This window comes from Sphaerodactylus townsendi, linkage group LG03 (genome assembly GCF_021028975.2).
Source record: "Sphaerodactylus townsendi isolate TG3544 linkage group LG03, MPM_Stown_v2.3, whole genome shotgun sequence".
Taxonomy (NCBI): domain Eukaryota; kingdom Metazoa; phylum Chordata; class Lepidosauria; order Squamata; family Sphaerodactylidae; genus Sphaerodactylus; species Sphaerodactylus townsendi.
Window position 1 is genome coordinate 95,070,195 of NC_059427.1, and position 144,179 is coordinate 95,214,373.

A 144,179-nucleotide genomic window follows, 5' to 3' on the forward strand; every position below is an offset into this window, starting at 1 on the left:
GAATTTACCTCAGGGTGTGTGATTATGTGCAGAGGAAGATTATGTACACTCTCTTTTTATTCAGAGACATTTATTGATAGCAGCACTGATGACTTCCTGGCTTTAAGCAACTGAATCAATACACCTATAATAACAGGTATGCTGACAAAATACCTAATTTCTTCTTCTCCAATAGTGGCATTTCAATTTGCCTAAAAAATGAACAATGAATGCAGCAAACCTATGCTACTGAATTTATATCATGTGTTTATAATGTCGTGTCAGGATGCCATTGTTGGGAGGGAGGAATTGCTGGGGAGAGCTTTAGCATTTGCAGGTGCTGCTTTATCTGTTTCCCTGGCCTTGGAGCTCGGTGGCTGGGACGAGCCTTCAGGCTGGACTTTTCCTAACTGACTTGGTTCACATGTGGGGGTGGGGATTTGCTGCAACATATTATCTTTGTTGGTGCCTTTTCACCAGAACTGTCTTCTCCTGTCTTTCTCATGTCTTCAGTAAAATCCTTGAACCCATCAAGTGAGTTATTGTCTGAACAGGGAAACTGACATGTCAAAAGTTGTGGCTGACTGCACTCTGTTGAGCATTTACTTGATAGGAAGCCAGGGTGACATGTGAAATGGCCTTTAAAATAACAAATTTAGACCACAATCCTACATACATTTATTTGGGAATATCCCATCATACTCAGATTGACTTACTTAGGCCCTTCCCGCACGGGCCATTTACAGCGCCCTAGGGACGGCAAAAACGCTGTTCCTAGGGAGCTGTTCGCATGGGGGGTGCAGCTGCATCGCAGCTGCGCCGCCCTCGCTCCCCCCAGCGGCGTGAAGCCGCTGTTTCCAAACCTCGCTCCATGAGGTTTTCTGAAAACAGCGGCTTCCAGCAAATGGCAGCGGCTGGAAGGCGCCATCCCCCCTTTCCTGATTGACGTACCTTCCCTGCGACCTTCCGGCGTGTCGCCCAGGCCTGGGGACACGCCCCCCAGCCCTGCGACTCCAGAGCTGTTGCGCAGGGCAGGGGGGTGTGTCCCCTGGCCTGGGCGACGTGCCGGAAAGTTGCACGGAAGGTACGTTGATCGGGCGACAGCGCAGCGCTGCACCGTCTTCCCTGCCTTTACCAAGACTGTTTGTGCAAACGGTCCCGGGTGTGTGTGTTGGCGTTGTATACGCCGACGCACCCCCCCGCATGGCCATGCGAAAACGGCCTTAGTAAGCCATGCTGTAAGTTTTTGGGCAGGGTATGTATTTTTTCAAACATAGCTTTTCTCTAAACAAAAGACCACAATTGGCACTATTGTCTCAACAAATAAAGATTCAGATTAATGGCAAAGGCTATTTGTATAGGTGTGAACTAGTTATACAAAAATAAATGGACCTTTTAAGACTATGGAATGTATAGCAAAGGCTGAAAATGTCCCTGACTTCTTACAGTCAGCTGCTCTGATTGCTAAGCTACAAGTCCAACAACAGAACCAGACGTTTGGGTAGCCTATCATAAGAGCTAGCTCAACTGTTCCCCCCGCCCCCATTCAAAAATCAAGGACCTATTTCACAATCAAATTGAATCCAATAGCAAAAAGGAACAGCCATCCTATTGTTCTCCTGTACCAGCAACTACATTATGTAGTTCAATGTTGCTGGGTATTAAACTGTAGAATAGCACTAGCTGCTAACCCACTTCCAAATGGCACCCAGTGAGAACACATGAAGTTGCCTTATACTGAATCAGATCATCAGTACATCAAGGTCAGTATTGTCTACTCGTACTGCCAGTGAATCTCCAGGGTCTGAGGCAGGGGTCTTTCACATCACTTCCTATTGGATTCTTTTTGCTGGAGATGTCAGGGATTGATTCTAGAATCTTTTGCATCCAAAGCAGATGTGTCACCATTGAGCTATGGAAACTTACCGTGTGTTTGAAAGACACTCTAGCTTGAGTTTCTAGCTACTGTTCCATATACCTGCCATAGCTGCCACTGAACACTTGAGAAGTGGCACATAAAAACCATTATGTTGTATTTCCAAAGAACAGAATGTGACCGGTGCCTCCCCCTCTTTGTGTCCCTTAGGTCCTTAAAGAACTGATAGCAAAGGGAAACTTTCCTGTACATTTTTAGTATGGCAGTAGAGTGAGACGTGATCCTGAACTGGGACTTAGAAGTAGGAAGAATCAAATTCCTCACATGACAAGGAGGAGAACATGAAACAGACAGTGAACAGAAGTTTTAGAGTAGCAAAATTGTCAGAAATGATCAGCCAAAGACATCACTTTCACAACCAGAAGCTCCCCAGCCAACGTTTATTACAGTTTAGACCAGTGTACACTTATAACATTGGCGGCTATTTTCAATAAACATTGAATATATGAATGTAGATAGATTAGATTAAACCACTAATAAAAAAGACTCTAAACTTTTAATCCGCTGAACAAATGACCCCCATACTGATAAACCTCGGCATGTTGTTTGCAATGATACCATGAAGGATAAGCAAATTGAGCGGAATGAACTGTGATTAAAAAAAAACTTTTCTCTGTGAAACCTGTGAAGTTACAGAGTTTTCAGCACCTTCAAATTTCACCTCCGTCTTCCTTCATTAGTTTAAGTCATTAAAATATTATTTGCAAAAAATTGAATGTGACATCTGAATTTGCAGTCCCAACGGGGTTTCTCCTACTGGGTTTTCTCAGCAACCTGAAAAATAATATACTGTCCTTCTCCATTGTCAACAAATTAAATCTTAAACTCTCTTTCCTAGAGCATATGAAACTGCACGTTTAATGCGCCAGTGTAATTTCTGGTTGTCTTTGACAACTTTGCCTCCATGTATTCCCTTGCCTGAAATTATACTGTGTATGAGACTGCACTGCAAAGGAAGTGCAATGCCAAATTGTTGTTATCTTAAGGGTACATTTGTAATGAATAATTCAAGACCTCAGACACTTCAGACACAACTCTCAGCACACATGTGATCAATGTCCTTGTGGTAGCTATGCGTAACTTGTAATGTGTGAATTGGAATATAAATCCATTTGTATTTGAGAGCTTTTTTCTTTCCGGATTGGGAGATTGGGAGATTGGGAGAACTCATTCATAAGAATGCTTCAGTACCACATAGTTTGAGAGCACAAAAATACTCTTTATTAAATGAAATGGACTAGTAAAGAATGATGCCACAACCAATTTTATATAGATTTATGCATTTCCTTCTATTCAAACTTTTATCTTGATGAACATCAGTTCTGCTTGTTATTTGACTATTCATTGTCTGTGCTGTTTTGCTTTTTACATTGGGACAGACTCATCAATACATCAGATTCTTCCAATTATATACTATTATATTCTATACTATTTACCCCAACTTAGTAGAATGTATGGATTTTTCTTGACTTAAACATACTAGAATAGATGTTATAAGTCTATTAGGCTGATACCTGAAAACCTATTGATGTGTGCAAACTACAAAATATACAAGTGGTCGACTTGCAAGGGCATCTCATTGCCTGCTGTATCCCTTCCCCCACTATTTCCTCTTTCCCCTCCCCAGAAATGCCTGTAGCCATTGAGGTGCCCCTTTGCCACCCACCAATCTACCTTTATTTATTCCACTGTCCATATCTTTCCATCCTTCCCTACTCTAGGCAGCCTCTTCCTGGAAAATGTCTGGCTGAAGTGTGGTGTGGTTACCAATTCTGGCCAGACCCAGTTGCATAGTAGCCACTGCTGGTACAGGGCTAAATTTGCCATATAGTTACTTTTACCCTGGACCTTGCTGAACTGTACTGTGATTGAGCCAGGGCTATATCGAGCTCAGTTAGGTGGCTGCCACCGTGGTCCCATGACCCATCTACTGGTGGCCACTGCTACTGTTTTTTTGATTTCAGATATATCACAAACTTGGGACTTCCAGTTTGTAGAGAAACCCTCCCTATCTGTCCATAGCTCCATTTTGTGAATCTATTGATCCATACTCTATGACATGGTTTGGAAATAGATATATTATATGCTGGGGCATCAAGAAAAAGGATTACAGGACAGGAAAACAATATGCTTCAAAATCTTCCCCTTATCTCTAAGCCATCAGTGGATTGAGCAAATTAAATTCCCCTCTCCCTCCTTAAATGACTCTTAGCTACTCTCAAAATTTTATACCTTTAGGAGCATATTTTGTCTTCACTCTTAATTTTGTTAAAGAGGTTTGTATGGTTAACTTACAAAATCATCTTTTTCCAAAGTTCAATGAGGTCCTTTGAGTAGGGGGACATTCTACATGGACTGGCCAGTTTCTTATCTTGATAGCTGTCCATATGCTACTATTAGAAGCCCCTCTTCTGTTAATCTACTACCAGATCCAGTCCACAGAGTGATAGGAAATGAATAAAGAAATGTAGAATGGTTTATGCGGAAAAAGTATCTATGAAGGCAACAGATTTCTCTTTCTTTCTTTCTTTCTTTCTTTCTTTCTTTCTTTCTTTCTTTTGAAAGGAAGTTTTGCCCATTGAGAACAAATTCTAGGCAAATCTAATGTCAGGTGGCTAGAAGGCAAGTGAAAACATGAATTTTGAGGCACATGTTACTAAAGATGAAGTCAACCAATTAAAGAATATTTAACTTTATCGAAAGCAGGAAGCAAGAAGGTAAACAGCTGAAATATTAAAAAACACTCAAACAATATGGATTGCTAGAGGAAACAAAATGATTACAGAGATTCTGAATATACTCTTTTTGCTGCGTCTTCACAGAGTAAGATGTTGGACAGATCCCTTGTGTGAGCAGCTTTTTTTTTTTTTAATGGTGGGAGGTTTCTAATTCAACTACAGATGACTAGAGATGAAGTAGTAGAACTAATTGACAAATTAAAAATTAACCCATTACCAGGTCCAGATGGCATACACCTGAGAATTCCAAAAGAACTCAAGTGTGAAATTGCCGCTCTACCAAAAATATGCAACACTATTACATTTTCTCTAATTCTATAAATCAGCTTTATTGCACTGTTTGTTGTAATACACTGTTTCACTGCACACTTCTCCACTTTCATATTCTGTTACTGTGTGGTTTTCCCTGTTCTTATTTCATGCACCTTTTAAAATATAGTTTGAATGCATGATTTGTTGTCAATATTACACTGTGTTTGTTGTACTGGTTTTAATTGTGTAATCTACCTTCACTGTCAGTGACAAAGTTACTATAAATCCATCCCAAGTAAATAAATAAAACCATCTTCTTTCATTTGGAAAATGAAATTGCCAATGCAATATTTATTTTTTAAAAATGTGATTCAGCAAAGCAAATGCAGTTGATGTAGTTTCAAAGGGTGGCTGTCTTGGTCTGCAGTAGAAGAGCTAGATTTGAGTCCCTTAACACCTTAGAGACCAACAAGATTTTGGGGGTACAAGCCTTTGAACACCAAGCTCTGATAGAGGGAACTTTGAGTCTGTAAAGCTGATACTTCATTGGTCTCTAAAGGTGCTGTTGGATTTCAGCCTAACAGTTAATCTACTATCTGTTTCAGGAAAATTAGTGGAAGGTATTATTCAAATTCTCAATCTGGCTAGTTTTGAGGATAGATAAATCTGGAGATTGGAATGGTGAATGGACAAGACAGATCTTTTGACAAACCTGAAAACACTTCATGTTTGCACAAAAATCTGAAATCTTCAAAAAAACAACAACCCAACAACAATTTTAAATGACAAAAACAGTGAAAAAGCATCCCTGTAGCCTCAAGAAACAGATATACCCAGTGGTTGTTGCTATACAATCACAACAGTTTGCCAGCCAGGCCCAGCCTTGCATCCCCATCCACAGTGGAGGCAGCGGGTCACATTGCTGATGTGGCATTGCCCTGCTGCTCCCAAAGAAGCTTCCCAGGGAGGCTGGCAAAAAAAAACTCCAGCCCCTCCCCCACACCCCCCGTAAAGCCTTTATGGGGCTGAATGGACTTAAGTCTGGCTTCCCCGCTGTCAGTGTAAACTGGTGAATGGTTGGAAGGGAGCTGACACTCCCCTGCCCACACAACACCGGTGGCAGCAGCAGAAGTGCAGGGACGCTACTGCAGTGTCCTGCACTGCATCCAGTGGTAGGATTCAGCAGGTTTGCACCATTTCGGCAGAACTGGTTGTTAAAATGGTGCTTGTAAACAGCCAGTTGTTAATTTATTTGAATCCCGCCACTGACTGTATCCCACCATCGGGGGAGGATAGCAGTGGCCGCATGGCAGTGGTTTTGTCTTTGTACTGCCCTTACGTCCCGAGTCGTGTCCTCCGCTCTGCGGAGGCGAATCTACTGGTGGTCCCCGGCCCCTCCATGATGCGGCTGGCCTCCACGCAGGCCAGGTTGTTTACAGGTTGTTTAGAACGCTCTTCCCCCAGCAGTTAGGGCCCTGCGGGACCTTGGAGAGTTCCACAGGGCCTGCAAAACTGTGTTGTTCCACCGGGCTTTTGGGGGGGCCGGCCGCTGAGCCCGCCCCTCGTGTTGTCCTGCGCACTGGCTATCTATTGGACCATCTGCCAACCCCCTCCCCTCCCAGGGTTTGATCACTGGGGCTGGGTGTCAGACGTCTTCTATTATTAATTAATTATTTATTGAAGGCTACTGCTGCTGCTATAGTTTTATAGTTTTAAGGTTTTGTATATTTTAATTGGGGCTATTCAATTTGTTTTATTGTATTCCTATTTGTTGTACACCGCCCTGAGCCCTCTGGGGGTAGGGGGGGTTTATCAAACAAACAAACAAACAAACAAACAAACAAACAAACAAACAAACAAATAAATAGTGCCCTGTAGAGGACGATTCAACAGCACAGCTGCCTAGCAGCTCCCAGAGGCTCCCAGATTCCCCCTGCCCCCTGTTTGGATGGGACAAAAAGTAGAGGAAAGGGCCGTTCCAGGGCTGTTTTAGATTTTAAGGGAGCACTCACTGGGCTAGGCCCAGTAACAACCACCAGTCCACTTGATACCATGTAACCTGCATGACTAACGCAGACCAGGCTGCTTGCTACTGTTCAACAGCATCCATCCCACAAAAAGCCGGTATGGTGGTCAGAGTTTTAGACTGGGCTCTTGAATTCTCATTCTGATGTGCAATTGCACTGGATAACCTTGTTACATATTCTCAGCATAATTTACATCACAGTTGGGGCAGACTGGCCTTTAAAAGCACCAAGACACCTCCAAATGGGCTGATGACCTCTCCCTTTCCTGGGCCTCTGAGTGAGCCAGAAAGATATGACAGAAGGGCTGAGCCAGACTTAAACCCTGTGCCAGGTTCTGAAACTGCCTCAGTCAAGGTTGGGGAGATGGGGCCCAACTTGCTGGAGCCCTGCGCAAGGTCAGACAGGAAGGCAGTAGTGCCTGGCTCAGCCTGTGTGAGGCAAGGCAGGTGGCAGCACCCATCTCTGCATGACATGAGCACATAGTGGCCATGCTGGCAGGGGCTGATGGGAATTGTAGTTCATAAACATCTGGAGAGCCGCAGGTTGCAGACCCCTGGCCTAGCCCAACATGAGGCAGGGCAGATGGTTGGGTTTGGCCCACCTGAGTCTTGCATGAGGTGAGGCCTCACTGAGCCCCACACTAGGCAGGGCAGAACAAGTTGCCCAGCTCAGCATGGCTGAGCCTTGCATGAAATGAGGACTGTGTATGGCAAAATCCTGGGTGAGGCAACAGAAGCATCAAGCTGGCTTGGCCAAGCCCCACATGAAGTCAGAAATTAAAAGCGAATAAAGATTATTACAAATAAGTTTTAAGTGTTAATAGGAACTAAAAAAACCCCACATATGGAATCTGAACAGGCAGTGACTAACCCAGAGAAGGATCTTTGGTTCCTGGTGTTCAGCTTAATAGAAGTCAACTCAAGGTGTCAAAAAAGTAGCCTGCTCTAGGCATTATCTGGGAAGGTTGAAAATTGAAAGGACTAGTATCACAATGTGTTTCAATTGATTAGGGAGTAGCCACATTGGGAACACTGCATACAATTCTGATTTCCTCACCTAAAAAAAAAAATCATACAGCCAGAAAAAGAGCCTAAATGGGCAACCAAAATGATCAAGGGGTTGGGAATGTTACTAGGCAAACCTATAGTCAGATTGGGGACAATTTCTGCTGGGGTCAGTTACAGTGCCCTTTGCCTTTCAGTTCTAATCTTGATATCATATTCAGTCCAGTCTCATAGAGTTGAACAAGGGTAAGAGGGAGGCCAGTCTTAATTCAGGGGGTTGATATCGACAGACGCTGCCTCTCACATGACATCCTTCTTTCCCCTCCTGAATTAAGAAGCAGAGCTACAGACGATGGCCTCCTATGGCCACTCGAATCTGGTTGACAACAGCCTGGCCTTGAGATTGCACACCTGGCTTAGGTTCCCCAAAGATCTTGCAAATGTCCACATCTTAGAGCCCAATCTGGGGGGGGGGGGACTCAGGTTCAGAGCTAGTGCAACATTGTGCCAGTGTTGATTCCCACAGAGGGGCCAGATATGCAGGCGTCCAGGAGCTGTGCAGTTCTGTGGTGCCTGACTCCAGAATCGGCTACCATTTCCCAGCTCCACTGGTGCAGGAAGTTGTGCCGACATGGGTGAGAGAAATTCTGGAGGCATAGCCAGGGGTGAAGTTGACCTTAAGTTGGCTTCCACCCTGGCTTTACCTCCTAGAATGCTGGCGCTCGGGGCATGGACTTACCCCACCCAGGAAGATTTCCCTTATTATTGCCAGAGGGTCAGTTTTTCCTATAACTAGATCCCCAAAATCCATGGCAATTTGCACTTGGATTTCCTCCTTGTGCCTAATGTCATCTCTGTGAGAAGCACTGGTTATTTCTCTCTTGTTCTCCCCAGACCTCTTCACTTCTGAAACTGTAAATATCATGCTTCCCATATCCTAACCTATTCTCACTATCATTAATATCTTTATTTCTTAAATTCTGAATGCTTGCGAGTGTATTTTTATTATTTTTTTGTTCCTTTAATAAAGTGGGACCCCTTTTTGCCTCAGTTCTGGTTTTGAGTGGATTTCTTAGGTACTAGATCTGCTAAAATGCTAGAATTTGGAATAATACAATGTGATCAATTGGTCATAGACTCAGGACACACAAAAACACTTCGCACAATGCACCATTTATGGGATTCATTACCAGAAGATTTATTAATTGCAACCAGCATTGATGGTTTTGAAAAACAAATTCATGGAGTATGGGTGTATCAGTGATTATTAGTCACAATAGCTAACGGAAACTCTAGTTTCAGAGGATTTATAGCAGTTGGTGGGAAGACACCACAAGAGTGAGCTGTTACCTTCATGTCCTGCTTCCTGGAAGCAGCTAGATGACTATGATTGGAAAAGAGACTTTGGACGTGATAGACTTTTGGTATCTTCTTAACTGACTTGTTCTTCATTAAATTACACATTAGGCTACATGGCTATAGAACACACTTTCAATTTCTTTAAAGAATTGATTCATGATAGTATCTTTATTGAATTAACTAATGTAATTGTAGAATGGCTGCATTACATGCATTCAGTCAAATAAACTATTCCTCTACCTGGGCATCATCAAACCAAAGCTTATTCAAATTACTCAATTTCAGCTGTGCTGAAAATGCTTCTCTAATACTATTTGATAAAATTGTTTGCCCTTTGGAGGAAATGATTCTTGTACATTATTATATTGGAACGTTTATAGAATATCAAAATGATGAGTTAGGAAACTGGAAATGATTTCTGAGGTGGGAGAGCATATAATTTCTGTTTATCTGAATAGTCTATGCAGGTACAAGGAACAATGGGCTACTTATAGGAACTTAATAACAAGCAGTGTCATGTGGTCCATCATTGTGGGAGCTGCAGCTTTGGATGGTTGAATCTTGCTTCTACAATAGAGGAATCTCTGGCCATTAAGGCGTGGCGCTGGAGTCACACAGGTGGGTGATCCAATTCTTTTTGTCCCACTGCTACAAAGTTCCAGGGGCCTTGTCTTGCTAACTATTGGCCTCCAGGCATAAAAATCTTTGCACCAGAGCAGCATTTTTCACATCCTGCAACATACTCTTGAACCATTCTATTACCAAACCTTTATACTTCAAGGGACCAGAAGTGCACTATGCAAATGTGCAAGTTCATACTTGCACATATACAACAAACTATTTAGCATCAATACATGGGCATGAGTACACAGTACTGCACATATTTTGTCCAGCATGGTGGCTGTTATATTGTGGGTAGTTGAGAATTTGTTGATATGCAGTTTTTGTATGGTACTTAACATGATTCCTTAAGGTAAAAACATTTGCTTTAGTTTCCCTTCAGTTGGTTGCTGACTATGACTTGTTATGACCTAGCAAGGCTCAGACCAGACCTTGCTTAAGTTCTAATAAAGTTCTGTTTTGATACCAGGTGCTGAGGAGGTATTACAGTGGTGGAAAGTACTGTCAAGCTGTAGCCAACTTAAGTCAATTCCATGGGGCTTTGAATCCAAGAAACAAGTTTGCCATTGCTTGGCTCCACATAGTAACCCCAGACTTCCTTGGAGTTCTCCAATCAAGTATTAATCCAGGCTGATGCTGCTTGGCTTCTGAAGTCTGATAAGATTGGGCTAGCCTAGGATGTCCTGGTAAGAACTTCTCAGGCAAAGGGGCTAGGATAGGCAGATTGTACTGGCACCTGCATCTTTCATAGGAAACTGATTTTTAACAGATTATATTCAGAATACAATGTTTCCGTTTCTTGAATGGGCTTTTTGTCTGCACCCCCTGACTATACCATAGAAAAGTTAATGCTAGCCATTTTACCAAATGTCTGCCCCTGCTACAGGGTAAACTTCCTCTTACCACTTAGCAGAATTATACAAACAACTAAGCTTAAATTGAGTCTAAGTCTCCAGTCATACAGAAAATTGAAGAAAACAGCACAATGGCAGATAGTTTGTGCTTTGGAAGATGCTGCCATCTAGTGTCTGACCCCATTAGAAAAAAAATCCTGGGAGTGGTAGGTTCCAAAGAGATTGCATTAAGAGACATCTGGCAAAGAAATATGCAGTTGCTGTTGTCCCATTGAAAAATACAGGCCGCTTGTTATTCAGAGTGGTATTTAATGTTCACACACTGAGATCCCTTGTAAGGTAGCAATGGCATACCTGGGGGAGGCAGAGGGGTGTCAATGCTCCAGGCACTACTTGAAAGTATCACATGGGGGTGCATTTGGCCACCCCCCTGCACCCAGCTCCTGCCAGCTTGCCAGAGAGGCAGGCAAGAGGTTTTTCCTCTGACCCTCCCTGGGGGTGCAATTTGGAGGGTGCAATTTCAGTTCTTACCCTGGGCACCATTTTCTGCAGGTTTGCCACTGCAAGGTAGACAGCAGAAGTTAAAAAGCAACACAACAGTCCTGATATAAGAGAAACTGGAGATTAATTTTAGGTGCAAACTCAATCAAAGCCATAAACAACAAATCTGCAGTCCTTTGAGACTATATCTACCATCAGACCGTAGACTTCGCGTGCATTACAGAGGCCTGGGTGAGGGAGGGGGAAACGGTGGCCCTCAATGATCTCACCCCAAAGGGATTTACGTTTGTTCAGCAGCCTCGGACACAGGGCCGGGGTGGTGGTGTGGCGAAGCTCATCCGGGATTCGATCACCTTTCGGACGTCCCCCGTCCCATTGATCATGGGATTGGAGTGTTTGGGCCTTTGTTGGGACTCTCCGGAGAGACTGGCAGTTCTGCTGGTGTACCGGTCGCCTAGCGCGCCGGCAGAAAGCCTGTTGCGGCTTTTGGAGGTCGTCTCTGAATGGGCGTTACGGTACCCTTGCCTTCTGGTGCTGGGTGATTTTAACGTCCATGTTGATTCGGCCTCCTCTTTGATAGCCGCTGATCTAGTGTCAACCATGGCGACGCTAGGTCTCTCCTTAGTGAACACCGCGGGTCCCACACATCAGCAAGGCCACACTCTAGACCTGATCTTTGTGGTGGGTGTGCATGTGGGCTTATCCTCTATTGATAGAGTGCCGTGGTCTGACCACTACGTCCTTAAGGCCCAGATAGATGCTGCCATGCCCCACTGTCTAGGCGACAGGCATATTTTAGCCCACCCGCGGAGACTACTGGACCCAGAGAGGTTCCAGGAAGCTCTGTGGGAGACCCCACCCACTGGTGGCACCCTTGATGAGCTGGTAGAGGGCTGGGATACCAGGCTCTCTGAAGCCATTGAGGCTGTCGCACCAAAGCGCCCTCTCCGCTCCTGCACCAGACTGGCTCCTTGGTATACTGAGGAGCTGCAACGGATGAAGCAGGAACTGAGACGGCTGGAGCATGTGTGGCGGCGGACCCTTGACGAGGAGACAAGACACTCGTATTGGACGTTTATGAGATCCTACGAGGGTGCCGTGAAGGCTGCAAAGAGGGTATTTTTTGCTTCCTCTTAAGCAGAAACTAGCTCGCGTCCGGCACAATTGTTTAGGGTGATTCGGTCATTGATGACCTCAGCTATGGGTCCTAAATTAGAGAAATTGGCTGTAAGCTGTGAGACATTTGCAAGCTACTTCACGGACAAAGTGTTGGCTCTTCGCCAAACCCTACCCGCAACAGTTGATACAATAAGTGAACTAGAGGCCCCTTGGCCATCTTTGGGTCCTCGTCTGGACCACTTCGACCGACTTGACCCATCAGATGTTGACAGAACACTGGCAGCTGTACGATCTACCACATGTTCTTTTGACCTGTGCCCTTCCTGGCTGGTGAAAGCCAGCGGGGAGGTGCTTCGGAGCCACCTGTTGGATATTATCAACAGCTCTCTTGAGCAAGAAGCTTTCCTGGGTCGGCTTAAAGAGGCAGTGGTCCGCCCGCTCCTGAAAAGACTGCTGTTAGATCTTGAGGATCCGGACAATTACCGCCCAGTTTCTAATCTGGGTAAGGTAATTGAATGAGCGGTGGCAGAGCAGCTCCAGTGATTTCTGGATGAAGCACACGTGTTGGATCCCTTCCAGTCTGGTTTCCGTGCTGGCCATGGGACCGAGACGGTGCTGGTTGCCGTCGTGGACGAACTCCGGCTTCACTTGGATAGAGGTGGGTCGGCGCTGTGGGTGTTGTTAGATCTCACTGCAGCTTTCGACATGGTAGATCACAACCTTTTGGTCCACTGCCTCGCTGATATCGGGGTCTGCGGGTCAGCCTTGGATTGGCTGGCCTCATTTCTCTGAGACCGGGGACTGCAGGTGACATTGGGGGATGAGAACTCCAGGAGCTACCCCATTGAATGTGGGGTGCCGCAGGGGGCGATCCTCTCCCCGATGCCTTTTATTTATTTATTTTATTTATTTAATTAGGCTTTTATACCGCCCCATCCCCGAAGGGGTCTGGGCGGTGTACAGCATGTAAAATGACAATATGAAACAGTTAAACATTTAAAAGCAGCGATAAAACTAGAAATTTAGTTTACACAATCTCAGTGAATAGAGATATAATTAATATGTGATTGGCGCCCTGTATTCCAGATTTAAAATTCCCTCTCCCCTGGAAAGGGAGGCATGGCGAGTCTCGTTAGATGGTATGTGGCCTAGATGTCAGGGCCACAGGAAGGAGGAGATATTCTTTTAATATCTACATGCACCCCCTGGCAAGTTTAGTCCGGAGTTTCGGGCTGCGGTGCCACCAGTACGCCGATGACACCCAGCTCGTGTTCACGATGGAGGGCAGCCCGTCTGCGGCCCCTGGAGCTTTCCAGTGCTGTTTAGAAGCCATAGCTGGGTGGTTGAGAGCGAGTCGGTTGAAGCTAAACCCTGCGAAGATGGAGGTCCTGTGGTTGGGACGAGGGGAGAGACTGGTGGACTTTTGCTTGCCGTCGCTAAACGGCGAGGTCTTGCAACTAACCTCGACTGTTAAGAGCTTGGGTGTGACTTTGGACCCAACATTATCAATGGAGGGCCAGGTCACTCAAACTGCCCGAATCACTTTTTGTCATCTGCGACAGGTGAGACAATTAGTCCCGTATCTGTCCCGTTCTGACCTGGCCACAGTGATCCATGCAACGGTCACCTCTAGGCTGGATTATTGTAACGCGCTCTACGCTGGCCTGCCTCTGTCGGTGATCCGGAAATTGAAACTCGTTCAACATACGGCAGCCAGACTACTTACAGGAACAGCTAGTAATCCGGTCCTATACCATCTACACCGGCTGCCCATCGAGTTCCGGGCCATCTTCAAAGTGCTGGTTTTGACCTTTAAGGCCATCAGCGGCATTGGGCCTACATATCTGAGGGATCGCATCTCCCCGTACTGCCCTACTAGGACCCTCCGCTCTACGGAGGAGTGGTTGCTGGAAATCCCTGGCCCAAAAATGATCCGGCTGGCCTCAACAAGGGTCAGGGCTTTTACTGCCCTGGCCCCTACCTGGTGGAACAGGCTCCCTAAGGAGACCAGGGCCCTGCGGGACCTTCAGAGTTTCCCCAGGGCCTGCAAAACGGACCTGTTCAGCCAGGCTTTTGGCCAGCTGGGATGACCATCTGAGCCTCATACCATCTTGGTCTCCCATGGGCAGGAATGGGGTTGGGATAAGTCTCCATCTGCAAATTTTAAATTGTTTAAATTCTATGAATTTAATATTGTTATAGATTGTTTTTATATTTGTATTTATATGATGTTGATGTACACCGCCCTGAGCCCTCAGGGGGAGGGCGGTTTAAAAATGGAATGAAATAAATAAATAAATAAATTGGGCAGTATTATTTTCATAATGCCACCCTGCAAAATAAAACCCCATAATTCCTAAATAATAGTGTTGTATATGAAGTTTATTTCTAAGGGGTAAATTTCATTGACACTTGTACATTCCTCCCCAGCAAGGCAGAACCACAATGGCAATTTAGTAGGGAGAAGATAACCTTGGGGATAAATCATCCTTCTCTCAATTCTCTCTCAAAATGGCATACTTTAAAATATTACTCCACCTCTTACTTTCTTCAATGTCTTCTCTTCTCACAGGCAGCATTTCTTTTCCTTCCAAATTATGAGCACAATCTCCACGACATACCTGGTGTAATGCTGTTTTCCATGCTGGACTCTCAGAAACTAAAATGATGTGCCATCCACTGAAATTCATTTCCTACACCAAAACTCTAGGCAGGAAAACTATGTCTATACCTTATTTGACATAAAGAACCAAGTGTGACTATGAATCAATACACCACTACTTCTCTCTGGAACTTCTTTTTGTGGAGTAATGCTCTGCTGGGTCCTAGTGCTTTCCTCGCAGTCTGCTGCCTTCATTCCCCTCCTTTTCCTTTGGTCCCTGTTCCAGGTCTCTTTAAAAAATAATAATGGAGTTGGCTTCTCTCTCCAGTACCAACAAATACAGTACCAGCAATACTCTGGATCTTTGCAAGCGTTGGCATAACAGCAGTACTGGCAATTGTACCAATTGTACTCACATCTGTAGATCTTGTAATGGGAAACTGCTGATGGGATACTTTGCATGGCTCTGGAGAGGGAGCCACTCAGTTTTGTCCAAGAGGGGGGAAAAGATGCAAAGCCAGTGCCACCTCCGCTCTTTGCCACTGCCTGCATCCTTCTGGCTGTGGCATCTCTTGGGTCCTGGACTCCAAAATATGGGCAAGGGAAGGCGAAGTGGCGCTGGGTGAGCCATGCTCACCCACTTTCTGGAGCCTCTTGGTCTTTTGCACCCACTGCTGCCCTCTGATTCCAGTCAAGTTTGGGTCCCCCTCTCTTTTTTTTAAATGATAGAATTGGCATCTCTCTCTTTCTCGGAAGGAGCAGATAAGAGAGCAGCCCATTGTGGGGGTGGGAGGTTTCACTCTTTTCCTCCCTCTCCTGAACATCTGGTCCACCTTTGAGTATTAAAAAAAAGGAGGAGGGGAGGGGAGACTCGCATTGCTCTTTGAGGAGAGGCTTCAGGAATTGGGACTGGCTGTTTCCTCTTTGCTGTGAGAGTATTGCCGCTTCTTTGTGATGCATGTGGCCCATGAAATTTAGTGACATATCTATATATATAAAAAGCGAGCAGTGACTTTGATAGTCACTCCCTAATGTTGAAACGGCTGGACGGATCGCCCCCAAATTTTCACATGACATTCCTCCCTGTTGCAGGCAGGTAATCGGACCTTCAAATCACCGAAAGTCCATATCTGAGCCAGGTAAAATGTCTTTTTTCTGGCACACCAGGCCATGAAGCTGTTTGTGTTTAACTGTCACCCTTAGAATGTTCGTGCAGCATGTTTGTGGCCTGAGGGGTTGGTATGAGGGCTTAGAATGTTTGCGCAGATGGCCAGAGATGAGCAGTGAAAACAGTAAATAGGTAATACTGTTAGGTAATACGAGTGGAAGTGAAACACATACACACTTTGCCGTGTGAGACACCAGGTGGGGCTCCCCCCCTCACACGCAGGTAACTTTCACTCTCTGTGCCTCACCCACTACTACCACATAACACACATACTTTCATACACATCCAGCTCATCCTCACACACTTCACTCTGCCCTCCCTCACATCCAACCACCACTTACCCACTTCCTCACCCATATTTGCCACAGCTCTCTTTTACTAAAAGCGAGCTGGAGTTTGCCTTTTTCTTCTAAGAAAATCCGCGGGGTGGGGGCGAACCAACACTACTGGCTCCGTTTCTTTTGCACATGGCCCTTTAAGAACCCAGGGAGCTGGCCTCTATCTGAGCGCCTCACCACTCTGCCTCTGCTGCCTGACTGGGATAGCCTCCTTGCCCCAGTTCTGCCTTACCCAAGCCAGGACTGTGCGTGTCAACCAGCCTCATGGACAGCGGGATTCGCACTCTGGACAGTTATGTTGTGGAATGGAAAGGATTACCTTACACTAAAAAACCAAGACACCACCATATAACAATGTGAATTGAAAAGGGAAAGAGGGATTCTATTTGACCAAAAGGCTATGCTGTGGATCATTGGACCTGCATGGACATCTGTGTGGGTTGCAGACTGTGCTGAGAAGGACAATAGCCACAGCAACGCGTGGCCGGGCCCCGCTAGTTATATCATAAAGGTAAGCTAGAGCACAGGGGCCAAGAGACTGGAAACAAAAGTCTAAATTAATCCCTACCTCAGATTAAGAGGAGAATGCACCCAACCCATTATCCATGTATATTTGTCAATCTGTGTCATATCATATATGAATAAATTAATGCATGCATCAATAGCATCATTTCCATTTCTGAAACACACACACACACACACACACACACACACACACACACACACACACACACACACACACACACACACACACAGAGGGATATATATGATCCTTTTTCACTCATCAATTTAAATGGGAAAAGTATGCAGTGTACCATTCATTTTCTGTCAGCTATGAATGAGAGTCACCATGGTGTGGATAGGACTACTGGATTCTAATCCAGAGAACCAGGTTTGATTCCCCCCTCTTCCAAATAAGCAGCACTTTTATCTAGTGAACCAGAGTTGTTTCCCCACTCCTACATTCCTGCCGGGTGATCTTGGGCTAGTCACAGTTCTTCAGAACTCCCTCATCCCCACCTACCATACAAGAGGTCTGTTCTGGGGAGGGGAAAGGAAATGAGTTTAACGTTGCCTTGAATCTCCTTACAGGAGAGAAAGGCAGGATATAAATCCAAACTCTTCTTCTACTACTATTTTGTATTTGGATATCTATACACAGTGGCTTGGATCCCACCAAAAATATAAGCTGACACAGGATTTCCATTTGTGGGTTGTGTCTTCTTGGCCTTCCCCTTCAGTCCAAAACACCCTTCTAAACACTGCTCTAAGGGGATCAGGACCCCCCAAGAAGAGTATAAGGGAAGACTTGGTGATCTGTCATGAGACATGGGAACTGGTGAACATTACATCAATTGCACTGGAAGTGGTAAAAACAATTGGCAGAATCCAGCAAGCTATCTATTGAGAAATAGCCTGGAATTGGTAGCCTGGAATTGGTAGTGTAACCCATACACACTTACAACATCACTGAGCTGACACTTGGGTTTCCTAAAGTCTGCTTCTCACAGAGGACATGACATACATTTCAGTCACTGATTTTAATGTTTCATCCAGTTTAAATTGTACATTAAGTGCCATCAACACTGGCAAGACATTGTGCTAATACTTACATTTAAAATGTACTTAAGTCACAAAGATAACCTAGAATCATTTTTTCCAACTGGAAATATTAATAACCATTCCATTGTACTAGCTTATTGCACTTCATTGGATTTTTTTTTAAAAAAACATTCTATTTCTATCATATCAGTATAAATTTACTGATGTTAATACTATTTTGTTCATGTTAATAATACCAAGAAAATTATCAATCCTGTAGAAAAGCATTAAGAGACCAATATTTTAAAAAATACCATTCATGGTGTATTTCTTTGTCCTCAGGATTATAAATGGTCAAAGAATCTCCTTGTATTCCTGGTAAAATCTATCAATAAATTTTTCACACTAGGTTATATTATCTCAAGCACACAATCTGTAAATACCCAAATTTAAAAAAAAAGCTGAGGTCACATGGAATGATCTGATTTACAACAAATGGAAAACCCCCGAACTACTGGAAAATGTGCTGATAAAAAACAAACACACACCAAGACATTTAAACAGGAGATAGTAATTATTAATTTTCTTCCTGTAGTCTTTGCAGGTGTAACATGATCGTTTATACAAAACAGAAAAAATACAATAATTAAAAAAATATTTTTCTTCTCATTCAGAAATGTTTATTGCCATAATTGTGTTGAAATTCACCAAGGAAACTAAACAGTGCACTCCCAAGGACAGTGATATCCTTTGACTTTAACCACTGACTTTAATACACTAAGATGTACTTTGCTTAGGATGGTACTGTAAAATGAAATCTTAGGCTCCTTTACTAGTTGTAAAGGCCTGTTGAATTCCATTGGATTTACTTGGGAGTACACGTTATGAAAACTGTTAAAAGTTTTAAAAGGCTGTTATGTGCGCTAGCACAAATCTGCAGGGCCAAGGCACGTCCAATCTACATGAACTTTTGATCATACTGCAAAATTGCCCCTTACCCCCATCTGCACTGAAGATGGGTGCATGAGTAGCACATTGCGTCTACAGGAGCAATCTGTCTCTTGTTAAAAGGTAAATGATTCATTACATGACCTTTCCCCCCAATACCGCCAAAGCAGGTGTGTGATAGTGATCGTGTGACATTCTAGCTGCAGCCAAAGAAAGTAATGTGAGGTTTGACAAAATTGGAATAAGAACTGGAGAAAAAGCTTTAACACAACCCCTAGGTTAACACCCTGAAGTTGCTTACTCCAGATGTTTTTACTTTCTGAGTTGTTTCTCTTCACATCCATTTTGATGTACAAATCTTGGGAGCATTTTCTGTGATGTATACTGAGTTTGTTAGTCCTCACCAGTGCCCTACCATGAATGGTGTTTTACACATCTAACACTTTTCTGTGGATATACTGCAAGGGCAAGACAAGCTGTTTTTCAGGAAAGCATCTCAACACCAAGGAATTCCTAGTGAGGTTCCAAGCAATCGCATGAATCCTTGGAAAAAAGTTTGTAAACACTGAATTTCTCTACAAATCCCATATCGGTATCGTACAAATCAAGTATTTTACAGGATTCAGTGCCAAGCATAAAATCTAACTTTTCTTCTTCTGTTACAATTTCAAGAGCTGTTCCTAAACAAGTCTCTGGTTTATAGAATGTCACATTCCAATACTACAGTCATAGAAATTGTAGACCTGTATACTGTACTTGGCACATCTAGACATTAGCTATTTTATAAAGTTAACACCCTATTTATGTATGACATTAATTATGAACATTATTTAGTACATGTACAAGGGCCAGATTCTCTGTTAAGTAACAACTCTACTGAGTACAGAGCTAGATCTATTTGTACCAGTACAAAGAGGTGTTCACTATGACATTATATTTGGGATGATGTACATTAATGGTAGACTCCCATGGCGTGAGGGTCAAACACACACTAAAATTACAGCAGAGTGCTGATGAGAATAACTCTCTAATATTTTGTGCAGTTCAGCAGATACTTGGGTTCAAATCTAAATTTAGCTATGGACTCAATGGACATCTTTATACAACTCAACATTTTGGGTTGATTTCTTCATCTGAATAATGGAAAATAAAAAGCATCCTATTTCGTGGGATCATTCTATTTCATAGCAACAAAGCACACCAAGGCATTCCAAAGCAACAGGCAACTGATTAAAAATGCTTCTTGCCTTATTACTTATGGAACAAAATCATTGACCAACAACTGTCAAAATTTTAAAAGGCTGTGACAATATCCCTCCCATAGAAATATAGGGCAGTCATACAATTCCATTCTAATTACTAAATTCAATTCCATTTAGCAGTTTAATGCTTCCACATGACTGAATTTAAGAGTGTCTTGAGAACTTAACCTGGTTTGATAACTAAAGGATATGAGAAAACAAGGCCAATAATAATAAAAATGCTGCAATTTCCAGAAAAATATAACAAATAAGGCAACTGAAACTTAGTAATGAAGTGCATAAATCCAGCTGGATTTTTGAAGAGTGTATGGCTATTGCTATAACCAGACAGGCAGCTGTTAGAAAGTTCCTATAGGATCTTGCCCATTGTTGAAGGATATTAAGCACCAAAACTGAAAGCAAGTCCACTGTTGAACAGGGCATCATGCACTTATTGCATCTGCTACATATCTCAGATCATGGTAAAGTCGCAGTACCATGGATGGCACCAGTTAATTTGTTTAATGTTTCAATATGATTTTAATTAGAATTATAAGTGCTATTTTCTATGCATTGGAGGACGTCTTCTTAGAAGGTTCCTCCCACCAGTGGAAGGGAACCTTTGGGTTCACCTAGTACTTCTTCTTTATTCAATGTTTAGATACTTTTGTATGATCTAAGAGAGCTGGCCAATTATTACTATTTTTAAAATACAAATAAAACACAAAAAAGCTTTCGTGCAATAATAACAAATAAGCCATTGTGGGAATTGGCCTCAAAGATATTGATAAGCTCTTTCCCCCTTACTCAATATTATCTATTCACATCCAGGCCACCTATCACTCTTAACGCTTGCATCTTCCCTGAACTATTTAAGTCAGTCCCAATTTAAAAGTGACACTGAGGGATCTCTGGTATGCTAACATTGCATGAATAGTTGTTAAGGACCCAGTTTAAATGATAGACCAGAACGCGTGCCATGTTGCATGAGTAAATTCTTTTATCCTACCCTATCACTATTGCAGTTAAATCAGATGTGTGATAAAGCTGTTTATGCACTCAGAATTGAGTAGGAATGCTCCAGAAATCATACCCTGGACCTCTGAAAAAGTAATTAGATGGGAATTCACAATCTGAACTATAGCCACAAAACAGTAGCACAAATTAACTTCTCAGTTACTCTCTCATTAGGGGAAATTAAAATAGGAAGATTTGTCTAAAATAGAAGATTTTCTCTGCCAGGGACATTTTCTAAAGATATTTAATTTTTAACTCCTTGAGAAGTGATGCAATCATTTTTGAATATTTGCAGCTAAAAACATTTGTAGTATATGCAGCAGACAAAGTGGTAAAGACTATGATTTGAAATCATAATTATGAAAATCCTCTAGGGATAATCAAAGAACCTCAGTGTTTAAAATTGGGTAAAACTGGAAGGACACATCAGGACTGTCTTCAAAGTTGTCACACAATTCAAAAATAAGTTCACCTAATTGTTGCTGAGGAATAGTTTGCTACAAATTATAATCCTTTGTTAAAATACACACGGTCCAATTCAGGGTCGAGTTCTTGGATCTTGGCTTGCAATTCTGACTCCAGACGAGTTACTGACATGGAACTGAGCAGAAGAAATTAAGACATTACATTACATATTATTTAATTATCATTTTGCAGTCTAATTAGTGGTACAACTATATTATTATTTAAAAGTTTGAGTCTATTAAACAATAAACATGATTAGTACGAAAGCGATTTATCAACTCTAAAACTCTTTTATAAGAATCTTAGTTAGTCCAAATAGTTAGCATCTTTGTAACATTGTGAACCACAAAATGAGCCATATTTTTCAAGTACTGTTTTGCTTGGCGAAGGATTATTGGTATAGTGTGTTAATGTCAACTAAAAAAATGAACTTCATATGAATTGTTAAGCTTTCACTTGTAAACTGAAACTGAAATAGCAAGTCATGAATGACTGGGAGACCTTTAAACTGATTGTTAACACTTTAAGCTTTACTATTAAGAATGAATAAAATGAATTTAGTATGCATGGAGACATGCAGTTAAAACCAGCAAGTGCCACATATAGGAGTGTTAATATATCAGCACTATAGAATACCCACCTAGGTGTGATGAATACTGATCCATCTCAGCATTGCGTGGAACTGCTTTTGCTATTACAGCTTTTCTAACAGTCTTCTAAGCCAAGAGGGCAAATGTTGAGTTACATTGTTTTGAATTCAATACAAGTCAAAGTGCTATCACAAAAGAAGCAGGGGACTTCTGCTTGCATTAACAACAAAATGAAATGTATATTCTTGTCAATAGATAAGACTATGTTATTTAGGTCATTTCCCTCCCCACTGCTGTCATCAAGTCATAGCTGACTTATAGGTGACCCTGTAGGGTTTTCAAGGCAAATGATGTTTCGAGGTGATTTGCTAATGCCTGCCGCTGTGCAGCGACTCAGTCCTTCTTTAGTGGTCTTGCATCCAAACTAAGGCCAATGCTGCTTAATAGCCAAGATCTGATGAGATTGGGCTAACAGGGCTATCCAGATCAAGCCTCATTCCCCATACTCTTATTTATTTCAGCAGGCTGTAGCCCAGCTCAATTGTTCAAAGTATAGGCAGTCTATGTGAACAAAATGGAGTAGGATTGTGCCTACTGCCCCCATCCTCCTCAGTACCCGCAGCAAGTCATAACTGTGTACAAGTGTATGTGCATCAACTCTGCATACATGATCGCGAGCAACAACTGAACAGGGCTTGTCTTCAACAGAGAAGGGATTTTCGGCCCTTGTCTGGAATCAGATCCACTGCCTTTCCAATAAAATAGTTCTGAAGAGTGAAAGGCAGCAGGAATAAAGTTCTGTTTCTTGGTCTTCATGCTCAGACTCAACGTTGTTTCTTTTTATCCCTCAATCCACTATTGTTTCACTGATATCAATTCTAGGGCATCTTCGTTTTACTTTGCAAGTGAATATTTTACTCTCAGCATCTAATACTTACAAACTTAAAAGTATTTACTGGAACTAGAGTGGGGTGAGAACACCCAGTAGGCTTCTTTTTTTGGCATCCAGCCAGGGAAAAAGGGACAAAGAGTGGGATGTTCCCCTTACTTGTCTGATTAATCTCTGTGTTTTGTGTATGGAAGCAGAAAACCCCTTTCCTTGGGCAGTAGGAAGGTGAATAATAAACTCACTTGTGGGAAGGAGCTTTCCACTTAGAAAGAGAAAAGGCATAAAGCCAAGAAAACTATTAGAATATAATTATGGGATGGTACAGACAGAAGAATGAGAGAAGCAGTTGAAAAGGATGTGATGGAATTTCCTCTGCTCATACTTAGAAAACAGATTAAGTAGGCAGGAAGCACATGTATTCCTAACCATAATTGAAGTCAAAGAGTTCACAAGGGGTTAATGTTCCTTCGGACTCCCTTACAGATCTTCCTTTATTGGGGGATATTAGCAGGAGGATATTCCTGAAGCAGAAAACCAGTGAACCATCACTCTGATCACCTCTCCAGCAAAGAGAGAAGATGCTGCTATCTCACAGCTGTTGTCTCAAGGATGGGAAACCTCCCAGGAATGGAAAACTGCACACCCCCTACACTCACAACTGGATGGGAAGGAGAAGAAAATGTACTATGGAACAAAAAGTAGTCAAGGCTAAAACTGAACAGAGGTAAGAGAAAAGCTAATTAATTCCTAGCCTAGACAATGACAAACCAGGAGCATAGAATTTCCACCTTCACAAAGTCATTTCCCAACTTTCTGCTTTCCCAACTTTTTACTCATATCCAGAAAAAACAAGAAGGAAAGGTAGAAGGAAAACAAAATGGGGAAAGAGGCACAATCTGACTGACTTAAAAGGAAGAGAAGAGAATAAAAGGACGGCAGGCAAAGAGAGTGAATTGTTAGAAGAAATACATTACTGATCTTATCCTTCCAGTAAAGTTACAGAGGGGAGGCAGAAGCAATGGAGGAGAGAAAAACTGTAGGTGTTTAAGGAAGGCTGTCACCAAGTGCTCCAACTGCCCAGTACAAACTGGACAAAGAATTTGCTTATTTTAAAAGGTGTAGATAGGTGATTTCTGACTGAACTAAGGAGATTTTAAAAGCAGGGCAATGTTTTCAACTATCTCTGTAAATCATCTGACACCACTGAAACTCTTGTCATAGAAGAATAATATGAAAAGCATGCAGTACCTTTTCTGAGGAAATAACGCACAGCATAAAGGTGTGGCAAATACCAAACTGGAAAAGACAAACAATAACTTAAGTTACTTACAGTAATTGTTCTTAAAGTAAAAGGACTCCTTTGGGGAAAGTCAATAGGATCATCTGAACTTTGTAGGAAGTTATACATGTATCCCTGTACTAACCAAGAAGTGCAGCACAATAACCCTGTTGCTCATTACCAATGCTAGGAGGGTGGAAGTTAGGGAGGCATTTCTCTGTTTTTGTCAATGCTTTTATTTCCCTGCAGTATTCCTCTCCTAACATGGCCTTTTCAGCTCAGCATGCCTTTCTCCTTGCAAGGCCTTGCAAGGCCTTTCTCCTTGCATTTTTGTTTGCTCTCTTTGATCCCAACACAGATGAGGAAACCACATATTAAAACTTATATCCTGCCTTATTCTTGAGGTATGGAACTTTGTTTTTTTCTTGCCATGCTCCCTGTAGCTGGTTCAGAACAAGTTATTACTTCATCTGTGTTATTTGCCCTATGCTTAATAAAACTTGAATGGTCTTGCTAGGTCAAAATTTTAGAGTGTGTCATGTAGTGTTAAAAGTGAACATGAATGAGGAAGGGGGTGATACTCAAAAAAATCTTTGAATTTTTTACTCACCAAATCCCAACTAATCCCACTTGAATTGGGGCACTCATCCATGGAAACCGCTATGTCAAAAACAAAATGGTACACAATAAACATGTTTCTGCTTCACTGCATATCCATTAATGGAGATTTTGGATAGAGCACTTTTAAAAATCATAAGGACACTAAAAATGTATGCATAGAGTAGGCAAAAGTTACATATATGGCTTACCACTGGGCAACTGTCAACATTCCTAACTCTTAGGGCCTGCTGTAATAATATTCTTTTAATAAAAAGTCCACAGTGCTTACTGAATTGTCTATATGTTCTCAGTAGTGGGATGTAAGTAAGAACTTAATAGAGACAATTATATGAGACTGCATTGTTCATATAGGGCATTTAAGGATGAAAGTAACTCTTCTGGGCCATTACAGCAATATTTCTGTAAAATGATAAAAGAGAGGAATGTTTTACTATTCCATTATTTTTATTCAAACAATCAACTGTGCACTTTCGAAATGCAATAGTCATTAAAACAAGTAATTATAGTATTTGTACTGTGAGCAACTGAGTCTCTAAGGGTTGATCCAACCAGCGTTTTCCACCCAGCCCCAATCAATTTTCTTCCATAATCTACCCTGAGCCCACATGGTGTTTCTTTACAAGGTATTATGGTCCAAAGGAATCCCTTCTTCACCATCAATAGGATTGGTTTAATCCTTCACTATGGTTTTATTAGAAACATGTAGCCAGATAAGTATCCCATGAAGTAAGTGAGGCACCACTTTGGTCTTGTAAATATGATCTATGGCAGGAACATATTATTCTGCTTTGATAGAATAGACATAGTAATTGTTCAAGCAACATGTTCAGTTTTTGCTTGTGCGTAATGCAAATGCGTAATCCATTTACCACAAGAGTGACATATAATACCCTATGCTTACAGAAGTGTTTGACATTAGAGTCAAATACAGTGAAAAGTTAGCAATAGGAGTATCTCCCATACTGATGCTATTTTTAATTTGCATAAGTAGCTGCAGGAATTTTCAAGATGAAAACACTGAACAATGTCTATGCTATAGTTCTGAATAGCAATGTAATAGTTAAATATTTCATGGAAATCAATGCAAAAAAAGTAACCCACTGATTGTGTTCCATGATTACTTGCAAGGAAACTTTCTGAGGGCACAAGCTAGATCAGATATTTTCAGAAAAAAACTGTACTAATCTGAAGCATTGGTAGTATCCAAAAGAAGGAATATTTTCAGTAATATATCATGCACTAGCTGCAAAAGTCTGTAAGAAATTTCAGATTTCCATAAGTAAGTTGCAAAAAGATTTATACAGCACTAGAAGACTTAGTTATTGGTCTGACACAGGTTTCAGTATGCCTTACTCTAAGGGATTGATGATTTACTCTTGCATGAAATTCATGGCACCTCAGATGATATGTATTGGAATTTTGAACAATTGAAAGAGAATTTACACTACAGAAACTGAACAAAACAATACACTTTGTTTATGTCATTGAAACAATATAAACAATGCAAAAGGCTGTGTTGCAAGTTGCATTTTTAAACTCACAAAAGAGATTTGGAGATTTGGTACAAAATCTGTATAAAAAAGAAAATTTGAGGAAAAATAATATGCCAGCACTAGATTGTAGTTGCTTGAAGCTAGTCTGCAGCGCCACCTGCTGCCTTTCAGTTTTTATACTTTCAGAAAAATTCTGATAACCACAAACACCTCCAATGGCAACTTATTTCCACTCTTTTATTCTTGTTGTCCACAAAGAACAGCTATCTCAAAAAATTAGAATTGCTTCACATAGTTTAAGTATTGTTTACTGACACATGATCAAAGAAGCTTGCAAAAACAAATCATCTAAAAATAAGTAAGGCTTCTAATGGGAGCTGAAAGTGAATTGAACTATTTGAAGTTCAGTTAATGAAACTGAATTGAACTATACTGGATTTTGTTCTTACTAAAACCAAGCATTTGCTGCAAAAGACTAACATAAAGTTTACATGTCATTTAGTGAATGGAATTACACAGTGCCCTCAATATGTACAATTATGATTTTTCAGTGAAAAGCATCTCCCTATATTGTTGTTGAAATTGAGAGCAAAATAGTTAAACCCTGAATGGGAAAATGGAAATAAGCAATCAGTACACAACTATAGCCTTTGTGTTGAAAGGTGACAGTTTGTTTCCTAAAAAAACATTAATAGAAAATGTGGGCTGTGGCTCAATAACAGTGTGCCTACGCTTCATGCAGAAGGTCCCAGGTTCAATATCCAGCATCTCAGCTTAAAAAGTTAAGATAGTAGGTGATATGAATGACCTCTGACTGAGACCCTGGAGACTTGCTGCCAGTCAGAGTAGACATTACTGACCTTGTGAGATCAATAGGTATAAGGCACCTCCATGCGTTTATAGTTCCATATACTATCTTGCAAAAAATTCTAAAGACTTAAAAGTCACCGCAAATTATAAATGGCAAGTAATCCACTCTAAAATTTAACTACGCTTGTTATTTTTTTAGTCTCACACAGATTACAGCTAGATCACCCCTTGTACACCTGTTTAGTAGAAATGTCTATTCAACTAATTATATTTGCAATACACAAATCTTGCTTGAAATATAAAGTGTATTTTAAGTTGTGGGTGGATCTGATTTTAAAAGTTAGATGCATGTCAGTTTCACATTAACCAGAAGTCTTTAATTGGTCAATCAAATTCTTATTCTATGTGCAAACACAGCCATACTGAAGTATTAAAGGCTGCTACATAGATAAAACATAAGATATTGTCTTCACTACATCCTCTGAATTGGCCATGTAGTAGAAAGCTATGTTAAAAATAGTTGGGCTTATAATGCAATGTAACATTTATTTATTTATGATTCAAGATATGCTTGTCCTGCTTTAGGATAGGGAATCGCTAAAGCATGAAACCTCATCTTAATTATGTAAACTCTCTTCTATTCTAGACTAGAATAAAGTTACTATCATACTGGAGTGTTATATATTTATATTGTATCTGTATGTTTCTTGCTGGGTTAATCTGGAGGTTTGGGCTTTGGTGTCATCAATAAGCAGATGACTCCAAGCTGTATTTGTTAATGGATGGCCATGCAGACTCCACCCCATATTCTCTGGCCAGCTGTTTGGGAGCTGTGATGGAGTGGTTGCAAGAATGTCAAATAATAAATAAACATAAGGTTACATAAGGTTACAGGATGGTTAGTGAGGGGCAAACTTCTTGGCTCACCTCACCCTGAGTTTGGTTTTCTAAACTTTCTTGGACAATTCTTGGAAAAACCTGAAGAACCCTAAAAAAAAAAACAGAAAAGGAAAAAAACAACCCCCTCCTCATCAAACCACTTTCATTCTTGCTTTCTCACAGATACTCACACCTTGGTCTCCCATTCTTACCCTCGTGAGAGGAAGAAACTGGCAAGTAAGAGGCCTTGCTAGAGATAGATCCCAAGCCCAAGGCCTGGATGTTTCTCAGTGAGTACAGAAGCCATAGTGTATGGAAATGTTTATTTTGAAAGCTTTCTAACTAAATTAATTGGGATGGGAGGCATGGAAATTTATAATCCTCATGAACTCAGCAGAAAGTGGCATGAGTATATGGGCCTAAAGAATGAGGCAAGTGAGGGTTCTTCGGTCTTCAGCAAGTCTTCCCTTCTGCGGATTGCTCCTTTCTTGTGGGTGCTTTTGCTCAAGAAAGATATGCAGGGCTTTCTGGCTGACACTAATTCAATATGGGCAAGGTCAAATCTTTGGAAAAGTTTTGGGTTTTGCTGAGATTTTGGCTTCCATCGTTCCCAAATTACCAGAGTCACTAACAAGAATATGTGATGCTGGTGGAAATAACTGCTGCTGTTTTGTCCACTGCCACTAAAAGAATAAAACATGAGCTTGCACATAAGAAATGGGTGCTACACAGCACAAAAACAAATTGCATATCAAGCCATTTTTCTTGACACTACTGCAAACCTCCCACCCCCAAATAAAGTGTGCCATCACCCATGTCATTCACAAATACCTTTCTGCATAAAGTAGGATTACATCTACTGAAGCAGCCATCTGAAGCAGCTTTGCTATGGTAGCCGATTTCCTTAAATCCTTGAACTCACAAGACAACATGGAAGGGCAAGATCTGTATTTGCAAATATCTTGATTTCTAGTACATCTGCTTCAATCAGAAGCATATCTACAGTAAATGGTGCTCAGGGCAAGATCTGAAATTGTGCCCCCTTCTGAACACGCCTTCACTGTGAATTTTTGGGACTGTAGGTCAATACTTCCTTGCTTTGAACACAGTGATGCTTATTGTTCATTTGTGAGGCCAGAAATGGCTGTTCCTTAAGGTGAAACCCTTCCATGCAAAGAAAGGCCTCCAGTTTGCAGCCCACCTTGCTGAGCTCTGATTTCACAGGCCCAGAAAGCCCGCCCGAGTTGTGGGGGAGGAGTGCGGTACCATGGCCTTTGCAACAACCTGCTGCCCGCCAGCTCTAGAGGTACTGCCACATTGTAGCACCACATGGGCCTAGGACAGGAGCCTGAGGGACTGTGATCCATCATGCCCTTCTCAGCAAGCAGAATCTCCCTCCACATCCACATGCAGGCTGTCCTGTTGTCCCCCGCAGCTTGTTCATGCGCCTGACCCAAGGAAAGCTATGCCGGCCCTGGCCTCTTCTTGCTGGGCCAGATGGAAGCCTCCCTAAAAGAAGCAGCCATACATCTGGAAAAGTGGTGCTGGACAGCACTCAGTGGTGAAGGTGGCCATGCAAGGAAAGGGGCTGATCCAAGGGCTGTGATGAGCTAGACCACTTGCTGCAGCCCCACAACTGAGAGCCGCATCACCAGCTGTGTCTAGTCTTCAAGGCCTCTCAGTGCCCAGGCCCATGCCTGGCTCTGCCAGCTGTCGTGGGGTCCTAATCCTAATCTGTGAAGTGGTATGCTGGATGTGGGTTGGCTCAATTAGTTGGCTGTGAGCGGGAGGCAGCTGCTGGGTTAGTGGTGGGCTTGAGGAGTGTGCCCTTTCTGGGGGATGCTCCAGGTGGCTGGGGGCCCTGGGATGTCTGGCACCCTCCTCAAGTAGTGCCCGGAGCATCTTTCCCCACCCTAGATATGCAGACAACCCCTTATTACTGGTTATGTGGATCTATTTTGCACAGCTGAATCATTAAACTTTTAATGTGTTTTCTAATTGTTATCACAAACAAGCGTTCCCTGAATAGAATGTAGAATAATTGGAAATTTAAACTTCTTTAATTATTCTCTGCACATTTGAGGTCAGTTTACTGTTATGAGGAAACTGGTAGAAAGCAACTTAGGCTTACCTTTAAAAATGCCTTCTTTTCCAAAGTATTCATTAGGAAGGGAGGAATGGCTACAAGGTAAGAAAATAAAAAAGCCACCTAGTTAAAAGTTAGCAAATAACATCCAGTAGTTTATAACAGTAGCTAACAATATTATTCCCTGATAGGCTTCATTAGAAGGTGAATGGGATGGGAGACCGTGAGAAAGTTCATTCCCTAAAACCTTCCTCTCTAGGAACAGTGACATCCCCACCGCAGCAACATGTAGTTTCCTCCTTCAGTTTGTATTCATTGTTTAACATTCAGTCTCTTCTGCAGCAGATTTAGTATGCTCAACAAAAGAAAGTATCCCTGATATGAAGACCAATTAATGTATTGTGGCAGCAGCTTTTATCAGCCATTGCTGGCTTTATCAGGTAAATGAAGCGTTATGTTCAGTTGGCAGAAAGATTTTTACTTAAAGTTTTGAAACCAAAACCCCACCTGAAAACGTATGAAAGTTTATGTGATAATAAATGCCTAGTCTGTTATTTGGGCTGCAATAGACGATCACAGTTTCTGAACTGAACTTCTCTTGAATATGCAGTACCTTAGCAAAACTTCTTCCATTATTATCAGGGGCATCAAATTATGTATACACGAAAGATACCTCAAATGATAGCAATCAAAGAGGAACAAATGATTCTGGATTTATAATAGTCTGAAACTTAATGCCATAAACATTAATGCCATAAAACCAAGAGATTTTGAACAAAACAGCTAGTTTGATGTAGTCAGGCAGTCCAAAACACCCAGAGGCCAAATCGCACTCTCACCTAGTACCCTGCAGCACCTCATTCTTTTCCATGTGGGCACACCTGGCAAAGTGGCAGCCTAATATGCACAAAAGATTATGAGAATTGCTCTGTAGTCCGTATGTGCAAAATAAAAAATTGTGTCATGACTGATACAAGAATTATGCTTAATGGCAACAGAACTAACCCATTCCTGGAGCAGCCATAAGAATCCTGGAGACAACCACTTGCAGAATGGCTTGTTCAGCAGCTTTGGTTGATTCACCCAATCGGTTTCCATTTTCATCTGTAATGGGAATACCATGCTTTAATTCCCTGTCAGAATTTGAAAAAGAGAGAGGAGACCAGCTGAATAACTATTTTATTTATTTTTATTTTTATTTATTTAATTTAATATACCGCCCCATCCCCGAAGGCCTCTGGGCGGTGTACAACATAAAACCACATATAAAATCATCATAATACAGCTTCCATAAATATAACAAAACAGCAGTTATGTCCTAAGATAGGCATCTCACTTAAACCTAATCCTCCTAGAAGGAGGAGGAAGAGGTAGTGGGTCCTGATGATATTGAGGACCCATGGGTCCCAATAATGGGTCCCGATATTATTGGGAACCCATGGAATGAAGGGGGCGGGGCACACTCAGCGGCTGGTTTCTCCAAAGTTACTATTTTGACAGTTTTAATTTTAGCCCCTACTCTACTTTTACTAAATGTATAATCAAATTCATTGGGAAGGGATAAGGCAGGATTAATCTTTGTACAAGGAACTGAGAGAGGAATCTTTACCCCCTCTTCATATTTTTGGAAAGCACTACTTCACAAAACTTGTTGGACGACAAGAAGGATTTTACTTTGACAAGTGGCTGCAGCCCATATTTTCTTACATTTGTTCTGTAACTACACTCTGGAAAATGACAAATGTGTACATTATTTTGTATCCTGGAAGAACTTTCGCATTGCCTTTAAAATTGATGCCCCATGAACTTTCAGAACTTGACTAGCTATTCTAACTGGAACTAAAGACACAGTAGCTCTGTAATTTGAAAGTTACTTTTCACCTCCCAACTTTATAATCCAGTCAACACTCCTTTGTAGTAATATAAATTACAGTATTTATACTTGTTTGGTAAACAGATTTCTTTCAGCATCAAAGGTCAATTCTCAACGGCCACATTAATATGACAGCCACTCTTTCATTAATATGTGCATTATTCCTGGCTATGTTTGTCAGCTGACTGGCTTGTTACCACAGCAACTGCTTCAGCTGTAACTCCTTTACAGTAAGTAATCACAAAACAATGCATGGGCTACAGTCTCTCATCCCTGTACCACAATGGAATAGCCATAAGAAGAGCCATACAGGATCACACCAAAGGACCAATAAGTTTAGCATTGACCAGCTGCCTCCAGGAAGCCTATGAGCAGGATTACTGCAACATCATCCACCCATTCCTGCTCCCAGCAACTGACATAAAACATACTGCCTCTGGTACTGGAGGGAGTAGATAGCCATCATGGTTAGTAGCCATTGACAGCTTCATCCTCCATGAATTTGTCCACTCCCCTTTCAAACCTTCCAAGTTAATGGCCAATCAATAATTTGAAGGGATTTCCTTGGAACCACCCTCAAGGATGGCTTATGGCAAAATATTACAACATGTTAATGTAAAGGCTCTCATATATTTTGGTAGGGTTAAGATACTTAAGTACTGGAAAGTTTAGCTCTACAGTTGAATGTGAACAAGGCCCATATGTTACAGTACACATATTCTGGCAAACAGTATCACAGATCCTTTGTTGGACTAACGCTTGGGCCTTCTTCACTTGTAAGATATTTAAAAAATGGGGTAAAAATTCAGCAATTGAAATTTCTTGTCATTTACCCAAATATGTATCTTCCAGTACAAGCTGGGCATAGCTAGAGGATGGATTTCTAAGGCAAATTGGCAGCCAAATGTTTATGACTTACAATAGCTGCTAATTAACACACTGTCACCTCTGTAACTCATAATTGCCACAGTTACTCATAATTGCCTCAGTTATCAATTTAGAGAACTGCAGAACACCTCTCATAATTGCCACAGTTATCCATTTAGAGAACTGCAGAACTGAGAAAATGAGTCTGTATCCTCCCAAGTCTGGGTTACATCTATGAAGCCAAACAGGTATCCCAGAAAGCAGCTGAGGCATCACTTTGGCACTATACACATGACCTTAAATCCAATAAACCATAACCATAACAGACCTGAGTAATTGCGCAAGCTGATTGTTTAGCATTTATCTGATGAATCTTGCAAATGTGTGTTGAGTAATAAAACTCAAAGCCCAAATACTTATAGAACTGAACATCCTGATGTTTTTCAGTACTTGTTGTGGGGTGAATCCACTTGGATAAGGATTGAGGTACTGTGTCTGGAAGTAACCCTATCTCCCTCTGCCATTTTCCAGACAGAATTCCATCCCCCTCCCCAAGCTGCTATTAGTTTTAGGGAAAAATAGAAAATATGAGAAGTTCCCTAACCTCAATCACAAAACAGACAAAGGGTGTTGGATGAGTGCAATTTTCAGTACTGTCTAACAAGAATCCCTTTTATAAATCACCCATATTTAGAGCTAGTCTTGGACTGCTGCCAGCCTTCCAAAGCACATAAATGTGCAGGTGCTACCAACAGTCAGGTAGCTCTGTAATATTGGTAGGTCCCATGTCCCTTACCTTTGCCTCATTAATGGGATATTAATGCAATTAGCAGCAGCTACAGCAGCAAAAGGAACAAAACGTCCTATGAGTGGAGAGACATGCTGTGAAAAAGGAAAAGAAAGTTAGCAAACACTGGGCAGTTTCTAGATGTTTGTCTTAACCTTTGAAAGGACTTATTGATATTATTGTTCTGCTCCAAACTGCTCTGAAACATCTGTGTGTGAACCTTAGAAAATCTGTTTACATGAAACAGGAATCCTCATCTTATATTCCAATAATGAAGTTGGCCAGATCTTTGGTTGCTTAAATTCAGTGATTAGAGCCATCAGTGACCAAGACAAATCAGTGACAAGCCAGAAAAGGGCTCCAGGTCTACAGAATAATGTGAATTTTTTTAAAAATACATTTTTAATTAAAAATGATATAAGGAGCACCTCTAGCATGAAACAACAGATTCCTCCAGTGGATATTGCAAGGCAACTACAGCATTCCAGGTTTCAGTTCTCTGAGTAAAAGGTGGGGGAGAGGGAAGGGACATTTCTAGGCCTATTTTGGACTTTGAGAAGTGGGGGGAGAGGAGAGGAAGAAAAATGCTCCCATGCATTTCTTGCGGATCCCACTTGTCTAAATACTAATACCAAAGTCAGCCAGATCTGGGGATAGTTTAAATCTGGTGACTGGAATTATGGATGGGCAAGACTGATCTTTCTATAAACATGAAAAAACCCAGTTTGCAGGAAAATGTGAAATCTCAAGAAAAAAAAGATTGGGGAGTCTAAAAATCCCAAAATGATAAATGGAGTGTCTGTTGTTTTAAGCAGTTGATTCCCTGCGCAGTGGTTGTAGCCAACCACAGCATTCCAAGCTTAGTTCTGTCAGTAAAAGGCAGGAGGATGGGGGAGGACCTCTTTCAGGCCTATTTTGGCTTTTGAGGGAAGGCTCAGCAAAATGAGGTCTGGCTAGGTCAGGATGAGAAATTCCTGGAAATTTTGAAATTCAGTCTGAAGAGGGAAAATTTGGGGAAAGGAGAGGCCTTAGAAGCTACTGTGGGTAGAAAAAAACTGAATGCCACAAGTGCAGATAACTGTAGTTTGGGTGTTGGTGGGAAGGAGAGAATGAAGAAGGAAAAGGAGATAGGCTATGAAGGGTGGAAGGGAAACGAAAGAGGAAGTAATGGAATAGGGGAAAATGAGATGCCTCCTGCAAGTCCTTGAAGATCCTGTTTGTCCATGATAATATTGGCACAGGTTGCATCAGGGAATAAAAGCATTATAATTTAAGTTCCAATTCAACCCTATTTTTAACTCTCCAGCTCTGTTCGACTTATACTTTAGAAACTCAGGCAGTGGCCAATATAAACACTTTGATCTAGCTTATGTCCCTTTCATATTGGCTCTTTAAATCTATTTAGGCTTCTGAACGCAAATTGATTTTTAAAGGTTTCACACATTTCAACCTGGATTAAAACTTACTGCAGGAGATTATCATGTTATCCTTAAGGTATGTTAAACCTTTAAAAAAAACCCAGGCTTCAGAAGCTAAAAGCCCATATGAAAGAGGCTTTAGGTATTTTTCATGCAGAATAATATACAACTCTTTTGCCTGCCAACATCAGTCTATAAAACTACATTTCTCTCAAACTTTTATTTTTTCATATACAATAATTCTCTTAAGAGAATTTTAGGTTTAGTCACTCAGGGGATGCATATGGCAAAACACTTACTACAATTAAAACAGCAAACACTGGCTTAACAACACCATTCTGGTTTCAAATTGAGTTCCCTTTCCTTTCAAACTCCCCACCTTTTTAATGTTATCTCCAATACCCATAAGGTTGCAGTGTTGTACCTGGCAATTGGCAGGAGGATTGGAGGCTGGTACATGGGGGATGGGGCCTGCAAAAACCTCAATGTTGCTACATCACTTCCAGAGAAAACTGGGTTTTCCATATAGTTTTATCACAGTTTCTAGGGATTCCTAGAGTCACCCTATATCACTTCAGGTTTTTCTCCAGCAGTGACGTAGTGACAAAGATGCCACCATTTTTTAAAAAAACTATGTATGCCAGTGAGAGGCTTGTGGAACCTTAAAGACTAAAAAAAGTGATGGCAAATATGTCAAAATAAATATGTTAGTATTTAAATTTCCAGAAGACTCCTTGCTATGGATATTTTTCACTAATTACTTGTATATGTGCTAGACAACTATATAAAAAAATTACCTGTCTTTAAAAAAAGGGAACCCCCCCCCCCCGAAATACCTTTGTTAAAGCATTAAGTCCTAGAGCAGTGGCAACAGCACCTGTGGTGGCAGAAACATAGGCTGTTCCCAGCTGGCTAAAACAAAACAAAACAAAGTATTTGCATATGCACAATAGCACATTAAATACCAAATAGTTTTATACCTTATAATCATCATTTGCACGGTACTGAAACACATTCTTGTTTTGCTAAACCACAAAATACAGTACCCCCTCTCCTTCCTTTCCCCCTCCCCTCCCCTCCCTGTGTCCTTCTCCTTCCCTACCCATTCTTTTTCCTTTCCTACCCTTTCCTTCTTTTCCTCCTTTGTGTCTTTCCTCTCCCTTTAATTTACTGTTTAAGAGTTTAGTAGGGGGATGTGCTGTATCTGAAGTAGCCAGAATTATTGGATTTTACCCCCATTTGGAAAATAGAACAGAGAATGATAGTGTATTAAATCAGTGTATATTTTAATTGTTAAGGGCTAACTTGAGTCATTTTCACTGTTTATTGCATTACAGTAACCATGTTTGTATCCAACCTATGTTGTATTGATGGGTTGGAAGCTGCCCTGAGCCCAGTCTTTGGCTGGGGTAGGGCGAGGTCAAAATTAAATAAAAGTAAAGAATACAAAGCTAGAACTTCTACTGGTCAAAAATTACACTTAATGTCTTAGGTTCCTGTGACAAACAGGGTAGGTTTTGCCTCTCTCTAAGAGCAACCTATGAGAATGTTGGGAAGAGATAGCTGGAAAATAGCAGTTAAGAGAGGAGTTGGCAGTTGACAGTTAGAGAGCTGAGTGGGAAAAGATGTTTGTGTAAAGTTGAGGTAAAGATAAGATTAAAGATATCTGAATGAAAAGAGTAAATTTGTAACACAAAATCTAGAGATGCTGGAATAGAGGAACTTAAAAGTTCAATAGAAGTGAAATGTTAAAACCTCTACCTTACTTTCTTCACTGTTAAAAATTAACTTGTTTGTTAAACCCAGTGGGCTGCCTGTCTCAAGGAAAGAAACACACATATACAAACATACCAATGAAGATCTCAGGCTGTAATTGTTAGGACATGAATAAATGATAGCAGTGTCTGAACAGAACAGTATATGAATCCCCAGCCCCAATAAATGAGTGAAGTGTTTGAATGAAGGACTTTTACAAAAAGGAGGCTGGGCTACTCTGTCTGTTAATGTGAGTGACAGAGATGTGAAATGATCATGGCTCTGTAGAGATTTTCAAAGAGACTAGAACAGTGATGTGTGATGGCCTGGTCTGCATATAACACAGAACCTGTTGGAGGCAGGTTGTGGTGGGTGATAGGCACTCTGTGTGAGAGGCACTCTGCCTATCTCCTCCCCTCCCCTCCCCTCCCCTCCTTCTTCCTTTTCTTTCTTGGCTTTAGATCGGGCGCCTGTGTATATATGTGTTTACATAATCTGGCTGTTTTTAATGTATTTATTGATTGCTGCTGAGTTTTAATGGTTTAACTTTTATGTTGTATTATTTGCTGTCGGGAACAGCCGTGTTGGGAGCCGCCTCGAGCCCTTCGGGGATGAGGAGGCCTACAAATTTAATAAATAAATAAATTATTGTTATTATTGTTATTATTATTAATTTGACTTTTATACCGCCCACCCCCGGAGGGCTCCATGAACTAGGGCCTTGAGAATTGACATAGTATTCACATCCTGATGCAATTACTTTTGAAATAACCCCAAAGAGACATTGAGTGATCTAATAGATGAGAACTTCCCTGCAACCACCCATTCTACAATGTTCCTGATGTTTCTCCAACCCTGAGGAATAGCTTTCTGGGATGCTAAAATAGAGTTTGATTTCTTCATATAGCTGAGGGTTCACTTTAATGGGAATCAGGAACTCTGCACTATGTAGTTTGCTCTCTTGCGTAATCTGGAGCATTTTATTCTGCTGACTGAGGCACATAGTTCCTCAGTTGTCAGGACTATACAGCTACATTTATAGTTGGTATATGGATAGACTGGCCTAGATTTAAATAACTTATTTCCACAAAAAGGACAGGAGCTGCAAGGTTAGGGTATTATTATTTCTTTAATGTTATATGCTTGAAATGGTGTTACCTATTTGTCTTTGTGGTAGTAAATGTTGTTAGAATGGTACACAATTGATATATTTACCTTGCAAAGCAGGATTAAAGAAAATTCAAAACACAAATACAGGAATTGTGTATGGGGGAGCTATTTCCTCCCCCTCCCCCAAGATACTTTTCATTCCACAGTCCTAATTTTTAAAATGCCTGGAGCAATGTTAAGAGTCTATGGCTTTCACTGGAACAGAGTAGTCTAGATATATCAATTTAGAGAAGACAGGCATCATTTGCTATAATTATATGTTATTCTCTTCTTCAGGGGCATATAGAGACCTCAAGTGGTCTCTTAGGTAGTACTGAGTACTTGTAGGCCTGTAGCAACCTTAATGAAGAACAAAGCACCAAATACTTTCAGACTATGCCCTCATCCCTGATTATATCTAACATAGCAAATGAAAAGTTGAAGAAGAGGAAGATACTAAGGCTGTTTCTGCACGGGCAGAAAACAGCGCCCTAGGGATGGTAAAAACACCATCCCTGGGGTGCTGTTTGCACAGCTGCCGCTGCTGCACTGCTTGCCCTCCCAAATGGCGTGAAAACACTGCTTTCAAAACTCGCTCAATGAGCAAGTTTTTTTTTAAGAAAAGCAGCATCTTTCACCTGGTGCCGAATGAACAGCATTGGGTGGAAGGTGGTGTTTTCCCCGTGCCACTTCCCCCCCCCTTACCTCCTCTTGGCTGACGTCCCTGTAGTGTGGCCAGGGGACACACCTCCTGGCACTCTGTCCCTGAAGGCATTGCAATGGCTAGGGGGTTGTGTTCCCTGGCCTTTCTACAGCTACAGCAGCCAAGAGGAAGCAAGATGGGGGGGAAAGTGGCATGCCCTGTGGGCCGCTGGGGCACTCAAGCCGTTTGCTGAACGGCGTGTGAACGGCCCCAGGGAGTACACCGACTGCAACTATGTCAGTGCACCCCTGCTCGCTCGCCCGTGCAGAAACAGCCTAAGATTTTCTTTTATATCAGTCATGATTCCCTCTCACTCGAAACCCAAGTATAGCCTTAACATACCAAGCAGCACTGAATGGTCCTACGGTGATCAACTCCTTACTCTACAATCTCACCTGCCCTCTGTCTAAAGAACAGCTCCCATGTTTTCCCCTTTTCATCTCCAATCAACACCATCCTTTCCCCAGATAAATATTTTTCAAACACTTGACTGGATTATTAATCCTCATAGTATACTTCATCAGAAATACTGTGGACTATAAATATCAGACATGCATGCCAGTTCGAAGTGCTGTGATTCCCACTTACCACCATCCACAGCAGGTTAGAATTAATTAATGGAGTAATTAGTTGTTTAAATTATTCCAATCAATGTGATTATCAGTAGGCCAATAATTTTTAGCATACACTTTTTGTATCAGATAGAAGTCATGCATCATGTGTCCTACTGAGATTATGTATGAGAAATGATTGACGAATTTGAAAATTGCTACATACATATACACACTCATGCAAAGTATTAATGTGATTAAATTAGTAACACTTCTATCCCCCATTACATTGTGCTTACATGTCATCACTTCAAGCAATTCTATGAGACCACATTGCAGATGTAATAAAAATCCAAAAGCCTAAGCCCATCACTACTACAACTTTTGAAAGCCATTGAGAAGAAGCAACATGTACCCTCCAAAGAGCAACCCTCCAAAGTGCAACTGACTAACCCCTGCTCAAAATCTATATCACCTTGCTAATTTCATAGCCACTTACCACCTCAGCCCATTCTTCACTTTCTGAGGCAGAGGTCATAATGGACTATTTTGGTTCTCATCAAGATTACCCTGTTGCCATGAGACTCTAATTATTAGAACATATTTTAATCTACAACCATTCTGTTTGCAAAATATGTAAACAATTTTTGTGGCTGTGTATTACTATACTGTATGAAAACTAAAAAAAATAAGTGCACACATTTGAACAGTCCATTTCAGCTATCTTTCGTTACTTTACCTGACAGTTATTGGAGCATCTCCACTCCTATTAGTATAGTTTACAATGGCATTGAATGACTGGTTGATCCATTGCCAAAATACCACAGCTGGAGTAGTCCTTAAAACAAGAAAGTTAGATTAATTTTCTTTATATGCTACAATTAAATGTTGATGCTTTAATAGAAAAAATATTCCATACTATGTCAGCTTGTTGGAAGGTTCCAGTGCTACAGAAAAGGTACAAATATACCATTCACAGAATAATATAATAATGAGTGAAAATGTTGTTTTTGGAAATGTAGGCACTTCAGAATCAAGAAATCTCATTTAAATATATCAAATATAGTATCCCATCATTCACAAATTATGATTTTCTTGCACAAGAAAGGATGAATAAAAAGGGAAAGATTTGTTTCAATAGTGAGTGAACATCATTTTAGATTCATCTCCAATACTATAATGCTGGAGTTCTTCTACTGGTTCTCTAATATACTCATTATTATTCAATAGACTAATTTAATGCAAAAATTTCTAGTTGTGATTTAAATACTGCTGCTCTTAAATTAATAAAATGTGAGTTTACAATCAGGCTGCTTTGGTTTTTCTCTCTCTCATGGGAAAAGATAATTCCTATACTTCTATTCAAAAATAATATTATATGATAAACAGACTAAGGAAGATTTGATGCTTTGCTCTCAGTATGCTGCATAAAATATCTGTAAAATTAAAAATTCCTGAACTTCTACATGGTGATGAGGAAAAGTAGGGTTTATTTGAGAGATGGTGAGAAGGAATAACATTTCACATTACAAATAAGTCCATGGTAAATTTATAATCAACACACCTGATTAACATGTAGGAAAAAAGGCAAAAATTTAATTTTAATTGTTTTATATAGAAAGCATTCAAGTTAATATTGCTTACTAGGACCACAGTACCAAAATCATTGATACTATCAATACCCACTTACTTTAATGGTAGAAGAGGCTCATAACTAGGATTGCAGTGTAATTCTATGCTCTTTTTTGTTTTACTGCTTACCTATAAAAGGTCATCATACAGCCAGTGATAGTCATGTTCATAGGCACCTGAGCAGACATTCGGCCAATCAAAACCATCTTTTCACCAGTATCTGGATGGAAGGCTGAATCATAGATATATTTTGCCCTCCACAGTTCATCTTCTGTCAGTCCAGGGGACACAATACCTTGTCTTAGGATAAACAGAAACATATACAAATATCAACAGTTAACTATGACACTGGGATTCTTAGGTAAGAAACTTAAAGGATAGTTTATAAATAAAAGTTGCACATATTTTCTCTGTAACATTGTATACCCATGAAGAAAGTCTAAAGAACTAGTTGTTCATAAGAGAACATCTGCAGTCATTTGTATAGGGGTAAATGCCTTTCTCTAACCTTGCTAGTCCCATAAATAGCCATTAGGATCATGGAGGTTTGAGAAAGGCATTTGCAATTACAGAAATGGCTGTAGAGATTTTATTTAAGCAGCTACTTTCATGTAAACAGCTAGTGCTAGTGCATGATCATTTGGAGAAAATATGCAACATTAGGTTGTATAATAAGCCCCTCATTTTCCAATTCAAAATTCTAGAAGACCACCAGATACCCACAATTCCTGTTCTGCCTTTCTACACTTCCTTCCTTATTCCTTGCTGCCAACAACTTTTTAGAGCTAATACAGAGTGAGCATATAATATTCTCACAATTGTATTGACATCCCTTCCATATTTTACTGAACAGTGTGGATAGAAATATCTGAGTTGCTTCTCCCAGCTTCAAAGAACTGGGACACTATGGTTTGTAAAAAGAATCATATAGTGATCTGCAGCCACAATCAGATCCATACTCTGCTATGGAAGATAGCTGGGTGACCTTGGGTAGCTCACTTTCTCACAGCCACAAGTACCTCGCAGAGTTGGGAGGATGAATGTAAGCTGCTTTGGGTCTCCATCAGAGAAAAAAATGGCTATAAATGTCTAAATAAATAATAAAATAAATAAATATAGAAGTGACAGGCCCTAAAGGAGGGGCAAATCCTTGGAAGTTAATTTTCTGGATATTATTCATGTTACTGGAGGAGCAGTAGTGGCGTAGTAGTTAAGAGCAGGTGCATTCTAATCTGGAGGAACCGGGTTTGATTCCCTGCTCTGTCACTTGAGCTGTGGAGGCTTATCTGGGAATTCAGATTAGCCTGTGCACTCCCACACACTCCAGCTGGGTGACCTTAGGCAAGTCACAGCTTTTCAGAGCTCTCTCAGCCCCACCCACCTCACAGGTTGTTTGTTGTGAAGGGGGAAGGGCAAGGAGATTGTAAGCCCCTTTGAGTCTCCTACAGGAGAGAAAGGGGGGATATAAATCCAAACTCTTCTTCTTCCTCCTCCTCCTCCTCTTCTACTGGTTATGTGTATTATTACATAGACACTTAACACTGCTTACTCCATATTTACCTTCAAGATCAGCAGACAGCAGAGTTTTCACTGTACCAGGCCTGTATACCATGAACATGGGGAAACATTTTTATTAGCTCCATCACAACTGGATAATACTCTTCCCTTGAAACCCCTTCAGAAAGCATATTTAAACACATGAAGCTGCCTTATAATGAATCTCAGACCATTGTTCCAGTATTGTCTATTTACATTGGTACCAGCTCTCTAGCATCTTAGGTGGAACCTTTTCATATTGCCTACCATCTGAACCTTTCTTTTAAGATGGAGATGTCAGGGATTGAATCTGGGACCTTCTGCATGCCAAGCAGATGCTCTACCACTAAGGCCTCCCTAAGCCATTTCTCCTGTGGCAATTTTATTGTCAGTTTTACTAAGTTATGTATGGAATGTTACTACCTTGAACTGTTGAGACAGGGCAAGTGCAAAATTCAAGTTCATACCTGTAATCATGCACAATTTTCCTTGCATTTTCCAACTGTTCATTGGATAGCAAAATATTCCTGGGATCAGTTACAGTGAAGAAATGGCTGGCTCGTCCAACAAATGTGCTTTGAACCCAGCGAGGTTCTTTGATATTGATGTTTAATGGTAAGTCTGTTGACATCTTCTCTGAGAATGCTAAATACAAAATAGAGACAAAGAAGTAGGTTTCAGTTTCAGAATTTTTCATATCCCAATTTCCTTGAAATTTTTGGTTCTTGAATATAATTTCCTAAATGTTCATAAGAATTCAGCAGGAAGTTGTGAGGCCCACAAATGGCAGACCTGGAAGAACCCTCATGCTTCTGTATTCAGTGCCTTCCTTTGGGCTTAGAAATGCACAAATCGCCCTGGAATACATTCCCATGTATGTTAGTAGCTATCCATGTTCAGATCACACAACATTTACAGAACATTATTTAGGTAATGTCAATTAGAAATGGTAGCAGCATTAGGAAAACTGTTATTTATATGAGTTAATAGCACCACTCATAAAACAAGTTTAAGCTGATAACTATCAGAAGTTAGCATGTGCATGAAGAAAATGTAATTTTGATTGATCTCAGGCTGTTTTATTGATTACTGGCTGTTTTACTAAGTAATCTGTCAAGGATGAAGAAGTCTGAGGATAGTTATTGAGAATATCATCAATCTTCAGCAGAATTCACAGCATTTCTGCAAACGCAGAGTCAGAAAATTATGTATTTAGAAGAGGAGTTTGGATTTATACCCCACTTTTCTCAACTGTAAGGAGTTTCAAAGGGGCGTACAAATTCCTTCCCTTTCTCTCCCCACAACAGACACCTTGTGAGGTAGGTGGGACTGAGAGAGTTCTGAGAGAACTGTGATTAGCCCAAGATCACCCAGTAAGCTTCATGTGTCAGAGCAGGGAAACAAATCCAGTTCACCAGATAAGAGCCTGCCACTCATCTGGAGGAGTGGGGAATCAAACCTTGCTCTCCAGATTACAGTTAACCAGTATACCATGCTGTATGAAGGGCTGTCTTCTTCCATATGTCCCTGTGCACCACCTATGGCTAACCCACTGCTTTGGGTGGTTTGTCTGGCAATGATCAGAGCCTGGACCTTTTCAATTGTGGTTCTGGCTCTGAGGATGTGAATTGGAGGGCTCCTTAAAAGGGAATCTGAATTGGCAAGCATCTTTTCAGGGGGAAATGGAAAAAAATCATGGGGTTATTTTATTTTCGCTTTTAAACTGAAAATGTTGTTAACTATTATTGTAAGCCACCTTGAACTACAAGGAAAAGTGGGAAATAAATAAATAACTTGGTTATTAAGGAAGAAAAGGTATACAACTGGAGAAAATGTCTGAAAACATTTGCTGCAGATGGTGAGACTCCCTTCGCTCAATAATCACACCACAACGACAGGCTGGAAAGGAATGGGCCGCAGCCCGTTTATTAAACATCAAACATATCAACAAGAACTATTTACATCAGAGCTGGGCGGCAAATGGGTCGCACATCACATCCCAATGAATGGGAAACTGGCAGGAAGGGAAGCCCCAGAGATCATACTCCTGCTTGCTTCCACACTTCCTCACTATGCCGGAGGAAAGGAGATTGGGCACCGGCTGAGCCCCAAGGTCGCCCCAGCCCATCTTCTTCCTCCCCGCGGCTTGCTGGGGTGTCGGGCACCGTTAAGCCCAACTGGTCGTCAGCCTAACGGCCCAACTCCTAACCCTTCACTCCCCTGGGTGTCGGGTGTGACCCGGCCTGCCGGGCCTCGTCGGCCCCCCCACCTCGCCCTACCACAGTAGGCTGTAAAGCCTGGGAGCCCCAGCCGTCGAAGGCTCGCTTCCTCTCCCCAGATGTGCGACACCGTTGCAAACCCTTCGCCAGGACTGGGCATATAAGGACCCAAAAAAAACCCGCCAGAACCCCTAAATTAAAGGGAGGGGTGCGGTGGGCCACGCTTTGCTTGGTACTACATACCGCTGGGAAGGGGAAGCGCCCGGACCGGGAAGGCGCTCTTTAATATACCCAGGCGCCTCCCAATCTTTTCAAGCTGGGGAGCCAATCATTTGCACCTCGTTCTCTGCAGCATGCCGCCCAGGCCATGCATGCCTTTATTTTGCTTTCGCGCAATGTTACTCACCACGGCAATGGCTGCCCTGGTTATTCAGGTGCATCTAATTTGCTGCAGATGGTGAGACTCCTTCGGCCAATAAATTCCACAATTCACAACGACAGGCTTGGGAAAGGAATGGAAGTCTCGCATCCGTTTATTGCAAACATCATCAACATAATCCCAACAAAGAACTATTTACATCAGAGCTGGCTGCAAACTGGTCGCATGTCATCATCCCAATGAATGGGAAACTGGCGGGAAGGGGAAGCCCCAGAGATCATACTCCTGCCTGCTTCCACACTTCCCTACCATGCTGAGGAGACGGGCACCGGTCGCTGAGCCCAAGGTCATTTCAGCCTCTGGCCTTTCCTCCCGCGTGCTTGCTGGGGTGTCGGGGCTAAGACCGGTATATGGTCATGGCCTGTCGTCTTCAACCTGCCCAACCCTTAATTTCTGGGGTGTATCGGGCAGCTGACCCTCGGCCTGCCGGTCTACCAGCCTGTCCGCCCCACTCGCCCTCCTACCACAGGGCTACAAGCCTGGGGAGCCCCAGCCGGAAGGCTCAGTTTTCTCTCCCTATATAGATGCTATTTTCACCGTTTGTAAAACTCCGCCCACGAAGCTGCTCCTCCCTTGCAGCTCACCAAGCCTGTTCTCAAGCCTGAGCCTGTCTCTATCTTTAACCAATCCATCGAAGAGTAAACTGGAACTGACTAGAAGCCACGTAAAGTCCATGCCCCATTGGGACAGGCGTGAGGGCCGCCATCCGGGCTGGAAAAGGTCCAGAACGCCCCGGTGATTTCCTCGAGTGTTCTGCCACCACTCGGAGGGAAAGCACCACCTTGGCAGCCGCCTTTGTTTACTTTCCTGCAGGCCTCTGTCCACTGCATAGGGGAACCACCGCTCCGCCCAATGGGCCTGCTGCAACATTCTTCCTCGGACCAGAATAAGGTCGCCGCCAGGCCGATGCCTGGCAGAAAGTTCCCTGAGAGCTGCATGCTGCTACCGCGTTAAAGCGCAGATCAAGGCCCGACCTGGCAGGGAGGTCCTCCTCCCCAAGGTGGATGACCAGGAGGTAACCGGGCGCGTGGCCAGTTGGAAAAAAATGTACTGATGACCTTGAAGCTCTAGCTCATGCCAAAGCATGTGCCCCTGCCCCATCCAGGCAGATTCTTTTACGCGGCGCCCGAACCGGAGATGCCGCCCCATTCGAATTGCGTGGTAGTCAGAGTAGTCCTGTACTCTGTTGATTTTAGGCGCTGTGCCCCACCTAATTCCACACCTGCTGATAGACAGTCTGTGGCTTAATTCTGGAGGCACTGAGGAGGGGAAATCAACAGGTCAGGTGTGGGCAGATGTAAGCCGGAAAAGCCCCCGAACGCCACTCCGGCCTAAGTTGGCGGATGTCCTCCTGGAGCTCCCTGTTGCCTTTCTTGTGCCGCTGTCGTCAGTCGCCTATTCCTGAATGAAAGTGCAAAGCCGGAACTGGTGACGGTCGCAGCTCTGCTCCTCGGTTTGGGCATTGCCCTGAACACCGCCAGCATCTGGAACCTGGCGGTGAGGGGACCCATCCTCGTGCACCAGGAGCATGCCACTCCACCGAGGCCTGTGCCGTGAGCTACTCAATAAGGGGAGGGGTAGAGTGGCGCTCGCCTCGGTAGGGCTGGCATGATGATTCCGTTATGGCCCTCGCGTCTCTTGGTAGGTTTTTGAATGGGCCCGTTGCGTGCAGAGCCATGTCCCCTCGCATACAGACGGCAGATTTTTCCATTTTAGCAGCTGGTGCTGGGAAGGTCGCATCCCCTGGTGGGGCTTAACCAGTTCACTCCGCCTGAAGGCCCCTGGTGGTGCCAAGTGGAAGGTGGCGGCGAAAAGCAAAGCCGCGAAGCGCCATAGCGACACCTTCGCCTTTAACATTCGCATTTGACCGCCCTCAACACTTCTTTGGTGACTGCAGGTTCGAGGGGTCCCTCTGCCTGTTTCCAATTCCACCGCGCCACCATCTAGCCACTAAGCGCGGACCACAAACGCCTTTGGTCACGCCATTAGAAACCCTAAACCCTGCAGTAAAGTTTATGTTCGCTTTGGTGCACCCTGCATAGTGCCCAGGTGTATCCCCTCGCCCATGGAGCCGGACCAGGTATTCCTCGGTGAGGAGTCCAGTGTCCAATTTCATCAGAAAGACCGGCTCGAGGTCGCATGGTGCTTCAGCGAAGCTCGCGACGTCTGCGCCCGCTGCATCGTTCGCTTCCGTACTGCCTGCGTGACCAACGAAGTTCCAAAACACCTGTGATGACGCCACGCTGTTGCCAAGGCTCCAGAGGGGCCGCCCGGCACTGTCGCCGCTGAAACAGCTCCACTACGGGGCCAGAAGTGGCTGAAAAGCGATCCACCTGCTGGCGAAAGATAAAGCCGCCAGCGATTCTCATATTCTGTAAAACCTGGGCAACGTTAAAGTAGCTTTGAAAGAAAATATTGTAAGTGAGGCATGTGGAGAACTAAAATTGCTAACTAAGCCGCGATGACCTCGGGTGACGCATTTACTTTCGACTGTCTGTTAACCACGCGTACCACTGCCTGGTTGTCACACCAAAAAAGCACCCTTTTGTTAAGCCAGAGGTTGTGCCAAATGTGCACCGCCACCAGGATAGGTTACTGTCAGTCCAGTAACTCTTTCTAAGTTGCTCACCACGGCAGCAATGGCTGCCCCTGGTTATTCAGGTGCATCTCCATTTCAGGTCATTGGTGTTGACTTAGAGTTGATCGACTGCGCCATAGTCCTATGAGTAGAGAAAGCTCAGCACCCATAAATCCCGCATCTAAATGATACGGGATTTGTGGGTGCTGAGCTTTCTCCCTGCTTGCCACTCTGCTTCATAGGTTGCTGATTTTATGAAGTCACTGTCAGTCCAGTAACTCTTTCTAAGTCAGCACTGTGACTTGATGTTTTCAGACATTTTCTCCAGTTGTATACCTTTTCTCCCTTATCATTAAAATGCCTGCAGTCTTTAATTTAGCACTAAGTTAATCAAATTTAATTTAGCACTAAGTTAATCAAATTTAATTCTTGATTTTAAGCAAATTCAGTCCAGATTATAATTTGCCATATCGTTTGAGAGTTTATGACTTCTTGCACTGATGAATTTGTAAGCAGTTTATAACTATTGTACAATACTGAAGTGAAAAACAAAAGTGGTGGATGCCAACATGTTCTGCAGCAGCATTGAGAGCCCCTATCCCAGTCCTCATCCCCCTTGTAACATGGAGCCAGAGGACTTCCCAGAAAGGTCTTCAATGCATTAAAGATTTTAGCTGAAAGTTGTATTTGGATAGTCCTGGAACATATATAGAAGAGTACAGACATGCAAAAGAAGCTCTTTTATTGTGTACATCATTACCATTTTGTGACATTTTAATTACTTTCTAGTCTTTTTGCAAAAAATATGTGGGGAAGGCGAATTTCATGCCTCCTCTTCCAATTATACATTACATGCAAAGGACGTAGTGGAGAGTGACAACTAGAGACAATTCCTAGTTAGTATTACAAACTAAAACGGGCTTGGAAATCACTTGGACAGACAATCATTACAAGTCATTACTGAGGGAAAGTGCTAAACATTTACCAAAGTAAGTTTTCAAGCCAGGTGTGGGGGTAGAATAGTTCACTAAACCCTCTTTAATTGTCTCCTTGTCTGAGCTTATTTTTCCTCCACTTCTCTTCTTATCCTCCTTCAGGAAGGCTTCTTCCAACAGTAAAATAAACTGCAGAATTCACTGGCCTGTATCCTTCCTGCATCATTCACTAGGAATCAAACTTCTGACAGCTCCTCAGGGGTTCTGTTCCAGAAGTAATATGGGGAAAGCTGTGGCAGCTGAGTTGGCAGGTGGGTTATGCTGCTCAGGCTGGCTGCAGCTGATGCAGCCCCAGGGAGAAGAACAGCAGGAAGTCAAGGGATAGGCCTGGCAGTTGATCTCTTTGTACCTTTTCTACATTGAAACAGTAGAGAAACAAATAGGAGGTGGTGGTGCTGTGGAAGACAGGGGGTGCTAAATGTTACATCTGTTTATTTAATTTATAAACATTTATATCCAGACTCATACTCACAATTCTAGACAGTTTACACAGGTTAAAAACCATTAAAAATCACAATAAAACATCATAAATAAAAGATAACAATAACAAAAATAAAAACATTAAAATAACTCCCACCTCAGTCTCACCTCCCAGACCAGCAAGGTAGAGGGGTTTCCAAGAAGGCTAACCCAGTGCTTGGATGAAGAAGAAGGTCTTTGCCATGTGCCTAAAAAACTGGATGTCTAAGGCAGAATTTTACTCCCACATGATTGGATACTGCTTGGAGGCCACCCAAACTAGGGCAGCCTCCCTACAGGCAGGAAGAGCCCTGAAGGAAACCTAGTCACTTGAGGTTGAACACAGGTATAAAATAAAGTGGAAAAACTAAGGAATACTCCTCCTCAGATTTCCAGAGGCCTTTCCTTTTAAGTGAAAAGTGAGGACTGGGCTTTTCATTCCTTAATCTTCAGGAGAAAATAACACATATCAGTTTACTCTGTAAAATACTTTGCTGATAAGATCAATTATATTTGACACATCTTGGACTATAAAAATTTTTTTTAAATGAATAAATAAACTCCAGTGTTGGAAGGAGTTTACCATAATGAATATGTAAGCAAATGCTTTTTCAATTGGCTTCCAGACACAATTCAAATTATTGTTGTTAGTCTTTAAAATCCTAAATGTTTAGGGGTTAAGGTGGACCACCTCCACGCATATGAACTTGCTTGAAGTTACCTGGTTGCTAAATTTATAAGACCCTACTAAAAGTGTGATGCTGGTCACAACCTTTGAAGGAACTTTTTCAGAACTTCTACCCTCCGACTGTAGAGCTCTGTTTCCATGGAAGAATAATAGCAATCATCTGTTTTGATTTTCCATCAGAAATTAAAAACATGCTTTGTCAGAAAGGCCTTTGAAACGCATTTGAAATCCATAAAACCAACCACAAATTACATGAGTCTGTTATTTACATGTACTTTTGTCTATTTGCATGCATCCTTAAAGTACCTGGTGATTTGCAACAGGGAACTAAAAAACTGAAACAGTTTAAAGAACTGTCTAACATGCTCATTCTCAAACTCCATGTCCTTCAATCTTTAAATGGAAAAATTTCTAATTAACACATTGTAATTTAGAACTAAAGAACATGACAGAAATGTTAATGAAGAATCTATTCTACAAAACACTCAGTGATCATTACTTATTACTTATATTAACATCTGGCCCCCTTTCACTGTGGAATTTAAGCAGTTTTCTAATAATTCCCATGAGTTTTCCTTCCAGGCAACGAGGAAACCCAAGATTAGCAAATGGCTGTACCAGGTGCCCTCCTAATTATTTGGTATGTTTAGAGAGCCAGTGTGGTGTTACAATTTGAGTGGACTAGGACCTGGGAGATCCACGTTCCAATCCTTACTCTGCAACAAATACTCACTGGGTGATTTGGGAACAATTTTGGCCTACTCTATCTTTCAGGGTTATTGTAAGGACAAAAGAAAAGATCAGAAAATGATATTGTAAGCTGCTTTGTGTTCCCACTGGGGAGAAAAGAAGGGTATAAATATCAAAAATAGAGAGTAGCAAAGCATAATAGTACCCTTCAGATTATTAGAAGGGTGTTTAACTCTGTTTAGGATGGCCACTGATAGAATCTCAGAATTAATAATCTTCAATCCATTTAATAAGCACCTTGGATATATTCAGTAAGGTGCTTGAATAAATGTTACTATATTACATTAAGCTGTATGGTTTCAAAACCAAAAGAAAATGAAAAACAAGGAACAAAACAGTTTAATCAGATTAACAGCTCTTCATTCCTTAGAAGCCATTAACTGGAAGCTGAAAACAAAGGTTGTTTTTCTGGCTTTCTAATGGGCCACTTTGACCTTCATACTTCAGAACACTTTACAGATGTAGTCAACAGGAAATATTTCCTCACAAAAACTGACATGAGACCATATGGGTGAAAGCCATGTTGAAAATGGACAGAGATGGCACTCAGATCCTGGTTAAGGTCTGATTAAACCCTGATCACTCCCCACCACACCTTATTTCCTACTCACAAAAGTGGCAATGGCCAATTCTGTACAACACAAAAATAACATTTTGAGGCTGGAATATAAAGCATTTCCAGGAATTTCATACAGCTTTTTGCTCCACGTGTTTGGAAAATGTTTTATTTTTCCTCAAAACGTTTTATTTTGAAAATGCTAAATTAGCAAATTTTTCTCTGAAACATTTTAAAAATGTTCCCGGCTTTCTGTGCAGAATGCAGGAAACGTTTTATTTTTCCCACCCAGTTTACAAGCTCTCACTTTGGTCTGCTGCTTGAGATCCTCCGTGCTGTCCGCCATATGCTATGTCTCCCACAGAGGTTTCCTCTGCTTGCAGCACAGCCACCCGCCATTTCAATGTGTAAAGTACATGAATACAGTTAGTCTGCAGTCGATTCTCATACCGTGTCTTTGTAGGCTCCAAGGCACCTCATTGGGGGAAAAAAAGGAAAATAACATATGCGTAGAATCAGAAGGCAAAACTAACTTTATTCATGTACTTTACACATTGAAATAGTGGGTGGCTGTGCTGCGAGCAGAGGAAACCTCTGTGGGACACACAACAAATGGCAGATGATCTCAAGCAGCAGAAAATGGTGGGTGGGATGGAGCAGTGGGAAAAAGAACTGTTTTGAATAGCAATGCTTTAATGTTCCATACTATGCGGACAAAAAAAGTTAAAACAGTTCTTTTTAAAATGTTTGCAGAACATTTTAAATCGTCTGTGTGGAAAGAGCCTTTTCTTATCTGAGAAAGCCTGCTTTAGGTGATACTGTTGCCTACCTCATCTTAAAGTTAGAGACCAAAAAATGTTAAACACATCTTTGGAACAGAGAATGATCAGACACACAATAGTGAGATCTAAGGGCTTTTTGTAACCCCGAATACATTACACCTTCAGAGTGAAAACAGAGAAAAGTAACATCTGAAACAGTGTTCTTTACAAGGCATGTTTGTATATATGCTTTTTATTCTTTTTCTGTTTCACTCAACATAAACTTACTCCTTTACAGGGATGCAACAAAAATGGCACTAAATCACTTGGTCCTGCACATGGCCCAATAGGCATCAATCAACCCATTAACAAAATAAGTATTCCTTATAACACATTTAAAATGGGTAGGTGTTATACAAAAACAGAAAAATAAAAGCAGGCCCTGTCCACAGCCTTACAATCTAAAATTAAGAACAACGTATGGAGGAAAAAGAAGCAAAAGGAACGAGGATGGGCATCATGTTAGTCTCAACACAAGAGTATTATTGTTTTCATTTGTGAAAGAAATTCAATACAAAAAGAATATTGAGTAGTGATTACGAGTTGGACCAGGATCTAGTAGAGTCAGGTTCAAATCCTCACTCTGCTATGGAGGCTTGCTTAGTGACCTTGGGCCAATCGTTATATCTTAGCCTAACCTACCTCACACAGTTGTTGACAATAAAACAGGGAAGGGAAGAACAATGTTACAAGCTCCTTTGTATTTTCAATGGGGACCCAAGTGGGATATAAATATCTAAATAAATGAAATAAAACTTATTATTCTAAAGAAAATAAGAAGAGCTCTGCTGGATCAAACCAGGGTTCTATCTAGTCGGGTCCAGAAGACCAATATAATCCATCATCCTGTATCACCACAAGGCCCTTATATAAGGTGACCAGATGGTCACCTTCGCAAACCGGGACAGGCGAGTTTTTTCTGTGTTTATACCAGAACTTTTTTTTCTCCTTCTTCCAACAGAAAAAACCACTAATGAGATATTCTACCTACTCTTCCACTCTGGAGTATAAGGGTAGGCTGACCAGACGTCCCGCTTTTGGCGGGAGAGTCCCGCCTTGAAACAACTTGTCCCGCGTCCCTTGGGTTTTTTCAAATGCCCCGGGTTTTGGAAGGATGCCGCACTGCCTTCTGGGGTGCAAGGCAGTGCGGCAGCCTCCCGTGCGGCCGCAGGAGCGCACAGCCTTCTGGGGTGCTCCTGTTCCCCCCCCCACTTCTCTTCTTATCCTCCTTCAGGAAGTCACAGGGCGGGAAACGGGAGCGCCCCAGAAGGCCGTGCGCTCCTGCAGCCACACGGGAGGCTGCTGCACTGCCTTGCGCCCCAGAAGGCAGTGCGGCAGCCTTCCAAAACCCGGGGCATTTGAAAAAACCCACAGGACGCGGGACAAGTTGTTTCAAGGTGGGACTCTCCCGCCAAAAGCGGGACGTCTGGTCAGCCTACCCTTATACTCCAGAGTGGAAGAGTAGGTAGAATATCTCATTAGTGGTTTTTTCTGTTGGAAGAAGGAGAAAAAAAAGTTCTGATATAAACACAGAAAAAACTTTATCTGTATCTGAGACACATACTTCAAAACCCAAAGAATCGGAGTTCAGATAGATGTGAGCACCTCCCATTATTTTAAGAGGATTTCATTATGCCCTACTCTGGACCATAAACTTCAGAATGAGGCAGGATTCACATTGGAACTCATTATATAAGAGGTATTTACATCTCTGCTAATATACTGAAAAGGTTTTGATAAGAGCTTTGTATGAAAAATACTTCTGTTTTCTCTGAGCTGGCAGAATTTTTTTTAAAAGGTTGAATATCTCACCAGCACTGAAGGTATCAAACAGTAACTGAAGTTTAAATACATAGTAAAAATATAATCCAATTTTGAGAACAAAATACAAATCTTGAGCAAAGTTTACCCGAACATTTTTAGTACAGAGTACATTCATTCATAACAGGAGCAGAAAGACTTTAAACTTTGTTCAAAGGTCTACCACATAACAGCAGTGTCCAGTAAATAAAAGTTCCCTTGCAATCAAAACTTAATCTCAGATTACAACTTGAATAAAAATAAGATATTTACACCCTGCAGTGTGACAGAAGAACAATCTTTTTGTGCTGAATATATGTCACTATGCTTCCTGCCAGATGATTTAGCAGAATATATGAACATTAACAGTAAAGTTCATTTTAAAGTAAAATAAAATGGGGTCTAGATAGGGGGAGGTGGACTGATCAGGCTGTGGGAAGCGCACTGTTTTTTCTTACCTTTAGTTTCTGCTGCCAGATAAGCCATGTTGCTTGGGGGGCTGGGGGGGGGGGGGCTGGCGAGGGAATAGGAGGGTTGGGCCAGGTCAGAGAGGTAGTGCATTGGCAACCTGGTGCTGCTCTGTCAGCTCAGGTGACTGCTTGGAGGCTGGGAGATGGTGAGCGAGGGAGTGGGGAGGTTGGGACAGGCTAGCGAGGCAGCACACAGCAACTGGTACTGCCCCACCAGGCCTGGTGGCTGTTTGGGGTCTGGGAGAGGGCGGGCAAGGGAGGCTTGTGGAAATCCTGTATACAACTGTGCATGCATATAACCCTCTGACTTCAATGGGATACATTCACACACAATCTTGTGTGCAGGGTAGCATTTTGGACATCAGTGCTGACATAAGAAGTTAGTTGCTTCAAGAGGCAAAGTGGCTAACCCTAAATAAATAAAATCAGATTAATGTGTTTTGGATATACTTCATTGCAAGCCTGAAATGAATTTTGCATGTGAATGTCCGTCCTGATTTTGCAAGAACTACCACTCTTAGTCAGAACCAATGCTGCATTTATCCCAGAATTCCATTATTTATTTAGATTTAATATGCCACCCCTCCCCTTTTGGGCTTGAGGTAGCTTACAACATTTTGTATAACAATTAAAACATTTAAAAACACAAACAAAACAATATAATTTATATTTACTATTATCTCTAAGATGGCAGTTAGAACAAATGGACAACTTCACTGAGGGTTAGCAGTGGACTTGATGGAAAAAGGAGGGAGGAGGTCAGATTGGAATCATCTACATATCTATTTACCAGTATGGACCAGTCTGCATAGGTGTAAATCTATGTATCAGGCCCACAATGACAGGAATGAGATTTTTCTCCAAACTTGGGGAATATCCTAGGTTTGCAGAAAAATCTGAAAACTGGAGGGTTAAATTTTCCCCAAACAAGACTGTTGTCTATGCATGCACAGTCAATGTATCTGTTTCTCCTGCTGGTGAAGGAAATTGCAGGGCTGGGGGCAATGGTGACATTGGTGGGGACAGAGAGCCTAGCAGCGATACTGTGGGGAGGCAGGCCAGGGACGAGGAGGCTGATAACTGCAGCACACCTGGCAGTTTTTGAGTGCCACAAGGGTTCAGTGGCAGTTCTGGCAATGCTTGTGGGGGGCGGGGGGGGGGGAGACCTGGTGGCAAAGAGGCCAGCTGCTGCAGAGGACCTGGCAGCTGCACATGGTCACCTCGCTTCATGGTGACTCTAGATATATTGTGGAGGGGCAGACCTGGTGGCTGCATCTGGCTTAGTAGCCACAGAGGATTTCAGTTCTTCAGCAGCAGCTCAAACAAACTTGAGGAGGGCGGGCCTTGGTGGTGAGGAGGCTGGCAGTCCCTGGCAGCTGTGGTGGGCCTGGCAGGTGTAGTGAGTCACAGCTCTGGGAATCTTGGAGGGGAGACAGGGCTTGGCAGCAAGGCTGGAAGCTGCACTGGGACTACCTTTGGTCAGGTTGATTGATACTGTTCAAAACAGCCATTCTATGAAAGTCAGTGTGGTGTAGTACTTAGAATTTCATAGCGCAGTCTGGGTGACCTAGATTCAAGTCAGCAGTCTGCAATGAATGTTCATGAGGTGACCAGTCGCATACAGCCACCTTGAGTCCCTCGGGAGATTGACGGGGTACAAATGTAATAGATAAATAAATAAAATAAAAATACTTTCAATATAAATAAAGGATAAAATAAAGATTAAAAGGAGGAGAGGAAGAAGAGGATGCAAGCGGCTTTGCTCCCCAGTGTGAAGAAAGGGAATGTATAAATGAAGTAAATCAATAATAAATATAGCTGAAGATGGGAGGCAGGTAAAAGATGGGTAAGTGAATGGCTGATAAGAAGGAGGCAGTGAAAAGAGGGAGGATATGGAAAGGAGGGAAAGGGAATAAAATTTGGGCAGAAGAATACCGGGAAAAGTGATGTGCCCCCCCCCCCCCATGATTCAGGGTTTCCTACCATGCAAGTGAGCCTAGCGGCTAGCCCAACAACCAACAGCACATAACTGGGCCATAGTTTTCCTAGATGAGGCTCCTTGAAGGAAACTGACAGAAGGGCAGATAACGGTAGATTGGCTGTTGGGTGGGAAGAAGAGACAGAACAGGAAAAGAGGGTATGAAAGGGAAAGAGGAAATAGTGGGGGGAGGATTATATCCCTCTGCAGATCCTTGCAAGTTCCTGCTTGAAATATATACAGCTATTCAAAATATTCAATGCACTTTTCATTCTGTAGAACTGTAAGGATTGCTGAGATGATAGTTCTGCTCCAGTAAACATAAATAGGAGTGTTGTAACCCCTTAAAGACTAATAGTTTTATTTCAGCATAAGCCAATCAACCAGTCTTAACTGCATCATTGACTAACGAACTCCAATAACATGATTCCATCAAAGTAAGAAAGAGAAATCTCCACACATTTGCAAAAAAATCTCCATACATCATGATCACTTAAGGTATCTCAAAATAAAACCAATATACCATGCATCCTAGAGTACAGCACTCACTGTTGGGGTCAACTGTGTTTACATCAGCATGCCTCATCCTCATATTTATCTTTATGACAGTGGCCACAAACCTTGCCGTTTGGAAAGAAGTGAATTTATCCCTCTCTACTAGTTTATCCTGATGTGACCTTCCTGGGAAAAGAGACATAATGGTCCTCAGAAATCTTTTGAGCTGAGCCTGAAATCTTGCAAAGTCTCATAATCTTTCTTGAATTATACCTCATTTCCATCAAATGAGGGAATATATAATCATTTTGCAGGTACCCTTATAGTCAAAATTACAAAAGGGGATGAGGGGATTGCTTAAGAAATATACCTGATGTAAATCATTCAGATGTGAGTCCTGATTAAAGGTTCTGGAACATATATGGTTGTTTCATGTAGTGGATGAGAGAGGGAGGTCAGAGATCACAGCCTCTCATGTGGTACGCAGAAAGCAAAAAACAGTAAAAAAGCAACAAATCCATTCCAAGTAGGATTGGATGAACTGGCCATGTAGACCAAACATATTCTCAGATCTATTCACTGAAAGAACAGGTTAGAAAGCATCATGTAGAATTCAGCCCTGGGTTTAACCAAGGTATTCTATAGCCATAGTGAGTTAGTAGGGCCATTTCGCAATTAAAACCTGTATAAGAGTTGGGAGACTCCCATTTTGTGGGGATATTTCACAATTACAGTGATTATAAATGCGTATGATCCCCACATTAGAGATGAGGGAAGGTTTTTTTTGAAAAAAATTCTGAGACATAGTAGTCTAACAGCCCAATCCAGAGGGGGGGGGGATGGGCTGTGGGAGTGACGCTGTGCTGTGCTGATGCATTTGCCCCCTCTGTTGGCATAAGGGGCATCCCCACTCGTGGAGAGGGCAAAGGTGCCAGTGGCTGGGTGTCCCACAGCTCTACGGTGTCAAAACACAAAAGAGGATGCAGCAGCAGAGCAACACTGGTATCCGATTGGACATTAGTGTGTGGGGTGGGGTGGGGGGGAGATGGGAAATTCCTGGTGGGTGAAGCTGACTTTAGTTGCTTCTGCCTGGGCATTAGGACCAGGAATGCTGCGGCCAGGGCTTTGGACTTACACCACCCAAAGGGGGATTTTCCACTTTTTCTGCCTGGAAGCCCTCTAGAGATGGTGCAGTGGCACAGCAGTGGCACCATCCCCTAACCTCCTCAGACTGTGGGATGGGCTTTAAGGCCACAGCAAGCTTGAACTAGGGAATGCTTGGTATGCATTTACAATATTCTAGTTCTCACAGTATCTGATAGAGTCCAGGTCTGCTTCTGATAGAAAATATATGAGAAAACTTTAGTTCTCAAATGAGCATTATATCCTTGGATGCTTGTTCTTAAAAAGGGAAATACCCCACCCCACCCCCATTTTTTTTTTAATTTTTAAGGGATGTAAATATCACAGTAATTCCTACTGGTATTAACTAAAAGCTGCAATACTACAAACAATTATTTTATACAAGCATGTCTTTGGAACGTTAAGAATGCCTTCTCATGTATCCATTTCCCTTCATTCATGATTCCAACAGTGAAGCTACAGCTATAAATATTCTGTCACTAATTACTCAATATAAAAACTAAAGACATTTCCTTTTTAAAATGCAGTTCTGCTTCTTATTACCACAGTAATATGCTTCAATTTTGCCCCCAAATAAACATTCAACACCAGCTTCGCCTCAGCAGTGAAGAGGAGCTATGAATAAAAATGACCTAGTTTGTGAACTACAATTCCAAGACCAAGGCATACGGAAGTACAATTCCAAGGCCAATTAATAGAAGCGTTATACCACTCCTGTCCACACCACTCTTCATCTTGCAGATGAAAGGCATGTCCAACATCACACATTCTGAATTTCATTGCAAAACAATATTGATTGTGTTGGTTTTTCTAGACAGCGTGGCCATGGTCTGGTGAATCTTGTTCCTAATGTTTCGGCGAAACGTTAGGAACAAGATCCACCAGACCACGGATACACCGTCCGGAAAACCCACCACAACCAGTTGAATCCGGCCGTGAAAGCCTTTGACAATCCCAATATTGATAATTAAACTAACAGTACAAGAAATACTCACACTGCAGACTGAAAGCTGACATTATTTTTTGGAACACCTTCGCTGAATATTCAGCGAAAAGCTGTTCTATCAGAAAAATTTCTACTGTGTGCATAGTATGTGTTATCCTGTGTACCCTCTTCACTTATAACTATAGTTGTAATTGCATATACAAAATTCTTATCTATAAATCTCTTTTGTGACCATATCTGCAGATACCTAAATGTGTGGATCTGGTTCACACTGAGAGGTCCTAACCAATTTGCAGGAAAATCCTAAAAGTTGCAAAAATTATATTGGGGGTTTAAACCCGCCCCCCAACCTCTAACAATGTATATGTGTGGGTGGGTGGCTGGGAAAGCAGTTAGTACTACTGCTGCTGCTGGGGGGTGGAGAGAAGTGGAAATCAGCAGCAGCAGCAGCTCTCCCAACTGACCAACCACTTCTCTTCCCCCAGACAGCAGCAGTACTAGCTGCTCTCCCAACCACCCATCTGCTTCTTCTCCCCACCCCCACAGCAGCAGCCACTTTCTCGGCCACCTACCCACTTCTTCCCTTCATCAGCAGCAGTGGTGACAGGGCCAGAAGCCACCACATAGGTGGTTCAGGTAAGTAATCTGCACATGAATATATACATTGTTAATGGCTGGTGCGAGGGAAGGTTAACCCCCCAATGTAGTTCAGGAGAGGAGTCACTGTTGGTGCTGGGGGGGGGGGAGCAGAAGATGGTTGGCCTAAAGGGTGATGGTGTGTGTCGTGGGGGGGGGGGAAGAGAGAAAGTCATGGATGGGAGTAAAAAAAGAATGAAAGAGTGATGAGATGTGGAGATAGATAGAGCAATACAGTGGAAGAAAGTAACAGGCATGGGAGATGGAGAAAGTAAAAAAGGGGTGGTGAGAGGAAGAAAGAATAAGAGAAGTAGGGGGAGAGGGGAAGGAAGCAAAGATGGGAGGATACGATAGCTGTTCCTACACGTTTCTTGTGGGTTTCCACTTGTACACCACAATAGGCATGTTGAGTTTTCGTAATGCATGTCTATCTGCCAGTCTTGAAACACCTAGCACCAGAGACAGTGATTGTAATCCCAGTACAGATGAAAAAAAAATCACATAATCAAACTGCCACTAGACTACAAGGCTTTTCTTTCCAAAAACGCACATAGAGCTTGTTGAATAGGTTTTAAAATAGTGTACAGTCATTTGTTCCCCATCATAAAGCATGACATTTTAGGCAAGTTTCATCGGTGTATTATTATTTATGGCCCTTGTAAATAAGGTTGCTTTAAATATGAATCTCATAACTTGGGAGTCATTATGGATAAACTCCATAAAGGTATCCACACTATACACTACATGTATACTGATTACTTCTGTGAAGTCACAAGAAGAGTTTTAAAGGGAAAAGATGAGGAATTTCAATGACACTTTATGTACACAAATGGTGAGTGCATACTACAGAAATTATGTTCTGGCCATCAAGTCACAAAAACAGCTGAACAAGGAGGATCAATTGCAATAGAGGAGGGATAGCTGAAAACATGTTTTTTATCAGAGATAAATATGAAGCTATGCATTTCAGACTTCGTCTATATCACTTAGCAATTCTGTCCCCTGCATTCTCACAGCCTGCAGCCCCAGCATAGCTCATGGTTATGAGGTAGAACTGATGCAATGCATTAATCAAACAACGGACGACAGTTGTCAATTTCTTACAATCTGAAATCAGCTGTACTGGCATCCCTGTGTACCAGTTGCTTTGCCTGCAATAGTCACCTTCCCACAATGCATTAGGAAAGAAACAGAAGCATCAACAGAAATAAATTCATGGTGGGGGTAGTCTGTAACATCAATATTGCAAGATGCATTTCTGTAGGGGAAAAATATGTCCTGATGTAACCTAGCAACAAAAACTACAGCTCATGGATAGTGCCTACTGCTAACGCAGCCTCTTCATCAGGCAGCCATCTTTAGCGTGTAAGTGATAAGAGGATTTCATCATTCCATGCTGAAGTCACCTCCAGCTGTTGGAGATGTAAAACAGCAACTGCCAGCACAGCAGCAGCCTCTGCAATGCCACGTTCTCGAGTATCTTAACAGCTGCCTATTTTTGCTAGAGAGCAGCTACTTTGCAGCCCTTTCTCTTGTTTCGAAAGGCAACTGTAACTCTAGAGAGACCTATCGTGGCCCCAGTTGGTAATGTTTAAAATCCGGATGCCTCAACTCTGCATGCATTCACGGATGTCTCTCCTCTTATGCGTTTCGTTTAATGTGAAATCGGATGGGGGTGGGGAGGAGAGGACGATATCAAAGGTCGAATACGTATCCTTAAGAATTTTTTCCCAATACTTTCCTCATCTCTCGGTATCATTGCTGTAGATTAGTTTAAGAGGGAATACATGCAGAGCAGCGCAGTCCGGGGAGACAAGTCCCGAGAGGTACAGTTCGGAAACGTTGCGGGGGCAAGCAGCTTTCCATTTCAAGGCCCTGAACTACTGTACCTGCACTACTTTAGCATCCCACTGAGCCCTCCCCTCGTGATTTTTTTTGGTCAGGCAGGCAGGATTGCTGCATACAGAGAACACACTCTCCGTCTGGTGGCAGCTGCGTTGGGCACAGCACCGAAGAAGGGAAACGACTTCCCTCGGGGTCCTCCGCAGAGATGTAGCTGCTGGGTGAAACATTTCCAATGTCTCTTGCGTCCACTAGCGGCGCGCTTGAGAGAAAGGGAGACCCCCGTGGTTTCAAGAAGGAGAATAGGGGAGTGGGAACAGAGCCTACAGACAGGATGGAAAGGGAGCCTTTGGTTGCAGGGTACTCACAGCTCCAGCCAGACTGCAGTTCCCTCCTGCTGAGTCGTGCACGCACAGCCCGCCGGAAGAAATGCAGCAGCCAGCTAGCGATAGCTGCGCGGGCAAAGCAGCAGGCGAGGGTGGGAGGGGCAGAAATGGAGAGACCGCCCCGCAAAGGGGAGTAAAAGGAAGAGGAGAGTAAGGGAGAAAGAGAAGTGCTGGCGAAGAAGCAAAGCAGGTGAAGGTGTGGATTGAAAGCAATTTGGGACGCCTTTCTGGCATTGTTCTGGTGTAGGGTGTAGCGGCACTGAACCTGAGGAGAGTTCTGCATGGTGGAGGAAGCTCCATGCAGAGGCATTTGGGGGCGAAAAAACCCCTCCGGAGCCCCACCCCCACCCCTGCTTACCTGAGGGTGATTCTCTCTGCCAGGGCTGCTGGGCAGGGAAGAGAAGCTGTCTGATCTGCAGGCAGCCCTTCTTCTCTGCCCAGCAGCACCGGACCGGCAGCACGAGAGGGGCAGGAAGGGAAGCCAGTTAGCTTTCCCATGCCCCTTGCACCCTTGGCGAGAGTTCTCACACCGCCGGTGCAGGGACGGCAAGAGAAGCTGGCAGGCCCCCCCACCCCGGGGCCAGCAGAGCAAGAGCAAAGGGAAGCCAGCTGGCCTTCGCTGCTTCCCTTCCCTCTGTGCAGGCAGCCAGCTCTCGGAAGAAGGGAAGTGGCTGAAGGGGTACCTTTGCCACTTCCCCTCCCTCTGAATGGGCAGCCCGCTCTCGGAAGAAGGGAAGTGGCTGGAGGGGAGCTTTTGCCACTTCCCCTCTTTCTGAATGGGCAGCAGAAGAAGGGAAGTGGCTGGAGGGGAGCCTTTGCCGCTTCCCCTCCCTCTGAGTGGGCAGCCCGCTCGCGGAAGAAGGGAGGCGGCTGGCGGGGCGCCTGTGCTACTTCCCCTCCTCTGAATGGGCAGCAGAAGAAGGGAAGCGGCTGGAGGGGAGCCTTTGCCACTTCCCCTCCCTCTGAATGGGCAGTGGAAGAAGGGAAGCGGCTGGAGGGGAGCCTTTGCCACTTCCCCTCCCTCTGAATGGGCAGCGGAAGAAGGGAAGCGGCTGGAGGGGTACCATTGCCACTTCCCCTCCCTCTGAACGGGCAGCCCGCTCGCTGAAGAAGGGAGGCGGCTGGCGGGGCGCCTGTGCTACTTCCCCTCCTCTGAATGGGCAGCAGAAGAAGGGAAGTGGCTGGAGGGGAGCCTTTGTCGCTTCCCCTCCCTCTGAATGGGTAGCGGAAGAAGGGAAGCAGCTGGAGGGGAGCCTTTGCCGCTTCCCCTCCCTCTGAACAGGCAGCCCGCTCGCGGAAGAAGGGAGGCGGCTGGCGGGGCGCCTGTGCTATTTCCCCTCCTCTGAACGGGCAGCGGAAGAAGGGAAGCAGCTGGAGGGGCGCCATTGCTACTTCCCCTCCCTCTGAACGGGCAGTGGAAGAAGGGAAATGGCTGGAGGGCAGCCATTGCTACTTCCCCTCCCTCTGAACGGGCAGCGGAGGAAGGGAAATGGCTGGAGGGCAGCCATTGCTACTTCCCCTCCTCTGAACGGGCAGCGGAAGAAGGGAAGCAGTTGGAGGGGAGCCATTGCTACTTCCCCTCCTCTGAACGGGCAGCGGAAGAAGGGAAACGGCTGGAGGGCAGCCATTGCTACTTCCCCTCCCTCTGAACGGGCAGCGGAAGAAGGGAAGCAGTTGGAGGGGAGCCATTGCTACTTCCCCTTCCTTGGAGCCGGCAGCCTGCTTGCGGAAGAAGGGTAGCGACTGGAGGGGCGCCTTTGCACCCCCACCCTCTGAGCAGGCAGCCCGCTCGCGGAAGAAGGGAAACAGGTGGAGGGGCGCCTTTGCTACTTCCCCTTCCTTGGAACCGGCAGCCTGCTTGCGGAAGAAGGGAAGCGGCTGGAGGGGCGCCATTGCTACTTTCCCTCCCTCTGAGCGGGCAGCCTGCTTGCGGAAGAAGGGAAGCGGCTGGAGAGGCGCCTTTGCTACTTCCCCTCCCTTTGAGCGGGCAGCCTGCTTGCGGAAGAAGGGAAGCGGCTGGAGGGGCTCCTTTGCTACTTCCCCTTCCTTGGAACCGGCAGCCTGCTTGCGGAAGAAGGGAAGTGGCTGGAAGGGCGCCGTTGCTACCTCCCCTCCCTCTGAGCGGGCAGCCTGCTCAGGGAAGAAGGATAGCACCTGGAGGAGTGCCGTTTGTCTTTGCCGTTTCCCTCGCCCAAGTCGTCCTCTTCAACGACTTGGGCAGCAGAGGGAGGCTGAAGATTCTGGGGGCGGGGAAAGGCATCTGGGGGGGGGAGGTGATTTTGTGTCCTCCGTGTGACCAGATTAGTTGTGCCAGGGTTCATGGGTTACCCCTTTTCATCCAGCAGATACACCTCTGGCTCCATGTGCACCATGAGCCTTATAGAGGGAGGAGGAGACATTGTAACAGAACAGTTGTTCTCCTGGTTGTATGCAAAGAAGGAGAAATCATGAATGAATGTTGAAAACAAGAGTTCTCTGCGGCTGAAGTCTGATAAGACTTTTTTCTTCATAACCTTTGGCATGTGTTAACTGAAGATGGATTTGCGTCGTGGCTGAGAAAAGAGTACATGTGCTTAAGAACATAAGAGCCTGCTGGATCAGATCAGAGTCCATCTAGTTCAGCACTCTGCAACTTGAAGTGGTCCACCAGATGCCTTTTGGTGCTCACATGCAGGATGTGAAAGCAATGGCCTTTTGCTGCTGTTGCTCCTGAGCACCTGGTCTGCTAAGGCATTTGCAATCTCAGATCAAGGAGGATCAAGATTGGTAGCCACAGATCAACTTCTCCATAAATCTGTCCAAGCCACTTTTAAAGCTATCCAGGTTAGTGTCCATCTCCACTCCATGTGGCAGCATATTCCAAACACCAATCATATGTTGCATGAAGAAATGTTTCCTTTTCTTAGTCCTAATTCTTCCCGCCCAGAATTTCCAATGTATGCCCCCTGTGAGAAAGAAAAAATTATCTGTCGACATTTTCTACCCCATTCATAATTTTATGACTTCAATCAAACGAAAGAGTCCCAAACGCTGCAGCCTCTCCTCATAAGGCAGGTGCCCCAGTCCCTCAATCATTCTTGTTGCGCATCTCTGCACTTTTTCTATCTCTTCATTATCCCTTTTGAGATGTGGCGACCAGAACTGAACACAGTACTCCAAGTGCAGTCGCACTACTGCTTTATAAAAGGGCATGACAATCTTTGCAGTTTTATTATCAGTTCCTTTCCTAATTATCCCCAGCATAGAGTTTGCCTTTTTCATAGCTGCCATGCATTGAGTTAAAGAGCACTGGTCCCAAAACAGATCCTTGGGGGACACTACTCCCTACATTTCTCCATTGTGAGAAGGCTCCATTTACACCCACCCTTTGCTTCCTGTTTCTCAACCAGTTTTTAATCCATAGGAGGAATTCCCTTCTTATTCCTTGATTGCTGAGTTTTCTCAATAGTCTCTGGTGAGGAACTTTGTCAAAAGCCTTTTTGGAAATCCAAGTAGACAATGTCCACTAGTTCCCCCTTATCCACATGCCTGTTTATACCCTTGAAGAACTCTAGTAAGTTTATAAGGCAGAACTTGCCTCTGCAAAAGCCATGCTGACTCTTTCTTAGCAGGTCTTGCTTTTCTACATGTTTTATAATTTTATCTTTAATGATAGATTCTACTAATTCACCAGGAACAGATGTCAAACTGACTGGCCTGTAATTTCCCGGGTCTCCCCTGGATCTTTTCTTAAATATTGGTGTGACATTGGCCATCTTCCAGTCTTCAGGGATGGGGGATGATTTCAGGGATAAGTTGCACATTAAAGTGAAAAGATCAGAAATTTCGTGCTTGAGCTCCTTAAGAATACTTGGGTGAATGCAATCTGGGCTAGGGGATTTGGTAGTATTTAGTTTATCAACGGCAGCCAGAACTTCTTCCTTGTCTACCACTATCTTCACTAGTTCCTCGGATTCGCCTCCTAGGAAGTTTGGTTCAGGCACAGGAATTTTCCTCACCTCCTCTTGGGTGAAGACAGATGCAAAAAATTCATTCAGTTTCTCTGCAATCTCCCTGTCATCCCTTATCACACCTTTTGTTCCTTCGTCATCTAATGGGCCTACCGCTTCCCTAGCTGGCTTCCTTCTTTTGATGTATTTGAAGAACTGTTTGTTGCTGGTTTTGATGTTCTCAGCTATGCATTCCTCATAATCCTTTTTTTGCCTCCCTTACAGCTAACTTGCTTCTTTTTTGCCCCCATTTGTGTTGCTTATGGGATTCCTTTTATGGTGATGATCCATTGTCTAATCCATAGTCCTGGCTTCTGCAAGTGAATTGATACTAGTTTTGATGGAGTTCTCTTTAAAAAGTGGAGGGTCCATGAAGATCCATATAGGTTTGATTTTTACCTTTTTCCATTAAAAAGCACACATATTATGTTTTAAAACCAACCACAGCCCAAGCAGACCACTACTGGTTCCTGAGAATCTTCTCATTTTTTCCTTCTTTAAAGTAGTCATAGGGTGCCTCAAGGGTGATGAGGAAACTAATGTTGGAAGAAAAGGATTTATAATAATTTTTTCCTTTACTTTTTTCCTAATCTACAATCATGAGGACCCTTTTCTGGGACTAATCTCTACAGAAAAACATTGCACTTCTTAGTAAGCCTGCTTAGGTTTTCTACATCTATAGAGATCACGTATTAGCTCTGCACTGGGACAGATGGGGAAGCTCATAGATGGATCCAAATGAGCTGCACGAAAAAAGAAACTGTCCCTGTATCATTTTACACAGAATTGGGCAAACCAAACAGCCCAGAGCGAGCAGCTTGCTCTGGAGGAGTTAGGGCAGCAACAGGGAGACGACAGGGTCGCTGGCGGGGAAGGAAGAAGGGAAGCTAACCACACCATAGGAAGGTAAGTGTCACGTTTTTAGCCCTTCTGCCCTCCAATTTGGCTGGTGCCCCTCGGAGTTCACAATTGCAGGTGTCTCTTTTTTTCAGCTTTTGTTTTGGTCTCTGCTTAGGGCTCTCACAGCCTCTTGGCTACCTGTGGCTGCTGCCTCAGGTTAGAAGCTTGCAAACTTTTTTATCCTGGAATTTACTAAGGACTATTATCTTCCTTATGCTAATCTCTGAGTGTGCCTGTGTGCAAAGTCAACTGCACAAACAGTAAAGCTAGCCATATAAGCTAAGGCTCATTTTGAACTGATAACATACTGTTTAGGATTGCCCTCTAAATCAAAGGAGAGACAATTGCACAGTACAGAGCACAGCTTCAACAATGTATAAATCTCTACAAAAAAGATAGCTATTTGTCTAAATTTTATTTACTCATGTATAAAACTGATTTTTTAAATCCATGAATATGGATTTAAATATACAATGTGGCCTTTGTACTGAAAAACATCCTGGGTGCAACATTCTGTACCAACTGAAATTTCCAAAAACTTCTTAAGGACAGCCCTACATAGTGCACATTGCAGTAATCTAATATAGCTGGCCAGATCTTTTCTGCCAAAGAAAGGCCACAGCTGGCTAACCTAAGCTGGTAAAAGACACTCTTGGCCACTCTTCACCACTTCAGTCACTTGTTTATTGGGCAATAGGCCTGGTCCAAGACCTCCAGACAGATGGTCTGTTCCTTCAAGGGAGGTGCAACCCTATCCTGAACAGGTGACACCTTAAATTCAAGGCCAGATGTTCTGCCCACCAGTACCACTTCCTGTTCCCAAAGAAAGGGATCCCAAGTCTGTGAATACACAGGTGTTGCGTTCAAGGCAATACCTGGGTGAAATGAGACAGAGCGAGGCAGATAACAAGCAACAACTTAGAACTGAAACATACACAGAAAAATAAAGCACAAAAGAGGAAACAAGCACAGAAAAAGAAATGAATAGTATCAAGATTTTAGTACCAAGACATTCATATAAAGGGCAATTAAACCACCGGTTTTAGGTTTAATTTCGTTTCCACTTTTTCTAAGCCCGCCTGCAAATAAAGAACAGAGAATCCTCATATATTGTATCTCCAGGCTATAAATGTAACTGATACATAAGAAATTTACATACATATTTCTCTTAATATTTTCCATGCTCTTGTTCCTTTTTTATAAGAGAGCTTACATCTGGTTTTCCTATGCACAAAAAAAATTTAAAAATCAAAAATTTAGTTACAAAGATTCTTTAATATGAGGATTCTAGGATGGGCTTAGCAAAAGTGGAAACAAAATTAAACCTAAAACTGGAGATTTAATTGTCATTTATAGAAGAAGAAGGAGGAGGAGGAGGAGGAGGAGTTTGGATTTATATCCCCCCTTTCTCTCCTGTAGGAGACTCAAAGGGGCTTACAATCTCCTTGCCCTTCCCCCTCACAACAAATACCCTATGACAGTGATGGCGAACCTTTTTGAGACCGAGTGCCCAAACTGCAACCCAAAACTCACCTATTTATCGCAAAGTACCGACACGGCAATTTAACCTGAATATTGAAGTTTTAGTTTAGAAAAACGATTGGCTCCGAGGTGTGCATTACTCAGGAGTAACTTGGTGGTAGTCGGTGGCTTTGCTTTGTAGCAACCGTGCAACTCTTCCAACAGGTGAATCACAACCCTAGCAGAGTTTACTCAGGATCACGCTTTAGTTCTTCGCATGAAAATCAGTGGGGTTTAAGAGTGCTTAACAGGGTTACCTACACTGCTTCCCCAAAACTAGGTCTTAGGTTTAATGCTAATAATCCAGCCCAGCGGCCCAGGCCAGCCTACATGTGTGTGTGTGGGGGGGGCATGACTCTTCACGTGCCCACAGAGAGGGCTCTGAGTGCCACCTCTGGCACCCGTGCCATAGGTTCACCACCACTGCCCTATGAGGTAGGTGGGGCTGAGAGAGCTCTGAAAAGCTGTGACTAGCCCCAGGTCACCCAGATGGCATGTGTGGGAGTGCATAGGCTAATCTGAATTCCCCAGATAAGCCTCCATAACTCTAGCGGCAGAGCTGGGAATCAAACCCGGTTCCTCCAGATTAGAATGCACCTGCTCTTAGCCACTAAGCCACTGCTGCTCCCAATATAGGAATGTCTTGCAAGGGCATATATGATTTCACAGTTTGAATTGTGAAAGAAAAGACCACAAATGTTTATATACATTTATTTTTGCATTATAAAGACTTGGTTGGAGAATATGACCTGTGAATGAAACAGACAGCAATTATTTTGAAGCATATATTTGTATATTATTTGCCAATACGTTTTTGAAATATTATTGGTCTACTCAGACCCAAAGTTAAATTGGTGCAGTGGTGGTTTGTATTATCTTAAAGTGCACATGTCCCCAAGAAATTAGATTATGGATGCTCCTGGTGGTTGGCACCCTCATGCACAAAAGGAGGGACAGTGGGGATCTGGAAAAAAGAGTGTGAGAAGCTGGGTGGAGGAAGGCTGGAGCAGGGAGAAAGAGGGTGGCAAAAACAAGGAGAGAAGCAAGGGAGAGATTCATACGTTATCTGATCTTGCAAGCAGCTCAGAGAGGCAGAGAATGAAGCCTACATTGGGGCATGTGACAGCTTTCCTACAAGAAGTTAGCTGTTTGCTCATGAGGGCACACTGGCTTGCATGTAGGCCTGATAATGATTCTTTGAGACATGATGGAGTCTCTCTATACCTCTTAGGGAGGGGTGGGTGGGCTTTTGTCAAGGATGGGGGTAATCAGGTAAAAGTGAAATAGAAGCTTCTTTACAGCCTCTGCTCTTGAAGACTGCTGAATACAGCTATGTTTCAGATTTTTAGGATGTAAAGACCCAGTTTAAAGATCCACTTTGCTCTTTGTGACTTCAGAGATAGTAACATGGATCTTTATATCCAGAAGCTCTAAAATTCAGCCCTATAACAAAGCTGTCCCTTGGAGTTGTGAATGGGCAAGGACAACCCCCCCCCCCCTTCCAGTAACATGGCATCATTTCACTGTAAAATTAATGGAGCATTTTTTAATCTAAAAAAAATGCTTTGCTTTCCTCATTTCATAAACAACAATGTAGCTCTTTAAAACAGAAATTATCTTAGGAATGGAAATCCACAACAAGGTACTTTAGTTTTTTAAACTCTCTATTTGCTCCATAATCCACACCCCATACTGCTGTTTTCATATAGTACTGAATTTAAGGGATACTTGAAGATCAAGTGGAAATCTCTCTCACTTTCTCTCTCTGTGTGTATAATTTACAATGTATTTTTTCTGTTTAATTTATTTATTTATATTTAAAAAATTTTAGACCACCCTCCTCCAAGGGGCTCAGGGCGGTGAACAACATAAAAATACAATAAATTAATCCAAGCATAACACATAAAAACATCATGATTAAAACAGTAAAACAGTAAAACCGCAATTAATATTATGAAAGGAAACTATAAATGGCAGATGGCAATAAACCCCCCCCCCCAACTGTGCCCACAGGAGGCCTAGATGTCATAGGTCCAAATGCCTGGTGGAACAGGTCTGTTTTGCAGGCTTGCAGAAACTTTGTAAGTCTCGCAGGGCCCTGGTCTTCCTGGGGAGCCTGTTCCACCAGATAGGGGCCAGGGCTATAAAAGTCCTGGCCCTTGTGGAGGCCAGCCAAATATATTTTGGGCCAGGGACCACCAATAGGTTCTCCTCTGAGGATTGGAGGGACCTAGCGGTGCAATACGGGGGGACGCGGTCCCTCAGATATGCAGGCCCAAGGCCGCTTATAGCCTTGAAGGTTAAGACCAACACTTTGAATATGATCCGGAACTCAATATTCAAATATTCACTGGCAGCCAGTGATGGTACAGACTGGTGTAATCCGGTCCCAACTAGATGTTCCGGTAAGGAGACTGGCTGCCGCATGCTGAACGAGTTTAAGTTTCTGGATCACAGTCAGAGGCAAGCCAGCGTAAAGCTTCTTTGAGTCATTGTGAGAGAAAAGGAGGTAAAACTTGGCAAATAAATAATATAAAGTTAGACATCTCTATAGACTTTTGTGACCAAGAGATCAATCTTTAAAACATATTAGTGCATTTGAAACTTGTAATGTTCTCGTTATGAAATCAGTGTATATTTTTTCTGTGACAGAGAGTACTTCATTTCCTGAGAGAAGTATTAAATGTGGAAACAACAGTTTAAATAACTGTTAATGGTGTTTTCAAATATATGGCTGTGTTCAGCATTATCATACAATGATAATACTTTTTAATGCCCTTTTTCCTCAGTCCAAACAATTTTACCACAATTCCAGATTTCTGTGAAGTTAAATGCTTAAATATTTTCTTTGGGGAGGAATGAGTGATCCTAGATGATTTTTCATATTTGTGAGATTTCACTTTTAGTAATTATATAAGGAATTGTTGGTATATGCAAGTGTCAGCTCTTCAGTCATGAAAGAGTTAATGATGCTGCTTATAAGTAAGCATTAGCTAGATCAGCATAGCCAATGGGGTGTCAAGTAACACCTACATTCATGAAATGGTCCATTGATTATCATTGGATAATTAATATATTGCCATAGATAATTAGTTTCAATGGTACACACTTGAGAGGAAATTGTAAACTTCTTTATTTCCAGTTAGCTGGAGCCATATCTTCTCACAATGTATCAGCAGCACATAGCTCAACTTAGAGAGAACTGTTTTATTGGATCCTCTGAAGATTGGATCCTCTGAAGATGCCAGCCACAGATGCAGGCGAAACATCAGGAGAAAATGTTACTGGAACACAGCCGTACAGCCCGGAAACTCCACTACACTCCAGTGATTCCGGCCGTGAAAGCCTTTGACAAAACAACTGTTTTATTGTTTTCTACTATGTTACTCTTCCCTTCAGTTTTTCTTAGTAAAGTGTATTTAGACTAACCAGCAACACCTGTAATTATTTACTCTGCTAACTATTTTATATTTTTACACCAACAGGAATGAGTTGTACGAGTGCCTTTTTTTTTCACAAAAGAAAGTCAAGTTAATTTTTACAATTCCAGTGAGGCCAATGAAATTGAAAGCTTTTAGCAAAGCTAGTATTGATTATTGATTTCCTGGCTGATAGCATTAAGTAGAGGAGTGGGTGGGGGTAATGCTACATGTAAAGGTCAAAGGGAAAGTTGGGACACAACACAGCTAGTATCTGTTGCATAAGCTCCACTTTGGTTTTATAACTGGTTGAAAAGGTGATGACCCTGTTAAACTAAAATACTATTTGCTGTGTTAGCAGGTTTCAGTACTATTTGAATCTGCTGAATTATAGCACAGAAAACCAGCGCGGCTATCCTAAACTCATTCTGCAGAATGTTGTTGCAGATTGCACTGAAACTTGTTTTCAAGGAAATATGTTCATTGTTGATATATGCAGAGGAATATGCACATCTTATCCAAGTTTTTGCATTCCTGTATGTGTGAAAACCCACACATTAATGCACATACCCACTTGCTCAATCCATAAGGAGCAGATAAGAAGCGGTGCCTCATCCAAATACAGGAATTTGTGTCTGGAGATGTGGTGAGTAAATGTGCCAAAAATCCTACCTTAAAGATGTCAAGAAATACTTGATAATTAACAATTATTTTAATGTTTCAGCCATTGAACTGTTTCAAACTGCAAAGCACCTGGTTTTTGCAGGAATTAAATGGCCATAATAACAGTTTTTCTAAAAAAACTACTCTCCTATTCCCATGAAATAATTGGTATTTATTTATTTAAAATATTTATTAGCCAGATTTCTGTCTTCTGGAAATTGAAACAAGTCACATTATAAACAGAACAAAAACATAACAATATATAAAATACATTAAAATGTGAATCACATAACATTTTACAACTGCCAATAAGTAGAAAAATCTAAACTAATTAAATGCTGGCCTGAATAAAAGAGAACTCTTTGTTAGAAAATGGTTGCATGCATGATTGAAACATAAAGCTAAATAGGAAATGCCTTAATAATAAGGAATTTTTCCACAAAGGACAATTACTGTTCTGATCTAACTAAGGCCAATTTAGATCTTAATTTTCATCCATGCTTGTTTGTCTTCCTGCCAAGGGAAATAATAAAAGCAACATTCTTGGCATGCTTGCTTAGAAATAAATTCCATTTACAAGCTTTTAAGATTAAGCTAGTAATTTCAGCACTTCTCTCTTTGCATTTTTCATGGTTTGGTTCTGCCTATTTCTCTTTTCCAAAAAGTACAATCACTCCAAATATAGATCTGGTTCCACATTAACTGTTTAGTCTGGAACAGAAATAATGTGTTCACTTTTTGTTAACATGAAAAGAGCTGCTAGATCAGATCATCTAGTTCTGTATCTGTCTCTTACATAGTGGCCAACCAGATACTCTGGACAGCTAACAACGGGGCATAGAGGCTGATGCCTTTCCCTGATGTTGCCTCCTGGCACTGGTATTCAGAGGCTTACTGCCTTTAGTCACCACGGATGGTAGATGGTACTAATAGATAGTGGACCTAAATGCCATGAATTTGTCTAATCCCCTTTTAAAACCATCTAGGCCTGTTGCTATTACTGCATTCTCTGGTAGAAGAACTCAGCATTTTAACCATTCAGTTAACCATTCATATATTTCCTTTTGTCTGTCCTGAATCTACTTCCCTTAAGCTTCATTGAATGCCTTTGAGCTCTAGTATGTTGGGAGAGAAAGAAAGTTGTCTATGTCTACTCTCTGTATAATTTTATAAAACTCTACCATGTCCCTCCTTTGTCATCTCTTTTCTAATTGAAGTCCCAGACATTTCAGCCTTTCCTCATAAAGAAGGTGCTCCAACCACCTAATCATCCTGGATGTCCTCTTTTGTAATTTTCCCAGGTCAGACTATAGATGTAATATAATATCAGCCATTTAATTTTCAACCCCTTTGTAAATAACAACGTAGAATTATCTCTTTTCACTGCTGTGACATAGTGGACTGACATTTTTATTGAGGTTTCAATTTTCAGTTTTTATGGAGAACCCAAACAATGATGTCAACCCATTTCATTCCAGTTGTTTAGACCCTATGGCAATTTCCACTGATGGTCCTCTGCCTCTTGCTGGATCTCAAAATGCTCTTTAAAATTCTGCTGCTGGGGGACAGGAGATATCCAGAAACAGTGTGGGAAAAATGTGAGGGATTTTAAGAAGGGCAACAAAAATCTCTCCTTCCATTAGTGGAAATCCTCCATAAGATTCTACCCAATATTATTGTGTTGTTTTCATTCTTATTAAAAGCACCTTATTTGTGGTTACTTCCATTGCACTATAAATGTAATTATAGCAGCAGTTGGCCATCTGTGGACAGATAAAACAGCATTCAGTCTTAACAGAACTTCTGTTCCTTTAATTTTCCAGCTATTTTAAAGCAATGTCCCTTTTTCCTGGACTTTTTCCTTTTCAGTTTCTTTCCCCCCAGCATTTCTGAATGGATTTGATTCCTGCTTTTCTCTTTGTTGAAGAAGTGATTGTTCCTGTCCATGGTTTTCTCCTTATCATATCAATAGAGTTACACAGTTATGATCATGAAAATAAAAATGGTTTTGAAAAAAGGAAATGGTAGAGATTTAATTGAATTGTATATGGGATGTAAGAAATGGATAGAAATTAGAAAACTTGGGGGTATCTAATAAAGGCAGGAGTGACAAATAAGAATTATCCCACTTGGTGATTAAATAACTTCTGAATTTCAGTACCATAAAATGTAGTGCTAGATGGTTTTAAAAAATAATTAGATTCATGGAAGATAGAACCACCGATGGGCATTGACATGATGACTAAATGGGACCCCCATAGTCAGAGAAAATTTTCTGAATAACAGCAGTAAGAACACTTTCACATTTTCTTTTAAACCTCTTTTCCCCTTTGCTGCCCTGACTGTACAAAGTGATATGGTGACAGAGATTTTGGTTATGAATTGTATATGAATTGCTGTTTCTGTTTGAGACTGTACTATTTTTTCTGGTACTGCACAATTTTTAAAAATGGCTCCATCTTTTGCAACATAGCAATATGGCAATATATAAACATCAATATTAGTCATTTTAAAAAAAGGAAATGGTGAGTGAAAAGAATGTGTTGGAAATGGGCAGGAAAATAAAAAAGTGGCACTTTCAGAAGAGCTGCAGTGCTTTCAAACATTACTCTAAAGTGGTTCCTAATGCAATCCTGGGGGGAAGGGGAGTGGCAGATTGGCAGAGGAAATGGAATGACCTCTATGCTGGAGTATTGTCAGTGACTTACCAGCATCAGGGCCATTTACACCTGCGCAGACCCTTAGCTCCCTACTGTACATACTTGGAGTAAGTAACACAGCACCTGGGTGGTGGGAAAAGCACAGGGAGGGAACACTTTGCACAAATACCCAGCCAGGAGAGCAAAGTCCAAATTCTGTGGCTGATGCTGACCTGTCCCAGGTTACAGTGATTCTTTTGACTGAAATATTTCCAAGCAATCTTCCTTTGCTGTGTGATCATATTTATAACATTTTATCTTTCCCGCGGCAGTTTCTACGCTTCTTTGCCGTAGACCAACTTCCCCCTTGGTGTCTTTTTTTCACATCGCTGACTTTAATACTTTCCCCCTGGCCGCTTATGGAAGCTATCTGATGCATCAGAGCCTGGGCGACCTATTGGAAGGTTGATCTACCCAGGTGCCCCCTGGTGGTTTGGATGGCTGGGTGGCCTTGCCTTGACATCTATTTCAGTCTCTTCAAGTGCACTTCACTGAGATACCTCCAGTGGGGCGGCTAAAATACCTCTTAGTAATTATAGATCAGATGTCAGGAAAGCTTGAGGCTTTCCCTTGTGCCTAAGTAATAGCCCCAATTGTAGCAAAGTTAGAAGAAATTGTGCCCTGATTTGGTCTTCCAGAGCAGTGGTTAAGTGGAGCAGGTTAACAGACCTCTTAAGCCTCAATTAACCAAACTGCAACTGGAAACCAGCTTGCCTTGGACTAAGTTACTCCCCATTGCACTAACTAGGTTATGGGTGGCCCCTAGCAGATGGGGTAGGTATTCCCCTTTGAGATTTTATATGGGTGTCCATACCTCCTAACTAAGCTCGAGGGACAGGTGGTTACTATTGTCCTAGGCAAAATAAACCTTCAGGAATACTTAACTGCTTTGAGTTTGTGTTTGTCTTGCCTGTAGAAAGTTGTTCTGATGGGGTCCTTCATTCCCCTGGAGTATCCTATTCATCAGTTCCAGATTGGGGAACAGATATATATCAAGCATTGGGAGAAACGACCCCTGACTCCAGTTTGGAAGGGACCCTACACCATATTTCTGACTAGTGAAACAGTGGTCAAGATTGAATCTGACAAGTAGGTCCACTTCACATGAGTTTGAACAGCAGAGGTCAGCCAAGATCCCCTGGGTGTGCCAGCATCATCAGAAGGTGCTCCAGTAAAGAAACCGACCATTCAGCCAGTGGGCGGGCTGAAATGTGAAATCTTTGAGCAGGCTGAATTGTGGACTCTGAAAGGACTCTCTGGGGATTCCCCTTCCTAAATGAGTTTTGGGGACCCCCTAGATGATTTTTTAGGGAACCGTGGCAGGCAGTAGACCGGATGAAAGGGATATAATCACACTGAGGGTAGATTCAAAAAGTTAGGCAATTATTTAGGCTGTAGTGACTGAGTCTGGTTCCAGGGTAATGGAAATACAACATCTAATTGGAATCAAAATATTACCACTCTAAGCCTCTTGTATCCAGATATTCCCCCTCTCACCTCTAGATGGGATGGTAGTGGTTCTCTGTGCTCTAGATGGACTATTAGGCCCTTTCCGCACAGGCCTCCGGGCGCCCTCACGGCGGCAAGAATTCTGCCGGCGTGGGGGTGGAGGCCGTTCGCACGCAAGTGTGCGAGCGGCCCCAGCAGAGGCCGGCTCAGGAGAGGTGGCTCCGCATGGAGCCGCCTCTTCCCTGTCCCTCGCTTACTTGCCTTGTCCCTGTCGTCGCCCTGCTGTCTTCCTAAGCCCCGGCCACGCTGCCCTCCTACCTCCAGGGGCTTAGGAAGACAGCAGGGCGACGATGGGGACAAGGCAAGTAAGCGAGGGAAGGGGGAAACAGCGTGTTCCCGGCGGTGCCGTTCGCACCGCGCCGCAGGGAACACGCTGTTTTCTCAAAAACACCCCTTTAAAGGGGTGTTTTTGAGGACGGCCTGACGCCGCCCTGAGGGAGGGGAAGGGGAGCCAGGTCAGCGCTGCTGCGTTTCAGCAGCGCCGCCTGTGCGAACGGCGGCCTGGGGGCGGCGTTTTTACCGTCCCCAGGCCGCCAGTTTTGGCCCGTGCGGAAACGGCCTTAGAGACCCAAACCTTTGTTTTTTATTTGATAAATGGGCCACCAATTATCATCCAGGGAATTATCAACATGTAGGGTATCTTTTTTTTCCAGCACAGGTTTCCTTTCTACACCATAGGCATAAGAGAGATTTGGCCCAGACATCACCTATGGGGACCTTGGGTCCACATTGTAGAGATCTAGTCATTATGGACAAGCAGTTCTCCACAACTGAGGGCTCCTGGGTTTGTCTGTTACAGAGGTTTTAACACTCAGCAGGTACCCAGGGATAATAGCACAAGGGAATCAACAAAGTATATTGCGGTTAACTTGGATGGAAAAGATTGTTAATGCAACAGATCTCATCATATTAGTGTTATAGCAGGAAAATGAGGAGTTAAATCAAATTACAGTCCAGCACCGAATGGCCCAGAACTATCTGTTGGCCCACAGATAGGTATTCCTCAATGGGGAAATGATTTGGCTGATGGTGGCCCGAGTGCTGGGTCAGCATCAAGAATGAAGCTAAGTCTCAAAAACAGGGGGGACTTGTACAAAGCAAGGGACAAAAAAAAGAAGCAACAGATGGTAGACCGCGAAACCGTAATGTCAGCTTGTACCTGAAAATCAGGAAGCTAGGTTGCAGTCATGAGTAGCAAGGAGTCAAGTCAAGAGGACAGAATATTTAAGTGCTTGCAAATATATATATATAGCTGGAGCCCCACTTTCACTTTCCACTCATTTCGTAGCAAGCGAAACCCCTTATAGCACGATTTAAATCTTGCTTTGCTGTCAGAGCAGGATAGATTTGCTGGTGGGCACAGCTTTGCCCCGGACATCTTCTCTCCACCCGTGGTCAGCATTTCGACTCCCCTGCACGCCTTCTTCCTCACCCTCCCTTCATGCTGTCGGCTCCTACACTGCTCCTACACTGCTCAAGAGATCAATCTCTCATCTCTGTCTAACATCTGTGTTCACTCGCTCCTCCACCAGCACAGCCTCAGCACAGTATGGCCTCAGTTGCCAGGTACCCTGGGGCCTTTCCCCTTGCCCTTCCCCCATGCTGCTGGATCCTTCCTGCTTCTCAAAAGTGTACAAATGCAGACATTGAGAAATTGCTCTTTTGATATCAAGTAACAACAGAGAGTTGGCTTTTGCAAGGATCAGTCATCTTTTGGGCTCCACCCCACCACCCCTGTTCTGCTTCTGCCCTCTCCGAAGGCTGGGAGGACTTTTAAAACTTAATTTTATCCAAGACTGTTTTAAAACAAGTGTCTTTCTTCTCTTCTCTTGCAACAGCCACAGAGATGCATACACCGAGATAGAGAGTGTGTGTGTGTACATGAGTGTGTAGAGGGGACGGGAGGGGAGAGAAAATATCCTCTCTGTGCCTTTAAGGCTGCTGATAGGCAGAGTTAAGAGAACCCAGAGAAGCAAAGGCCCAGCAGAGTTCAGCAGACAAACTGCTGCAAGCTGTGGGCTGCCTCCTTGTGTGTAGACAGAGAAATGTGATGAGAGACCACTATGAGCCCCCTGCGCAGAGAACAGGCTTGAGGTAAGTGTTCCACGCATAATAGGCCTGTGAGAAGTTTCTGTCCAAATAATACACATTCTTTTGTTTATTACATAATTTGTTTTCTACATTTTGCTTACAGCAAACATTAAAGATGCACATTCTGGTAACGCGGGTTGCAACAGTCTGCAACTTTTTCTCAAGTATTGAGTTTTGCAAGCAGATGTGCAGAGGTTTGCTCCATTGACCACTGACACATTATTTAGTTGAAATAGAAAATGAGCCGCAGCCCGTTTATTGATAACAACATAGGAAGCTGGGTGAGCATAAGGGGCACATCCTGGTCTCCAGACAGCAAACGGTGAACCTGACATACAGGCAGCCACAGATGACCCCTGGGCCCTTCAGGTAGCAACTACTGCCTGGCAACATCCCCCCAAGGGGATTGGAACAGAAAGTTACTGTGCCACTTGAGCGCGTACCCATTTAGTGACACCTTCCTGCTGGGTAGCGAGCTCTCCAGCATAGCCCCAAGGCAAGCACAATTAAGCCCTCCACTACCCCAGACCTCTTATTGAGGCCCCCATCACAGGAAGGTCTGGCATGCAAGCTCTGCCTTCCTAATAAGGATGTGCTACTATGCCCCCAAACCTCCACTGAACTGTTACCAACAGCTCCTGCCCCAGCTTCCCGAGCCAGGAGCCACCAGCCTATTGTGTGCTGCTTAGCTGCTGCAACAGAATCTGACTTATGGCAAGTAACCAAATGTCCATGTCCCTCTCGGACAGGTGAACTCCGTCTGGCCAAAAATGCACCTCCTGTGCATGGGATATCTTAGACTGTGGGACAACTTCACCGCCCATATCCCATACCAGCTGGGCTGCGGCCTTGCATATCTCACTTCCGAAGACCATAGCCACTGCAATAATGCGTGCTTCATGGCGTGTCACCACACCTCTCTGCCCGACTCAGACAGGTGTGCGCCAACAAGGCAAAATTATGCTGTTTGGTAAGGAGAGGTTTCAGCCTGTGGGATAGCCTCACCACTTGACTCTCATACCACTTGGCTGCATCCTTGCATGTCATGTACCTGACCCAATTTAAGATTATTGACTAAGAACCAGGACCTCCCCCGCTTAGACCCAGAGAGCTAGCAGAATTGAGCTAGAATGCAATCTTGTAATAGCCTCCTCTTTACTGGGGCTGATAGTACTCCACCATGCCCGCCTATGTGAAAGGCGTAACCAATTATTCTGGCCAATAGGAGCTGCCGATGCAGCTCTCTAAGCTGTAAACAACCAGCCTGACAGCCAATGCCCTTCTGAGCAGGGATGACTATCTCCCCGGCTGTGGAACCATGGAGTGCAGTGAACCACATCAGGAAACTGCATCATAGATCAGCAGCAGCAGCGCATCCCACTGCAAACCATGTTGTCTGAGCCAGCTAGAGTAATGATGGAGTCCCAACCAAGGCTCCACCCCATCTGAATCGAGCAGCAAACCGACTGGCCCAATGGTCCGAGCTGTGTCCAACAATCCATACACCAGTGTGCTGGCTCACTGAGACTAAAATGAATAAATTAGAGAAATTGAGGTTGCATGTGTCCTCTGTAAACCAATGACTGCCAACAGCTGACAGTCCGAATTTGCTTTGGGGCAAACTGTCCTGAGCCGCTGCCATGGCAGCCCTTGTTTAGCCCTAAAGCAGTCCAAAATCCATGGTAGGTAAACTCGAAGCTGCCACTCAGAGACGTACCCCAGAACAAACTGCCATCTAAACAGAAGAGACCCATCCTGGTGAGCAATAAAGCACCTGACATTGTTGGCCATTGACCAAGACTGCCGCAATCTCCTCATTCAGGCCTGAAGACCCCGTGGTGTGAGTCGTGAGTTAAAATTGTCCCTCCTCCAGGCTGGTCAATTTGGAACTGCCTAACCGGATCACCATTGATGTCAATGACACATTGTCAAACTGAATGGCCTGGGATCCTCCACTCATCTTAATAGACGCTACCATCCAGTACAACTGAAAAGGGGGGAATGGCCCAAAAGACCAAGTTAGGTCATGCGAAAAAACATCACATCCAGATAGGCTCGCATGACCCAAGTAAGGCCAATACTGTCTGTAATAGTTCTCTGGTGATGGACTGCCAGCTGCCTTGAGGTTGCAAGGCGGAACCGCGCCAACTCACTACCATCCTGCAAGCCAGAAAGAGCATTTAAACCAGGGTTCCCAGCATTTTCCTGAAAAGAACCCGCAATGTCCCATGCACAAAATCCATCAGCTCAGAGTTTTGATTATACCCTTTTTTATTGTGGGTGGTGGTTGCAGTTTTTATGTAGCTACTGGTCTGTGTGTCTGACAGATCGTGCAAAATGAATTTGTGAACCTCACCTCCTCCCTGATGAAATCAGTCATCTAGACCGGGCTCTGCAGGCTAATGGCTACTCCACAACAGAAATCAGAAGAGCTTTATGACCAAGAGAAACTCAGAGAACTGAAGATAAACAGCCTCCCACAGGAAAAATATTTCTACCATACATCAAAGGAATCACAGATCAAATAGGGAAACTGATGAAAAAACGGAACCTACAAACCATCTTCAAACCTACCAGGGAAATATAGCAGATGCTATGCTCAGCAAAGGACTAGAGAGGACCCCCTCACTTCTGCAGGAGTCTATCGCATACCCTGCAGCTGTGGAAAGGTCTACATTGGAACTACAAAACGCAGCATTCAGACTCGAATTAAGGAGCATGAAAGACACTGTCTGCTTAACCATCCTGGAAAATCTGCAATAGCAGAACATGCTCTAAACAAAACTGAACATAATATTTTATTTGAAAACAGTGAAATTCTGGACAATTCAGAAGGTTACTATGTCAGACTATACAGGGAGGCTATTGAAATCCACAAACACCAAGACAACTTCAACAAGAAAGAAGAGACTCTGAGAATTAACAAGCTTGGCTACCAGTACTTAAAAACACCAGAATCAAAGGCCAAGGGCATGCTAAGTTCATGGACAATGGACTCCACCCAGATACAGGGTATGCATTCACTAAGACTGTTGCTGCTGCAGGGAATGCAAATGTGAATCACAGAGCCCTGGACTGAAAAAACCCCACCCGCATTACAATGCAGTCAACCACACCTTTGCATAGCAAGTTCCACCCAAACACTTACTGATTGGTTCCCCACCCTGGGACATGGACAATATATACCCCACTAAAATTTCCTTTTTCACTGGACACAGTGTATAACAGACTTCTTTCTGTGTTACATCTCTGAAGATGCCAGCCACAGATGCAGGCGAAACGTTCGGAACAAGATCTACCAGACAACGGCTACAGAGCCCGGAAACCCCACAACAACCAGTGTTTTTTTCTTTCTGAGAGTTCAACAATTTTGGAAATTTAACATCTCTATGCCTCCTTTGGGAAAGAGAATGGGATTGCATTTACTACCCCCTCCCTGACTTTCAGTGGATAAACTTTTAGTTTTAGTGTATGGTGTCTCTATGTGCAATCAAGGGCACTGTGTTTACAGGACTCATAATTGCATGGGAGAAACTACATGCACACAGATATGCATATGAGTCTTTTTATATCTTTAACTGAACATGCAGAAACTGAGAATGATGAGTAAGACCCTACTGTCCCTCTCCCTACTGTTATTATAATCTGTGAGTATCCCTCTTGTTTTCTGATGAGGGAAAGAATATCCATCTGCCTGGGATTTGCTCTGTCTCTGAATTTTTCCTGCCCACCCATCATGGAACAATAAATGCTGACTGATGATTAGTGTAGAGCTTCAATGGAAATGTATTGAAATATACTGAAGAGTGCCAAAACATGTAGTTAGACTTGCTGTTCCCAAGTTGTCTTTAATAAAGAGAATTACATTGGCAGAGAATATCAACATATCACAATGTGGTTCACTGTTAATATATAACTATCCTGTAAGTGGCACTATAGGACTACATTTGCACAAGCTGCAGCATCTTTGTGCAGTAGATGAAAACTAAATTGCTCTTTTGGATGCCTGAATTATAAAATAATGTTGGAGAACTGGTTGTGCTTTCCAGTTGTCACTTTCCTTTAGAGTCATCAAAGATTTAAAGGTACATACAGATCTGTGGTGTTCATTCCAGAGTAAAACTGCTGAATAAAAGATGGCAACCCAGTTTTAATTTGGGTTCAGCACTGACTGGGGTTGTTTCAGTTTGAATTTTCAAGCCAATAAATATTCAGGCCCCCATTCAGTACACCTGAATCAATTCAACTTTGTTCATGTAGTAAAACACTATTCATTTTACAGTGCTGGTTTGTACATACCTACATGTATTGTAAATTTTAATTTTATACTTGCCAAAAGTAATGTATAACAAAATTAAAGATAAATAAGAAATGTAAGTTTAAGCATAGCAGCATATTTAATCATAGTTATAGATAAGGTTAGGAAGGATTAGCTTGTCTTTAAAGTGAAGGAGAGCAGGTTGGGAATATCTGAGTCAGGTGAATGAGATCAGAATGGAGTTTTCGTCTCTGTTTCTAAAACTGAGCCCAGGTACAAAAGACTCTTTGATACCCCAGTTATGATCGGTTAGAAATAAATTTTAAAAGATGGTATGGCAGAGTGTTGAACAAGAATCTGAGAGACCTGGGGTTGAGTAAGTCTATAGTGAAAAATGTGTTTGAGTGTCTAACTTATTTTGCAGGGATTTTGTGAGGCTAAAATCGAGGGAAGGAGAATTGTCAGCTCCTTAAAAAGTACTGAACATATTAAAAAACTAAATACAGAAAGAAGCTAAGTATATTATTAATATTTCTATTATTATATTGTAGCTTAATTATAATGATACTAGAAAAAAAGAACAGCAAATGTAAATGTTAAGAGCATATGAATAAGGGGAAATCTTATTGTTTTCATTATCCAATATAATAACGCAGGTTGAACAAATTGCGTTCCCTTTGTTTCTTCCCTGCACATAATGGGAAAAAAATCCCAAAGCTTTAAATGGGAAAGAAATGTATTGGTTATTTTTCTGCTCCCCATGCCACTGATTCTCATGTTGCCACTTCGAAACTACCTGCCTCAGAATCTGGACAATGGGCCCTTGCCGCATTCTCCATTAACAATGACACTATGGAATAATCAGCTGTTTGTAGTGGAGCTTACTTTTAAGATAAGCAGCTAGTTTGTAAATTTGAAATTAGAAAGAAGAGGCTTCAGCCACAAGTTTAGCAGATACAGAAAAGGGCTGTTCAATGGCTATTACATGAAAAGGTGTATGTATGTGCAACTCTTCAAGTTTATGTAGGCATTCAGTATAAAGAAGGAAAAAATTCATAGAAACAAAACATTAACAGAACAAGCAGGGAATCCTTATGGACTTACAGGGGGCATCTCATTTTCCCATCCATCACTATTTCCTTTTCCCTTGGCAGCTCCTATAGCCCCCCCTCCCACTCCCTCTTTCCTTCTTTCCTTTCCACTGCCAATCAAGCTACAAGTTCTGGAGGGTTTTAGCACGTAAATCACTATTTTTTTTAAAAAAAAATTCAGATTTTTATGCAAACCTAGACCTTTTCTCAGGTTTGTAGAAATTGCTGTCCAATTTGTACATGGTCCTAGTCTCTAAACGTAAGTTTTCACAGATAGAGCTACGTTAAGAAGGGAGGACTTTTCGGTATCTCATTTCCCTCCCTCCAACTATTTATCTTCCCCTTCCCTAAAAGGTCCCGAAACCTCTTTCTTTTCCTGTGACCATTAGTGTGGAAGGGAATGTACAAGAACTTGCAGGGGTGGGACACCTCATTTCCTCCATATACCCCCACAGAATTACCTCTTTCCATCCTTGTGGAAACCCCTGTAACCTTTCCCTGCTTCTGTTTTCCTTCCTACGCATCTACAACCTTGCTTTTATAAGCCTCCCATTTGGACTAGAACCTGGGAAACCCAGATTCAAATCCCCCCTCACACTATGGAAGTTTGCTGGGTGACCTTTGACCAGTCTCATACTCTCAGCTGTGATCTTGTCTAGTATTTGAATGGGAGCTCTCCAGTGAATACCAGGGTTGTGATGTGGAGGCAGACAATAGCAATGTACCTCTGAACATCTCTTGCCTTGAAAACCTTATGAAATTACCATAAGTCAGCTGTGATTTATGGGAAAAAATCCTACATTATCGTGTTTTACTCTCTCCAAAATATGGACCCAAAGCTGCTTATATCATTTTCTTCCATTTTATCTTAGTGACAACCCTGTGAGAGTGTATAATTGGTCCTAGGTCACCCAATGAGTTTCAATCACAGATTGGAGATTTGAACCTGGGTTTCCGAAATTCTAGTCTGAAACTCTTAACTGCTACACAACACTAGTTTTAATGTGTCCATTGCTGAGCAGTAACAAGCAGCCAGGCTTGGCCAAGTCATGAAATTCATGTGGTATAAAGTTGCCCAGTGGTTGCTGTCAGTCCTGGCCCTTATGACTCATCCCTCAAAGGACAAAAGAGGGGTGGAAATGCCCCTGCTCCTCCCCCTGTCCTTTATTGATAGAGACCAAGGTTTCAACTGGCAATACTTTTGTGGTTGCCTAGCAAGTCCTACAACAGTGATGGCGAACCTATGGCACGGGTGCCAGAGGTGGCACTTGGAGCCCTCTCCGTGGGCACGCGCACACAAAGTTCATCATGTGGGGAGCGGAAAATCACTCCCCCCCCCACACATCTAGGCTGGCCTGGGTCACTGAGCATGATGTGCGCGCATCGCGGTGAGCAGGGAGGACTGGTGGGCCTGGTGCCTGTGCTCCGGATGGCTGCTGCCTGAGGGGGGGGGGCACAGAGGAGGCAGAGATGCTAGAGAGGCACAGAGCGGTGCGCGCGGGACTTGCTGGAGGCTACAGCAGGCTGGCCCCTGCTCGAGCGGGTGGGGCTGAGGAAGAGGGAGCCAGCCGGTTTTTTCTAAACTAAAACCTCAGTATTCGGGTTAAATTGCTGGGTTGGCACTTTGCGATAAATAAGTGGGGTTTGGGTTGCAATTTGGGCACTCGGACTCAAAAAGGTTCGCCATCACTGTCCTACAATGATTCTGGCAGCCCAATCCAGATGGTGGTGGGGTGTGTGTGTGACCTCTGAGGTGGCTTTCCAGTGTTGTAAGTCTGTGGCTGTGGAGGCAGATATTCCCAGGCTGGAATTCTTGTGGAAGCCAACTGAAGTTGGCTCCACCTCCAGGAATGCCGTCAGACCACCCCTCGCTGTGCCAGCATGTGCTCAGATGCCAGTACAGTTCCTGGGTGGTGGGTACTTCTGGATTTGGGTGCTGCAGAGCACCCAGCCCAGGAATGTATGGCACCCACATGCCAGCATATTTACTCTCTCCATTGGATGGGCAAACTCTGCCACTCCCATAAGCCATTCCATCCCCCCCCGCCCACAAAAAAATCTGGATTGGACCCTAAAAGTTACAGATTCTGCTTATATTATTTTGGGTTTTTTAAAGCCTTCAATTTAATTATTTTGAATTTCAGATTTTTCTGGAAAGCTGCATCTTTTTATAGGTTATCACAACAGCAGCTTTTTTTCTGCACAGGAGGGGAGGAAGACTTTAAACGATTTTCCACCTCCTGCTGCAGACTTGCAGTTTGCTCCTCCCACTGTTTGTTCAAATCTATTGACCCATAGGAACATGATTTGGGGGTGCACAGCCTGTCACGAAGGAGGTGGGGAGGGCTAGTTGCTTTCTGCTGACATGACTGTCCTCATGCCATTTGGAATCTAAGCCCATGTAATTAACAGAAGTTCAAGAAGTTCATATAGATCCAGAAGAAAGATTGATTTACTTAATTAAAACCATCCATCTGAACATAACATTATGAAGCCTTTCTTCCTGTTCATTTACTCCATGAATATATAGTACAGGCTTTCCAGTTTCTCCTGAAAAATATTGTTGATATGTAACATCAGTGGGCTAGGTAGGATCCCATGGTTCCCCAGAAGTAAAAAGTGCAATAGATATAAAAAAGGACAAACCTGTAGAGACATACAATAACCCCTCTTGCGAGGTCTCAGATAGGTAAGGACCTTATTTTAAAGCAGCACGTTCTCTAGAGTTCAAAGGTACTATGAATCCAGCAGGTGATCTGAGGTTGATTGTCACAGTGTTACTGTACCCCCCTGGCATAGTGGGGGGAGGGGGAGTGCTTATTTCCACGTGACCCATTGCAGAAGTGTCATCCCAGTATAGGAATCAACCAGTTCTACAGCCTTGTGGGGAGATGGTGTACATTGAGGATGTGCACAAGTCCACCATTTTCTCTGTGGTAGGCAGGGGTTCAAGGATGCAGTGCTAATTACCATTCAAAAACCGTCAGCAAGCTTTCCAGTGGCACAGCTAGTAAAATGGTGATCACATATGCATAACTAAATGATCACACAATACTGCAGTGTAAGCAATATAATAAAGGAACATTCCAAACAGCCATGAATCGGTTAACAAAAAGATAAACAGTCTGTTGTAAAAATAGCTCCATTATTCATCACTAGTGAACGAGATCTGAGCCAAACCAGTGCATGTTGGACCAACCCCAGCATAAGTTCTTTTAGAGTACAATAGTCATGTGAGGTACATCAGCAACAGTGCTGAGGACTTTCAAAACTGGCTCAGAGAGATTCATTTGCTGGAGTATGAACTCTATTCAATTAAAAGTACTGCAGCAAGGAACACAGGGCAATCTTGAGGATTAGGAGACACTGTTCAGGTTGTCCGTGAGTCATACTTCACTGACATTGTGATGAAGTGCAGAGCACATTACCAGTAATAGGAAGATGTACGTCTCAAAGAGTGACGCTGCTAAGACTTGCTCGGAAATAGCTAATAATTCATATCATGACCATCAGCTAGATGAGAGTCAAGGCTATTGAAGCACACTGTGACTGGCTAGATTAAATTAGGACAGTGGTGGCGAACCTTTGGCACTCCAGATGTTATGGACTACAATTCCCATCAGCCCCTGCCAGCGGAATTAGGATGACAATGAAAAAAAAAAGATTTCATTTAACACAGAGATTGTTCAAAATATTGCAGAAACTTCATCCAAAAATACATTGTTAGACTGACTAATCTAATTCAGGGTGTTAATAGCACTGGACTTTAATTTTCAATGTAGGTATGGCTATTCCCAAGGTACTCTATACCTTTTTGTCGCTGTAAGGCAGATTTTCTCACCTTTTGCCTTTTGGGGGTCCCTCAGGACTGAATAACTTTTGTGGTAATGTGTGATGGTTTCAGGCTATAGTTCTAATGTTGTCCCACCCTTTTCTTTTCAAACCAATCCCCTTAAAAGTGGCACTGGAGAACTGAGGCAGGTTCAAACTAATTAAAAGGAAAATTTATTGAATAAAGTTGGAATCATGAAGAAAATCAGCAGATGGAAATTAGACAGGAGTAAGCTATGTACAATCTTATTTTATTAAGCCATATAATTTTATTAAGCTTTCTAGATGTTATATTTCTTATGATGGTGCAGTTTTGTCTTGAGTTACTCTTAAATATTACTGAGGGATTCAAAAAGACTCTGTGTTCAAACAGGCTGGTACCCTTTCTCTCAGTACACACAGCCTCTCAACTGTTAGTTAGACACTTACAGTACAGAAATCTCCCTTGTAAGGTAACTTTAAGCAGATCACTAATACACCAGGCAGGGAATCCTCCTATGAGTATAATTCCCTTCCTAACTGTTTTAGGAATTCTTCTTCTATCTCCCAGAAGATACATTCCTCTCACCCTTTATTTATGGTCACTGTGAAAGTCTCTCTTGCTATTCCACCACTGACTTGACCAATGAATAAACTTCCAGTTATTTTGTCTGTGTATTTCTGCTCTCAGCATACACTGCAACAAATTATGGCCCCTTCCACACAAGCAAAATAATGCGTTTTCAAACCACTTTCACAACTGTTTGCAAGTGGATTTTGCTATTCCACACAGCTTCAAAGAGCACTGAAAGCAGTTTGAAAGTGCATTATTCTGCATGTGCGGAATGAGCTTAAGTTTCAGATCAGATTTAATCTCTGACTGAAATCCTCTCAGGGTAGATTTTCACACACAGTTAAGGGACTTGATTGATATTAACATGCAGGAATCCAAAATCCAAGTGTTCAGTCTCTCTGTTAGTCAGCTGGTTATTCCACCAATCAGAGCACAAGTTATCCTACCGAGTCAGAGTGCTGTTTAGCTGAATCTAGCTGTGAAAGCATTCAACAATACTCTTAACATTTACTTGGCACAGAAGGGCAAGCAGGAATTCTTTATCCCTGTATTTTTCTTGGATGTGCTGCTGCCACTGATAATAAAAAGTAACTAAACAACAGGATGCCCTTCTGAGAATCATTCATAGTAGATAAATCAGACTTTAATAGGCTTTTACTGACTATATTTCACTGAATGCTAAATCAAATCAAGATGCATTAATTGTTCTGTTGCTGATGAACCATGAAAATACAATACATATCACAGCGGTGACATTGGCCACATAGCCAAGTCGATTAAAATTTCCATAAAACTCATAAACTATAAGTACCTAATCAAATGTAACAAAAAAAACATGATAATGGGAGTGCTCCTTAACCTCAAAATAGGTCAGCTCTCCTTTAGCAAATCACATTCTTTTGAGTAAAACATTTATGGATTATTACTTCAGACAGAGCAAATTAGGTTTTCCCCATTCACAATAAATCTTTCTAATCCATCAGATCTATTTTACAAATTAGACACCAAGAACAAACTTTGGTTTCTATATAATTTTATCTAATAGTAACTGAAGTAGTAGTCAGTGGTATCGTAGACAGCATATTGGATCTAGAAGCTCCAGGTTTAAAGACCCACTCTGTCATAAAGTTCATCGGGTGAGTTTGGGCCATTCACTTTCTTACACTGTAACCTAATTGTGAGGATAAAAGGTAGGAGGAGAGCACATTGCCCTGAGATCAAATGAGGAAGGAGAGGACAATAATGTACTAGATAAAATATACAATGTCTTCCTTGTACATTGATATAAAGACCATGATAAATAGGGTTCTCCTGTGCCCACTAATGGCAGGCAATGTTTCTGATCCTAGCAAGTCAGCTGTTTGACAGGAGAAGCAGGCTGGCCAAAAAGTGGTGGTGGTGGGGAAATCATAGAGTTTCTGAGCAAATATAAAATGTATGCTTATAGGAAGTATTAGAATACTATAGTGACCAACTGGGGTTATTTATAAGAATGCTTTGAAAAAAGTGCAGTGAATACCCTTCAAGTTATGCTACACTTAAATTCCATCAGATACTTCCTGAGGAATTATAATTACAACATGAGAATCACAATGAACAACTGAAACTTCTAACTTAATTTAATTTCATTACATTTGCTTAAAACTTTTGGACATAACCAATGAATATAAGTAAAATTGTTTTGAATTTACACTTTGATCCTAAACTGAGATTAAAAGCCTGATTCTATCCATAATTGCATGTAATTTAATTCTATTGATTTCAGTGGGGTTCCCATGTGAATATGTTTAGAATTCCTCCAGGAGTTTTAATATGGTCAAAGAAGTTAAATGCATGAAGGAGAAAACATGTAATTGAACAAGTATGCTCATCTTATAAATCCAAATCTTCATAAAGAGAGGCATTATGGTAATGGTTCCAAAATCATCATTTTGCTAACTTTAAATGCCCTTTGTTATTTAACTCATAGTTTTGCGATAAACCATAGGCTGTAGAAGAAACTGAATATATCCCAACTACAGTTCTCATTTTAAAAATTACAAGCCAAGAAAATGATTAAATATTTATTTTGGATTATTTCCAGTTCCCCAATATTAAGAAAATGCCACTTTTCAGTCTTGTGAAGGAAGTGAGTCCAAAACTTTAACATTTTGCAAAAAAACTGCTTTCCCATCTTTTAGTGTAAATGTCTTGTTCCTACTATTGGACTTTGACTGTACAAATTCCTAGAATTTCCTATCCTCCACACCCTTGGGGGTATGTGCTAGTTAATGTAGCAAAGTTGCCGAGTCAGGAAATCATGGTAAACCATGCAGTAAACAGATCCCAAGTAAGTATATTGCAAAAAAGAAAATTTACATTTATTGAAGTAGATTCAATTTACATTGATGTTGCAGTGGAAAGGAGAGAGAGAAGCCTAGTCTAAAGGATACTATTCCCTACCACAAATGATCAGCTAATCCAGTAATACATGGGTGTAAGATCTCATGGCTGTACAGGAAAGATGTGTAGATGCATCCTGCTCCTTGTAGTTCTATGAGGAGAGAGAGAGAGAGAATACACAGGAAAAGAAGGAGCCAGAGAGAAACTCACAGGCTAGAACAAGCCCCCTTATGCACATGCACAATATTGCCATTTCAATCCATTTTCACAATTGTTTGCAAGCGGATTTTGCTATTCTGCACAGTAAAATTCAGCTTCAAAGTGCATGGAAAGTGGACTGAAAGTGCATTATTCTGCATATGTGAGGGCAGAGGCTGATTGGGGAAAATGGTGGCCGGGGACAGCTGCTCTGGGTGCCATGCTTCTGTGCTCAGGGGCGGGGCTTGGGGGCAGGGTCGGCTTGGAAGGGCACCGCAGTGGCAGGCTGACTCATGGGCCAGCCTGCTGCCATGGTGCCTGTTCGAGCTACCCCGCCTCCCTGCAGGCTACCTCCGGCCTTCCCCAGGCCCTTGGGAGGGCAGAAGCCAGCCTGCACAGAGGTGGGGGTGGGGGGCAGGGTGCTGTGGCAGGTGCCCCAGGAGCTGGCCTGCTGCTGCAGTGCCCGTCCGAGCCAGCCCCATGCCGAGCCCTGCTCCTGAGGGCCCAGGGAGGGAAGGAGGTGACTCAAACTGGCGAACTGCTCCCCCAACTGCTCCTCTGCCAGAACTCCATGTGGAGTTTGGGAGCAGGGATTCAGTTGAATGCTGAGCCAGCCAGCACAGGCTCACTCAATTCTGCACGCTATATAGAGTTTGGAGCAGGGCAGGCCCTTTTAATGCTAGGCTCAGCTTGTCCGGGTCCAGCTTTAAACTGCAGTCTTTGCCCTGAAGCTCTACCTTCAGTCAGGTGGAGCTTCGGGGTCTGTGTGGAACCAACAGTCTAAAGCTAGAGCCTTTCAATCTGGCTTCTCAGATCAATTTTAGTTTCAGTGTGGCTTAGGCTGAGCTTTAAACTGTAGACTCAAAGCTTGCAGTTCAAAGCTGGGCACAGGTGAGCGGAACTCAGGAATTATTGAGCCTGCCCTACTCCAAACTCCATATGGATTTTGGGGTGGGATGAGCCTGCATTAGCCAGCTCAGTGTTCAATTGTGGAGTTTGGGCGAGGGTGCAGTTGGGAGGGGGTGCTCAGCAACATGTTCCCCACGTGACTTGGCCAAATGGCAGGCAGAGTGAGCTGCTGTTCTTGCTCCAGGTGCCATTTTAGTCTGTTATGTCCCTGAAGAGAGGCAGTTCATTAACTGAGAAGATAACACATTCACATATTTAGATCAATATGGTGGTTGTGGTGAAAAGTGCCATCAAGTTGCAGCCAACTTATGGTGACCCTATAGAATTTTCAAGGTAAGAAATGTTAGATGTGGTTTGTCATTGCCTGCCTCTGTGTAGTAAACCTAGACTTCCTTGGATGTCTTCCATCTGAATTCTCCCCCGGGGCTCATGCTGCTTAGCTTCTGAGATCTGATGCAATAGGGCTAGCCTGGGCCAGAGAAATACAGTGCCCCTCAGTGTCTGGGCAAGCTGAGTTGCCTTACTGTAAAACACTACTCAGGTTGCTTTCCTGAAACTGACGTTTGCATGGTTTCACCACATCTCTCAGATTAAGCACTATTACTAGGGAAGATTCAATGAGGCTGAAAGTTTACCCTTTTGACAAGTCCATCCCAGACTCTGATGTGCAGAAAATATTATTTTTCTCTAAGGTGTAATAGAGCTTCCCTTCTCCAAAACATAGAGAACTGCCCGGGCTGAACAGAAAGTACTGTTTTTTATGGCCTGGAAATGGATTTCCCATTTAAGTCTGCTTGAGAAATGCAGCCTTAAATTTTTAAGAGTTGCATATGTTCAATACGATGTCCATTATTAGACTACTTACAAGAGATTTTTGACCAAAAGCCACAATTGTGAATTTACTGTTACTGATTATTGATGCACACAATTTTAATAATAGATTTGAGGAGTGTATATACAAATCCTATATTCAGGCTACATTTCTAATACAGTGTGACCCAGTTGGTTGAATGTAAACCCATAAACCTCTAATCCAGATGAGAAGACTGCTATTTCTTTATTCATTCTAGGTTCTGCACTCCAAAGTCATTTAGTAAAAGGGAACTCTATCATATATACAACTTGTGTATGTTCATATTGTGTTGCTACTTGCTCTGAGATGATGGATGATATTTCAGAATAATTTAATTCAAATGAAGTATCTCTACTATTTTTTATTCCGCCTCATTTTTTGCTAATTAACCTGTTGGAACCAGCACTCTAAAAAGGGCTGCGGCGTTTTATTGAGTACTTCTTTTTGATGCATGCATTCACCAAATGACAGGATGAAAATAAAAATGACATTAAAGCCTTTGAGCAAAATATTTGCTTAGCATATTAATATCATTATTATTTGTCATTTTTCCTACTGCAGTACTCCAGACAAGGCACTGGATATGAATGAAAACGAGGCATTAGACTCTGAAAGACAAGACACAGGGCCGGACGGAAGTGGGCAAAATTGGTAGTGGAAGATAATCAATTGGAGAACTGCAGAACAAGGAGATGAGTTGTTCGCGAGCATCGTCATCCTGCCAGGCCCTGGCTGGGCTTCCCTTGGTGTTCTTGCTGAGTACCATTGCCTAGTAATCCTGAGCCCTCAGATTGCTTACAAAGATCAGGGGCGCCTTCCTAGTGCTTCTTGCAGCCTCTGGCACAAGTCATCATTACAGGATAGTTCTCTCAGGCAGGAAGAGGGGGAGGGCAGGGAGGAGAGAAGGCACTGCTTATTCTCTAGTTTAGAGCAGATGCCAGACAGCTCTGGTTGTCATGCTCATGCTGGGAGGGTGTCGCGGTAACTGTGGGTGTAGCACTGTGAAAGCAGTTGAAGTGAATTCATTTAAAGTGGGTTGTCTGTGATGCTGGCTCCATAAGTGTGAGACGCACATATTGAAGCCTGTGAGCAATTGTGGGTGGGAAAGAAAAAATGTGGAAATCCATTATCACCCCAAACTTCCCCCTCCATGAGACTTCAGCTGCTTAAACAGGCTGATTTCCACACCCCTCTTATTCTTTAACTAGCACTTAACTGCTCTCAACATTGTGCTCCTGAAGGATATTTAGTCCTCATTGGACTAGGGGTTTTTTTGTTTAAAGTTGGGCATTACTTTTTCTTTCAGTTAATTTACCAATTCACATTTGTTTGCATGCCTGAGGAATATGTAAGAAATTTTTCCTCATCTGTGAATTGTCAGGTTTTGTTGCTTTTGTGATCTGCATGGAACCAGCCATTTTATTTTTAGTTGGGAAATTGCTCTGGAAATTGCAAAGTCATGTGGGAAGGGGGAAGAAGTGTCCTACAATACCATGCACAGTATCCTATTGGTACCTCACTCAGCCGGCTTTTCCTTGCATCAACATGGACTGCTCCAAAAACTGCAGACTTGTGTTTTCACTCCAACATGGGGAAAATAATTAGAATTTGCAGTGTACTGATGGGATATCAAACTATCTCAACTACTGTGCAGGGGGAGATAAACCTATTAAAGAACTCTGAAGTGACTCATTAGAACTTGTATTGTGTAATTTGGCTCTTTGCTTATGCATGATATTGCATATGTTGTTCTAACTTAAATCTTTACATTTTACTACTGGAAGCTGGCAATATTTCTATATCTCATGCAGCAGCATTGTGATTAGCCCAAGGAGCTTCTGGACATGTATTGATGGTTAAAGATCCAGTTTTTTATTTACTCCCCTTGGACTTTGAGGCATGTTATGTCAGGGAAACATAGCTGAGCAGTTCAGTCTAAATCTGCAGCTAAATGATTTCCAGGGTTTCATCAATCCGACACAGTTCCCCAGCTCAAAAGTCACTTAAATAATAACAATGGGGTTTTAACAGCCTTCATTTTATTACTCACAAGGGATAAATCAGTACTAAATCACAGAGGTTCTTTCAGTGGGGAAATGCATTGCAGTGTTTTATTAATATCACACGGCTCACAGTGTATAAAATGCTAGAATTTAAAACCTGTTGAGAGGTTTACATAAGCTTTACAGATGTTTCCCAGCCATCCGAACCTGCAGTGCACTATGTGAACATATAGCCATATATTGGCTGTTGACAGGCAAAGTGATTTGTCAGAAAAGGGAAAGACACAGCCAGGGACTATTTTGCCTAATAGACTGTGGGGCTTCAAGATCATCAGCAGAAAGCCTGGTCATCTTTGCATGCGGACACAATCCTTTAGATTGAGCATTTTAGACATTTAAATATAAATTCAGATTTACCCGTATATACTCGTGTATAAGTCGACCCGCATATAAGTCGAGGCACCTAATTTTACCACAAAAAACTAGGAACACTTATTGACTCGCATATAAGTCGAGGATGGGAAATGCAGCAGCTAGTTCAAAAATTTCAAAAATAAAAATAGATACCAATAAAATTACATTAATTGAGGCATCAGTAGGTTAAATGTTTTTGAATATTTATTTCAAAGAAAAACAGTAAACTAGCTCTGTAAGTGGAAAAGAGGGTCAACAAGACATGAGACGGACATAAAAGAAGTGTGACCAAATAAAGCTTGAAATGTTGCACAAAATACAGTTCATATGATTATTCCAGGACTGTTGCTTCATTTTGAGGGGAGGATACCTAATGGGAAAAGAGGCACAGAGAGCAGTTGCCCAGTGATAGTTGATTTTGCCACATAACAAGATCCTTGTTCAACTCAATCTTTTCCTTTCAACTACTTTGAGACAGAAAACTCAGAATTCACTGTATTTAATTACCCTCCCTTCATTGGGTTGGAACTTCAGCAGCTGCCTGGTTCATCTCCTTTGTGGTATCAGACATGCACATTTCAACAGTAGAAATGACTGGGGACTTGGGAAGACTCAAGGAAGGGGGAATAATTTTGAACTTTGTCAGTGGCTTGAGCGGACTTAGTTCTCCGCCCCCTTTTTCAGCCAGTTGAGTTGCTGTCAACATTGTCGAAGGCTTTCATGGCTGGATTCAACTGGTTTTTTGTGGGTTTTCCTGGCTGTGTGGCTGTGGTCTGGTAGATCTTCTTCCTGGACACAGTATGTAACAGACTTCTCTCTGTGATACACCTCTGAAGATGCCAGCCACAGATGCAGGCAAAATGTTAGGAACAAGATCTACCAGACCACGGCCACACAGCCCGGAAAACCCTGTCAACATTGTTTCTCATGAAGTTTTTTCAGCCCTCATCAGGACAGTTATGTTCTTTTTTTGTGATTCACAAGAAATTCACAAGAGAGGACCCTCAAACACTTGCAGGGGGTCTCTCCCCCACTATTTCCCATTTCCCTTTTCTTGAAGTTCTCATAGCCTCCTCCCCTTTCCTGATATCTTTTCTACTTTCCACCTACCAGGCAATTTGCACTTTTCTGCCCCCGGCTTCTCCTTCCCTCCTTTTCTCCCCCTAGCAGCCTCTCCCTGGGCAAAGTCTGGCTGGTGAATGCTCGTAACAAACCAGGCCAGGCTTACTCATATGGTAACCACCTGATCTAGCTGCCTGATGGCCATCAGGCTGAATTGCATGGGGACAGCACCTGCTGGCCTGGCCTGAGTCACACAACAGCCACTTCTGGGTGAAGCCAAGGTATGCAGTGGCTGCAGCCACTGGGCCATGTGGCTGTGTGGGTAGGGACACTGCTGGGTCTGTTCCTGATGTGCCCTCTTCCATTATGAGACAGGACAAGGGAGGGAGATGAGACCTTTTCCAGAGCACTTTTTGCCTCCAGATCCATCCCTGATAACTCCATGTCTTTGCTTTATAGAAACCAAGGTTGAGAAGGCTCAGTAATATTTGTTACCCAGCTTTCACAGGTTGTGAACTTATTTCTAAGGAATCTCCACCAGCTGCTAAAAGTGTAACAGCACACAAATATCTTAAAGTAGCAATGGGGAAAATAACTCGGCTTGGCAATGCTAGAGGCAGGTTGGGTAGGGATCTTTTTAGACTATGTATACCAGAAACGGCTTGAAATGTATCTGCAGAGAATCCACAAAAGACCAAATTGCAGTTTAAATATTTTTATATAAGTTTTGGTTGCAAACAATCACACAGTGAGATGTTAAGGCATATACACACAGTTCCTTAAGTATATAGATAGGGAGGAAAAGATAGGTGGGATGATAGAGTGGGATTTGGGGAAGCAGGGGGTCATATGTTACCTAAATTCAGCTGAAGAAGATCTTGGAGAAGGCAAGGATTCAAATGACCAGTATCTGAATCCAGGCGAAGGACGAATTCGTGTCTCACACCAACAAGACCAAGGGAGGTTCAGGTTAGCAATGAGCAATGAGCTTCAGGTGTGCAGGACTTTTATAGGGTGGATCGCTAGTTTGGCGGGAAAAGAGACCCTTTGTATTAGGTTTCATTTCTTGCCTCTATGCTGGTTGCAGGGTTGAGCTAATTAGCAGCTCTATCTATTGATCTACTTCCCGGGACAATGCAGCCAATTGGTCCTAGATTACATCAGTAGCTCTGAAAGGCTTTACGCAGAGGTACTTCCTAAAGTCTCTGCCTTAAGTATTTAAATTTAGCTGGGGCTTGAGTGATTTAGGATGGGATCTGTTGTTAGGGAGATTGTATCTGAAAGGTGGGGGAAATGCAAGGAAGCAGCAAATTTTTTGAGAAATGTTTTCTCAAAGGTACAGTATCAGGGACTTCCAAAGAAAGAGCTTAGCGAGGTGTGGTGCTCAGGAGTTCTACAGACTCCATTATGCTAACGGAGTACTCTGGCAGGGTGAGATAATCAAAGATGCATGTCCTTGTTATGAGATGTCCAGATAATATTGCCTGGAGTAACTCATAGATTTGCACACAAATTGTTTTGCCTTAGGCTTGCTTTCAGCTTGGACACTCTGCTATCCACCCATACAAACAAGGAAACTGGCATTTTGCAGCACATAGCATGAGAAACAATATGAAATCCAATATTTCATGAGGCAGGGTATACAGGGCAGGGTTACATATTGTTATAGCTACCTAGTAACCTTCAAATGGCCATGGAGAGCTCAGTGGGCATTCTTTTCTTAAAGCTACAACCATCATTTCTGTTGTTGGGGGAATATTTAATCCACAAATGAGGTTTTTCTTAGATTTCAGGTTTTTTTCTTTTTCTTTGCAAACCTGGTACTTCCTTAAGGTTTGTAGGGAAGTCCTTCTATTTGTATTAGCATCATTGTACAGATCTATTGATCATATTCCCTATGGCATGCTTGGAATTAGAAATATAATAGAATTGTGCTGCTCAGTTCCCCACCAGGCTGATGCTCTGTCTGCTCTCTTATTTTAATTTGCCATCAAGACACAGAGGGAGAGAAAGAGAGAGAATGAACGAGTAACAGTGAGCCTGGGCAGATGTGACCCAATTCAGCAAGGGATAGAGCTAACAAGGAGCTGGGTAAGCCGCTACACCCACCCCCAGTGAGCTCCATTATGGGATTAATAGCAGGGACCCTGCTATTCATCTGGGAGGATGCAAAGCTCAGGCAGAGTGAGCAAAGGAGGGCATGCAGGAAAACTGTTACGTGCAGGCTGACTGACTAGGCAGGAGATGGCCGATCTTCTGGCTCCTGTGAAGACGGCCGCTGAGTCAGGCATCTGAATAGGTTGGGAGGTGGGCTGTTTTGCGTACTGTTTGTTTTGGGATTTGGGTGGAGGGAAGGCGGTCAGTTTGTGATTGTTCTACTATTCTGTGCCTTTCCCCCCTCACTCCTTCAATTATATAATGGATGTTTTGGGGTTGTCCCTGCATTTTGCTTTCTTGTTGCTAAAATTTAATGTCACTGTGTTTGCATTGCACAAGCTCAGTATTGGTGTTAACATTTGTAATTTTGTTTTTTGCATACTAGGAAATTCCCTCAGATATGCAGAAGTCTTTTTCATCTTTGAAATTGGTCCCATTGTGCTGCTTTTGTTATCTGCATCCTCAGTTTGACATTAGAGGGGCTTGCAAAGAATCATGGGATAGGGGAAGAATTTGGCAATCCCACCTTCATCTCCCTTCCTTCATGATTCTATTAATTTTCCGGGACTTGAGCAGCTGATTAGTCCTTCTCCCATTATTTCTTTAACTGATTTTTACGTGCTTTCAATGTTTCATAACTTCTGGAGCATATTCAGTTCTCAAGAGTCCTCTTGGAATTCCCCCCTTCGCTCTCTCCTTCCCCCTACCTACGTTGTGGTGAGATTGGTGGAAAGGAAACCAAGGTAGTTGCATTTAGATCTCATAAAAATCATAGTTGTCTAACTGCGGTAAGATCATAATTGACTAACTATGGTTAAATAAATCAACATTGAACTATGAGTTCAGTTCCCCATTAAATATAGTTGGTAGGGCAGCTGTGCTCAGTTGATCTCACTAAACAGTTAATTAAATTAAGCCATTTTTTTTTGCTTAATGTCTAAGCAGAACTAAAGTGATGGCTAATAACTGTATTCTGGAAAATGAATATAGTTTACAGCTGTAAAAGAGATGCTGTTTAAACTGTATTTTATTATGATGATATTATCCCATGAATTAGCTCATAAAGGATTTCATGGAGTCTAGTAATTGTGTTCTTTCGAACTCTTTCCTCAAGGATGATGTGAATGATGTTTAAAGGACAGGATAATAAGCTGTGGGAAGAAAAACATACACTATGGCTCAATTTTTGCTTTTTAAATAGCAGATTGAAACAAGCATTACTGTTAGCTTCTCAAGGTTAGCTAGTCATTATCTGTTCTATCTGACATTAAGAAGAATTATAGATGGCATAAAAGCAACTCTACAAACACCAAACCCTAGAAAATTAATCGCTGATTGTGCACGATAGCTCAGTAAGTTGTCTTTTTGTGACAGTTAATTCTCCCTCCTACACCTAGTCTGTGATTTCTTAGGTCTTTGCTTACAGGTCTCACTGGAGCAAGGCTGTAATGTTGACATAGGAGGTTTACTTTCAAATGACTACTTTTTTATATCGTGTAAAAATAACTTGACAGCAAGAGAGCAAAAGAATATCACAGGTTTTCATTCTGAAATATTTCCTGATCCTGAGATATACTTCTGCAGATTAAGATACTATATAATCAACTAATGTGTTTTAAAAAGCATTATTCTTAGAATTCTCATATGTGAGTTACGCTCAGATGGAGACTGAGACAGAGGCTGCATTCAGATATTACTATGGTTTGTACAATCATATCTACTTAGTTTATTGGGTTCAAGTACCACCTCCTACTTTGTATGTTAACCTTGATTTGTTTGCTTCTTGCCTCCTTTTTACAAGCAGAATGACATATTTCCTGTACTGCTATCTCTTTGAGTGGGCAGCAGCAAGGGAATATTACTACTGTGGTTTTTAAATTCAGATGAAATGAAGGAGTGAAGAACAATGTCGTGAGCTGCTTTACGTTCCTACTGGAGAGAAAAGCAGGCTATGCATATCTAAAATAAATACAAAATAAAATAAATAATAAACCCTGATTGCTATACATTCTGACTAACAAGCACACCACAAACTAGTTTTAAATTCCAGTGTGGTGCTGGGCAACAAATATCTATTTCTGAATATTAAAGTTAACAGGCTGTGATCAAAGTATGATTTATAAGATATATGAGGTATGATTTTACTCTCAGCCTTTAGGATACCCTTCAGTTATGTTTCCTTAACATTTCTTGGTAGGGCTATAATATTTATTATAATACATAAGCACAGATTATCACAATGAGTGTATCATACGTTTAAGCTTCAGGAAGCTTCAACAATTGGCTGCCTTTAGTTCCATTGCCTGGGAGAAAAGCAAGAGATAAATATTTTGAATAAATAGGGAAATGTGACTCTAAAGAGTCTGTGTCAAGAGGTATCTCCTGAAGGTCATCTGTGGCCTTCCATCAAATGTAAGTATGAACACCAGGCTGGAGAAAACAGAGATTCTTGTCACTCCCCTGCCATGTTCCTGGCTCCTGAGACCAGCAAACAAAAGGGGGGAACCCAAGTTCTAATTATTCAAGGTCCCTAGAAGGAGATATATACCTTACTGACTGATAAAGGAGCAAGCACCTATGACAGAATGCAGCTCCAGAGCTGATCTTTCTTATCTCAGAGCTGATCTTTTCTAGGCCACTATCCAATTTCCACCTCCTATTGTTTCCTTAAGTCCCACCAAAACCAGGAAGAAGTCAGGGCCATGCCAACAGTAGCAAGCAGAAGAAAAGAATCAAGATGTTGAATAAATCCTTTATTGTTACTTACCTGATGTGTTTCACCTGCGACTTCATTGGGGGATATATTGTAATGAGAGAAAATACAATCATAGAATAAAAACAAGCCATAAAACATATAGCTACATATAACCAAGGGCAATTCATTTAGAATAATTCTTTTTAAAAATTAGTTAATAATCTTAGTAACCTACATTCTGAAGAAGTCTTTTAGAAAATTTCAATATTATTTTAGAAGATTCTTTGATAATTTAACACAAGGAAACTAAGATAGTTTAACAGAACAGCCATTTTGCTTACCTATTGTAGTGTAAGTCTCCAGTCTCACTTTGAGCAATAAAGATAGATTTAGGCTCAAGGGGTCATATTGTATGATGCAATAGGTGTTCATTTAACCCCTTAAAAGACCATAGTTCAAAAACATTCTTAGGATCATTGTATATATATATTATTTATAGGAGTGTAAAATGCCTAAGAACTTAGTAGGTTCTCTTCATATCAAAATAAACCTTTATTGCTCAATTACAGGATGTTATAACTTTGAATGTAAAGATCTTAAATAAGGTGTATAAGTTTCAAATTTTCATTTAGCCAGCCCAGATGGCACCAAGGGCACTTTATGCACTTACTTTTCACAGTGCAACTGTGTGCTTTGCAGTGAGGTTACCACTTGCTTTTCTGTTTTGGATGCAAAGTGTCTCTAGCCCAGCCAAATTAATCCACCATTTTGTCTGCCCTCTGCTGCTATGCTTGCTTTCTCCCAACCCACTTTTTGGCACCTTTTTTTTGTTCCCCGTCTTTGATCTATCACAGTTTTGCTGGATTACAGAGGGTACATTGCTCCAGCAGTAGAACTTCAATGCCATTGTTTTAAAAATCCCTTCAGATTGCTATGTGGTATAAAGGTGGATGAGGTGTGACTATTGCTTGCCTGTTGCTTTCCTGTTTCTGTTCCCTGCTGCCTCATTTTTGTTTGTTTGTTGACTTTTCCCAGCGTTATTATGCTGATCCTTTGTTCCATTGATAGATACCTACACTTCATTTTTTAAAAAAAGCCCTTAAGATGGATGTGAAATGGAGGAAGTGGAACTTGGGGAGGGGAGGAGGGGAGCAAGAATATCCAAAGAGAGAATAATGAAAGGCAATCTCCCCTACTTTCCCTGCAGAGGCCGGGAAAAAGTTGCACTTTCACTACTTTTGGAAACCACTGGGATTCGCTCATCTGCAGTTCCGTCAGCTCAGGAGCAAGAAAAATGTGCGTGCAACTGAGAATCTAACCTGAGAGTAATGTACACTTGTCCCCCCCCCAAAAAAAAACACATGTGCATAAAATGCCAAAGATTACAGTACAATCCCTGACAAAGCCACAAGTGAAACTTGTTAGGATCAGGAAGTAAAAATGAAGGATTTATTCAACTCCTTCATTTTTTTCTTCTACCCTCGAAACTAGACCTTCTCTCCTCCTCAATCCAGGCTGTCATGTTGTCTCAAATGTCTGCCCACAGCCTCAGAACCTATCAGGCCAGCACCTACATTTATATTTCATACCCAGTTCAGATTTGTACCAGTGTTCTGGTCCCACTGCTGAGGCAATTGAAGAGTTTTGTTAGCCCCAACCTTTACGGTCCTTCTGGGTTGCTCTTTGTCTAACGCAGGCTGCCAGTTCCCTGCCTCTGCAGCTTGGCTGAACGCTCTCACAGCTGCAGGCCTCAAGCTTGGAAAACAGGAGTTTTAGCTCTTGCATTCTCTGGCTATAGGCCATTATTCCATTCTTCCCTGGGTGAGAGGATCTGTGCGCTGGTTCCCCCCACCCCCAGCATGGGTAGCTGAGTAGCTGTGCTACCTCTTTCATTTGATTGGAAGGATCTCTGTGTTCAAAGATTCTGTTTAGGGTTTGTGTTTTTCTATAAGATATTTGAAGATTTTTGAAGTTTTAAAAGTCAATATTGATTCATGTTGGAGTTCTGGATAGAAAGAAAGTCAGCTGTTTGAACTTACTTGAAAGTATAGTCATCTGAAGACAAGGCATCTTGTCTTCCTCCTCTGCAGGTGAGACAGTGAAGGTTACAATCTTTAAAGTTATTGTGAAAAGGTGGAAGTAAGCAACTTTATTTCAAAACAATATGAGAGTGTTAGTGCAATTCTAAGCAGAGTTATGTCATTACTGAATTCAGTTGTTAGAAAGATGTATTTCTATTTGGAACTGCACATGTTTTAAGGAGTATTGTGTTCTCCCACAATAATTGAGGTAAGTTAAGCTGAAAGGTCACACTCATGGCTGAAGACCTTTCTGAAGCCAGATCTTCCCAGTGAAGGCACACAAATATATGTATTACAACTAATGGTTGCTTCTTCAAGGAAAAACAAGTTTAACAGATAGGCCAAAAATGATGGTGTGTGTATATTGCCCTTTCCAAACAGCCAAAATAAAACTGGTTCTGGTGGGTTTTCTGGACTGTGTGGCTGTGGTCTGGTGGATCTTGTTCTTAATGTTTTGCCTGCATCCAAAATTCCAAAATAAAACATTCCAAAATTTAAAAATTTAAGGCAGGAAAATAAAACATTTTTTTCAGGAGATCCACATGTCTTTATCCCCAGAATGTTTTGAAAATGTTTTATTTCACCCTCCAAATGTTTTATTTGGATTTTCTTAACTAGCAACCCTTTTTCCAAAAAAATGTTTTCAAAACATTTCCTGTTTGCCTGTGTGGAGAAACAGGAAATGTTTTATTTCTCCTGTCCAAATTTGACACTCCATACCCTTCCCCTTTGATTCTGCTACTGTTCTTCTCTGCCATTCATCATTTTCTGCTGCTTCATAGATTTTCTGGTTGTCTGCCATTTGCTGAGGTTTCCTACGAATGTTTTCTCATCTGGCATCATGACTGCCTGCCACTTCCAACATTGCTATACACTAATAAATACATTTTTGCCTGCCGATTATGCAAACATGCCATTTTTTCTTTTGTGTGTTGTGGATTCAATACTATATACATTTCACATCAGAATCTGCAAGGCTTCAGATATCGAATCTCTGTAGCATAAAAGTCATGCATGCATGTTTTTTTAAAAAAGAAAAGAATCATTTTCACCTGAAACATTTTATTTTTACCGACTTTGTGGACAAACAGCCAAAAAAATGCAAAACATTTTAAATGCTTTGTGCAGAAAAAGCCTATGTGTATAGGTGTAAAACTGTAAGCCTGCTTCTCAAACACACTGGAGAAAAGCACTGGGTGGAGGATAAGTTATGAATCCTTCTCTTTTGGAGTGCCAGATCAGCTGTTTTCAAAGCCTGCTTTTCCCTGCAAGAAGTTGCCAATGGGTTGAATCTGAATTAAGTTTTCTGCTTATGTAAACCTTTTGTCAGTGGAACAGAACATTCTGGTTCCCCTTCCTCTGAAGCCGACTGATCTCTTTAAATGCTGCTCCTGTGTTATGTTCTGTGGGATAAGCGACCCTCAGGAGAGGCATGAGAGAAAATCAGGGGTCTGAAGCAGGAAGACTGAATCAATGGAAATCGCCCCACCCCTTCCATTACTGAAAGATTTAGTCTGGATTCAACCCATTGGGCTTAATACATCTGTTTATTAACTCACAATTTTTTTAAATTCCACCCTTGCTTCAGGGAGCTCGGACCAACATATATAGCCTCCCACAAATTTGTCCTCACAACCCTAACAGAATGATCAGTGGGCTCAAGGGCTTGGCAAGGAACTGAACTGACGGCTTGCTGGTCAAGTCCAACACCCCAGCCACTCTACCAGATGCTGACTTTCATGTATTTGCAAGTACTACGTAATCTGGTCCTTTTGCCAACACTCTTAACGGCTACACCATGTTACAATATGTGTCTCAGTTAGACTAATTCAATAGACCAGGCATAATCTAAGCAGGATCGCCTTTCCTTTTGCTTCAGATATGAAACAATGTGGCACTGCTTCTTTCTAATTTTCTTGCGATTAAAAAAATCCTGATGTTACTTTCTAACCATATTCATATGAACCAATGTGCATTAACATGCACTTCAGTTGTCAGTTGTTAGTAGTCAAACATGTATCCATCCCAGTGCCTAGATGTTTTGGGGAGGGGGAACTGTGGCATCGGAATGATTAAATGTGTGCATAGCACCTCTTAAATAACTGCATCTTGTATCGATACATTTTCAATACATGGTGGGGGGAGATGTTGGGATTATGCCTAATAGCAGCATTATATTTGCTGGTTCATGCTTGTTGCTACTCCTGTGCAGACATTATTTTCTATGTGGTTGAGATAGGGCCAGGACTGCACACTAGCTGACATTACTTTCTTGTACCTCCTTTTCATGTCTTCAAGGTCACATTTACACACAGGTTTATCCTGAAGGAAAAAGGCTCTGAACACATGATCCATAACCAGCAAAAATGAAGACCAGAGGTTGGGGCATACACACACAAATTGCTATGCAGATATGACTTTGAAAACATGGAGGTTATGCACAGCAAAACGCAAGGCCACTCGGTACAATCCCGACCCCCTCTCTTATGTAGAAACCCTGCGTAGGGCTAGAGGGAAGCATCGAAGACTTGGATCAGTGAATGTAATATTAGAAGTTTTCCACCAGAGAAAGGCAGCAAACTGGCAAATTTATATCACCTTGCTTCAAGCCTTGGAAGCACAAGACTAAAGTTGTATAGATAAAGACATCTTTTTCAGTTTATCATAATTGCTGCTGGAGGGGCAGCACATCCAAAGTAGATTTACTGTATTCAGAGGGGCTTACTCCCAGATAAGTGTTCACAGGATGGCACTCCGAGGGTGCTGGGATTTATGCGCCAAGCTCTTCTTTCCCCCTCACTCTCACCCCTTCCACCCTAATATACAGTAACTCATATGGATACAAAATAATACTGTCCATTAATATTAAGAAGCAAAGCTTGTTTTTGCCAGAAGAGGGAGCCAAGCCTACACAGAAGCCTGTGTGGCTGTAAGTTCGTGAACAATGCATTGCAAAGAAAGTCGTTGTGTGTGTATGTGTGTGGGGGGTGGGGGGGGGAGAGAAACCAGAAATAACCAGCAGCAAAAAGATGAGGTGAGTGTTGTTCCTTCAGCTGGGTGCCTGTACCATCGGCATCCCACAACAGCTGTATTGTGGGACAAATGACTTCTCTGTGCTGGTAAGTTCATGCCAGAGGGCAGACACCAGGCTCAAACCTTAGTGTCAGTTCAAATTATGTGTGTTTTATTTGCGGGAATTGGGGTTCGTGACTAGACATGGGAGTTCCGTTCCACCAATTATGTGGTGACTTTATGTAGTGTTTATTTTAACAAATTGCAGCTTGTGTTTTGGGTACCTTTACACATTTATACATATGTATAAGTGCACATATGTATAAATATAATGATACATAGAGTGCTTATGTATACAGAATGATATTGCTAGCTGAATACCTTCCTGGGTCTTCTGTATGTTTTACATTTTTGCAAAATAATATAATTGCTGTCTGTGTCAGTTGACTATCAAGATACTTAAATGTGCCTTGACTATTTTGGAAGGGTGAGAAAGTGCCATGGAATTGTAGGTAGCTCCAGTTAATACGGCATGTTCAAAGTGTTTGGATAATCTCCCAACCTCTCCTCTGTATATGCTTGGAATATTTGGAATACAGTATATATTTAACTGTTGAAGAGGAGTAAGAATAACATTCCCTGTGTGCATCTTTGATTTTAAAAATGTTTATTTGTGTGGTTTCTGTTATTACTTTCATGGCCTCATGCCTAGATTTTTCTTCTCTTTCATGATTTAGGAAAGAGACCCAAAGCAAAGAGACCTTTTCTAGTAAGGTGATGTTGCTATCTCCTACATTAGGAAGTAAGAAGCCTGTGCCATCAAAGTCCCTCGTTCAGCATGATGAAGAGAGGGTGTCTAGGAGCAGAGAGAGAAATCCTAGGGTCCCGAGCAGGAGACCCTGAAGAGGCTGCTGTACCTGGGCATTCGTAAAGGTAGAGGGATTATGAGTATGACCTAATCCCATGATACATAGTTGGAATGTGGATTCTTCTCTGAGAGCCATGGAAAAGTAGCTTGACAGTAAAAGACCTACGCTAACTTAGCATTGCACTCATATTTCATAAAATAGCCATCAGCTGGAAAACTACTACATCAAGGGCCAAAGGGATCTGTACTTTTTCCTACTTCTTCCTTCCAATGAAGACTAAGAGGCAACTGAAGCATCTCCATTATTTTTGCCAGAGAGTCGGGAATATTGTGCCTTTGCTTGGGATGATTTCATCCTGATGGGCCACTTCAACGGGATATACAAAGCGTGACTTGGGTGATGAGCTTTCCGACAGGACTGACTTGATGCACAGGGTTTGCACATGAATCATAAGGGATGGCTGGAAATTAAAGGTGTTTGCCTCTCCATTTGGAAGACAAATTTTACAGAAGCAGTCTTGAAAAGTCAGGTCTGGTGGCTTTTGCTGAAAAATAAACACCTGCTGTTCCACTCATTTATCTTCATGGCAACCGAAAATTATACTAGAGGCAATGCTGCCTGCCTTCTGTGATTGTATCTTTATGCTCTGCTATGCAATTCAAACTCTAAATAAAGTGGAAAGAAAACCACTCATCTCTGGACCAGAACACAGCATCTAACATAAAAAGGTAGGACTCGGAATTTCTCTTTAAAAATATAAATGAACTCCTGGTTTCTTATACATGTAATGTCAAAAAGTAAATTTATTTTCTTTGCCTCTAGGACTGTGACTCTTAAACAGTGTGGAACAATATGAGGAGTTGATTCCTGAGGCTACCTATAAAGAGAGCACTGACGTTTTAATTTCATAGCAGAAAGGTACGAAAGCTGGAAGGGTTTAAAAATGTCCTGCCAATTAGAGGGATGGAAAATTAAATTAGGAGCAAAAATACCTAATGTGTTATGCTTCGATAGATCTGAAGGGCTAGATAAATGGACACTGGACAAGCTGAATCAATAGCTTATTTAAGTGGGAATATATGAATGCTGCAAAGTGATTGTGCCCCTGTTCTGCCGAGTTTATTCATACAGGATTCTCTGAGGACTTTACAGTTGGCCTATTCCTATTAGAATATTCTATTTTAGGCTGAAATGCAGAAGGGCTTGCTGAGAAAACATGACTGCAATAGTCAGTTCTAGCTACTTGCCACAGAGCCGCTGATGTTTCTTAATGAGATTCCTAAGGATGATGGGATCTCCCCCCAAGGGCGAAGAGTATATAGAACAACCCTTATGGGGTCTGCCTGGTGGTGAGTAATTAATGGACACCTAATGTCTATTTTGTGAGCTCTGCAAGGACAAGAGTTGATGTCATCATACACACCCATGATATGATATTGCTTCAGGAGAAAATATGACTTGGAACAACACCACTATGGATGGGGCAGGGTTGCTTGTGAAAAAGGATTCCTGCTTCCGAATCCTCACCGGCTGCTTTCTCTCTCTGCTCATTCTCTCCACGCTCCTAGGGAACACTTTGGTCTGTGCAGCTGTTATAAGGTTTCGCCACCTGAGGTCCAAAGTGACCAACTTCTTTGTGATCTCTTTGGCAGTCTCAGACCTTTTAGTAGCAGTCCTGGTCATGCCTTGGAAAGCTGTTGCAGAGATAGCTGGTTTCTGGCCTTTTGGATCATTCTGTAACGTCTGGGTAGCATTTGATATCATGTGTTCTACTGCCTCCATCTTAAATCTGTGTGTCATTAGCGTGGACAGATACTGGGCCATCTCCAGTCCATTTAGGTATGAAAGGAAAATGACCCCTAAAGCAGCGTTCATCATGATCAGCGTGGCATGGACCTTGTCTGTGTTGATCTCCTTCATTCCAGTGCAACTGAACTGGCACAAGGCTAAGACCACAACCTTTTTAGACTTCAATGCTAGCTTCCAAGGTGTAGCCATGGACAACTGCGACTCCAGTTTAAATAGGATGTATGCCATCTCTTCCTCTCTTATTAGCTTTTACATCCCAGTGGCCATCATGATAGTCACCTACACAAGGATATACAGGATTGCTCAAAAACAAATAAGACGCATTTCAGCCTTGGAAAGAGCAGCAGTGCATGCTAAGAACTGTCAAACTACCACTGGCAATGGAAACAGCATGGATGGCCAGCAGCCAGAAAGTTCCTTCAAAATGTCCTTCAAGAGAGAAACTAAAGTCTTAAAGACGTTGTCAGTGATAATGGGGGTGTTTGTATGCTGCTGGTTACCCTTTTTCATACTGAACTGCATGGTCCCTTTCTGTGAACCTGGTATACCTTCTAGGGGAGCAGAACCTTTTTGTATTAGTTCGACTACTTTTGATGTTTTCGTTTGGTTTGGATGGGCCAATTCTTCACTGAACCCCATCATTTATGCCTTTAATGCAGATTTCCGAAAGGCATTTTCAACTCTCTTGGGATGCTACAGACTCTGTCCTGCTTCCAGTAATGCTATAGAAACAGTTAGTATCAACAACAATGGGGGCGTAGCCTTTTCCAGTCAGCTTGAGCCCAGAGGATCCAGCCCCAAAGATTGTAATTTGGTTTATCTGATCCCTCATGCTGTTATATGCCCAGAAGATGATGACATTTTGAAAAAAGAAGAGGAGGGGGAACTGTCTAAACCTCTGGAGAAAATGTCTCCAGCCCTATCAGGTATCTTGGATTTTGAAACTGATGTTTCTTTGGAAAAGATCAATCCCATCACACAAAATGGTCAACATAAAACCTGAGTGGTAAAGCTAGCCTATCAAATTGTAATAGTATATGAAAGATAGTTGAGGAGTTTTACTTACGAAAGTATTTTATTGTAAGAGTTAAAGCCATCATAAAAGCCCAGAGCTCAAATTAACTGCTGTTTGATAGAAGCATAACATTTAAAACAAAAATTTCTAATTTATATAACATTGTATTCCAAAGTTGTTATGTGTTGTTCATATTGAAAGGAAATGGATGTAAGATGCTGATATCATACAGGTGCAAAGAAAACAACTTCAGCTGGATCAATATATACTGAAACTGAACTGGTCGAAGCAAATAAAGTTTACTATATGGATAAAATGTATTAAGCTACATATGAGATTTCCATTTGACTTGCATAAATTATTCATGAATGTTTTATAGGTTGCGAGTAAAGTTGGGTGAATTGGCAGTGTAGATCAGGGGTAGGGAACCTGCGGCTCTCCAGATGTTCAGGAACTACAATTCCCATCAGCCCCTACCAGCATGGCCAATTGGCCATGCTGACAGAGGCTGATGGGAATTGTAGTTCCTGAACATCTGGAGAGCCGCAGGTTCCCTACCCCTGGTGTAGATGATGCCTTTATAAAGATTTCCAAACGTCAACCAAGCCTTATAACAAGAGTGTAATATTTTTTAATAGCAGGAAAATAAGTGTCAATACCGGCTTTATTTATTTATTATTTAAAATTGTTATTTTTTTCACATTACAACAGATCTATTTATCTTATTTTAATATATGTCAAAATAGTGAGATATTTTCAGGGTCTCACAACAACTGCATTTTGACCAGTTTACTAGTCAGCACTTTATAAAACAAGTATTTGGAAAGTCAGTCTTGCTGGGATAACTAAAAACTTGTAGTTATTCACAGAATGAATAAAAAAGCAATGTGACAGAAATAGGTGTACTTCAAAAATATAGGACCAGAGTTGACTGAATGACAACTTGTAGATTTTGTTCCCTTATCCAAGCAAAACTAATGATAGCTATTTCTTTTGAAGTTTCATATTATGTTGACTTTAGTTTACTGTCAGCATGTGAAACTGTGTATAGTTTACCTTTTATGTGACTCCCAACTTTAAAGATGAATCGGTCTGAGAAAAAAACCACCTTAGTTCACCGCAAAAAAATATTTACCATTTTGTAAAATGAAACCACCCCTGGTTAAAACTTTTCTTATTTAAAAACTTGATTTTGCCCCTCTGGGAAAATGGCCTCCCTCATACATGTGTCTATGATAGCTAAATACCGACCTCCATTTTCCCCCGAATACCAGATGCTAGAGACAAAACAATGGGGAGGGCTGCTGCCCTTATGTCCTGTTTGTGCCATCTCTAGCTCTGCACTTCTCAGAGTCATCTACTTGGCCACAGTGCAGAATAATATTCTGGACTGATCCAGTGGGGTTTTTCTTATGTTCTTATGAAAATGGTATTTAAAAAACCAAAAAGAATCTTATGCCATATGTTTTAGTGATACTATACTTCTCTCAAAGCATATTGTTTGCCTGCTACAGTCTTCTATTTGGAATGACACCTGTGAGACACTGTAGTACAAAAATTAAATTTAGTTTTTTGCTTGTTTGCTATCCGTTGCAGAATAAATAGTGCCTCATTCCTACTTTGGATTCAGACAGTGAATGGTTCAGCAAAACCCCCCACACACTAGAGCTTCAAAAAAGTTGCCAAGATTTACCTCTAGTGTCTGAAAATTAAAAACAAAATTCCTGGCACCTTCCTTGTGTAATAGTGCCAATGTAAAATGAAACCGATAATTCAAGAAGTCACCAGCATTTAATGTAAACAAAACATTTCAAGAGAACATTTTTTACTTTGGTCAGTGGTGGAGATTAAGGAAGGTTAGCAAAACCCAAACCTTCAGAGAAACTACTGGTAGAATTAATAAAGATGTGTAGTCAGGATAAGATGAGAGAGATAAGTTAGAAGCCTAATAAAGATATTCATCCCAAATCAGGTCTGTGTTATTCAAGTCTTGTGAATGTTTTCATAATTTTATTGCCTGTAAGCTGCTTTCATACATATAATAAAATTATTTTGTGAACATAAGGTCAAATAAAGCAATTTTCATTGCATTTGTTAAATACATCTTGTTTTTTTACGCTATGTTGTTTTTATAAAAACCATAGTGTTCTCCCATTTTCTTTCTTTCTTTCTTTCTTTCTTTCTTTCTTTCTTTCTTCCTTCCTTCTTTTTTCCTTCTTTCTTTCTTTCCTTCCTTTTTCTTTCTTTCTTTCTTTCTTTCTTCCTTCCTTCCTTCCCTCATTCCTTCCTTCCTTCCTTCCTTCCTTCCTTCCTTCCTTCCTTCATCAGAGTGTTTTGCTCCAACAACTATTGTGACATTTTCCGTACTTAGCTTTTTGCCAGCGGAGGACATGTCCCACAAAAACATCGTTCTGGCTCTCTTTTGAAACTTAGTGCTGTGTGAACTGATTGATTTCTTCCCTTGTTAAAACACTCAGAAAAAAAGTAATTCTTTGGGTATGACCTCTAGAGAGGTTTCTGGCTTCAAGGTTCTGTAGCTGTTGTTTTTTCCATGATGAACTGTATGAAGAACAATAAAGAATGGAGGAAACATTCTCTTTGAACGAAAATAAAGTTGTATGCACATAAGTTTTATGCGTAGTGAGGAATTATATCACCTCTTTTTTATGAGTAGGAGCACTTTCTTTATATTTTAAATCTGGACATTTTCCCCATTTATTGTGAATTTTCAGTTTTTTTTATTTTTCAAAGAAGGATAGAAAAAAGGATCAAGTGAGGAATCTTTGGTCTGTAATTAAATTGAAGGCATCAAACACAACAACTGGATCAAATTTTGAATTTATTACCTTGTTCCATATTTTCCAAATTTACAATTGAATTCTGAATAAATTGTCAATGGTATATTTAAACTGTTTTAAAGACAAATCTAACCTCCCATTCATAGTCTTGTATTAGAATTAAAGCAACCTGTGCTTCTGATAATACATTTCCCTCAGAACTATTAATAGAGTATTTGTGCCTGCTGGAAATATATGAAACGTTGTTTTGATTTTGAGTCAAAAAGCTGCAGAATTAAAACTGTTAAAATTATGGTGAAAGTGTGCATGAGAGGTGGCAAAAGAATGAATTATAGCCAGTCTGCACTCTTCTATATTGTTTATTAATATTTTACAGGAGTCCTTCCTTTCCCATTTGGGTGAGGAAAAAGGAAAGAGTGCCTCATGCGTAAATATGCCCTGCAACTTATATTGTGTGCACCTTTTCGTAGAAACCTAGAATATACTATACTTAGTTTTTCTAGAGTTAACTGAGTATATATAGTACAGATATTCAAACTGACCTCTGACACTTGACAATTCACAGACTAATAGCGTGTATGGATTTTTTTCTCTGCTCCTCATGTGTTTTTCAATTTGTGTTCCTCTATGTTCTGACTACCTGAGTTGCAGGCTATACACTTAACACCAGATACCGTAATTTTTTTTCCAGGAGTTGTATGGAAGGTTTGTATTTTCTCAGCCCCCCTACTTTGGTGGATTATATCTGAAAATTCATTGTAGTCTCACTACACCCCAGCAAATTAAATTTCTAAATATTATATCCTCCTTTGGAACCTTGAAATATATCCTCTTTTATTATATCCTCTTTTGGAACCTTGAAATAATTCAGGTTTTCTTTTAGTGGGCATACACTTAATTTGAATGAAATGCCATTGAGGTAGTTATCATCTATAGTGGAGAAAGAGCTTCTCTGATGTGTGTGTACACATTTCAATCAAGCACTTACTTTTTTTCTTAGGCAAATTCCGCTTGGGCCAAAAACAGCGGTGTGAAAACGGTGTAAAAGGGTTTAAAACGTTTTTCACACTGTTTTCATACCGCTGTTTTTGGCCCATGCAGAATCCACCTTAGACCTAGTATGTGATTTTATTTTAGCCATGAACCCAGTCTCTGTAAGCCCTTTATGTGTCTCAATATTGCATCTACCAGCAATTTGAAATGATAACAAAGGGAAAAATATTTTCCTAATTCAGTTCTTTCCACTTGAGAGGCCTCTTGTGTATCTGAAAGATTATTATTATATTATCAAATGGAAGTGGAATTATAGCTGGGATACAACACTGCACAATTTGATGATGCTGGTACTTGCTAGGAATCACAATCAAAACACAGGTGAAGGAGGAAAGTTAAACAATATGGTCCGGGGGCAGGGGATTAATGCTAAGCTATATGGCAGGTAGGGAAAAATTGACAGACGGCCTGCTCTTCTAGAGCACCCCTGCTTTGCCTGTTGTTTCTGTTATGAGTAGCATTTCATCTTTTAAATTTCTTTTTTAAAATAATTTTTTTAAGGGAGAAAATATTTGTTGGCAGATGAAAGAAGGCCATTAATTATTTAATTACCACGTTAATCAAGGACTTTTTCCAATCCATGTTGACAGGAAGCTGCAGCAATTACATTAAAATGATACCAAGGTGGCGAGGGGGAGGGGGAAGGAGAGAGAGACCATGACCAGAACTTTTAAGAAATGGACTGAGAAGACAATAGTACAATGACTGGTCAATGATGCAGTCTGGATTCTTTGTAACAAAGTGAACGAATGGTGGAGATTCTGGAGAACAGTGCTTAATCCGTGGTGGCGAACCTTTGGCACTCCAGATGTTGTGGACTACAATTCCCATCAGCCCCTGCCAGCATGGCCAATTGGCCATGCTGGGAAGGGCTTGATGAAGTATGATCCTAACATCTGGAGAGATGCTAAAATGCTCCACCAAACTATCAGTGGAGGTTGTTCCTTTTAAAATGTGCAGACTAAGGTCTCTGAGTGGTCTACAGACCTTATTAAGAAGGTTTTGTACTTCTGAGGAGAGGGAAAATTGCAGCTAGGCATGTGAAACATTATTTGAGGGGAGTAATAGGGAAAGGGCCATCTCATCACAGAGAGGTAAACCCAGGCTTGTCACTGAGGCCCTTTGATAAATTAACAATGTAATGCAAATTTGCATGGGTAAGAACTCCTTGGCCCTTCTGTAACCACTGGTTACAAAAGAAAAGCAGATAAGCCTACATTACTGGTTCTGGTGGGTTTTCCGGGCTGCGTAGCCGTGGTCTGGTGGATCTTGTTCCTAACATTTCACCTGCATCTGTGGCTGGCATCTTCAGAGGTGTATCACAGAGGGAAGTCTGTTACACAGCCTGGAAAACCCACCAGAACCAGTTGAATCCGGCCATGAAAGCCTTCGACAATACATTGAAAGCCTACATTACTTTGATTGCTTCCACATATGGTATTGTTGAAAAGACAGAGAACTAGTGGTCATATGCATGAGACTCCACAAACAAAGAATTAATCTTATGGGTGACTCTGAATTGTGTTTTTATTGTCATATGGCATGCTGGAATTAAACACAGATCCATGCACAACAAAGTCTACCCATATGATAAACATGCATGTCAATGCACATTTAATGCATTTACACATTATATTTTTAGAAGTACAGTTAAAAACAAAATGTGAGTAGTGGTCCTTGGTGTGACAGTCATAGATGAGCTTAAGCAACGGTGCTGAAATTAGAACATATAACTTGTATCACTTCATGATGGTTTATTCCACAATGTCAACTGAGCACAGGAAGATGTGAAGATAGGTGAAAGGACTGGGTGTAGTTCTTTTTCTTTCCTCTCACAATTATTCTCTGTGTTGCATGCATTCACCTTTTCACTCTTGTCTTTGTGTGGTGGTCTAAGCACTAGACACATTATAAATAGAGATGCAGTGACATGGACAGAAGCCATTTTCTAGACCTTGCTTGCTGGTTGACTGCACAAAAGTGTCCTGACCTGGCTCTACTGCTGCAACTCCTCCAGAGATAGGGGGCTTGTTAGATTTATTTTTGGAATATTTTGAAATATTTAATTTTTAATCTTCTTGAAGGTGCTACCAATAATGTGTCCCTTCTTGTTTTTTATGTTCCTGGATTGTGACAGGGGAATGGATTATAGTGTAGTTCATGGCCTCAGGACTCCCATGTAAGAAACAGAGTTAGTTTGATTTTCCTTCTTCCTGGATCAGCCATTAAGCATCAGGTCAAGATGGCCAGGCTATCTCAGTCTAGCCCTTCAGTGCTGCATTCCAGCACCTACATCTCATTTCTGCACCAGCTTACTGTTTTCTCACCAACATGTTTTGAACTTCTGTCTCCTGTGACATTAGAGAAATTATTGTCCCCGTTGCCTGGCAGTAAAACTGGCATTCTTTTCCCTTCCTGGGCACTATGGCTATCTCCATACACTGGAGTAAATATCTATCAGCATATATGGGAAATTTCCTGTATATGTTTTGGCAGGGTTAGCTACTTATGATCATCACTACTCCATTCTCTGAGGCAGAATGAAGACTGTTTAAATATTAAATGAGAAAACAAGGTACCATATTCCAAACTTCCCTGCAAAATATTCCTACATAAAGTAACATACACATCCCTTGGCCATTTGAATGGGCTCATAGAGTGCTGTTGTTAAATCCAAACAGGTCACAGTGCATGTCCCTGCCCCCTGGACCCATAGCCTATAATAACAAAAATATGAAATTTAGATAAAATAAAATTATACACATTTACTTATTATTATGGTTACAGAATCAGAAAATAAGAACTGTTGTGATCACACAGCTGCTGATAAAGTAAAAGATCCTGGAGTGAAATTTGCTTGTTCACATATGAACATTTTCTAAGAGAGAAATAACTTATTTCATGTGGAATGAAGAAATTATCCAAAGCAGGAAAATATGGTTGGGAATAACCAGCACTTACCGGTAAATTTCTTCCTGTGTGTTGGATAGTGTTAAAAAGCTCCTCATGTATAGATTCTGTTTTTTTAGCACAAAAATAGCTTCATATTAAATTATTATTGGATATCCTAGTTTGGACTAATGATAATATAGAAACACACAAATCACAGGCAGAAGCAGGTGTTAGGAGCCATTTTGCAAATTCAATTTATATAGCAATCCCAGAATATTTATCTGACTGTAAAAGTAATGAGTTTTCGGGGCTTCTGCATATAGTCTACTTGATTTTAAAAAGGTATTATATTTTCATTAACCCATAGGGTATAGTTATGAAAAGAACAAGATAATATTGTTAATTTTATGACTTGTAATAATGAACCAAAAAAGTAGAACAAATGCTTCTTGGCTATAACATGCTAGCTTTATGGTCCACAATAAGCCATTTTTGCAATCCGGAATATAGCTATATTCTGCAAAGCAGCTTACGAGTAACTACCGTTTATATCATTAGTGACAGATAACGCTGGGCGTGTTAAGCTTAAGTGGAAGCGGAAGAGCGAGGGCAAACCTTGGCTTCAGCCTTCAAATACAGATATATGATTGAAATGAAGTGCAGAGTGTTTGTTCCATTCTTCTTAGAAGCACAGCAAGCCATCCAAGGTCAACAACTTCAGTGATATATAACAGCAGTGCTCTGAGGAAAAACAACAACTGAGGCTTGCTTAATTTTTCCCAATTTAGACCGAGCAAGGGGCAAAAGGAGGTGTAATGATTTAAAATATTGTTTGTGTTGTTCTTTAAAATGAGAGGTAAGTTGTAGAAGGAAGGGGGTGGAAAGGGGGATGAGAGAGTGGAGAGACTGCGCTGAACTGAGAGAGAAAGAGGCTGTCTGTGCTAAACTGATAGTGGAAAAGGGCTTGATGATGTTAACAGCCTAGTATTATGCGAAATGTAGAACTGCCCAAAGAAATAGGCAGAAACATTGAGAGACTAAAAATAGTCAAGTCGTAATAGGGTCTCAGAGATGTACAGAAGCGAGAGAGTGGATTGATGTGAAGTGAAAGTCACCTCAGCAGAAGTCGCTGCCTCAGGTTGTTTTATTTATTGTAAATTATTTCTTGAAACCTTTAAGCTAAAGAACATATATAAGTAAAATTTTAATTTGTTAAATGTAACCTGGAATCCCACACTAGTGATTTCCTCAGGATCACATAATCCTTTGAAAGTGCTTTAGAGTTTGGACACATTACTTTAGGAGGAAATAAAAAGGGGTCTGGAATTAAATTCCTGGGGGCAATGATGTATAGATATGGAAATAAAGGAATAAATAAACATTATTTTGCACCTATCATATTTATTTACAAAGGAATAAGAGACTGGTCGTCACAGGAGGCATACACTTCCCTCACTCTTGTTGGGGTAGTAAAAGTCAGTGTTAAGCTGGGATTCTTGTATGAATTCCAATGGACTTAGAGTCAAGGCTGGAGCCAGCATACCCTGAGGTGAGCAATTGCCAGGGTCCCACGGGTCATGGTGGAGCCCACTCCTGCTGGCCCCCACCCATGTACCTCCACACCACATGTTTGCATGCCTTCCCCAATCTGTCTGCTTGAGCTGCTCTGCCAGCCATTCTCCCAACTACTCAGCCTCATTGGAGAGAAGGCATGTGCTGCACAGAGGCAACATTGCTGATGGCCATGGCAGCAGCACTTCCAGCAGCTCGCACCAGGGCAGTGCAGTTGGAGAAAGGATGTGCAGGTAGTGCAGGCAATTGAGTATGCAAGTGGGATTGCTTAGAAGTGGCAGAAGGACCCAAAGGCAGGTGGGGGGCACAGAGATATGAAGGTGGAAAGGTACGAGAAGGGCTGGTGGTAGGCTGACTGAGGATTTGGGCACTGTTCACTCAGGGCCCCACAAAATCTGGAACCAGCCCTGTTTACAGGGGGTGTCAGTGTTAGTTGAGAATAGCGCTGTAATAGACTTATAGAATGGGAACAAACATTTTATTTACTCACAAGAAATATTAGAGTTTCCCCCCTTAAATAAACAAACAAACAAACAAACAAACAAACAAACAAACAAATAAATAAATAAATAAATAGCTAGCTAGCTAGCTAGCTAGCTAGCTAGCCTTACAGTCACAAACACGTTACAAGTAAGTACTGTAACTGAAAAAAAATGTGTATAACATTTTCAGAGAGGTTGCCTTACATTCTTGGTCTGATCTGTTGGGTAAATGTGGTATTGGTTGTATATCCGGTCCCTTCTGCACATGCAAAATAATGCACTTTCAATCCACTTTCACAATTGTTTGCAAATGGATTATGCTATTTTGCACAATACAATCCAGCTGCAAAGTGCATTGAAAGTGGATTGAAAGTGCATTATTCCGCATGTGTGGAAGGGGTACCAAATATATTCCCTGTGGTTCTTTGTATCATTGGAGGTGGGATTTGTCCATCTTGCTCTGTGGAGAGATTTCTTCTCCAGCAAAAGAGACCTCTTACTGCTGGGCAGTGGGCACACAAGTACCTCTGGGTATTACAGTTGTATCTTTTTTCATTTTATAGTGTTGTGCTTTATAATAACTTTACAGAAGTTCTGTACTATAAGTGTCTATAAGAAACAATGATTTATTTTGTTATGATAGTTGGCTTAGATTAGGGTCATATGGGGTGCCCAGATAGATCTTTGTCTATAGGACCATGGTGGCTCAGCACTCTTGGTTCAAAATCCTTTCTTTTCAGCAGCAAAAGCAGACTGCTTTCTCACCCCCAAAAGAATGGTAGGAGCAAAGAAGGGATCTGGAGCTTTATACAATTTTAAGGGGCTGCTACTCAACTCATTCTGAGAAACTCAGAGCATTGAACATGGAGCAGATTTTCCATTAAGATAATAGTCAGGCTGAAATCTGCTGGAAAACAATTTGAAATGATTTTTGACCATAAGACTTGTGGCTGCCTTGAGATGGTAGTAATTGCATGCCAGCAAGCTGATATAAACAGCTTCACTTTGACAAGGTTTACGAAGTCTTTGGAATAAATACTTTGCTCAATTGCCTCCCAATCTGGTTTTTACGTATTTTGTGTTGCTTCCCTTTTAACCTGTCTTTAAACATATCATCCAGTAGCATACATTTTATTACTAAGCCCCTTACTTTATTGCTGCTCAGGGTGATGCCAGGAAATAGATTTATCGTTTCATATATTACTCAAATAGACACAAATTAAAAAAGCTCATAAAATTTTATACTGAGTGATTTCATTAAACACTACTTCTACTTCCTCTTAAGAAAAACAAAATGACCCCTTCTTCTAGTATATTATTTGACTCTTCATTTAAACCAGAGCCCCCCCCCAAAGTGAGTTGTAGCCTGCATTTACAGAGTTAGAATATGCAGAGCAGTTTAGAAAGATCTTTCTAGATAAAAAAAGGATCTAAGTTATTATAATTCTAATAGAAAATACAGGTAGCTATATTGGAGGATATTTATAGTAAGCTAAAATGCAGGATGCAGGATAGTGAAGCTCAGCCTAATGAATTTTTGCAATCACTTTTATGTGGTCCAAATGAGCTTTCCTTATCCCTTAAGTCTAGCCATCAGGTAGGGCAGCATCTTATTTGTGTGATAAGTCCTCCTGTGCTTTTAAGGGCTATAAAAAGCCTCATAGAAGTACCTGACAAGGGAACTGAATGGAATAGAACAGTGTTAACACCGTTGTAAGCAGTAAATGAATTCTAAAAAGGTTAATCATTTTGAAATATTGTAACCTGCTATTGTCTTAAAAGCGAAACCTTAAGACAAGAAGAGAATGTCAAAACATTCTCGTTCTTCCACCACCAAAACCAAACGGCCTTGAAATTCTGTTGAGATTTTTAAAATTCTTTTTAAATCTTTTGACATTTTCTAAACATTTCACCTAAGTTTATATGGCAAGAAAAGAAAAGAAGGGACTGAGAGATGCAGTGGATCTAGAGTTGGCTCTAGGGTACTGATGGTAGAATTCCCACTCCCGCTCTGATGTTTTTTGGATGGCCATTGTTAAAACCATTAAGAGCTCTTTCTCACTTTTTACAGTGGGGAAGCCACTGCAGCTTTGCTCCTTCTTATGTTTTGAAAGGTAATGTCAGAAAGGGCCCTGGCCTTGGTAGGTCCGTCCCATGCAAATGTCATGCTGTCTGATGCTCAATCAATACTGCTTTGGGAAGGGTCAGATCTGACACATGGCCTCCTCCATGCGGTTGTCTAACATTGCCTTCAGTTGATGGACAGGAGCCACTTCACTACAGTTCTCAAGGTCCAAAGAGAATGGGACAAAGGTCTCTAACAGGTGGATATAAAGTAGCAATGAGATTTGTTTCTGTAAATTGAACACAATGGTAAAACTTATGTTTAAATCACCAGTATATACTAATCCAAAGGAGTACATTGTGTTCAGCCAACACCTTTCTGTGGTGCTGTAATAGCACAGTATGGACTTTTATGTATGTGGTTTTTATGCATGTAGGGAGCTGAAAGCAGGCCATTAGTATTGCCAAAATATGTACCATTCCCTGACTTAAAGGCAGGGAAAATGTATTTTTAATGAAGTGAATGCTCTTCTCTGCCAATGGGCTCCCCGTGTGATATGCAATTCTGGTCACAGTTTATAGCAATGCACTTCCATTCATGGCAGGCAGGGAAAACAAATGACAACTTGTCATTAAGAAAAAACAGAGCAGCACATGGGAGTCCATGCTTTCTACTTCCAAGTATCCTTTCAGTGGACCAGACTTATTCCCTATGCCAGCTGAAACCTTATGTTTGTTTTGCAATTGAATTGAAATGTGATATTGGCCCATTATGCATGGAGTGCTTTCCTCAAGGCTGTGCACTCTGCAGTGGGATCATAGTGGGGTCTCCTTATGTTTCTCTGTTTATACACAAGGAAGTGCCCACTGCCTGCTGCACAGCTTGCCTGATCCACTTTCAGGTTGCTCCTGGTTGATTGCACGATTGCTGTTTTTTTAAGCCCTTAAATTTTTCCCCTTGTTTGTTTTCATCACTACTGGAAAGGCTCATTATTGTATTTTTGGTTTGTTTGAAAAAGCTGGCTGTCAATCCCCCAGAAATGTTTGCGAGGAGCTGGGGGTGGGGGGAGAAGACCAAAAGGAGTGGAAATCCTGAAGCCAGGGAAAACACTGAGGTTTGCCTGCTCTCAGGAACTGTGGGGCTTCTGGAATCTACTGCACCATAAGTCTGAGCACATCTGCAATCAAAACTCTGCCCCAAAGGAGATGTACCCTCACTGTGGGTGTATAATGGGTCACTATTATTACAGAGTGGGATCAGATTCTTTCTTCTGTTACCCCTCAGCCCCCTTTTCCCAAGAAAGGCATACATTTGTTCTCTTTGAATTTTGATCTGTCCTAGAGAAGTGAGCAAATATGTCAGATATGTAAGCCTGTGTCTTTTGAAGAATACTGATTATATTCTGGAATCTCCTTTTGGCGCACATATATATAGAGGCTGCTCTAGTGACTTTTAAAAAAGCACCTGAAAGGGCTTCTTCATTGTGTGATCATAGAATCAAGGATTACCTGGTGAACATGATGTCACATTAATACTGTAATTCCCAATTCTTGAAGTTTAAATTTGAAGCCCAAAAGACATGTTCTTAAAGCAGTGATGAGGCTGCTGTTATGATTGGGTTGGGCTCACATGAAAGAAGAAAGGTTGAAAAGCCTCTTTTTCTGCACATGTCTTCTGCTGTAGATTGTAGCCTCTTTAATTGCAGTTGTGGTGGGAAAAGGGGAAATGATACAAAGGAGGAAATGATACACTATTGAGTCCTGTGAACAGATCTTTTCTGTAACAAATGTTACAGGATGGGTTAGGTCAGGGGTGTCAAATTCATTTGTCAAAAGGGCTGGATATGATAGATATGTCACTAGGTCAGGCAAGGATGTGTGCCATAAAATGTATTTTAAAAAATACAGTCCTCTATATTGACTTTAAAATACTTACTGTGATCGTTCAAATTTGGTCCCATTCATAATACAGAACTGCATAAAAATATGAGCGGAGACAAAACTTGGTTTGACAGGACATATAGAAGAAACTTAGAATTCAAATATTGTGGAGCAAAAACATTCCTCATAGCCCATTACTGGCAATCAGACCTGCAGAAGAAATGTGGAATATAGTATGAACAGAGGATGCAGTAGATCATAAGTACTGCTGATAAGCAATATCTGGAAGGGAAAACAGCCAGGACCTCCCGAAAGGATGGGTTAGGTCAGGGTGTCAAATTCATTTGTTAAATGAGCTGGATATGATAGAAATGTGCCATAAAATGTATTTTTTTTAAAAAAATTATTTATTTATTATTAGATTTGTACCCTGCCCTTCCCCTCATGGCTTCTAAATACAAACTTTATAGAAGACACAGCCAAAGATAATTAATAATATTATTTTTTACTTAAAATCCAACATGCTTAAAACAGTAACAATCTTACAGTATTTTCTTTTATTTAACAGTCTTTGATAATTGAGACATCTTGCTCTGAACTACTGCATCAAAATCTGGAGTCAAAGTCTGTACTATAGCAATTCTGATTATGTTGCTCAGATGTGTCTCTGTAAGCTGAGAATGTACTTTTGATTTATTAACATATGTTAAAGAAAAGATCTGTTCACATGCATAAGTTGTCCAAACACAGGTAAAAATTCAGCAGAAAAAGCCTTAAGCTGGGGGTACTTTGGACTCCAAAATTGGTAAAATTTGCTACTGCCAACTTCAGAAAATTTATCTTTGAGCACGCTGTCAGACCACAGATCAATTATTTCCAACTGGAGCACCTCCGGAACCTCATAAACATCCAGAAAAATGTATTACAGAAAATTCCAAAAAGATGGACCTGGCCCAAGCCCAGCACTGAATTGTGGGCATTAGACTGCTGGCTCTGGCTCTGAGGGTGACCTGACCTCGGAAATGGAGCTTCAGAGGCAGAGCCAGCAGTATAAATCTAGAGCCAGTCAGTCTAAGCCTGCAGTTCAACACTGGGCTCAGCCATGTCCAGCTTTAAACTGTGGCCTTCGGAGGTGGAGCTTGCAGTTTAAAGCTAAACCTGGCCTGGGTCCAGCATTGAACTGAGGCCTTGCCCTAGGTCCTGAGTTGAGCTGCACATGCCACCTCAAAAGTCTATGTGGACATGGGAAGCGGCACATGCAGTTACCTTGGAGCCTGCAGTTTAATGCTGGGCTGGCTCTGGCCAGTATTGGAAAAACTCACAGCCTGGATAGGAGTTTTCAAGGGGCTGGATCAGGCCAGGAGGCTGAATGTTTGACCCCTGTGGGTTAGATTTCTTAAGAGCATGAGAACACTGAGGACCATAGCACAAGGGAGTCAAAGATTCCTAGAAATGTATATTATTGGAAGCCACAAGTGCCTGCAAACTATCCACAGTTCTTCCTCTTGAAGAAGAGAGCCAGTTTGGTTTCGAGGGTCATACTGACATCTGGGAGAACCAGGTTTACATCTGCTTATAGCCATGAAGCTTTGACTGCAGGCAAGTAACTCTCTTTCAGCCTGCTCTGCTTCAGTCTAATCTAATTGTTGTAAGAACAATATGGAGGAAAGATGATGTATTGCATCCTGAGCTCCTTGAAGGCAAGTCAGGATAAATATAATAAATAAATAAATATGAATGTATGTATAAATAAATAAACATGGGGCACAAGAAGACATTTGAAAATTGCTGGGCACCATCTTTGGTGGGCAGATTGAATGATATCTATGTGTTGGAAGCAAGAAGTATTAATTGAATTAAAAGTTGGGGTCAGGGAGATAATGGATAAATTGGTGCCATGTATGCTTCATGTTAGATCCCTTGAAGTTTGGATTTCAGCTGAAGTTTTTAGGTTCTAGGTTCATATTTTATTCTCCATGGAGTCAAATGAATACTAACATATACTGCATGTCAATTCCTATCAGAACCCATGGAGCAAACTGGTTGAAAATTGTAGAAATGTCTTTTCATGGTTTAGAAATGTCTTTTCGTGGTTTAAAAGACCTAGGGCCATTTCTTTGATCTTGGGCAGCTTGCAAAAACCAGATTTTAGAAGCACCATGACAAAAGCACGTAGATTGTGCACACCTTTATACCTAAGTTTAATGCTACCGCAATTTCTTCTAACATACTTTTACTTCCTGATAATTCCATGTTATAGATGATAATTTATGTTGGCTGGATTGATGTTGACTGGATTCTGTCAGAGAAGCTTTGGAGTCATACTCTGACAGAGTGTGCGATGCGGTTCTGGTCAAATAGGCACCCTTCAACATTCTCTGTTAAGTTGTGGCCTTCTTAATGTGGCAAGAGATAGAGGGATAACATCTTTTATTTGGGACTCTAGGTGTGAATTGCATAATTTGAGGTTTCTTCTAGCAGAGGTGGATTTTAATATTACTTTGTAAGTTGCCAAGTTTCCCCCCCCAGCTGATTAAAATTTTAAAAAGTATTAATTTTGGATTTTATTTCAGTCTTAGTGTGATACTATTCAGAGCCAAATTGGCTATATGATCAGTACCATTAAAGTAATTAATTGAGGCACCATTTATGTAACAACTTATTTTTAAGGTATAAGTCAATAGCTAGAGAGAAGGAAGGAAGAATGAACAAAACTCTTCTTAGACTTCTACCCTAACAACAACATAGATTCCAAATCTTGGGTAGTGATGGTAGATATCTTCTCACATCCATGACTCTCTCTGCTCTCCATTTATAGATTTCATAATAAACATCTGTTCTTTTCAATAGCTACAAATCTGATGTGTGAATTTTCAATACACACACAACTTTCTGTATCCTTTGATCACACTGCATACCTTGTGGCTGCCATCTTCTGCTCTGTCCAATATTTGTCTGCATCAATAAATTCAAAGGCACTTTTATTACAATTATTCCCAAGATTCATTCATTTCTCTCATCTGTTGTCTTACATGGAGCTTTCTCTCAATGTCTAAAAATGTAGATATCCCCCTGGTTTGCTAGTTTACCACAAATGAACAAATGCAGAAAAGGAAAAAGGAGCTGAAATGTGCAAGAGCCTAAGGCCAATTCAAACTGTGGCCAGAATATTTCACTGGAGAAACTGTAATAGCACACTGTCTGGATGCTGCATTATTTCTCCATAACAATGCCTCTCATGTTGGATTTTAATATGGAAGAACAGCAGAAGTGTAGGGGGGCAAAATGGCACCTGAGGAAAAATGGCATCCAGCCCCGCCTCCTGTGCCCCCCTTCCATGGAGTCTGCAAGGTCTCCTGGGAAGTGTAGTTCCCACCAGGCTGGTTTTTCTGCACTCAGAAGTATAGTTCCCACCAGGCTGCTTTGAACTAAGGTAAGGGGGGAGGTGCAGGGGGGAGGGGTGGGAGGGGGCAGGGGGGAAGGGGGATGGGGTGATTTTCCACCCCCCACATGACCCACTGGCATGCGCCCGGTGCACGGTGTGCCCCCATCCCCCTATAGCTACGCCTCTGAAGAACAGTGCAATCCTAAACAAAGTTATACCCTTCTACGCCCACTGGGTTTACAGCAGCATTTTCAGATTTAAATCTCAGCTCACTCATTAAATTCACTGTTTGTCTTTTTTTCATATTAATTGAGAGGGGAGTGAGCTGACTTACTGCCCTAGGTATCTGCTCTCCTAATGCAGATAGTATCCTGGCCTTGGGTGAAAGGAAGGCAGAATCTAGGAAACCTTTGATGTCATTAAATGCATTTTATTCTGTGGCTGCTCCCTTGCTATTTTTCTGTATGGCAGCCTGGAAAGCAAAACAGAAGTCACACTTCCCTTTCTCCTAAAGATCAGTGCTAATGGATTATATGTTTGGGAAGTTTTATCTGCCACTAGCAATGCCATCCAGAACAAGTAGATAAGGTTTAATGCAGATTTGTGAAGCATTTCCAGAACTCCCTCCTAAACAGTTCTCATGAGAACGAATATTGTGTTGTACAGAGAACAGAAAAGGCAACAAGATGCACTTACCATGAAGAAGCCTTTTAAGCACTTACAGCTTGTTTTGACACAATTGCTTTAAAAAGGCTCTTGTCTCATGTGGCTTCCACTTCCCTTACCTGAAGCCTTTCGAATAAACTTATTTGACTGTCTGTTACTGGCTCAGAGTTGAACTTCTGGGTCTGCTGCTATCCAGATTTCAATATTAGACAGATCTGATCGGTGCACCAACAGGATACCCCCTCCCTTAGCAGTGACTAGCCAGGCCAAAAAAGGCAGAAAAATAGTTTCTAAGTACTTTTCTTTTTATCTAAAATATTTATAACCCACTCTTCTGTAGAATTTTAGATGGTTACTAAGACAACTGTAAAACAGGTTCAGTACAAACTAATGATCACAATATGCCATTAGCTCAGCTATTAAGAATACTAGTACAGCCAAGAGTAAAAACATCCTGACCTGCAGCTAGCCCAGTCTCATCAGATCATCATCATCATCATCATTATTAACCTTTAATAGGCATAAAATCTCATCAGATCTTGGAAGCTAAGCAGGGTTGGCTCTCATTAGTATTTGGACGGGAGACCACCAAGAAAATTCAGGGTCACTGTACATAGGGAGGCAATGGCAAACCACTTCTGTTTAGCTCTTTCCTTGAAAATCCTACAGGATTACCATAAATTGGCTATAATTCGATGGCACTTTCCATGAGCACCAAAGAGTAACAATAGCCCTAATCACCACAAAGAGAACAAAACTGAAACACACCAATCTCTGGGCCAAGTTCCTACCTGACACATCTACAGCCAGGTTTTGCCAGAACTGTTTTGCCAGAAGCTGTGGATTGGCTGGAAGTGAGTCATGAATTGAGACTGGCTGGAACAGGGGTAGGGAACCTGCGGCTCTCCAGATGTTCAGGAACTACAATTCCCATCAGCCTCTGTCAGCATGGCCAATTGGCCATGCTGGTAGGGGCTTATGGGAATTGTAGTTCCTGAACATCTGGAGAGCCGCAGGTTCCCTACCCCTGGGCTGGAAGTTAGTCATGCATGGCAATTGGCTGGAAGTCAGTCATCTCCACCTTTTAGGCTTGTTCAGTTATATATAGAGATGGGAAAAAGCCCTTGCTATTCAACAGGCAAGCCAGAGCTTGTAAAATACTTTAATTGGCTGTATTATTCCACATTTATTACTTTTATCTTCTTGATGCCATTGCTTTTATTGATGTTTAGCTGTAATCCTGCTCTGGCTTGTTCTCTTTTAACCTTAATCAGTAGCCATTTCAAGTTTCACTATGTTCTGCTAGCACTGTGGTGTCATCTGTATATCTCAAATCATTAATATTCCTTCTACCAATTTTCACTCCACTTTCATTGAAACCCAATCCAGCTTTCCTTATGACATGTTCTGCAAACAGATTCAAGAGCTAGGGAAATAAAAATACATCTTTGCCAATTGGAAGCCATTATGTTCCTCCATATTCAGCCCTAACAGCCTCTTGTCCAGAGTATAGGTTGCCCAGCAAAACAGTCAAAAGTTATAGCATACCCATTTATTTTAAAACTAACCATGGCTTTTCGTGATTCACACAGACAAATAGTGTTCTGCAATCTTGTGCTGTAATCTATGAAACACAAGTTGATTTTCTTCAGAAAATATTGAACTATTGCAGGCTTTTGCTAAACCTGTCATGTCAGGTGTACCCAGGTTTAAATTAATAGCAGCACTTAGCATTTATGTAATTCTCTGCTTCAGTGCCTAGAGTCCTTCACAGGCATCATCTCAGCAATCCTTACAGCCAGAGGATAAAGTAATTGGCATCATTATTCCTATAGTATAGATAGGAAGGGGGAGAACATCCTGTGGCACATTTTGTGACTGAATTGACATCCAAAGCAATCTGAAGCTTGTTATGAGTAGATTACAGTAGGCATGTATTTGTATATAAAGTTATGCTTTAACAACCTGAAAGCTATAGATCTGCTACCTGAGACATTGTTTTTACCATGCTGTGCCAAGCTGAATAGAGGGAAAAGGAAGAGAAAAAACACAGATTGGGTGAAAAAGAGAAGGAGAAGAAGTATTTGCCCTGTATGGCAAAATAGAAATACAAACTATGGCCCCACATGGACAAGTGACTGTCCTGAGATAATGCAAAAACAATCCCATACTGTGTCAGATTTTCTGCTGACCCCAAAGTGCAGCATTTCCCTTCTAGGTTGCTCCACACCACCCAAGTGTAGTGCAAAAGAAAGGGAAAGGAGCAGCAGCAGGCAAGTGTGCATATGGTAGTCTCAGTTACCTCCAAAGGTGGGCAGGAGGCTGGCATTGATAGGGAACCAGAGTGAGAGAGGGCTTTGCCCCATGTCCTCTGCCCTGCCCACTGCTGGCCCCACAACCTCACTTGTGAGTCCAGTCCAGCCCCTGACAGGATGCTTCCAAGCCTGCTTGCAGCAGAAACCTGAGCAGAGGGTGGGTGGAAGCAGAGGCCAGCTGGCAGATATAGCTGTGGTGGCAGCAACCAGAGACAAGGACGGGGGGGGGGGGCACAGGAGGAGGAGGAGGCAGCAGGCAGCACAATGCCTCAGCTCCTTGCTCCTAGGGGGAAGGACAGAGGCTGGCAGCCTAACAAGCCCCCACGTGACATATGCAAGTTGTGCTGGGGACTGGAGACCCCCCACACTATGCAAGTGCAGGCAAGGATAGAAGGTGGGTCTCATAATGCTTATACCAGGCATGGCCAATGTGGAGACTCTTACCAGATACAGGAATTGTTATTGCACATACAATTTTCTTCTGCTAAAGAGTGACAGAGGGCATAGAGTGCTGTGTATACATACATCATCTGTGCACTTGTGGTCTGCCACACAGTCACCTTACCTTCCCACTGGTTTTTGTTTTTCATTGTGCACTTATGTTAGCTGGTTCCAAACTTAGTCACCGTGCTTAATGTCATAGATAGAAGCTCTGCAGCTTCTGCAACTTGTTACTTTTCTGCCCTTCTGCTTTTCCTGTGGAGAAAATCAGGAAGTGTTATTTTTGCTTTGAGTTCTTTATTCTTGCTCCTCCCCCAACTTCCGCTGCTTGCAAACAGCTCTTCTAGCCAGGATCGAATAGCTGCTTTTATTATTTTCTGCTGAAAATGCTGTGGTCTATTGCATTTGTGATAGATGACTGATGGCATTAAAACAAAGGCAGGAGGTAACCTTCTCAATGCAAAGTTGCGCAGAAAAGGGGACTGGAGGAGGCAGGTCACCAAAATGGCAGATTGGATCAGCACAGCAGGGGAAACTTTTCTGCTGAGACTTCCCTTGGTGCAAAGGAAGTTGCAGGAGGTTAGTGCACAAGGGCAGAGGCATACCGGCAATAAATGGCACCCGAGGCAGCCCCCGCGCCCTATGGCGCCCAGGGCAAACCCCCATTTGTGCCCCCAGACCCTAATTACCTCAGTTGGCGGAGGAGGGTGGTGGCGGTCCTGAGCAGCCCGATGGGGCTGTGCCTGGTGGGGCCTGGGCAGAGGGGTGCCCAGCAGACCAACGGCAGGCTCCTGGCCTGACTGCTCCTTCAACTGGTAGAGGAGGGCAGTGGTGGTCCCAGGCAGCCTGGTGGGCTGGGAGCTTGCCGGGGGCTCACCGGGTGCCCCTCAGCCCAGCCCTACTAGCAGGTGTGGAGTGAGGGAGAACTGTGCCCAGGGCACACGTGTGCCCTGTGCCCCTGCCCCACCTCTTCATGCCCCCTCCATGACCTGGAATGCCCCCTCCATGCTTCCTCACTATGCCCTCGCAGGAGTGTGAGCCCGGTGCGTCATGCACCCCCTCATCCCCTTGGTGCTAACCCACTGCCTATCAGGCCCCACTCAACTGCTCCTTCAGCCAGCGGTGATGGGTGGTGGCAGTCCCAGGCAGCCTGGCGGGGTGTGGAGGGGTGTGGAGGTCGATTTTGTGCCCTCATGCGATCTAGTAGGTATCACCCAGGGTCAATTGACCCCCATGTTCCTCTGGCAGATATGCCCCTGTACAAAGGGCCAGAATCTCAGCTAGCTCAAGGAAGGATTACAGCTCACAGTATGCCTAGATCAAATCCCAGAAGGAGCTGACAATGTTCAACTCTTTGCACCTTGTTAGTTCTCAATCTAATCCAATCCAAGACCTTTATTGGCATCTAGGATTAGTTCTCCAACTAATTAATATTTCATTATTATAGAAGGCAGACTCAAAATATAAGAAATCTGAAGCCATTAATTCTTGACCTGTCAGTCTAAATGGATTCCAAAGGATCAGTGTATCTCTGACACAGTCACGAATAAGCAGACTGCTAATTTTTTTGTATATAAATTGATGTTTAATCTCTATCGCTGACATTTTAAACTATGAATTGTGTCTTGGTTTGGTTATAATACATCAAGAGGTTCTCCACAGTTCTAGTTCTGCAACTTTAATTTGTGTTAGGCTACTAGCTTTTCTGACAGAGAACTAATAATGCATTACTAGCACAAGTCTCGTAGCACCAATATGATAAAAAATCTCAAATTACAAATTTTATGATGGAGTTTAATTCACCAGCTCTCCAGTTGGCATTCAGGTATACCCCACTGCTACTCCCTATGAGGTGTTTTCCACAAACAAATGGTGGTTCTTTACTTAACCGGTGTTACTGCTTGAGCCCTGATTATTTATTGATGTTTTCAATAAGGCCTTACTGGAGTGCACAAGCATCCCGGGCAATCACATGGGACATTAATATTCTCAGAGAAGCGAACAAAACAGTGTACAACTCAAACAGTACATCCCAGTGTCCAATTCATGCCACACAGGATAATGTAGTGTGCTTTTAAAATTGCAGGCAAAAGATTTAAGGGTTTTTTAAATATTCCATCCTTATTTGCAACATTGGTAAGGGTCCTGACTCTTGATTTGTGCATTGCTTCCTTTCTGCATGTCAAAAGTACTGCTTTCAATGTAATGATCCTTTTGAGATTGTGATACACTTGATATAATCTGTGGCAAAACAGACAAGCTCCCGATGGTAGAATGACAGCTCATAAAATGACAGTAAAATAATAATGGTCTCCTGGATGATTTAGGAAGTAATATTTCCATTACCATTATGGCACTATTGATCAACAGAGGCATCATTCTCGATTCAAGCATTAGCCACTTAATCTTAATGCGAAGGCAGCTCTGTGAACTGGATTGCTATATTTATATGTATCAGCTTGTGTTACAAAGCAGGATCTAATAATCTCCCACTGTTAGTTAACATTAGCTCTTTCCATTTAATAATAACATTGAAGCTGCTCTGCTTTTTTCCTTTGTCAGATATATTGCTCCTTTAATGAGAAAAAATGAGCTGACTATCATCACAGACTGAAGCAATGAAATAAATGATGAAGAAAAGTAAGAGTCTTCATGAAAGATTGCTAAAGGCACAGAGTCAATGATGCATGAAGTTTAATTTTCATCACCAGCCCATGGGTTAACATTTCAGAGCCAGAGCATAAGCTAATTTTACTAAAGCAGTGCCAGCCCACACTGTCTGAACATCTGATCCCTGAGGGTACATCTGCACTAGTCCAAATCCACAGGTCAGTTTAACACTGGATGAACATTAACACTTCCTCAAGCATTGGTTCAACTGTCCATTGGCTTTGTGCTAATTTGAAAGCATGACTTTTGATCCACTGGGCTGCATTATTTCATGATTCCAGAGGGATCTGCACAGCATATGATACATCAGTCACTGTTCTTATAGCTAGTGGTTTTCGTGCCAGATTGTTTTGTATCACAGTATTCTTGATTCACATAATGCTGCATTTGAACTTCAGGATGGTGGCGAGCAAGTCACACTGCTCACATTTCCTAAAGAATCCTGGATGTTGAGGATTCAGATGCTCCACAGCTTTTCAGCTTGAAGTTCAAAGGCAGTGGCATATATTGGCCGATTACGCACAAGGTCTTTGCTGTGTAGTGGAGGCCAGTGTTCGCTGCAGCAATATTTCTCGCACAGGAATATTTTCTGGAGCCCCACTTTCACTTTCCACTCTCTTCACGGCAAGCAAAACCACTTATAACACAATTTAAATCTTGCTTGCCCATCAGAACAGGATAGATTTGCCAGTGAACACAGATTTGCCCTGAACCTCTTCCCTCCACACATGACCAGCCTTCCCACTCTCTAGTAGTGCTTTGCAAGCCTTCCCCCTCACACCCCCCTTCATGCTGTTGGTTCCTTCCTGCTTCCCTAAGTGCACTAATCAAGAGATAGAGAGATTGATCTCACATATGTATAGTGAAGGGAGAACCCCCCCCATCTCTGCCTAACAACTGTGTTCAGTCTCGTCTCTACCAGCACAGCCTCAGCACAGTCTCTGCGCGGTCTCAATTGCCAGGTGCCCTGGAGCCTTCCTGCTTGCCCCCTCCCATGCTGCCAGCTCCTTCCTGCTTCTCTAAAGTGCACATATTGAAAGATTGTTCTTTCGATACAAAATAACACCACAGAGGACTTCTGCAAGGAGCAGTACAAGCAGATGTCTTTATGGCTACACCTCACCTCCTCTGCTGTGCTGCTGCTCTCCCCGATGGCTGAGAGGGTTTTTAAAATTTTATTTTAGGCATGACTCTGTTTTAAAACAAGCATCTCTCTTCTCTTGTGATGGTAGTAGAGATACATAGAAAGAGGGAGAGTACATGTGTGCATGTGTGTGTGGAGGAGAAGGGAAGGGAGTAGGGGAGAGAATATCAACTCTATGTCTGTAACGCTGTTGATGGGCGGAGTTAAGAGAACCAGGAAAAGCAGAGGCCCAGCAGAGTTCAGCAGACAAACTGTGCTGCAGGCTGTGGGTTGCCTCCTAACGCGTAAACAGAGAAATGCAAAGAGAGCCCACAATGAGTCCACGACAAAGAGGACACGCTCTAGGTAAGTGTTCCATGCATAATGAACCATTGTGTTTCAAAAAGATGTGGTGGGAGGGTCCACTTTTTTTAAAAAAATGTTCATTTTCTTTTTAAAATAAATCTTAATTTTGTTTTGCTAAGTTTGTTATTAGAACTACATTTTAGTTATTTTTTTATTTGTTTCTGGGAAATGCATTTCTGACTGTAACTCTCACTTTTATCCAATTATCAGGGAGTGTGGGGAAGATAGCAGAAAGCAGGCAGAGAAAGGTGTTTGGAATGCAACAGAAGAAAGGAAATAGCATAACATGGGAGCTTGTAGTTGACAATTAAATAAAGCAAGAAGCATAATAAATAATATATAATGCACTTGGTAATGCACATGAACAGGAAGATTTGGGAATAAATACATGCGGAACCCTTCTCCCCCACAAATCTATTTTGGTCCTTAGTTTACTTAGTTAAATGTTTGTATTTTTTCCCTCCATACAAGAGACTGCTTGTAAGGAAAGCTGAAGATGTTGGCCTATTATGTTTATTGTGCCTGCCTCACTCCTGCCCCACAGCAGCTTGCTGTGCATCGGGCTCTCCTCATGTTTTTTCCTGTTACATGTGAGGAAGAGCTCTGACTGCAGCAGCCATATTCACCTGCCTTTTCTTCTGGGTTGTTGGGGTCACCATGTTTCTCTGCTTCTTTAATTTTTTTTAATTATTCCATCATTGCTTTCATGCATTGATGGACTGATGTGAGCGCATGGATTGGGGGATGCAGGCAGATACAAAGCAAGCCCTATGGAAATCAGGCAGCTTCTCTCTCCCAGAGCAAGTGAGAAAGGATCAGACTTTTCTCCCTCTTCAAAGACCAAGGTCTTCTACAATCTGCTACAAGGTGAGTGTGGAAAAAGGTCTGCCCGAAGGGAATGTAAATTCACTGCGGGGGTGGACATGAAGTCTATAATAAATCATTGAGAGGCCTCAAACCACCTTTATTGCTGATCCCTTGTATTTTTTCTGGTTTGGCCCTGAAGTTGTCTGCCTGTCTTTCCTGTTTCTTCTTGCAGTATATTTATATCACTGAAAAAAAGATTTCGTACACAACGCAGCGTCGGGGGGACAAGAAAGTTTAATATTTGCCTAACTTCCCCAGTCTTCAGAGCAGCCTGTTGTCACTAGGGGAAAAAAAGGTTACCTCACTCTATTGCCCCTTCCTTTAACTTCTAATGAGAGCTAGAATAATGGACAGATCAGAAGGTTTCCCCTTACTATTGACTGCCATTTTAGATATAATAATTAATAAATTCATAAATAGAAGGGGCTTTGGGTCTGCGTAAAATTAGTGTTTTATACACATCCCTAATTTCTGATCATAGTAATAATTTTATTCATTTACCTGCCATTTTCATGCATGTGGCTGTATATTGTCACAAAGAGTTTTCTTATCTGAATACAAAATTTATTCAGTACAATTTCCAGAGTCTCTTGGTATTTCTTTGTAATTTTGTTGTGTGTGCAAAGTGCCATCAAGTTTTAGCTCAGTTATGGTGACCCCGCAGGGTTTTCAAGTCAAGAGCCAAACAGAGATGGATTACCATTGTTTGGCTCTGCATAGCAGCTCTGGAATTCCTTCACGATCTCCCATCCTTCTACTAACCAGAGCCAACTCTGCTGAGCTTCCAAGATTTGATGGGATTAGGCTAGCCTGGACCATCGAGATCAGGGCTTATGATTCCTAAATGAAAAACTAAATGAAAAACTAACAATGAATAAATGGCAATTAAATCCATAGATCCAGAGAACATGTCAGTAAAGTATTATCCTTTCCAGAACAGATGACTGGCAGAAGGTGCTGAGTGAATCCAGGATAGTTCCTTCTTTCCCAGTAGGGGGGAAGTGATGAGGAACAGGCTGCCTTGAATAAATCATTCTGCTACTTGTATGTATCCTTAGACTAAGGTTATTTCGCCACTGATTCATGAATGTGTGCGCTTGGGTACTTTTTGCAACAACCTCTTCTCTGCACACTGGACAACAGCCTGCATTTTTACAACGTGGGCTTTGGATGTTTCTCAGAAGACAGAATTCCTGATGGCTGTAGTCTTAACAACAGATATCAAACCTTTGTAGGTTACAAGAAATAACAAGCTATGAACAGCAGTAGAAGGGTTGTGCATCAAGTTTTTGCAAAACTGCATGCACAAAGATGTTGCTGATTCAAACCAACTGATCGCCATTAGCATCATTCGGGACTTTTAAGATGGATATAAAAGAATGGGATTTTATTAAAATGCAACTTTTATTTATGACTTTTATATGATTTGGGACTAATGTAACAATCTATTTAAATAAGTACCTGCAGAGCAGAGCAGTGTACCAAAGGTAAAAGTGTAGTAGAATCTAATTATGCTATGTGAGAATTTGAATGTGCAAAAAGCCAGTAATACAGTACTGTATGGTTTTATTGCCAGAACTGTTTACATAGGAATTCTGGGGAAATAGATTGCTTATAATGCAGTGTTACACAGAATATGTTTTCAAAATCAGATTATTTATATTATGATTTTATTACTTTCCCCCCTCCCCTGCAGAACTAGTTCAGAAACTTTTTACATCAGTCTAATTATGGTGACTAATATTTGAAAGGGAAAAACACCTTTATCTACAGCAAGGGCGCACAGCTACCATCAATACCTGTTTCTCTTATTTCTTAGCTATGATTCAAGTGACCTTTATTCTGCCTGTTCATACTGTGCCATTATAAATGCCAAATGGGGTCCAAGGGAATGTTGAATGTTAACCCACTTCTTGACTGCACATCCTGATTCCACTTTATCCACATACACTATTCTCCTGGGTCTCATTTTACAAACCTTTTATTTTAACACCTTCAGGCTAATATGTATTATTTAGTTTGCTGTAGTGTCCAGGGGGCATTCATCACCTATTTCATTCAGGTTTATTGATTTTTGGAGGGAGGGGCAACTTACGTAGCTGTTCAAACTGTTGGTTTTTATTCTCCCAAGCAAAGTTGTACAAAAAATAAATAGAGGTTTGTATATGTCTCTGTGTGTGCATAGATCCTCATGCTTGCAAGAGTTTGGATCTGATTTTTATATTCCATTAATGACAAACATTTTCTCTAGTATAAGGAGCTTTATTCCAATGGAACAGGTAAGTTCTGCTGGAAGAAGATAGCATGCATTGGAGGAAGGCTCCACTGCTGACAGCATGATTAATAGTATCCATCTCATCCTGTTTAGAATTCAAAACCTCCTTCTTTACAGGGGACAGTATACAATGCAGTCACCTTCTGAATGTGTGGGACAAGGATGCAGTCATCAGAAATGTTCAGACAATCAGATATTCAGATAAATGTGATTGATGCTATTGCTAACAGAATTGAGGAGAGTGAACACATCAGATTTGACATGGGGAAGCAATTAAACATAGCAATTGGTGGTGAGTGAGCCAACTTGTCCTAGTTACAATGGAATTACTTACCATTTTTCACCTTCATATTTTGACTTTTTATGGTAATGCCTGCTATTATAAAAACATGAAACAAAGACATCAAGACTCCTAATACAATAATAATATGTTAATAATTCTGCAGGTTATGGCTGGTGTAATGGTCTCTCTTTACTGTCAAATGGTAATTTTCATTGCCATCTCATGCACTCATTTATTACTGCTGGCATGCAAATATCGTGGATTCTGTTCTGTGGATTCTGTTGAAGCTGCCTCTAGCTGTATTATCATTGGCATCATCAGTACAGTCTTTCTGTTCTATCAAGTGACACAATACTTCAGTATGGAATAGTGGTTAAGAGTGCTGGACAAGTATCCAAGTCCTAGATTTGAATGTGATATGGAAGCTAGTTAGGTGACCTTGGGGCAATCATACTCTCTCAGCTTTACCTACCACACAGGGTTGTTGTGAGGATAAAATGGAGGAGGGGAGAATGATATAAGCTCCTTTGGGTCCACATTGGAAAAATGTGGAAATATGTGGAAAAATGAATAAATACATAGAAAATTTTAAAATATTTTAAATAACATTTAAATATTTTAATAACGTTTAAATATTTTAAAATTTTAAATAACAAGTACTTTATAAGATCCTTCTCCCAGGGAGCTCAAAGTGATGCTCCTAATTTTCCTGTTTGATTTTGTAATCTCAGCAGTCTCATTAAGTTGGTTAGGGTGTAAGAGCAGCATGCCCCAACCAGGGTCACCCAGAATACTTCATGGTTGAACAAATACTTGAACCCAGCCCTTCTTGGTCCCAATCCAGCTACCAGATGCATAGAAGTGTTACTCTAGTGTTGACTTAAACTCTTTTCTTTCCACTGACAACAGGAGACAAAAAATCTCCACCTTCTCTGGAATCTGTTGCTCACAGCAATCACAGGTCCAGTTTCCCTGGGATGTTATGTTTTTTTTAATGAAAGCAGAAGGGACTGTGGAAGAAAAGCTGTCACACAAACTGCACTAAGCATTAAAATACTTTTCTTTAAAAATAGAAATGCGAGACAAAGAAGTTTACCAAGAGCAAGGTTTGAAGCTGAGTACAGTTGCAGAAGCACAAACTACACATGCATGTTAGTTTTAGAGGGCATATTTGCCTATTTTGATGAATAATGGCATATGAGTTTTCCCAGTATGTTGGGGAATCATCTTCAGACATACGGCAAATGGAAGCAATTCTTTCAGAATGCTTTCAAACTGTTTGGTGACAGTTTTTTTCCCCATATGCAGTATGTCTATCACAAAAGTGAATCAAGTTTCCCAGTGGACAAAGCAGTAAATGAGAGAGAAGGAAATTGGTTAAGCAATGGATGAGTAATGTGTAAATTAGATCAGAACTTATTTTACTTTAGGGTGTAAGGTCACTGTTTTAAGAACATAAATTCATGTTTGAGTCACTAAGAACAAAGATCAAAATAAACACTCAATAAATCTGAAGGAATTCCACTGTGAACTAACATTCTCATCCCAACCACCAGAAATAAGCCCCATGTATTTCAGTGGACCAGAACTGTAGCGAGGGGGAACTGCACCCGGGCCACGTGTGTGCCCTGAGCCCCTGCTACGCCCCCACACCAGCGTACACTTAGTGCAAGACGCCCCCCGCTCCCTGGGCGCTACCCCACTGCAGCGGACTTGGTTCCATGTTACTCTGCTTAGTTGGAGGTATTTTTGTTATAATATGTATATGATCTAGGACTGTGAAAGTATGTAATGGATCCAACAAAGTGGCTAGGTTAGATGATACAAAGGCAGTCAATCACCTTTGCTAGACATTGCAGGAGCAAGGCAACTCTTGCTTGTATCACCAATTCTGTGTATGTTTCCCACTTCTAAACAGCTGTGTATGGAATTTACATCTGCATTTGATATATATGCATACAAATGTGTATGCAATCTGCTTTCCAAATAACAGCTAGAAATCAATGATGTGAATTATATATCCATATGCCCAATTCACATAACAAACCCCCATACTGGCTACGGAACCAGGAAAAGCTTGGAATATAGGGAGAAGGGCATCTACACCACCTTGTTCACAAGTTACTGCAATGCATGTATAATCTATGTATGCTATGTGCTCCATTTTTCTTTGTACATGTTCTGAGTAATTCTCATATTATGTTCAATGCACATGCGGAGTAATTCTCAGGTTATGTTCAATGCATGTACAGCTGAGCGTGTGATTTTTAACCCAACAGGTACTGGTCTCCAGTTTCATTTATAAAGGGAAAAACATCCTGGCTCTTTCTTATAAACAAATGTAAGCTGAGAAAATCCCAGAACATGTAAAACCATACATGTTACGAGTTTGTTCCTGTTCTCTGCCATTCTGTAATCAGGTGTGCATGCACATGTTCCGTTATTGGGAATCAAACTGTATATGTACACTGAGTGCAAGGCTGCAGTCTATGCTAATAGATCAGGGCCTCTCTAGATCTTTTGATGATGGCTTTTCAAGTCCATACTCAAGTAAGAAATGGTGCAAATACAGCTTCCAGCTATTACTAAGTTTTTTAAAAAACCTTTAAATTTCAACATTTATATTCTTCTGATTTTTTTATATTCCCAAACCAGATAATTTACAGTGTTAAATTTATAGCAGCCAAGAACCATACAAGAGACAAAATGAACTGGATTAAACAGAAGTGTAGGTTAGGTGAATAGTTCCTTTTAATACATTCAGTTCTAACCTATCCCCTATTATGGGCCAACTTCCTGTATTTGAACAGTATGCATTTCTTATTATTGCTTTCCCTCTAGGTGAATATATTAATCACAATATCTGTGTTACTCACTACGCACAGAAAAGAGCTTGTTAACATGAGGTAGAAAGGCAATTCCAGTTTCATTTTTTCCTGCCGCATCAAGGGGTTTTTTGTAAGGAAAGTGCAATGCATTCCAAAGAGAACACGATACATTATGTAATAGTAGCTACTTTTCATGTATTAAAAGCCACAGGGAAAACAACAGTGGGCAGGTGGGTAGGCTTCAAATGGGATCCAAAACTGCAATGCTCAATGAAGAACTATCTTCCTGTATTAGAGTATTTGAAGTTTTCAGTTCATTTCCCTATTCCATTATGTACAGATTTCTTGTGCATATGTTTTTGAAGATCCTTCCTCTGTATTTGCTGTCAGATGCACACATTCACTAATTTCTAGTGTGACAAAAATGAACTAGCTTCTAGTGTTGCCAACTCTGAGTTGGGGAATGTCTGGAGGTGTTGGGGCTGGAGCCTGGGGAAGGGAAGGACCTCAGTAGGATATAATGCCATACAGTCCACCCTCAAAAACAGCCATTTTCTCCAGAGGGAGAGATCTGAGTCATCTGAAGTTCAATTGTAATTCTAGGGGATCTCCAGGTCCCACCTGCAGCCTGAAAACCCTACTTGTTCTACTAAAAATTACTAGTATTTTTCTAAACTGACAGTTATGAAGAGCTTTGGGGAAAAAATCTACATTAGAAATGGCTTGTGTGTCCATGCCAATCTGAAAGACAGGTTACAATATGGGGAACCACTGTAAAATTTAGATTTCAAGGCCATTCCATCTTGAAGGCTTAAGACTGGAAATAACATTGCCATAATATTGTGATATATATCAATATTATTGACAATTTAGAGGCCAAGAACAATATTTTTAAAAGGGAGGAGATAGGCAGCAAAACAAAGAAGCACACACATATAGAAAATGATCTCATGGCCCTTTCCACACAGACCATTTAAAACATTTGAGAAACATTTTAAAAAGAACTGTTTTCACTTCTTTTGTCTTCATAACATGGAAAAATAAAGCATTTCAGGGGAAAATGGTTCTTTTGTGTGCCATTTTCTGATTCTTTCCCACAGATATTTCCTCCACTGGCATCATGGGTGGGTGCTGTTTCAGTGATAGAAGTATACAAATGAACTCAGTTGTGCCTGCCAATTACGGCAACAGGTCATTGTCCCTTTTAATTTTTTTTGTGAGGTATCTTTGAAGCTACAAAACTTCGAACATTTGATATAAGAATCGGCATGGATTCTCATTTCAAATCTTCATAGCTTTGAAGATAGCTCACCAAAATAATTAAAAGGGGAAACAGACATGTTGCCATAAAAGGCAGGCACAACTGAGTTCGTTGGTGTACTTCTATCACTGAAAGGGCATCCAGTCACAATGTCAACAGAGGAAATGTCTGTGGAAAAGAATGAGAAAATGGCAGGCAGCACAAAGAATCAAACTGAAGTAGCAGAAGATGGCAAGTGTGAGTGGCTGAGAAAATGAATGTGAGAACTTTACATTCAGGCAGAAAAAATAAAATGTTTCCTGCTCTCCGCACAGCAAGCAGGAAATGTTTTACAAATGGCTTCAAGAAAATGTCACTAGTTTAGTGTTTTCCGAATAACCCATTTTGACCACAAATAAAATATTTTCCAAATGTTTTTGGGGAAAAACTTTGTGGAACTCTACCCCCAAATGTTGTTGTTTTTTGCTTCCTGAAAATGTTTTATTTGTGCTGTGTGGAATGAGCCAATTTGTGCTTCAGGCTCTACATCAGAGGCTCCAGTGTTCAGAGACTGGCTCATGACACAATGACAACAGGCTAATCAGTGTAATCATTTAACTTTTTCAAAAGGCCCAAGAGCTTCTTTATCCATGTCTATACTGACTTCCAGCTTGGCTTGAGTGGTCTAGAATTCCCTATATCTAGCACCACCTCTTTGACTTGGTCTTGATTGATGTAATTCCAAAACAGAGGTGAAGGCTATTACTTCCCACATACTGGTGAGCTTTATACACCCTGGAACAGACTGTCAGCTTGTGCCATCTTCATTGTAGGCTCTTCCATAACCCACTGAAAAAGGCTGAATGGGGAGCTGCATCATCCAAGCATTTCTTCCAAACACTGATAAGGATTTGTTGTTGTGGGTTTTCCAGGCTGTGTGGCCGTGTTCTGGTAGATCTTGTTCCTAACGTTTTAGTCTAAAACATTTTTAAAAATCCCTTCTTACTGGACACAGTGTGTAATAGACTTCTGTCTGTGATACACCTCTGAAGGTGCCAGCCAAAGATGCAGGCGAAATGTTAGGAACAAGATCTACCAGACCACAGCCACACAGCCTGGAAAACTCACAACAACCAGTTGAATCTGGCTGTGAAATCCTTTGACAATACACTGATAGGGATGTTGTGGAACCAGGGGCGTACCTGCCAGAGGGACATATGGGGACAAATGTCCCCAGGTGGAGGCCATTTAATCACGTGGGGGATGGAAGATCACCCCCATGCCCCTACTCCTTCCCCTGCCCTGGGTCCATACTTACTGTTACTGACCAGCCAGCAAGCCAGGTTGTCCAGAAAGGTGGCGTGAGAGAACCTGGGCAGCAAGACTGGCGACTGAAGGCGGCCCTTGGTGTGTGCACAACGAGTGTGCCAACTTGTGGAGATGTGCAGCTTGGAGGGCATGTGATGCCAAGCAGCACCTCTGTCACGTGCCCTCCGTGCCTTAACTTTCAGCTCTGGCTCCCAGCAAGTCTCCCAGGGTTGGCTGCACTGTAACCCCTTGTGCTTCGGGCAGGGCAGAGAGCATGGAGGCAAGCTGGAAGGGCTCGGGCAAGCGCCCACTCCCTTAGTGGCTCCGGGCCAGCCAGCAGGCCTGAGGATGGCCCCCACACCCGACAGGGAGGCTGTCAGTGGGGCCGAGCAGGGGGAGGCAGAGGGGGCAAAACTCAGGTCTTGCCCCAGGCTACATTTTCTATCAATACACCACTGTGTGGAACTCAAAAAACATGCATCATCAAAAAGAAGGGAACTAACATTGCGATCTTAAGCAGTTACACTCTTCTAAGGTCATTGCTGCTTCACAGAACTGACATAGTTTTTCACCAAATAATGATTTGATAGGAATTGCCAATGTTGGTGACACTAACAACCACAGATTTCCATTCTGAATGGTGTAAGCAGTTTGCTCAGTGACATAAATGTCTGAGGATGGGGGGGTTGGCTCCCATACTTACCATAGCACCACATAGAGCAGTGGTGGCGAACCACTGGCACTCCAGATGTTATGGACTACAATTCCCATCAGCCCCTGCCAGCATGGTCAATTGGCCATGCTGGCAGGGGCTGATGGGATTTGTAGTCCATAACATCTGGAGTGCCAAAGGTTCGCCACCACGGACATAGAGCTACAGCTTCCAGCACCAGCTTCCTCTTCACCAGTGGAGATGCAGGGACCTTGAAGAGCCAGGCAGGAGACAGAGGTGATGGTGGCAGGGCATAGCATCAGACAGTGCAGGGACACAGCAAGTAGCATCAGTATTGACAGACCAGAGGAGTCCATTGCTGCGTTGGTCAGTGCAAGAAAGAAAGAAAGAAAGGATGGCCGATGAGGAAATCTTTGGGCCAACAGGGACATGGACACTGACTTGGATACAGTGGAGATGGTAAGTGCTAAGGCAGGGGCAGTCCAAGCAGGGAGACCATTTGTATGAGAACTTGCCTTAGTTCAAAGGGCACTGGGGAATGGAGATGACCTGCTTCTAGAAAGCCAGGGGAAGGTTGGGAAGGAACTTGCACTATCAAGGGAGAGGTGGCTGACTACAGAAAGCACAGTGTGGCTCTCAACCTCTGTCCACCCTGTAATCTGTGAACTTTGCAGAGGCCTGTAGGACAAAAGGGGCAGTGGTGGGATCCAAAAATTTTAATAACAGGTTCCGATGGTGGTGGGATTCAAACAGTGGCGCCGCCACACACACACACCTCCAGTCACTATTGGGCAGGGAGGTTGCTTTAGTAACCCCTTCTCGGAACTCAGAAAAAATTAGTAACTGCTTCTAGAGAAGTGGTGAGAACTGGTTGGATCCCACCTCTGGTGGGATCAGGACATTGGTACAATGAAATGCCCAAGCTTTGTCCCCTTTAGCCACTTGCACACAGGTACTGCAATTGCTGCGGGACTCCTAGAAAGTCTGGGTCCCTTGTTCTGAAGCCTGAATGATAGGCCAGCTGGTAATTTCAGGAATGTAGAATGTGTGAGAGAACAGACATGTTACCAGATATGTTATTTAATGTAAAACTGGAGACTTGTATTTCTTGTCATGGGGTCAATTCTGGTGGGAAAAGGGTTTTCCTGTGACAGCTCAGTGTATTCAACCAGAAGTAACTGTGG

General features: G+C 42.0%; 2 protein-coding genes and 2 long non-coding RNA genes across 8 annotated transcripts; 2 read left to right on the forward strand and 2 right to left on the reverse strand.

Moving 5' to 3' along the window:
* Positions 1–18,024: 18,024 nt before the first annotated feature.
* On the reverse strand, positions 18,025–61,962 carry SFXN1 (sideroflexin 1). The gene is made up of 11 exons (XM_048488090.1): positions 61,813–61,962; positions 43,097–43,274; positions 41,223–41,393; positions 40,201–40,299; positions 36,140–36,215; positions 33,895–33,980; positions 31,364–31,491; positions 30,404–30,453; positions 25,080–25,129; positions 24,439–24,486; positions 18,025–21,847 (listed from the first exon to the last, which is right to left on the reverse strand). The coding sequence occupies exons 2-11, from the start codon at positions 43,258–43,260 to the stop codon at positions 21,751–21,753; spliced, it is 969 nt and encodes a 322-aa protein (XP_048344047.1). The 5' UTR covers positions 43,261–43,274; positions 61,813–61,962; the 3' UTR covers positions 18,025–21,750.
* A 36,228-nt stretch (positions 61,963–98,190) lies between these two features.
* On the forward strand, positions 98,191–110,143 carry DRD1 (dopamine receptor D1). Of its 5 annotated transcripts, none has more exons than XM_048490397.1 (3): positions 98,191–98,266; positions 106,858–107,717; positions 107,812–110,143. In XM_048490397.1, the coding sequence occupies exon 3, from the start codon at positions 108,443–108,445 to the stop codon at positions 109,799–109,801; it is 1,359 nt and encodes a 452-aa protein (XP_048346354.1). In that variant the 5' UTR covers positions 98,191–98,266; positions 106,858–107,717; positions 107,812–108,442; the 3' UTR covers positions 109,802–110,143. The 5 variants fall into 5 exon arrangements, with proteins under 5 accessions (XP_048346354.1, XP_048346355.1, XP_048346352.1 ...); XM_048490398.1 differs by lacking the exon at positions 98,191–98,266 and adding an exon at positions 98,389–98,482; XM_048490395.1 differs by lacking the exon at positions 98,191–98,266 and adding an exon at positions 106,125–106,227.
* Positions 110,144–110,382: 239 nt separating this feature from the next.
* On the forward strand, positions 110,383–118,777 carry LOC125429349. The gene is made up of 3 exons (XR_007243979.1): positions 110,383–111,559; positions 118,027–118,031; positions 118,764–118,777. It is a non-coding gene; the product is annotated as an uncharacterized LOC125429349 (long non-coding RNA).
* LOC125429350 lies at positions 113,203–113,641 on the reverse strand. Its single transcript, XR_007243980.1, has 2 exons — positions 113,279–113,641; positions 113,203–113,243 (listed from the first exon to the last, which is right to left on the reverse strand). It is a non-coding gene; the product is annotated as an uncharacterized LOC125429350 (long non-coding RNA).
* Positions 118,778–144,179: the final 25,402 nt, after the last annotated feature.

Coding starts and splice junctions, on each gene's coding strand:
- SFXN1 (XM_048488090.1), bottom strand. CDS start 43,260: ATGTCAACAGACTTACCATTAAACATCAATATCAAAGAACCTCGCTGG. Junction 33,981..36,139: donor GACTTAATGCTTTAACAAAG/GTATTTCGGGGG, acceptor CCTTTTTCACAG/CATGTCTCTCCACTCATAGG. Junction 24,487..25,079: donor GTGGGATTAGTTGGGATTTG/GTGAGTAAAAAA, acceptor TGTCTTTTCCAG/TTTGGTATTTGCCACACCTT.
- DRD1 (XM_048490397.1), top strand. CDS start 108,443: ATGACTTGGAACAACACCACTATGGATGGGGCAGGGTTGCTTGTGAAA.